The 144,179-nt window shown below is 39.6% G+C and overlaps 1 protein-coding gene across 4 annotated transcripts; it reads right to left on the bottom strand.

Moving 5' to 3' along the window:
- Positions 1-11,525: 11,525 nt before the first annotated feature.
- FLRT2 (fibronectin leucine rich transmembrane protein 2) lies at positions 11,526-106,208 on the bottom strand. Of its 4 annotated transcripts, XM_007669040.4 has the most exons (3): positions 100,920-101,459; positions 22,706-22,806; positions 11,526-17,815 (listed from the first exon to the last, which is right to left on the bottom strand). In XM_007669040.4, exon 3 carries the CDS (start codon positions 17,450-17,452, stop codon positions 15,470-15,472), a length of 1,983 nt encoding a protein of 660 aa, XP_007667230.1. In that variant the 5' UTR covers positions 17,453-17,815; positions 22,706-22,806; positions 100,920-101,459; the 3' UTR covers positions 11,526-15,469. The 4 variants fall into 4 exon arrangements, with proteins under 4 accessions (XP_007667230.1, XP_028924483.1, XP_028924473.1 ...); XM_029068650.2 differs by lacking the exons at positions 22,706-22,806; positions 100,920-101,459 and adding an exon at positions 106,014-106,208; XM_029068640.2 differs by lacking the exons at positions 22,706-22,806; positions 100,920-101,459 and adding an exon at positions 104,419-104,960.
- Between the last annotated feature and the right edge of the window lie 37,971 nt (positions 106,209-144,179).

A 144,179-nucleotide genomic window follows, 5' to 3' on the forward strand; every position in this document is an offset into this window, starting at 1 on the left:
GAGGCACAGAGAAGTTAAGTGGCTTGCTCACGGTCATACAGCAGATAAGTGGCAGAGTTGGTATTAGAACCCTAGACCTCTGATTCTCTTTCCAATAAGTCATGCTGCTTCTCCAATATGATGGTAGTTTCAGTAGCAGCAGACATTATAAATCTTGAGAACAATCAAACATTTGGTAACAAAATAAAAATAGACAGACATTTGATGAAAAGTTCAGTTATTAGTAATTATCAGGGAAGAATTCAATAGTGTAGATGTGTTTTATGGTAAATTGTTCACTGCTGGTGCCCCCTTGTGTTCAGAATACAGAATAAACAATAAAGAATGCAAAAGTCACCAAGTTATTGCCATGTCACCCACAGTCAAAATAACTTCCTAGCTGTTTTTCCCTCACATACCTCAACTGACCAATGCATTTATACTCTGTACTTATAAAATGCATATTTTAAGCAAAGCTGAAACTTTCTTAGCACATCAGGCCAAAGTTTTCTTTCTCCCTTCAGTTTCTGTCTACTTTAGGAAATGTCTACCAACTCTGTTGTATTGGACTCTCCTAAGCACTTAGTACTGTGTTCTGCATAGAGTAAGCACTTACTAAATACCACTGACTGATTTTGATTAAAGAAAAATATGAAAAAAATTCATGTATCTCTAGCAGAATTTCTCAGTTGGGTAGGAAACAGGGCTGAGGGCTCAGTGAGTCATGTGCCATTGTTCTATAATAATAATAATAATAATGATGATGGCATTTAAGCGCTTACTATGCAAAACACTGTTCTAAGTGCTGGGGAGCATACAAGGTGATCAGGTTGTCCCATGTGGGGCTCACAGTCTTAATGCCCTTTTTACTGTTGAGGTAACTGAGGCACAGAGAAGTTAAGTGACTTGCCCAAAGTCACACAGCTGACAAGCGGCAGAGCTGCGATTTGAATCCATGACTTCTGACTCCCCAGCCCGTACTCTTTCCACTGAGCCACACTACTTCAGAAACCCCATCATATCAAATTAGGAAATCTACACCATCCAGTTCATATTCTAGAAATAGTAGGATTCCAGGACAAAATCATTGCCTCAAAAATGCTTCCTGCTTTGAAAACCTATACCTGAGTTTCACCTTCATATTCATAAAGCTCTAGGGAATAATTGTCCTGTGACACTGTTCAGTTCCACTGACATTTTCTCAGTGAAGCTTTTTTTCATACCTGCTAATAATTTAAACCCTTTACAAAGGGTTAGGTTTTATTTGCACTCATACAGTTTTGAACTTGCCCACTTTCTTCCTGATCTTAATAAAAATGTATTTCTTTTAAAATCTGTCAGTCATATAATTGAGCATATAACAGATGATTTCTGGTAGATCAAAAATGAACACACAGCTTAATATGATATGTTTAGAAGATATTGGTCTTTAACAGCTAGAACATCGGCAGTCAGATGTCATGAGCTCCTGGAAAAGTCATAAGTAGTTTAATTCTCCCCTTAAAACTAAGGGGGTTAATACAATGATTGGACCCAGCCTTGAAAGGGAGCTGAAATTCCACTGTATACCTATTCAGGAAAAATCACCTGGGGTGCAGCTTCAGATAGCTCTTAGGCAAACAGCCTCTAAAGCCCTCTAGTGACCTAGGATATTTACAAAGGCAGAAATCTATTGGCTTGCATTTGTCATTTACAGACCTCCTTAAGCTCTTTTAACTGTTGTTATTTCCAACTTGCCGTCTATAAAATAATGGCATCTACTAAGCACATTCTTTGTGCTGTGGGTGTACCTGAAGGTTCAGTTTTGGGTCCCCTTCTATTCTCCATCTATACCCACTCCCTTGGAGGACTCACATGGCTTCAACTACCACCTCTATGCAGGAGATTCTCAAATCTACATCTCCAGTCCTGACCTGGTTCCCTCTTCTGTAGTCTTGCATTTCTTCCTGCCTTTAAAACATCTCTGGATATCCTGCCATTCCTTCAAATTCAATATGCCTTAAGCAGAACTCCTTATTTTCCTGCCAAACCCTGTCTTTCCACTGACTTTCCCATCACTGTAGTTGACATCACCATTCTTCCTGTCTCACAAGCCCATAACCTTGGCATTATCCTTGAATCCTCTTTCTCTTTCCCCCAGATATTTAATCCATCCCTAAATCTCTAAAATCTGCCAATCCTTCTCCATCCAAACTTTTACCTTAATGCAAGCATGTATCTTAACTTGCTTTGATTATTTTATCAGCCTCCATGCTGACCTCCTTGCCTCCTGTCTCTCTACACTTCAGTCCATACTTCACTATGCTGCTTGGATAATTTTTGGATAACATCAAACAGAAACTCCTTACCACCAGGTTTAAAGCTCTCAATCATCTTGACCCCTCCTACCTCACCTTGCTACTCTCCTACTACAATTTAGCTCACACACTTCACTCCTCTAATGTTAACCTTCTCACCGTGCCTCGATCTCATCTATCTCACTGCCAACATCTCATCCATGTCCTGCCTCTGGCCTGGAATGTCCTCCTCTTCATATCCTGCAGACAATTACTCTCCCCTGCTTCAAAGCGTTAGTGAAGGCACATCTCGTCCAGGAGGCCTTCCCTAAGCCTTCTTTTCCTTTTCTTCTTCTCCCTTCTGCATCACTCTGACTTGCTCCCTTTATTCATCAATCATCCCAGTCCCAGAGCACTTATATACATAATCTGTAATTTCTTTATTTATATCAATGTCTATCTCTCCCTCTAGATTGTAAACTTATTATGGGCAGGGAATGTGTCTGTTATATTGCTATATTGTACTCTCCCAAGTGCTTAGTACAACACTCTGCACACAGTAAGCACTTAAGAAATCCAATTGGCTCACTGAGCATTGTATTGAACACTTGGGTAAATACTAAATAACTAATAATTAATAATTAAATAAATATTTAATAATTAAATAATTAAATCAAACAATACCTCTCCATCTCGGGCTCAGTGCCTATGATATATTTTTGAATGGCTTCCCAACTACATAGTTCACTTGATGGTGAACTATACACAGGGAATGTGTGTGTGTTTATTGTCATAGTATACTTTCCCAAGTGCTTAATACACAAAGTAAGCACTCAAATACTACTGAATGAATGCATAGGAAAGCTAATTAACATATAATGGAGAAACTCCCATGCACTCAACAGCTTCTCCCCTCTGCTACTTCTAATTCTCTCCCTCATTCTCTCTCCCTCTCCCTCTCTTCCTCTTTCTCTCCCTTCCTTGTGTCTCTCAATCTCACTGGCTGGTGTCATGCTCAGGTTTTCAGCCAATCAACAGAATTTACTGAACAACAATGTGGACTAGTGGAAAGAGCACAGGCCTGGGAATAGGAAGACCTGAATTCTAATTCTGCCTCTGCCAATTAATAACAATAATAATAATAATGGTATTTGTTAAGCACCTAATAATAATAATAATCGTATTTGTTAAACACCTACTATGTGCCAGGCACTGTTCTAATACTTGGGTGGAGACAAGCAAATCAGGTTGGACACAGTCCCTTACCATGTGGGGGTCCCAGTCTCAATCCCCATTTTATAGATGAGGTAACTGAGGCACAGAGAAGTGAAGTGACTTGCACAAGGTCATGTAGCACTCAAGGGGCAGAACAGGGATTAGAACCCATGACCCTCTGGTTCCCATACCCGTGCTCTATCTACTATGCCATGCTGCCGATTGCTTGCTGTGTGACCTTGGGCAAGTCACTTAACTTTTCTTTTCATACCCTCAGTTTCCTCAACTGCAAAATGGGGATTAAATACCAGTACTTAGACTGTGAGCCCTGTGTGGAATCTTTCCCTGTGTTCTACCTAGTTAACTTGTACTTACCATAGCACTTAGAACAGTTCTTGACACCTAGTAAGTGCTTAACAAATACCATTTAAAGAAACAAACAACAACAAAAAACAGCAACATAAACTGCTACTGTGTGCAGAGCAGGGTGGTTAGCAGTTCCAACCTCTGAGGAAGATCACCTAGGGAAGTTCAGGGTGGTCTCCAAAGTTCTCCAAGGGGCCAATCCATTTCCACCGGAGGAAGGAGAAAACAGGAAGTGAGCTAATGCATGACATTGCTTTCTATGAAAATCATGAACTAACAGACAAGCCACAACATTGCAACATTAGCAGGATAAGGTACTATATTTTTTGGGTGGGTGGAGAAGGCACTAAAAAATAGGGGTTAATTTACCGTGAATTGTCATTAAATTATCTTGATTTACCTTATTTTATGGCAAGAGAACCTCCAAGAATACAATTGTCAAAAAAGCATCTTCTCTAAAATAGCTTTTCTTTTAAGATTAAATTATCTTTTTATTTTGTTGTTGTTATATTTAAAATATCTTTTGGAATATTTGATCAATTTTTCATTGTATGATTGCTGTTCATCACGGGAGAGTACTGTCATTTTTTTCTTCCTATATTAAGGATATTTATATAAGGGAAGCTGTAATGATGTAGGTCATGCAAGTTGCTTATTTCAGATTATTGAAATAATCTTAAAAAATCTATTACCATTTTTTTCTTTTCTAATCCATGGTCTTTGTGCAAATCAATCATTTTGAACAATAGACGAAGAATCATTTTCTTTTCTTTTTACAAGACAGATCTGTGGAATAATTTTCTGTACCAATGGGTACTATAAATTTTTGGAGTTCAAAGGTTATTAAGAATTAATATTTGGGCATATAAAGTCATTTTAATTTGGAAAGATTTCTATGTAGGTGGCATTTTACTTAACGGCTCTGTTTCTTTAACTGTTATTCAATTAAATTGTACTACTTTTATTACATTTTCTTTATAACAGTTAATGAAATCTGTTAAAGGTTATACACAAAAAGCTAATGGAATAAGAACAAGATTAATGACTTTTATGGAGGCAAATTGATGATGATTAAAATATATCTGCTCTGGGTGTTCTTTGAAATTATCTTATTAATCAGAATTTAAGATAAATCCAAAGTTCCTTTTTCAGACATCAACAGTAAAGGTCAGTTTGGCAAAATAGATTTGAGGCCAAATCTTGGTATTCAGTCATTTGTGCTGACATATATGGAAACAGGAAATAGATTTGTAAGAGCGAATGGACAACTTTTTCGGAATCAAAGTAGTTACACTGAATGTTCAGCAGCAGCTTTTGGTATTAAATATCTTGTCATTGTGATTTTTTTTTTAGATGCTAGAGACATTCCATTTACATTAGGCCACAGTGTTTATAGCATTTCTCCTGCCACTCATTGCAGATTTCCATTTCCTATTTTTTTTTGTCTTGTCACTTCTGATTAATCCAAACTGCATTCATGGAATATAGTCATGCTGCAAATGCTGACTGCTTAGATGAAGATGTTGGGAATGTTTTAGATGCCCCCTCCAGGCCATGTCCTACCCATATATATATCTGACCACAGCAGTCATGCGCCTACCTCATATCAACCCTGTGACCTGCCAAGACAATACCACAAACCCATGGGTCAGTTTGTCACCCCCTTTCATATTTCTGACAAGGCTGCTGGCCCATATCGAATCTCCACTGACAATAGAACCAGTGCAAGGGATGGAATGAAAAACACTTCCAGCTGCAAGTCCCCTTTTACACCTGCTCATTTCTGGCCTTGTGCTTTGAAAACCCCTTGAATGAGATGCTTTATTTCCATTTTGAAAGAAATGGAGACAGAAAAAAAGAGGAATAGGAATGTGAAAACCACAGTAGTGTGAGATTTGCTGACTACTTATAGACAGTAGACGAAGAGAGAGTAAAATCCAACAGAAGAAAAAGTGTTCCCCTTAGCTGCAGTCAGATTGTAGTAAAGTTAAGACAGGAGGAGACATTTGGTCTCCTCATATCTGCAGTGCAGAACCAAAAAAGTCAGACTCCATTCAGGCTTTTGTGGCAACAAATTTGGCAACTAAATTCAGATTTGATACTCTTTATTCAGCTAAGCACAAAGAGAAAATAATAGCACTGGAACCCAAGAGAATGACAGCAGTCTTGTGTATCAAAATAGAAGAGGAATGTATTTTTAAAAATAATTTTGATGATTAAAATATATACATTTCCTCTGGACTGCCCTGGCTGCTGATACAAAATATAGTAGATATTTTAGTTACTTTTCTAACCTTTAGAGAAAACAATCAAAACTACTGCCATAGAAGCAATGTTGCCTAATGGAAGAGCATGGGCCTGAGAGTCAGAGGACCTGGATTTTGATTCCATCTCTGTCACTTACGCTGGGGAAGTCAGTTAACTTCTCTGCATCACAGGTCCCTCATCTGCAAAATAGGAATTCAGTAACTGGTCTCCCTCCTACTTAGACTGTTAGCCCCATGTGGGACTTGGTTATCTTGTATCTACCCCAGCACTTAGTACAGTGTTTGACACATAGTAAGAGCTCAAGAAATAGTACTATTATTATGATTACTATTATTATTATTGTCACTTGAGGGTATTAGAATGCACTAGTTCTGGAACCACAGAAAATATTCAAGTCTCTTTATCTCCTCCCCAAACCAGGTTCCCCCTGCCGGCAAGGGTAACACTGAGCTGGGGGAAGTATGGTAGGAATAAATGCCAGGGAAATCACAGCAGTCATGCTTTTCTGACAAATGGTAAGTTGTCTAACAAGCTGGCTGTTGGACTTGGTGATCTACTGCAGCTTTCACATTGGCTCCACCATGCTCCATCTCCCACAGTCACGTTCACCTTCTGAGCTGTCTTGGATGGTTTTCTTCTGGGCCCATGCTGCTTATCATGCCCTTTAGGATTATAAACTCCTTGTGGGCAGGGATCATGTTAACCAACTCTGCTCCATTGTACTTTTCCAAGTGCTTAATATAATGCTCAGCATACAGTAAATGCTGAGTAAATATCACTGATTTGGTTTAGGATTTGGTTTATTTCAAGATGGGTCAAAACTAAGGCTCATTTGTGGTTTATGAACACAGTGAATGGAGGAGCATTAATTTACTAGTAGACAGCCATTTCAATAAACTGAGATGGCATAATCATCTGTGCTATGAATTTAATTGTCTAAGAATGTGGTTCAGTTCTGAAAGAAAAAACTTAAAGAGGGTATGTAAATCACTCTTTTCCTTAGATATCTTGTAAAGTTTCTAGTTAAAGCAATTTCCCTAGAGAATTATTCTGAACCACTGTTGTTTAATGAATGAATATAACTGCACATAGCTTGTACTCAATATGTACTATATGAACAACGCATATTTTACAGGAGTAAAATGAACTGTAATAAACTCGTTTTATTTTAAAGGCATTTTTACTATGAACATGGGCTTGGGATTCAGAAGACCTGGGTTCTAATTCCAGCTGTGCCACATTCCTGCTGTGTGTCCTTCCTTTGTGAACTTAAGCAAGTCATTTAACTTCTCTAGGCCATGATTCTCTCATCAGCAAAATGGGGTTGCAATACCTGATCTCCCTCCTACCTAGATTTTGAGGTCCATGTGGGATCTGGTTATCTTTTATCTACCCCAGCTCTTAGTGCAGTGCTTTGAAAATAGTAAGCACCTAACAAATACCACAATTGTTATTACTAGAACATAAGCTCCTAGAGAGTAGGTACCAGTTCTCCAGCAGGTAACAGGACCCCTGTGTATCACTTGGTAATGAAGGTGGTAATGATGGTAAACAAGTATTTTCTCCATAAGAAAAATGTACATATTTTTACTTGAGGGATCATTTAAAAAACAGAAATGATTACTTGCCAGATTACATGCTCATAGTGATTTTTCTTGCAGATTTTTTTTTCTTTGAGGCTACCTCTTTATGCAAATTTAATAGTATGTAATAATATTTATTATTACAAGTGAGTGTCACAAGATTATCATTATAAGGGCTTTGATCTGCTCTATTAAATAAGAATATTTTGAAATCAATACAGAAGCATTAAACAAGATTTATTTCCAAAACTAGCATTGCTACTCATGAAATCTGATTATGTTTCTCACTGTACAGATGGGCAGACTGAAAAAAAAAGACATGTAAGCTCATTCTTACGTACTTCTATGCACATTTATACAGTGGTGAGGTATCCCTCAAGTTTATAGGACATATGCATATGTTAGAGGCTGGTAGCTCTAAATGGAGCAAGAAAGTGATAATATAACCCCCCAAAAGTCAGGTGCCTCTCCCCATTATGATAGCCATTTTCCTCCTCCCTCAGTAATGACACAGCCTCAGTAATGACACAGCCAACATATCAGTAGTCAGCCACCTAAAGCAATTTCCCTCTCATGGCATAACCCTAACTGAAGAGTAGAAGTATTTAACAGGAGGTGACGAGGAGTGAGGAGACATTAGAGTGATTGTTCTGACTTTTCAGTATACCTCACATTTAGCAACCTCAAGTACATAAAAATGGAGGAACTAGGCCAATTTTATAATTTTATAAATTATATAATTTTATAAGTTTTTCACACGTGTACTTTAAATCCACCCCCCACCAATTTGACATTTTGTTGTCTTCAGCACCTTATCCAAGAATTTAAAACAGGTTCCATGGCTGCAAAGAATATAAGCATGATGGTGAATGGACAGATGAGACAACTGGTTCATAAAGGTTGCTGTAACAAGTAAGAATGAAACATGCAATATAGGATAGATGCTCATTCTTTATGCAGTGAGGGGAAATTGTTTAGAAAACAATTATTAATGATGTGTATATATCTATGATTCTATTTATCTTGATGGTACTGATGCCTGACTACTTGTTTTGTTTTTTTGTCTGTCTCCCGTTTTTAAACTATGTGCCCGTTGTTGGGCAAGGATTGTCTCTATCTGTTGCCAAACTGTACATTCCAAGCGCTTAGTACTGTGCTCTGCACACAGTAAGCACTCAATAAATACAAATGAATGAATGACTGAATGAATGGACTAAAGCGCTCCCTACATTGCCCACATATACTGCAGAATTCATTAATCCTGTGTGACATTTCTGTAGTAGTGTTATTACTCTCGCTATAAATAAAAGTGGAACTGATTGAAGTCATTTTAAGAAGTGTAAGAAGTTGTTCATTCCAAATGCTAGTGGAGAATGCTTTTCTTTTCAGGCACATATGCACCTATTCATGAATTTCACCATCTGTGGCATCTTCTTAGAGATGAAGGGAAACTCTACATCTATAAATGCTTTCCATTTATCCATTAGTTCCATGTAAAATAGACCACATTCACCTCAGGCACTCTAGAACTAATATTTGAGGAATTGAATATATTTTAAAGATTGTCAAGACCCCTTTTTAAGGATGAGGGCAAGGTGTTGAAATGGGTGGGAGAAGTGGTTGTAGACAGAGTCACAGATTCAGGAAAAGGAACCTGCATATCTGCTGTGGCAACTAGGATTAGGGAGACAGGAAAGAGACCTTGAAGACTGAAAAGAGAGACTAAAGAAATTCTGGCATTTCTACCAGTCTTTCCCAATCTCCAATCCTCCATCAGGTTTCTTTCCAAACTACCTTGTCACTCCTTTTTGAAGTTTTGCTGAATGAGAGGGAGTGCCAGGTAAATACGTGGGATTCTTAATCCCTCACTTAAGCCCTCAAATCACATGGATTTAGTGCACTGTCACCTTACAGGAGATAGAATTACGGTCAAGAAGTAATTGCATTAATCCATAACTACCTAAATATGAAATTCCTATTTTGCAATTATCATTCTTCAATTTTTGCATTCACATACTCTATGTGCCTATAAATATATATACATACATATGTATATACATATATACATATGTATGTATATGTAGGTATGTATATATATATAGATAGATAGATAGATATATATCTATCTATCTATATATATATATCTATATATCTTTGAAGACTGCATTCATTCATCTAAAAAAATCAAGAGATCTTGAAGTACAATGGAGTGTATTATCTATCTTCACTAACATTTTTCCTGCTAGATAATTAAGGTCATGGAAACAGGGATAACCATGGTTCAACAGAAATTGCCAAATTAGCCAGTGGAAAAACTCAGCCTTCCCTGTCCTCTTATCGTTTTACAATTTGGCAGCAAAAAAGGACACTGGCAGGCAGGTGGTCCGAAGCCTGGGCATCTATTCATTCAAGCAGTATGTATGGTCACTCTTAATGAACTTGTGTGTAAAGACAAAAGAGAAGGAGTTAGGCACTGAAAGATCTTCTTTCACTGACTATTTTATCCTTCTGCTGCTGTCTTCCTCTATAGAAGATATCTCAGGAAATTATTTCACTGTCTGTTGATTCATTTCAAAACAGTTCTTAATTTATAGTTTAGTAAACTAGATAATGAAATAAATCTTTGTGATAAATTAAAATAATAGACTGTTAGCTCCTCTGTAGACTATAAGCTTCTTGTGGGCAGGAAGAGTTTCTACCAACTTTGTTGTATTCTTCCAAGAGCTTTGTACAATGTTTTGAACACAGTAAGTGCTTAATAAATACAATTGATTGACAAACAAAAAGATGTAAGCACCCACAGTATCATTGCCTCAAAATTTATCATGGCCTAGTGGAAAGAGCACAAGATTGAGAATAAGGAAATCCAGGTTCTGGTCCCAGCTCTGCTATTTGTCTCTGGAGAGAGACCTTGGGCAAACCACTTCTCTGTGCTTCAGTTTCTCTACCTTTAAAATAAGGATGAATGACTGTTTTGCCTCCCATTTAGCTTGTGTCTGATCCAATTAGTTTATATCCACACCATATGACACTTGAAAAGTGCTTAAAAATACCACTATTATTATTAAATACCACCATTATTATCTTCTGTTTATCTCAGTAAATAGTACATCATGGGAGATGACATTGGGCTAGCAACTTCAGATAATTTACACATTAATATGGAGAACTGAGGCACTACCCAGGAAGGCAAAAGAACATTCTTCCCAACTTAAGAATGAGGCAAAAGAAGCAACTATTTGTTTGGTATAGTGTATATGTAAATCTGTGTGTATGCAAAATCAAATTCACACATATATGTCTGAAGCTTTACGAAAACTGGAAGGTTCTTGAGTTTGTTCTCTAGAGTATGCTAAAATTGTAAATAACTGCAAGTATTCCAAGTGAAAGAGAGTTTTAGAATTGGCAATGTACGTGGCTAGGTATGCATACAAATTAAATACACTACATAGGAAAGAATGAGAATTCCAATCTTGTTGCAGGAGCATACTTTCATGTATGTCCTTTCCTAATAATATAAGACTTTCATCCCTTATAGATACATATAAATGACTGTAGAGATGATATACTCTGTATATATGTGCAGATCAAAAGAATATACATAGGAACTCCACATCCCAATGAGGGAAATGAGAAGGAACATTGGCACCAAACATGGAAAGGGTCGATTTGCCTTAAAAATAGAAGGTACACATCACTGGTAGGATAAACAAAAATTCATTAGCCCTTCATCCATACCAATATCATCCTACATCATCCAGAAACATTTTCAGCTACTCTTGATCATTCAAAACCAGCAGTAATGGTTGAACATCAATGAACATGCTCAAACACAGCATTTTTTAAAATAAGTCTTTACTGAATATATCAACAAGGTACTGTATAATGTAGAGTGAAGTTTTGAAGTTAACAATGTGTGCAACATGGTAGGTCTAAGAAGAGGGATAATGCAGATTTTCCAGCCACTAGCAGTCCAAGGTTAAGGGTAAAATCTACCAAACACAAACTATAACCAACTCAGCATATGGCTCACTGGATAATAAATCATTATGATTCATTTTTAATGAGTATACTTGGTGCCATACTACTCTTGTTTGGGATGCACCTTTGCTCAATGCTTTGTTTTTGCCAAATATTGAAACAAATTTGGAGGCACTTTTCTAAAAGTCTCCAATGTGTTTTCCTACACCAGCAAAATTCATGCCTGCTCCATTTTCCCTTTGTGCTACTCTCGTGGCTGTGCTACTTAAAAAACAATGCAACAGAAAAGAAAATCAACTGCCTGATTCATTAGCAAATACAGTACCACATTTGTGCAAGAATCTCTCTGATAAATCTTTTACAAACACATCCTCTAGTGCTCTATATGACCCTGTTGTATAATTTAGGGAAGGATGTAAGCTTCAGTTTCCTAGAATTATTCCTTGTGTGGGAAGGAGCATCAGGCAAGATTTGATGAGGCTTAGAACCAGATTAACTTTTTTTTTTCCTTTTGGCACTCAGTTTAGATTTGTTGCTCCATGCAGCTGGATAGATAGGTCATGAGTAAAACCAGTATTCTCATTTGCTAAAGTAAAACTCTGTCTCTATTATAGGTTAGAGCAAAGAAATTCTATAAATGAAGGTTTAAATGGGAATTAACCACTTCACTGTCAAAAGCTGTGACCTGATCCACCTGTCTGGATTTGCTAGTGGAGTAGACTAGATACTCCCCAAGGGTTCACCAATATTGCCTTGTGATTGGTATTGATGGCTTGCTAACAACATTACAAGGTTTTCTCCCTTGTGGAGAGAAACATCCTTCCTCCTGTAAAATGACTGCAAAGATTATAATTAGCTCCAGGAAAAAAATGGAGCAGTATTATTAGCTACATCATTAGTACTTTTTAAAATCAGACCAGTTACGATACTATACTTTTTTCTTTAACCTCAGAGAAAACTACTGATATATTTTCAATGAACAGCAAGATAATTTGAAAATATAAGAATTATCGCAAAGGTGTACGCATTCCACTTGTTGGGTTCTTAGCACAAGCCCTAGGAAAGTAAAGGAGGGAACGCCAGGCGTTTCTACCTGAAAATATACAGTACAGCATGCTGTAAATGTCTGGTAAAATGACAGTGTCAGAGGAGGTACATACTCACTTCAAAAACAGTGGGTATTAACCAGAATGGTGGACACCAACAATGACTGTCATTAACATTTTTCTGATCATGGTATACCCTGTTCCTGTTTGCAGTGCTAGTAGGTTACATATTTCTTAGAAATGAGCATGTTATAATTACAGGATTCACTAGCTACTAGAGAGCCTGTCACTATTCTCAGATACTCTAGAATCCGAGACACTGATCCTATTTTCAGGAGGGAATTTTAAAAAAAATGAAACCTGCTGTGTTGAAGATCAAGGTTGGCAATGCTGATTCAAAATGATATTTCTAATTGCAGCAGTATACTCTTCAGTAATGCTTTTTACAAGAGACTGGTTATAATTTTTTCAGGCAACTTTCTTCTCAGGACAGAAGTCTTCATTGTACCAGACTGTTCCTGCCAGCTCTCACAAGAAATTTACCAAATTCCATCAGTTGTAGTCTCACTGTTCCAAAGCTAACATTTCCAGAAGGCAAAGTTATCTCTGGAATGGTATATGCATGGGTAAATCAGAAATGCTAAACAGTGGTGCACAGAAACAAAACTCAAAATTTAAAGTGCCACTATCTGTACATAGTATCTACAGAAGGAATGTGAAGTGAGAAGCTAAAGTGATTATCTAGATGAATCCAGAAGACTCTTCTGCAACTAAGGAAAATAATATTTTTTTTGGTTTTGTTTTTAGCTGAATTATCCAGAGTGGTTGCCAAGTTCAAAGGATAACTACACAACCAACTCCATCTTGCCTGTGTGGAGCAGATGAGTCATTTTTGTGATTAAAGAGTCTACCTAAGGGAATATAGTTGAAATACAACCACTTTGGATTAATTCACTGCTAATTGTTGTTTGGCTGACTGTACCTTAAAATTTGGTTCAGCCTCATTCTACAGCCAGACAAATATGAACTCCAGTCTGTTCTGCTTATGGTAGGTGGCCAAGATAATTAAAACATGTAACCTGGAGATACTGATGTGGAAATGCGAGGCTACTAGGAAAAAAAAATTGTATAGGTCACATAAAGGTTGCACCACTGAAATAGCTAGAAAAAACAGCAGCTTTAGAGCCAAAGAATGAAATTTCAAAATTTGATTTTATCAAGAAGGTTTAAAGGATGCAGCTCTCAGATAATTCCTAGTTTCTCTCTCTAGGCATAGCCCTTCTACATCTAATGGATGAAAAATAGAATACTACTGTGCCCTCTCAGAAGAGGCACACATTTAAAAAAAAAAATGAGGATTACAGGCTTGGACCATTACAACTTCCTTAAAAAACAAAACAAAATAAAAAACAAAAACCTCTATCCCCTGCTCTGGTAATACTAAACAACTATTTTCATTCTGTTGCCCTGACATTCTAAGTGAGATTAGTTATCTCTTTACAACTCCCAATGAAGAGGAAACTCACACTGAATAGAAACTAATGAAATTCCAACAGTGAAAAGTGCCAGATTGGATAAGCATAGGAGTCACTGAACAAAATGCTACTTTGGATCAACAAAAATTTGCCTGAAGAATATGGACAAAACAATCTTGGAGTTGGGTGTGTCCATGGCTGGACATTAAGTGTCCTCTGTGATTCCCATTAGAACACCGAGGGAAGACAGAAGCTAAAGGAGAGAGAGCATTTGGACCCTCCAAACAAAATAGTTTCTTTCATTTTCCAAAAATGTCTAAGTGGAAGACAAGAAATTAGGAAAAGGAAAAGAATATATTCAGGAAAAATATGATCCTCCAAATAATCATCAGTATTCCAAAAATAAAAAAATCAATCCTCCACATTTTTCTGCCATCCTCTTCTCACCTAAAACAATGTTCTGAACTGATTTTTTTCCTTTCAAATGGTTTAGTTCAACCATCCCCTTATCTTTTCTGGTGAAGCTTCTGCCACTCAGGCAAAAAGACTGGATCATTATTCTGATTTATTTAGAGATAGTCTCCACGGAAATCTGAATGCTTTTCCAAATCTTATCAAATCCTCTTGGGCTGAAGCATCTCACAAGAAAAGATTTTCCTGTGATGTTTTAGTTATTTCCTGCTTTGTGTCAAACCAGGATTGGAGTCAGAACCTCTTTTCTCATAATATTTTGGCACTTCTACTTTAACTTATAACCAGGAAATACAGAAGAAGCAGGAAAACACATAGGTCAATTTTCATCTTATCTCAGTTTTGTTATCCAGTCCCTGATGAGTCCATTTGAATCTGCACTTATACCTTGACTGCCAGCACTTAACAAGGAATCCGCTCTTAAAAAGGAACCTATTCTGACAGCTTCGACAGCAAAGTGGTTAATGTGCATCGTAAGGAAGATTCAGTCTTTCCTTTGCCATGGCATTGGGTTCTCATTGTACAACCCTGTACAGTACTTCAGCAACATTTTTTTAAAGATTTAAAAAGCAAAGAGTTACAAAACTGTTTGCAATTAACTTGAAATAGAAAAGATAGCACTTTTTTTAAATCCCATTATATAGTACACCGTATAAATTACAGAGTATTCAAATGCACAAATGCATCTGTGTAACATTTATCAAATGTATTTGTGTGTGTGTGTGTCAGTGTGTGTGCATGTTTGTGTGTGTGTATGTGTGTCCTCAGAGTCTCAGTTGTCCACTTAAGCATCTTGCTGCCTCTCACCATCACGTATGACAATGCTCCAGATCTGGAACGCTGCTATTGCAGTATCGCATGTTGTTGGGAATGTGGCAGTCTGTGTAATTAATGCCCCCATTTGGGGTGTAAATGGGTTGCAGTCTGAAATCTCCTTTAAGGAGCTGATCGTTATTTAAAGAGACAATCTGAAAGCTGGTTTCTGTCATCTCCAGGATGGAGTTGTCTTTTTTAGTGCCCGCCTCACAGTAATCATCTTTCCGCCGGCCCCGGTTGTATTTCCACTTCTGGGAGGTGTAGCGCCCTTTCTTGTGCATGTGCCAGCAAAAGATGCTGAGCAGGACCACAAGCACAAATATCACTGCCCCTCCAATTAAGCCAGCCAGCAGGAAGGGGGAACCCAGGCTCTGAGAAGTCGTCTGCTCATGGCTGGAGGCCGTATTGGAGGAGCCGTTGCTTAAAGGAGAGGCATCGGTGGTGGCTTCAGAACAGACTGTTTCTTCCCCGGCACGGTAATTGAAAGCATCCAACGGCACTAAACAAATCCGGTAGGTGGATCTGGGCTCCAAATTGACCAGGCTCAGGTGTTGCTTCTCGCCACTGACTATCCGTTCTTGTACGATGCCCCCTACCAGGCTATGCCCCATTTTGACCCAGGTGAGTTTGTATGCCATCACGGTGAAAATGGAGATCCAACTGACTTGAATGCAAGTGTCATTCACAAAATGGACAGAGAGCTGGATACGTTCAGCAATTGGAGGAGTTGCCCTGTCTCTGCCCTCCCAGTCAGGCACGGTGGGGAGTTTGGATTGGGTGGGCATTGGAAGAGTAGAGTTTTTGCTGGGGGTTGGAGCAGGCAAAGTGGCAAGCTGGGTGGTGGGTGTTGGGCTTGGGGATAGGGTGGCAAGGGACCGAACAGGGGTGGTGGTGGGGCATGACAATAGATTCATATTCAGCTCCCGGACAGCCATCCCCCGGACCTGTTCTGGCCCCTGGCACATAAAACCTCTCACATTGAGTGATGAGGGAATAAACCTAAGCCACTCGGTGACCCACTTGATGCTGCAGTCACAAAGCCATGGATTGTTCCTGGCGGTGAGCTGCTTCAGGTTGGAGAGATCATCGAAGACACCTTGCACCAGCATCCGCAGCTGATTGTTAGAAATATCCAGTCGCTCCAGCTTGTGGAGATTGGAAAAGGCTGTCAAAGGAATGTGAGTTATCTGGTTGTCTTGTAAGTAGAGTCTGACCAAGTGGGTACCTGGGAGATCAGGTGGAGGATGGGAGAGAGAATTCCTAACTATTGAGAACTCCTTGAGCCTGGAAAGGTGGCTGAAGGTGCCTTCGGCAATGCCCTTGTTGGTCAGGAGGTTGCCATCCACAATCAGGCGCTCCAAGCTTGTGAGGTTCTGGAAAGCCATGTCTGAGATCACGGCAATTCGATTTTCATCCACCCTCAGTTCTTGTAAGTCCACGGGAAGGCCAACTGGGACACTGCTCAGGTGGTTCTTGGACAAAAATAACAGCTTCAGGCTGATGGCCTCCCGGAATGCCCCATCTTCCACGCCCACAGTCGAGATGGAGTTGTCGTCCAGGTGCAGTTCTTCGAGCTTCAAGAGCTGGGCTAGGGCAGCTCGGGAAATGGTCTGAATGTTGTTCTCCTGCAGGTGTAGAACCTTGACATTCTTGGGAAGGTTCATGGGAAACTCATCCAGTTGGTTACCATACAGGTAAACCGTGTGTACAGACTGGACGTTGTGCAGTTCTGCAGGAAATCCAGCATTATTAATTTGGTTATTGTGGAGGTAGAGTACGGTTACGCCCTCCGGTATCCCAAGAGGCACTGAGGTCAAGCTTCGCTCATTACAGTAGACAAAGTTTCGGTCACAGCGGCACACGCTCGGACAGGCCACACTTTGTGAAACCTGCATAGAGAGCCCCAGGGAAATGATAACCCATGATCTCAGGAAAGAGACCCGATGAATGGGCCCCTTCATAGTCTGCAGGCCCATTTCTAAAGTGAAGAAACAAGAGATAGAGAGGCGGAAAAAAAAGATAGCCAAACTGAAGTGATTGAAATTGGCTTTGTGTCCAGTACTCGAACAAGAGGTAAAGTCTGGAAGGCTAATGATGAAATAATTCTCTGCTCTCAGTCAGAAAGCCACTGCCTCAATAGCCTGGGTTGTTCACTGTGCGGTTCTCCTCCATAAACACCAAAATGCCATAATTGCGCAGTTCCCACCAGGGAAGAGTCTTATTAAAGTTGCCAGGGACCAACGGAAGCAGATCCTCCTTCTTCTATGTTGATTGAATTCAGCTTCGTTCTGCCTGCACAGTTTTTTACTTCAGCTCGATCAATCCTGGATGGGAGAAGCCTGAGAAGAGAAAGGGAGAGAATAGTGTGTTAGGATAATGAAGGTGAAAGTAATGATGGCATTCTTTTTCATTGAAATATGATATATGGGAAGCAGTGTGGCCCAGAGGAAAGAGGACTAGCCTGGGAGTCAGTGGACCTGGGCTCTAATCCTGGCTTTGCCACTTACCTGCTGTGTGACCTTGGACAAGATGCTTAACTTCTCTGTGCCTTGGTTTTCTCAACTGTAAAATGTGGATTCAAATCCTGTTCTCCCTTCTACGTAGACTCTATGCACCACATGGGAGGGCTGTGTCTGACCTGATTAATTTATATCTACCCCAGAGCTTAAAAGAGTGTTGGATACACAGTGAGAGTTTAACAGATACTGTAATTATTATTACAACTGCAAGGCTGAAGACTTTCTAAGGTCTAGCACTTATGGACTTATTTACACTCTCGTTAGCACTCATGTATATACGTCTGTTCAATTTATTTTGACAGTGTTGTAATTATTTGCATGTCTGTCTCTTCTATTAGAGTGTTATTTGGTACTCACCCAGTGATTATTAAGGTCAAGGTATACTGTACCAAGTGGGAGCTCAATATATGCTACTACTACTATTATTCCTGCTAGAGACAGCTTGTGTTCAAAAGTCTGCCAGTCAATCAAATGTATTGAGCACTTACTGTATGCAGAGTATTATACCACGAGATTGGGAGAGTATAACTATATAACAGACACATTTCCTGCCCACAACAAGCTTAGAGTTTAGAGAGGGAAGCAGACATTAATATAAATAAATGAATTGCAGATATGGCAAAAATGCTGTGGGGTAGGGAGGGGGAATGAATAAAGGGAGCAAGTCAGGTAGACCTCGGAGATGAGTTGAAAAAAGTTAAAAAGGGCTTGGTCAAGGAAGACTTCTTAGAGGATATGTGTCTTCAGTAAGGGTTTGAAGGAGGTGGGGGAGAGATTAATTGTTGGATATGAGGAGGGAGGGTGAGAGGCAGGAGGTGGGTGAGTGGTCAGGGGCATGATAGAAGAGATTGAGGTACAGTGAGAAGGTTAACATTAGAGAAGCAAAGTGTGAAGGCTAGGTTGTAGTAGGAGAGTAGCAAGGGGAGGTAGGAGTTCCTCTGCCTTCAATTCCCTCCCCATTCAAATATGTCAGGCCACAGCACTCCCCTTATCCAAAACCCTCCCAAAACCCGTTCTCCAAGAAACTCTGTCTGATTACCGTCACCTAAACCACCACCATTTGCATTTATGGATTTTTACCCATCTTGAGGACTTTCACTTAATTGTTTTGAAATTTCATTCTGACATATCTGTGCTACTATATGGGATATACTTCTTCCTTCTATTTGTAAATAATTTCTGATGGCCCTACTCCATCTGGAGTGCAGGGAACTGATCTCTACTGTCCAGACAGTCTCATTCTCTGACTCTAATCTCTGCTCCCAAGCTCCAAGGACTCTTCAGTCACCTTTCCTTGGGTCCCTGATTAGCCCCTAGGAAGTTCCAATCCCCCAGTGCAATCCCACATTTCTCCTTTTTGTTCAATCCCTCTCCACCCTAGGCTTCAGAGGGAGTAACCACAACCCCTCTCTCCATGCATGTTCACAGATGTTATATAGACTTGTAGGGTTTAGGAGTGAGGTGAATTTATCAGTGAACCTTGAATAATAGACATCACTTTTTTTTTCCTTTTTTTTTTTAAAGGAAATAGGTTGAAATGCCACAAGGTACAGGCTAAGATAGGAGTCTGGAGCAGGAGGTGATTGCCCAGAACAGGTCAGAGAAGAATCTGAAAGCAAAAGGCTAAGAATAGTCCCTGTGGGAGCTTGTTCATAATGTCATAAGAGGCTTTTGGATCTTGGACTACATCAGCAAAAAATGCACACAAAAAAAAAATAAATAAATAAATCTATGCATGAAGTATTTCTGGATTGTATGCTTAGAGGTCATTAAGAATTAAGGGGTACATTTGTACTACAAATTGATGAATTGATCTATCTCCACCCATGAGTCCAGAAAATTTCTGTGGTCAGGTCACTGGACAGAGGGCACAGGGGAGTGGATGCAGGGAAAGATGATCAGAGAGGTGTTTCTTCTTTTTTATTTTATTTTATGGTATTTGTTAAGCACTTACCATGTACTAGGCACTGTACTAAGCGCTGGGGTAGATTCAAATTAATGAGGTTAGGCACAGTCCTAATCCCACATAGGGCTCACAGTCTCAATCCCCATTTTACAGTTGAGGTAATTGAGGCAGAGATAAGTTAAGTGACTTACCCAAGGTCACACAGCAGGCATGTAACACAGTCATAATTAGAACCTGAAAGACCATGATTTTGTATATATGACTTTGTGTCTAAGTATTCTAGACCCTGCTCTAAGTAGTATTAAAAATAATCAATTTTTACAAAGTAGGATCAAAGCCATTATTCCCATAAGAAAGACAGTAGGAAATGTAGATCTGCACAAGAGCAAATGGAACCCAACATCACAGAGGAATGGAGGTTGTGAACAGAACAATTCTTCAGGAATTAATGATTCCTCTCCCATACCTCCCCACAAATACCCTAGCTAAAGTATCCATTATATATCCATTATAAGGCAACAGCTTTGACCCCCAGGATAATCATCTGTAGGATGCATAATTTGCTAACAAATTTAATTCTCACCGACCACAGAAGCTAAAACCACTTGGGTATAAGGAGATACACATCAATCAATCAATCAACAGTATTTATGGAATGTTTACTATGTTCAGACCACTGAACTAAGTCCTTGGGAGAGTAGAATACAACAGAATTAGCAGACTAGGTCCCTTACCATCAAGAGCTTACAAACCTCATTTAGAACATTTTGCTAAATTCTTTTACATGCAATTTAACGAAAGCCGTGTAATTCCAGGGAATGACACTGTTTATTGTTGTATTGTATTTTCCCAAGCACTTAGTACAGTGCTCTGCACACAGTAAGCACTCAATAAATACGACTGAATGAATGAATTCAGTTGTCACCCAGAACACTTTGAAAATCTGTCTTTAAAATGCTTAAAAAATAACTAGAAATTTTGTGTGCGCTAGCCGAAGTGGTAAATGTGGTGGTTTTGTATTGCTGGAATTAGTCTAATTGAAAACTCGTCTAAGAAAAACTACACAAGAACAACAAAATGTAGCTTTTCTTTACCTCTATAGCTATTCCCTCTGGACAAAGTAGAATAGGCAGCCTTTCAGAGAAGTTAATACATTAAAAACCTCGGAAATTCAGATGTTAGATAAAACAATCTTTCATTCATATATTTTAAGTAATTCCGGGAGTTCTTATTATATAAACAACAGTGGCTGCCCGGTTCAGTTAAACCCAGATTTTAATTTATAAATTTAAACACACTAAAATTATCTATTTGCCAATTGTACGGAGCTACAATTCTACATTTATTTTCATTCAGTAATTACATCTTCAGTAATACACACATGTTCAGTGATTAAAATAGCCATATCTATCATTTAGATTATGTAGACATAAAAACATTAGTTCAAATGATAGCCAAAGATCCTCAGGTTGCCTTAAGTGTTAGTTGTAATTGAGAGATTCAATTTTTAAAATGGATTAACTTTTTTTTTTCAAAAGCATTGCCTGTGCTCTCTGCAGCCACCTTTCAGAAGAGTGGGAAAGGCAGCTTAAGATCACACATTCTATCATGCTTATAATACAAGAGAATTTGCAGTGCACACTACTAACCACATACAAAATGTCTAAGATTGTCCCGGCTGCCCTACAGTTAGTATTTTTAAAAGAATGGATGTTTGGCAACTGTGCTTATGAGACAAGATATTATAGCCTTAAAACAGGAACCCTGGGTTTGATGATTGCTGTATTTACTTAAAAGGCTCAACAGGTATCATCCCCAACGCTAAAACAGTTGGGAGTTTAAAAAGAACCCCAAAACAGACTTTGCAGCACATTATTATACATCCAAATAGTATATTTTCCACTGCCCAGAACCATGTGCTATGTTCCCATAAAAAGTGGGCCAATCCACTACTCAAGGCTTTACTTTCTTGGAGGCCTATTCCTCAAGAGTGGCCTTTCTATAATTATGTCAGATGATGGGACATTGAACAAAGCTCCTAAAAGGACTATATGCCTCAAATTTCGACTGTAGGGCCTCCTTAAAATGTGAAAAGCCACAACTGGATTTTGTGGACATGATCAGTGCCAGTGAGCATAACTCTGATTGGGAGAGGATTCCTCCTGGCTGGCTGGGGAACCAAAATATGCCTATCCATTCAATAGTATTTATTTTTTCATTCATTCAATAGTATTTATTGAGCGCTTACTATGTGCAGAGCACTGTACTAAGCGCTTGGAATGTACAAATCGGCAACAGATACAGTCCCTGCCCTTTGACGGGCTTACAGTCTAATAGGGGGAGACAGGCAGACAAGAACAATGGCAATAAAACAGTTGAGAAGCACTTGTGGTCTAGTGGATAGAGCACGGGCCTGGGAACCACAAAATTCTAATCCTGGCTCCCCCACTTGTCTTATCCTACCTGTACTTCTCCATTTTTGAATAGTTGTTCTAGGCCATAATAGTAATTGTAATTGTGGTATTTGGTAAGCACTTAATATGTGCCAGGCACTGTATTAACCACTGTGGTGGATACAAGAAAATGGAGAAGTACAGGTAGGATATAGGATAATCAGGAATTACACTGCAGGAAATAAATTCAGGTTCAGTCAAAGTAAATTAAACTCATAGATCATCTACCTACCTTGCTTCACATGTCAGTAGTTTTTCTTCAGTTATTATAAACAAGCTCAAGCCTCTAAGTGATTAAACGATTTTTAGGGCCAGTTAAGGTCTCTAAATTTAAGGTATAAAAGATCATACCTTGCGTAATGACTTTCTAATTTTGGGAGGAACATTTTCTCTGTTTATTCATGTCTTGGAAGGTTGGACTCCAGAAAGCTTTGAAATTTGCTGAGAATTACCTAAACAGAGATCAGTAAAATCAAGAATGTTTTAGTAGTCGATGCAACAAATACACTTAAAGAGTCTTAATTGGTGGTCATGCCAGTCCTTAAAGATTCCAGAAACAGCTGCTGTACAGACATATTGCTTTATCCTAATTTAATGTTTTGTGGTTACTTGAATTCTGGGTGCATAAGGCTTTTCAAAGTTTTCTGTGAAGTATTTTTCTGCAAAGTATACTGCTGGGAAAAATAAGTCTTTTGATTAATTCCAGGAGCTTCCATTTCAAGAGTACTGAACAAACTAAAACCATAAGGATCAGAGCACAGAGAATAGGAACTGTCAATAGCAACTGCTGATTGCATTAACCAAAAGAACAATAGTAAAGCTAATCAAATCTTAATAGATTCAGCATTGGCCATGGCATGACAGAAGATTACCAGTACTGTGTGAAAAAGGTGGCGGTCAAAGTATCGAGGAGATTCCACTAGGGATGGTTTTACTGCTATCACAATGGACTCAGCTTTAAGCGAGGCTATTAGCTGGTTTACATGAAGTGATCTGGATGTCTTAAAAAAAGAATACAGCTAGAGTATTTTGCTATAAACCGTAAAAAACATAAGCAGCTTTGATAATTTGAACATGTTTTCAGACCTTAAAATTGGTTATAAATACTTGCAACAATAGAAAATTTGTAGTGTTGACTAGCCACATACTTGGGATTAGCAAAGGAATTTAGAGCCCCTCCCCAACCTAACTTGAAACTATTATTGACTTTCTCAAACAATAAACCTGAACCAAACTTCTGGAATTTTCTGAAAAAAAAGTTTATTTTCCTTTTTTTTCCCCTTCTTCTTCTTTTGCACTTCAGAACTTCCTGGCCCCAGCCCATCTAGAACTAGAACCATGAAAATACCACCCAAAAAGCTATTGTCTTGGCAAGCAGAAAACACTTTTACAAATTTCAGAAGGAATGCTCAGGAGATTTACAATCTTTTTGGTTCAGATAGGTTGAATAAGGTTAGGATAAGCAACCAAAAGTTAAAGCCTTAAACAAACAGACGTGAACTTCTAAACTTCAGAGGTACACTTATTTTAAACACATATTGCTCTCTGTTGATTAACAATACTTCCCATTCATAGCTCCCAGATCTTGTATAATCTAAGCCCAGAGTGTGCTTTTTTCAGAAGGTTTAATTTCAAAGAGAAATGGAAAAATGGTTGGATAGAAGTTTAGGAATAATATAAATGGGATGGTACTGATAGGCTTATGGACTCTGAGAGAGAGTAGCTCATTGACAGAGATTTTATTATCTTCCTTCTCTTCCTCTGTTTTCTCTTCTCTCTTCTCTTCTTTCTCCTCCTTGTCCTTCTCTTCCTTCTTATTCCTATGTGCTTCTAGCAGCACCCACATTATTTTAGTGTGGGCTGATGAAGAGATTTTGGAGCACCATCTCATCCACAGTAAGTAGTGTGGTCTAGTAGTACAGCAGATGCCTCAGAGTCAGAAGGATCTGGGAACTAATTCCAGCTCTGCCACTTGTCTGCTGTGTGATCTTGTGCAAATAACTTAATAATAATAATGGTATTTGTTAAGTGCTTACTATGTGCAGGGCACTGTTCTAAGCGCTGGTAGATACAGGGTAATCAGATTGTCCCACGTGAGGCTCACATTTTTTAATCCCCATTTTTACAGATGGGGTAACTGAGGTACCTTGCCCAGGTAAGTGACTTGCCCAAGGCACACAGCAGACAGGTGGCAGGGTCGGATTAGAACCCATGACCTCTGACTCCCAAGCCCGGGCTCTTTCCACTAAGTCACGCTGCTGGCACTTAACTTCTATGGGCCTCATTATCTTATCTGTAAAATGGGAATGAAGACTGTGAGCTTCAAATGGGACAGGATCTTCTATCTACCCCAGTGCTTAGTACAGTACCTAGCACATAATAAGCACTTAACAAATACTGTTTTTTAAAGTTTTATACAAGCTCATCATAACTTAAAGGCATGTAGAAGAGGAGATTACATAATGAGGTCAATTCTCTACCAATGTTGGAGAGGCACATATATGGGGATGGACAATTGCTTGGCCCTTTCAAGAAGGCACTGCTACTCTTGTTTATGTGATGATACACATTCCTGAAAGAGAGTCCGCATGGGTTGAATAAGACAGAAGCAGGTGGGATGACTTCACAATGCTGTAACTCCTTGATGGTGCCAGATTCTATTATTGTCTTCCAAGGTAAACATAAACCTTTCTCAAGTATTTCTTCCCCATAAAATGGTGTTTGTGTATATATATATGTGTACATATATATATATATATATATATTCCCTATAAACTAAAACCTTTACGTTCTACTGGTCTTGAATTGTTCTCAATTCTAGAACCCAAGGCACCATTTGAACATGCAACACAATTAAATACTTCAGTTTTCACAGATTAAATGATTACAGAAAATGGAATACAAAAAGCACACATATTCTTCTATATGATAATAGATGGACCAAATACTGTATTATGTAGCATACAGAATGTTGAATCTTCTTTATGAGAAAAACACTTCTGGTTATATTGTTATGTTTCATGGATTAGGACCATGAAGTGATATTAAGTGGGTATGTCTCCAGGTGAGTTATCCAGTGGTAAGTCAAAAAATGAAACCTATATTGCTTAAATCTCTTTCTATATCAAAGAGATAGATCACAATTTAAATGATACATTTCTCTAGGTGCAAATGTGCCCCTTCTCCGCTGCCGAACACAGTCATACTGCTGTGGCCAAGTGTACGCCAATATTTTTATTTGAATTTTGGATGGAGGGGGCAAGAAACAGAAGAAAAATTAGAATGCTCTACCCTTGACCCTCTCTCTCTGAAGGAATGCTCTATTTCTTCAATATAACCAGACAACAGTAGAAGCAGAGATCCAAAGAGTTCTGAACAAGAGGCAAAAGCTACGGGTGCAATCAATGTACACAAGCGTAGGCAAGGGAATAATTCAAAGGATTATATCTGAATGACTCAGCAGGTTGCAAAAGATGCCTTTTTGTTCATATCCTCATGCCTGGTTTATTGTTCAAGAAACTTCTATCTCTGCTTTCAAATCTGCACTGATGATCCTTCTCACAGACACAGATAAAACACACAGTGTGGATGAATTTTAATGTCTTTGGTCCCAAAGTGCTCCTGACAGGTTTACACGTTCTGGAGGCTGGTTTACAGATGTGGATAACACAGCCTACTCAGAAAGAGACTGCAGGCAAAGCAAATGGAGAAAAGCCTTAATTTTTAATGCCTTTATTGCTTCTGTACTTTACATAAAGTGTGGAAGGGTTTCAAATTAGAAAAATTTTAGGAATTCTCTATGACACCATTACACCATAAAAACAAATATAGTTTGTAATTTGAATAGGCCATTCTGATCCTTTAGCCTTGTAACCTAGGATAGTACTTCCAATTACCAATAGCAGGAGATAATATAGCTTCACAATTTCCCTGCCATTAAAATCAGTTTTAAAAAACCCCAAACTGATCATCATGGTTGAAGATGGACAAGAGGAAAGGCAGAGAAGAAGGAGGTAGACAAAGAGGAGAGAAAAGAGGACTGTAAGAGAAAGATGAGAGAGTGAAAAAATTCAATTTTACTTGCCCAGCAAATTGGAACAGCTTTGTACCATCTACACACTCACCCAAACAAAAAAAAAACACAGGACTATAAGAGTCAGGTAAGAATTTAAGAATTTGGGTGATGAAGAAAGCAAAATGTATATTCTCTTATTACCAAGAAAAGCAAATTATATACTTATTAGCCAATAATAATAAAATTGGGTATTCATTTAATATTTACTATTCTTTCATTTAATCGTATTTATTGAGCACTTACTGTGTGCAAAGCACTGTATTAAGTGCTTGGAAAGTACAATTTGGCAACGGAAAGGGACAATCCCTACCCAACAATGGGCTACTATGTGCCAAGGACTGTATTCTGCACTGGAGATACAATATAACCAAGCTGATCACTGGCTCTGTTCCACATTGGGCTCATAGTCTAAGGGGAAGGGAGAACAAGTACTTAATACCCATTTTACAGATGAGGAAACTGAAGAACAGTTATGTAACTTGCTCAACGTCACCCAGCAAGTGACAGGTCTTCTGACTCCCAGGCCTATGGTCTTTACATTAAGCTATGTTGCTTCTCAAAGCTGCTTTATTTAATCGACATTTTAAGCTGACAGGAGGATCCTTCTTTGCTTCCTTAGTGATGTGGAAAAGCTTAAACTGAGTGTGAGAGCATAAGACTTTCTATATTGCATCAATATCTTACATGAGTATAGCCTGGCAAAAAGATTTGGGATATAGCTCTCTACCAGGTAAAAAAAAGGGAGATGTTTACAATACCTGAAAAAATACTTTGATAATACTGTTTGGGACCTTCACTGTGTAAAATTACTAATTAATGAATATATTTTCCTTCCCAGGACATGAATACTAGTACTTTGTGCTATGTTTAGCAAAATGCAATGTCTACTGGGAAAAAGAAGATAACCTGCTGTTCCTTAGCAAGCAAATTGGTCTCTACCTATAAATTATTCTGCACGGTTAAAAAACAAGTTTCCTTTTATCTGGAGATATATGGGCAGCCTGACAAAACAACTGTAGATAATTTTAAAAAGTGACTCTGAGTGACCTGAGTGACAAAAAATTGCTACTAGATAGATAGGGTTTGACACATTCCTAGATGTCTGGCATGGTCCTACATCATTTATGAGAAGCTGGACTGTGTTACATTAACATTGAGAAGGTGAACATTTGCTTAGGTTATTCAGTAGGTGATGGTAGGCTATCCATTCTTAATGCCCTGCTTTAGGAACCCAGTGGAAAAGCAGACACAAAGATTACAAATGAAGCTGTTAAACTCTAGTAGTTTCCAGCTCCATTCTGTAGTTCTCCTGTCATCCTTATTATTATTATTATTATTCTCCCTTCCCCACGGCACATATGTATATATCTGTAATGTATTAATTTCTCTATTTATCTATTTTATTTATATTAATGTCTGTCTCCTCCTCTAGACTGTGAGCTCCTTGTGGGCAGGGAGTGTGTTTAATGTTATATTGTACTCTCCCATGTGCTTAGTACAGTGCAGCACAGAGTACAGCACATGGCAGGCATTCAATAAATATGATTATTATTAATAACAATAATACCTGTTCTCCTTCCTACTTAGACTGTGAACCCCAAAGCACTTAGAACAGGGCTTGGCACATAGGAAGTGCTTAACAAATACCATCATTATTATTATATAGTAAGAACTTAACCAATACCATGATTATTATTATAAAAGCATCCTGGTCCATTCTCTGAGTGGGCTATTACTAATCTCCAATGTCACTACTCATTATATATATATATATATATATTCATTATAGAGATTCTCATAAGTCAGATAATACCATGAAGAAATCTTATTGATCCATCTTTCTGTTGGTAGTAGGTTTACTGAACTGTGAAAGGGACAGACTTTCATGAAGAAACTAAAGGAAGGTTCTTACTTATTGGGAGCTCTTAATAATGTAGCAGTCCAGTCTAGCACCCCCATGGTAATTAGAGAGACATTTAGGTCTGCACATCCTTCAGTAAAAACACTAATGTATTCCAGTAAAACACAGAAATTTGGAGGGAAGTTAATTAAAAACGGAAGAGTCTGGCTTAAAAGGCCCCTAAAACCACAGGCTGGCTCAGGAATGCTAAAAATATCCCCCTATACCCAAAACTGCCAGACATCTATAGATTTCTAAGAAAATTCCAGGAAAAAGTCATCCTGAGCTTGGAATTTATAACTTGAATTTGGATTTCCCTCTAGATGTATCCATACTATTCAATCTCAAGATATTTCTTCCCCTAGATACACACTTTTTTCTTAGCTACTCTACTCATTCTACTTATTCCAAGGTAGAGTTGGTCAGTCACCTGATCTTATACCAGACAGTCCAGTTTTCACCTGGTCTGACTGCTTTCTGGTATATTTATGGCTCTGGACTCCTTTATGTCTGGCACTTGTATTTTAAGCAACGAACCTCACTTCATCTCATGTCATGCCATGTAGCTCTGTGGCTCAGAAGTGACAACACTGTGTCTACATAGACCTTGAAAAGGAGCACAATCCTGGAGCAAGAGGGTCCCTATCTTTAGTCAGAGATCTCTCTGGAGAAATACTCTGGGATCAGGCAAACTCAGCATACCTCCTCAAAATTCAGCAAACTGTGATGTTGGCTTCTCCCTCCCACTTCCTTCACTATCATCCTCTTAAAGAATAGATATACAGTCTAAAGTCTCCCCTTTTGAGGGCATTTGCCTAAAAACATTGTAGTTTTCATTATTATAGCAATTCTATTACACTAGTCGTGTCTGTATCCATGATGTCACCATGTCCAAAATAATGAATATGATGTCACACACACATCTCAATGTCTGATATTCTCCAGAGTCCATCCCCTATCTATACTATTGAGTGATCATTTCATAACTGCTGATATTCGTCTCTTAAAAGTGCAGTGGGGTTGTAAAGAAAAGTAATAGTGCCTGAAGTCTAATTGATGCTGCAGAATAATGAAAGGCTAGGGGTTCCAGCACTAAAATGAAGTTAGTATAGAAGGAGCAGCCTCTAGGCCAACTATATGTGATATAAAGAAATAAAGGTTCTAATCAGATTAGATGGTAGGACTATAAAAGATATTAAAGGGTAGATGAAAAATGAGAAGTCGGCAATATCTCCACACCTCTGAGTACCTGTCGTATTTATCAGGCACACTGTAGTTTAGCACCAAGCAGACTATGTTGTTTTCATTTTCCTCATGATAGCACAGAAATGTGAAAGCCCACCTTTGAAACAGTAATAAGCTATCATTATATCCATAGCAAAACTGTTTTTACTCAAGTTCATGAGTGTCATTCCATGTCCAGTTCACGGCACATCTGCTGAACTTCCTGAGACAATTCAAAAAACTGTGATGTTGGCTTCTCCCTCCCACTTCCTTCACTATCATCCTCTTAAAGAATAGATATACAGTCTAAAGTCTCCCCTTTTGAGGGCATTTGCCTAAAAACATTGTAGTTTTCATTATTATAACAATTTTATTACATTAGTCGTGTCTGGACTATTTTTGTACACACTTGGTGAATTTTCTGGCAGATGTACTAAATGCTTTGGTTGATTCAAACTAAGTAGATCAGACACAGTCCCAGTTCCACATGAGCCTCACCATCTAAGGTGGAGGGAAAACTGGTACCTTAATCCCATATTTACAGATGAGGAAACTGAGACAGAGAAATGTTAAATGACTTGCCCAAGGTTACGCAGCAGGCAAGTGGTGGAGGCAGGATTAGGACCCAGGTTTCCTGACTCCAGTCTCAGACCTCTGATTCCAGGCCCAGGCTCTTCCCACTTGGCCATGCTGCAGCTCAACTGCCACTCAGAGGGGTAGATAACAGACTCCAGGCCGTGGGCATGGCAGGAGGGAAGTGAGGGGACCAGGTTAGTGCTGAAAATAAGGTGGATTTCTGGACAAAAGGAGAAGCAGGCACAGGAGAGATCATAATCACACTGATAAAATACCCTTTTGAACAAAGAAGACCTAATGAAGAGTTATGATAAAAAGCACCAATACTAAGTTCCCCATTCAGCAGGATATTAATAATATTTGGTTATTCCCTTTATAATTGAAAACATTCATTGGGCATTTACTCTGCATAGAGCAGTGAACCAGGCCCTTGAAAAGACTCATAGAAGTATAATGCATAATCATAGTTCATGGTTTGTTTATAATCTAGTGAGTCAAAAAGAAGTGCATTAGTTAAAAGGGGAGAAGAATAGATAAATGTTGTAAATACGAGTGGACAATAAAACAACATGAAGGAAATAAATAGTATAAGTGCATGTGAGTGTTCAGGTGGATGAGGGAATGGCCTAGCTTTGAAGGAAGAGGGGAAACAGTTTGGCAAAGCAACGGAAGAGGCCATGTCAAATTGATGTAAAAATATGAGCAGTGGATAGGAAGCAGGAGAACTGAAAGTGAAGGACAATTCAGAGCTTTCCTTGAGAAGGGCAAAAGCCCAAGTTGCAGTGTAGAAGGAGAAGAGAGCAGAAGAAAGTCCTAGAAGCCAGTGTCATGAGTTGTTAATGAAAGTGCTGTTCTTTGTGCTATTAAAATTCTGGCATATTCCACTGTATCTTTTCGATCTGCATGTGAAGACATGCCTCAGAGTCAGCATTATTTTATTTTCTAAAATGATAAAATTAAAATCACAACTTGCTGCCCTTTTAAAGCTCTAAAAAAATAAGTGATTATTTTAGCTCCTATTTGGGTTTTTCAAGGAAATGTTTTTGACAGTGGTTTTGATGAACCTTAGTATTTCCTGGTCTAGACTGCCACAGACCAGTTTATGTTCTCAATGATTCTATTTCAAGTGGAAATGTCATTAGAAAGTCTCTTCACCCCAGCTTTCCAGTTAACTGCCTGACCATGTAAACTGAGCTGGATATCTCACAGAAGAAAGTACTTGGCACAGAATTTTCACATTTCCATTTCCTTGGGGGAAAAAGAAAGTGCACAATCATGGAAATGATGGAAAAATATTTTTTTAAGCCTTCAAACACTTTTCAATTACAAAAAAATTCAGTAAAAGTAAGGTAATGTTTTGGGTTTCTTCCCGTTTACTCGAACCAGTTCTTTTCTGTCATTCCTAATTTTATGTCCTCTAACTACTAAAAAGAGGAAAATGATCCCTATTTCCCTTTGCTGTGAAAATTTGATTTTTAACAATTTTCTCAAAGTTAAGAATTCATTCCTGAAGGGAACTTCACCAATTTGACAGCCACAGACCAACTGGCTGTGTTATATTGTCCCTGGGAAGACAACTTTTCACATACCCTCTGTTCAATAAGCACTGTTGACTGATTGAATTTTGGAGGCTAAAATGAAAAGTGTTCTTGAAATAGGTCAAATTTCACTAATTGGTTCCAAGTAAAACTCTTACTTGTTTCCTTTAGGGAACTGTGACTATTTCCTTCATGGAAAAAAGATGGTAAAAGAAGTACTCTAGTCGTTAAGAGGAAGAGCCAACCTTTAGAATTAAATGACTTTTTCTTTTCTGCACTCAACTGGCAAAGGATGTAGTTGTTGGAGTACATTTTACCACTCTGTTAAATCGCTTTATCTGTCTGACTTTGGATTTAACACTGTCAATACCACTAGCCTGCAATGTGTTGAACATAAAACAGAAGAATTACATGTCATGTTGCTGTTCATCCTTTCAGCTAGTTGTGTGTCCTCCTCACTCACTACCCCTTTCAGAGATATTCATTCATGAATGAAACTTGAAAATAGCTAAAAAGCTATTACATGACAAGGAGTGCTGACCAATTTATTTTGTGAATTCAGTTAGCATAGGCAAGATTTATAATTTTGACCTGAATCGTTGTGCCTCAAAAAATGATTTGTTATAAACCTCAGTTATTCAACTAACAACTGCAACTTTCAATTTCATTTTGCCTATTTGCAGACTTCCAAGAAACCCTGGACATGTTCTTTTCTAGTTTTCAATTGTGTGTTCCCCTATGCCTGTGTAACTATATAATAAGCAAATGCCCACAGAAATGAAAAACAGAGATGGTTGTCCATCTCTTTTGGACTAAAGCAGGATTTTTCCTTTCAGTATATTCGTAAATGTGTTGCTGGTTTAGTTTTAAACAGGAATGCAGAATTTTTACTCTAAATAAATATACATTACAGGATGTGGAATCAGTGTATGGCAAATGAGTACCTTGTTTTCCTACTAAGTGCCAGATGTATTTAGCTGTTTGGCAATAAAACAAATTCTGTAAATGTAACCTTTCCAATGCAAAAATATTCCTATTTTTATCTTAATTTGCATAAATATCCTGTTGTTTTTCCTGAAAAATGTTTCTGATATGCTGTAGAGCTCCAGAGTTTCACCAGCTTGTCTTGCTCTAAGAATTAAACACTTCGGCATTAACTAAACCTTGACAGGCACAGAAGAGTCCAAAGTCCAATCCATCCTGTTTTCTCCATTTTCTACTCTCATCCACAGGGCCCACTAAAGAAATAAGTAGGGCTATTGCATTCTCCATCCCAGAAGCACTACTGGAAGACAATGAAGCCAACATGTTTTTACAGGCAACCAGGTTTTCAGCTTAGTAAAAGAGGCCAGAGGTAAAAATCAATCAGTCGTATTTACTGAGAGCTTACTATGTACAGAACACTGCATTAAGTGCTTGGAAGAGCACAGTACAGCAGAAGTGGCAGATGTCCCTGCCTACAACAAGCTTACAGGGTAAATGCTTCTTGTGGGCTGTGGGAGCAGGGCCTCTGGTGCCCACCCTCTTGAGCCTATACTTCTTGGGACTGGACTTCACTGGCATGTTGCCTGCTCTTCAAATTTGTTGTGCTGACCTTAGTCTGTTAGGCCAAGTGTTTTCAACCTTTTGGAGAAACTATCACCATGCATTTTCACCTTCGTATTACCTCTTGTCACCCAAATAATATACTGCTCTCCATAAAACACATTTGTTTTGTTTTGTCTGTCTACTTGTTTTGTTTTGTGTCGGTCTCCCCCTTCTAAACTGTGAGTCCGTTGTTGGTTAGGGATTGTTTCTGTTGCCAAATTGTACTTTCCAAGCACTTAGTACAGTGCTCTGCACACAGTAAGCGCTCAATAAATATGACTGAATGAATGAATGCTGTGGGCTTAGTAGGAACCGGGTCGTGGCTCAGTGGAAAGAGCACGGGCTTTGGAGTCAGAGGTCATGGGTTCGAACCCCGGCTCGACCACTTGTCAGCTGTGTGACTTTGGACAAGTCACTTAGCTTCTCGGTGCCTCAGTTACCTCATCTGTAAAATGAGGATTAAGACTGTGAGCCCCACGTGGGGCAACCTGATTCCCCTGTGTCTACCCCAGCGCTTAGAACAGTGCTCAGCACATAGTAAGCGCTTAACAAATACCAACATTATTATTATTAGTAGAAAACAGTAGTAGTAGTAATAGTAAAGTTGTCGATCAGTCAATCATATTTATTGAGGGCTTACTGTGTGCAGAACAGTGTACTAAGCGCTTGGGAGAGTACAATATAACAGACATACTCCTTGCCCACAAAGAATTTACAGCCTAGCGGGGGACTGTAAACTGTAAAGGTAGTAGTAGTAATAGTAGTAGCAGTAACAGTAAACCTTGCATTGGGAATTCATCCCATCTGCAGCCCCACAGCAATTATGTACATATCTATAAATTATTTGTTTATATTAATGTCTGTCTCCCCTTCTAGACCGTAAGCTTGCTGTGAGCAGGGAATGCATTTTCCAACAATCTACAGTGTTCTGCACACAGGAGGTGCTCAGTAAATATTGATTGATGGATGGATTCATAATAGTAATATAGTATTTAATTAATGCCCACTTTTGCAAGATATGGTGTTAGATACTGAGAAGCCAGCAAATGAAGTAGAAAATAAGATCTCTGACCTTGAGGAACTGATGCCTTGATGATTCACAACTCATGAATTACTGTGCTTAACATTAAAGTTTAAAGGATGTTTCATAACCCTCCCAAGCGGCAATGCTGACTGAGGATGACGAGATGACTAGATGAATGAGGAGTATATATTGTTATCTTGAATAACTCAAAAACCCCTTTCTTGTTAAAAAGGACTTTTCCTTAGTTATATAATTTCTCTTTGTAATGGTCAGCTGAATCAAGACCCTGACAGCTGCACAGAAGTTAAGTTCATCCTCAATATATATATTTCTCTTTAAATGTCTTTCTTATGCTTATACTCATTTTCCAGGGCCTGGGACTTTTTTTTTTCTTTTTATGATTTACTTTCTCATATGTAATTTGGCAATAGATGACAATTTGTGTTGTACATGCATGTCATACCTTTGAGAACAAGAATTTTTAAGGTATTTTCAATTGGATCCAGTTTCAACAGCAAGATCTGATTTTTTCCTCTATTCATTAAACAAAACGGAAAATCATGAAAGGTGAGGAGGACTGAGAATGCTTAGAGAAACCTTTAAAAAATGTTTGGGGATTTCCACATCATTATTACTGTAGCTTCAAATTCATAAATTCTGAATTCATCCTGTATCAATATGTATTCATATTTTCCTCTGAATTTGGGGAATTTTCTGCCTCAACATAAATGGGTATTATTGTAAAATGAACTTTGCTTGCATAAATTTGTGATTTACATTTGCCAGTCTACGACTGTGAAATACAAATTGTGGGAAAAAAAAAGTTTGGGCTTTTTTTTTAAAAGAATGTAAAAATTCTTGTTCTAAGCTTTTTAGCCTTAGAAAAATGCTTAGTTCAAATTCAGTTCAAGCTCTGTGTGAAGGACTGACTGATTTAATTGGACTCTTCTTAGTACACCAGTGTAGGTAAAAGTCAATGCCTAAATCTGAAATACAAGATAAAGTGAAAAACAAACAACTGCCAGTGTTCAGAGTAGCTAGTTTCCTGGCCCCCTAGGGTGAGACATAGTCTTTCCTGGTTCAGGAGGGTATTGTATGTTATTGTATAATAGTATTTGTGAACTTCTTTCTGGCTAACTAAATCAAATGGACTGTAAATCTCCATGAAACATGTTGCTAACAGTCTCTTCAAAAACAAACCAAAAAAGAACCCAACCCTAAATGTAGTCATTACAAAACCCTTCTCTAAGAATATCCTAGATCTGGGGCGGGAAGGAGAGGAATCTGACCTCCTGTCTCCAAGTAAAAGATGGTCTTTTTCTAGGGAAACACAACCATGTACTGCAATTTAATTTAACCATTCTTTTGCTAAGCCACATGTTCATCAACTAACTAGAAATGGCAGTCGACTTGGAAAATTAGCTTTTGCACACTATATAATAGATTTAACCTTTCAGTTTGACCTTCTATAGTGGCAGCTATTCGTTTCACTTTGGAATCATCTTTACTCAAAAACCTCAAAGAACCTTGCAATATATAGCTGCCAGTCTTAATAAAGCTCATACCATACACAGCTACACCATAAGTGTCTTGAATATAATGTGCTACCAATAAAGAGGATGCTAGAATCCAGGGATATTTATTCCTGGGCTCATACCTGCTACTCTGCACCATTTTCCTTTACCATTATCAAAAAGAATAGCTTTTATTTTCTCTGGAGCACATGAATTATGAAGGTTGGGCTTTGGGTAAGCTGCCATCATAGAATCTTAGCTAAGGGCTACATCAAAAGCACAGGAATTATTAGCCTTGTTTCATGGCCAATTCCTGACTTTTAAAATGGAATATGGGAGAATATCTATGAATGGAGTGCAAAATTACTATTCTCTCTAAAATGCATTACAGTGGGTAAGGGATGGAGGGGAGGAGAACCAGAAAAGAGATAAACGCATAAATTAAAGGAGGAAGAAAAGATTAAAAAATATAAGATCAGTTAACTATCTTGAAGTTGCATTTAGAGAAATAAAAGCTTGATCAGGAGCTCATGTAACCACTGATCTAGCCCGTGGTGCTTTCCTTTTCTTCAGGAAACACATCTTGCTTGACTTCAAACTGAAATATAGGCCAATTCAAACCTATGTCATAAGTAGACGAGAAAATGACCAGAACACCATGATCAGACTATGATTCAAAAAGCATTTTTGGAAAGTTTGATTTTCTCCTATAAATTAAAAATGTTGGTGTTTGTTGGTATTTAAGTGCTTACTATGTGCCAAGCACTATTCTAAGCGCTGGGGTAGATACAGGGTAATCAGGTTGTCCCACGTGAGGCTTAAAGTCTTAATCCCCATTTTACAGATGGGGTAACTCAGGCACTGAAAAGTCGAGTGACTTGCCCAAAGTCACACAGCTGACAGGTGGTGGAGCTGATTAGAACCCATGACCTCTGACTCCTAAGCCCATGCTCTTTCCATGGAGCCACGCTGCATCTCTTCCTTTATTAACTCATCCTTACCCAAGCAGTATATTGGCAACAGAGCTAGTTTCTCTACTGACAATGCGCAAGCTTCTGTTTCACTTTCAAGGCAGCTGATTACTGTAGGAATTCCTCTAGCCACCAGACTCCTATAATTTAGCCACAATCATCTTCTAATTATATATGGGCCTTGCACCCACCCCATTTTACATATCTGCTCTCTTCACCCATAACTCCTCACATGTTATGTTCATCCTCCCGATCTCACCTTCTAGCTGGGCCTCACTTTCAACTTTCCCACCTCTGTCACATCACACATGTTTTTCCTCCAACTTGGAACCTTTTATTTCCCAAATCTGAGAGACTACAACCCTTCCCAAACTCAAAGCCCTCCTAACAACCTATCTCCTCCAATACATGACCTTAGGTAAATCACTTAACTTCTCTGTGCCTTGGTTACATCATCTGTAAAATTGGAATTTAAGACTGTGAGTTCTATGTACTGTGTCCAACAAGATGAGCTTGTAGCAACACCTGCACTTAGTACTGCCGGGCACAAACTAAGTACCTAAAAAATACCATGAAAAAAATGCCTTCCCTAATTAAGACTCAGCATCCTGAGTCATATAAACCCATCATCCACCTCTAATACTTAGGTACTTTCTTCTCCCTATCCTCAGCACTTGTGTATATATATACACACACATATATACATATATTCTATTTTACATTCATTTATTTTGAATTCTCAGTAAATCAATCAATTATGTTTATTGAGCACTTACTGTTTGCAGAGCACACTTTTTTGTCTTTCTCGCCTATTGGGATATAAGCCCATTGTGGAAAAGGAATGTATCACTTGCTTATTTTGTACTTCCCAAGCACTTAGTTCAGTGAATTGCACTCAATGAATGCTCAGTAAATGCTATTAGCACCACTACCATTGAAAGAATAGAGCTTACAGAATTTCACATAAGGTTTATGGAACTGGGAAATACATCCTTGATGGATAAAAAGGAAAGGTGAAATAAAATCAAAATATAAATTTTAAAATTTATTTTACTATTTAAGCCCCAGAGTCATTTTGTAAACATTCAGTCTCAAATGGGAATTTGTAATCACTAGCATACACACTTCAACTATTGTGAAGTTTTTCTAATGTCCATCCTTTTTTCATTCAACAGACACTGTGCCCATCTGCTAGTGTAACTGTTTCTTGCAAAGGAGGAATGAGTGAAGTAGAGTTAATACTTGGGTCTAAGACTGCAGCCTAATTAAAAAAAAATAAAATAAAAAATGATACTGAATATGTACCAGAGAAAATAAGACGAGATGTCTATCCCTATCTCTGGGCTTATATCCTTAGTATTCTACTTTTCCTTGCTTCATTTTAAAATAAATATACTCAGAAAAGATCCCTCAATCCCTCATGGTTATCTACAAAGTTTTCCAGCTGGGGTTTCAGAGACTCAGGGATCTTTCTGTTCTCCATGAGGTTAAAATGTGTATCCAGCAGGGTGGGGCACAGGATGAAGTAGGAAGCAAAGTACAAACCAAGAATGGATGGAGAAATCCCAAGAGGAGCAAAGCAGGGACTAGTGTTTATTTGCAAAAGCAAGAAGTAAAGTTCAAGGCTTAAGAATATCATGATGGAAAAGAAACTCTATTCTGGGATTTGATGAGGAGAGAATGCAAAACTGAAATAGATTTTACCTGAGATCTCACTCTTTTGCTTTTTATACAACAACCAAGGAAGACATGCCCTTGAAGAGTGGTTAACCTGATGATTCTCATATTGGATATTTTTGACTTCCATTGTCATGTTGTATGTTGTATATAACAACATGGATAGTTCTATTTAATGAATTAGGGAAACAGTGTGGTCTAGTGGAAAAAGCATGGGCCTGGGTGTCAGAGAACCTGAGTTCTAATTCCTATTCCACCACTTTCTTGCTGTGTAACCTTGGGTAAATCACTTAACTCCTTGATGCCTTAGACTGTGAGCCCATGTGGGTCAGGGACAGTGTCAAACCAGATTATTCTGAATCTACCCCAGTGCTTAGTAGAGCACTTGGCACATATTAAGCACACAAAAAATATTATCATTATAATCAGTATTATTAATATTATCAACTATTATTATATGTCATGCCCTGGACTAAGGACAATTTAAACAATAAAAAATTACAATATAACTTGATACTCTATTGCATAATGATATAACTTTTCCTTTATTAACAGTAACACCTACACTGTTCTAAGCACTGGGGTGTATAAAGGAAAATTGGGTTGGATGCAGTCCCTATACTGCACGTGGGACTCACAGTCTTAATTCCCATTTACAGTCGAGGTAACTGAGGCCCAGAGAAGTTAAGTGATTTGCCCAAGGTCACACAGCAGAGAAGTGGAGGAGCCAGGCTTATATTATACGGCATTATTTTAGGAAAACCAACATCTAGACCTTACCCACAAAACAACCACAAATTAGTTTAAAAGCTCTATCTATATCGTATATCTCCATTAAACAACTAAGAGCAATTACCAGGAAAAATACAATATTGAATGTTTATTTACCTTGCACTTTAAAACCACTGGCTATTTTCATGTCAGTCAAATAGTATCAATGCATTGTACTACTAGAGTGTGTATATTTGTATGCAAGTGTATATTAATGCATATGCAAAAAAGCATAATTGAATACATTTAGGAATTTATTTGTATGGTTGCTTAATTACTTCCAGCTGAGGCCTGGCATTGGCAATTCTTGAGCTTTCGTCATGTCTCTTCTTAGGTGTAAATGACATTGTATATGATTAAAAGAACTCACGCGGTTTTGATGAAGTCTTCCTGCTTCCCAAATAATTGTGTTGTATCAAATGAAAAAAACAGCATTTTTACAACAGTAGCCAATCAAAATTATAATTGTTTTGCATAAGCTTCTTTAAATTATTTCCCATTTCAGGTTGGCAATTTTGCTCATATTCTTCACATAAACATATTAGACTGAATCCCACTATACAATAATTTGAAATCCAACCTAGCTTAGAGTAGGCTAAGGTGTGTCCTCCAATGGCCACTGTGAAATGAGTTGATGGCAACATCAAGAAATCACTAATTAGTAGGTTCACTGATAATTTCAGAATAAAGGATAAGTATGCCATTGACCTAAGGAATAAACTATTCTTGGGTCCCCTAGAGGCTTGAGATATAGCAGTTTGCAACCTGAATGTACTTACTATTCAGAGGAACTTCAGCCATTGGTTGTGTCTGCATAGAGTAGAATTTTATTTCAGAGGATTTTCTGTAAATATCTAGTTTTGACTAAAATCTATATGGTAAAGAACATTTAACATCCAATAAATGTCTACGGCGACTAGTCCTTATGGACAAAACTAAGTTTTTGAAGTCAAGAGTTATTTGTCCCTGCTCAGCTCACTTCAGAAATCCTGCCACTATAACACTCAATGTATTGACATTCTGAGCATGCTTGGGATTTTTCTTGTTGGGGTTTTTCACTTTCTATTATGCTCAATTTTTCAGACATTGATTTAGTTGGGCTATTTTTTTTTGTTTCAAGGTTGTCTTCCTTCTGTTTAGTTTTCTCCCAGTGGTTCAGAAATTGCTAGAGTTTATTAGCAAGAGAGCAGTATTAGCAAGCGGTTAGTCCTCTGAACACAATAAGCACTAAATAAGTATGACTGATTGATATTTAGGAGCGTGTGAGGGCAATGAAGAGCAGTTGAAGAAGTAGAAAAATGGGAATTTTTTTAATGTATTTCAAAGTGAGGGCAATAAAGAGCCAGGATGAAGGGAGGTGTGAAGGAACACAAATCCAAATGGGAAGCTATGCCTAGAAGTTACCTAAAACACAAACAACAGCTTATACCAGACTTCTAACTCTTAAAAAAGCACCACTATCTGCCACTGTTCTTAACTCAAAATTGAATACCAGACCTATTCAATATGAATTACCTATTCTAGGTGATCTTAGGGTGGAGAGTTTCAGGAAAACAAAATGATTTCATGTTGACTATAAATAGAAAAAAGAGTACTGAACTTTGCAGTATAACCTGAAAAATGATGGACTAAGGCACTCTTTTGGATCCATTAGAAGCAATAAATGAGAAAGCAATTTCACAGGAAAAGGTTTCTGCCACACTATCTCCCAGGACAATCTGGTTAGACTATAATGTAAAACAATCAGTAACAATGCCTCTCGCCTATCCTCTCCTGCTTGGCAAATTGTAAGTGCTTAACAAATATCAACATTATTTTTATTATTTGGTAAATGAATAATGGTAGCTATTCTGTGCACAGTGTCTACCCAAAGTGTACAGATCACAGCATTACATCTCTCAAGAGGTTTCAAGCAAAATAACAAGACGAGTCCTTTTCCCAAAGAGCTTGTTTCCGAATTCTTGAATTTTCAGTCACCTTTGAGAATATAATTTCTATGGATTACCATTTTCAATGAATTACATTTCTCCAATTCATTTCAAAGTGCTTTGCTGACAGTAACTACAATCAACTATAATAAACCTATGAGAGGCAGTAGAAATATCCTCCTTTCCTAAGGTATAGAAGGTAAGACCCAGAAAGATTAAGAAACCCAAGTACACTTTGAAAGTCAGGTTTAGAATGCAGACTAATCTGACTGAGTCCTTCACTGTAAACTCTAGACTTCTGTATCTGTGACATGTGATTTCCGCTTATAGAAAAGGATTTAGTGAGGCAAAAACTTGTCACATTAGGCTATCTCTGTGCCATCTCCCTAGAAATGCATTGTGCTGTGAATGATTATTTTCCTGACTTCCCCCACAATTCGAACAAAGGAAATAGACAACTATGTGAGGGTTATGATAAAGATGAATAAATATTGGCCTAAGACTTGTTCCATTAATGACTAAAATGCTTATCTGTTTTCCAAAGAAAGAAGACTGATGAAAATACAGGGTTGAAGCTTGCAGCTATATGCCGCATATACTGGGAGTTAATGGCTTTCACCTATTAATGCAAAAAGAGAAAAGAAAAATGAAAAGGAGATGACAAGGACACCATTTACACAGCTAGAAAACAATCTCTTTGGGCTTCCTTGAAAGCATTAAGTAGACACAATTGAGCAATTCAGTAGTCTGCCCTTAGTCCCAGAAAATTTAAAGTAACCCTATCGTGTCAGAATAGACCAGAAGATAAATTGAAGCCAAACATCCAGAACATATTCCCATTAAGTGACACAACCTACCCACCACAGATCTTTCATTTCAAAGGATATTCAAAATGAGATAAATGTGTTGGATTACATTCAATTAGACTGAGCTTTTAAATAGGAACATTTTAAAATCCATTATCACCTTAGTATAATCTTTGAAATGAGAACTGTTTTTCTCTATGGTTAGTTTCTCACTTCTAGCCTTAAAGTTTCCTCTTTAATTTTTTAGTGGGTTCATTTAGTCACCACACCCAAATTTCAATGGGCCATTTTTTCACCAGCCTACTATTGTACCGCATTGGGTGCCAAATTAGTGTACAGGGGACTGGGGTTGGATTACAGAAATCAGTGTAATAGAATAACTGCTGATGTGTTTTCCATTTGTTGAAAGTGAGAACATAGAATGTGATTTACAAAGTAATGATAATAATAATAACGGTATTTGTTAAGTTCTTAGTATGTGCCTAGCACAGTTCTAAGTGTTGGTGGAGATACGAAGTAATCAGGTTGTCCCACGTGGGGCTCAAAGTCTTAATCCCCACTTTACAGATGAGGTAACTGAGGCACAGAGAAGTTAAGTGACTTGCCCGAAGTCACACAGCAGACAAGTGGCGTAGCTGGGATTAGAAGCTACGACCTGTGACTCCCAAGCCCGAACTCATTCCATGCTGCTTTTCAATGTGGATTACATAAATCCTCCTGATGCAGTGGTGAAGAAAGCCTGAAAAACCACTCCTTTGTCAAAATAGCAAACGAAATTGACCAAGAAAAACTTCTACCAGCTTCTGTATTTCTCCAGTAGATACACATTTGAACTACACACATTTCTACCACAAGGGACACTTAAAAAGATGAATTCTACTTTCTCTGCCAGACTGGATGATAAGATTTTAAAGGGTGAAATTTCCATGTGCCAATTTCCTGACACACAAAAGGAATCTGACTGTGGTTTTTCAAAATCATTGTGAAACCAAAGTGAAACCACAAGCCACCCTACTGACGTATTTGATCGTGTGGTTCACGACTCTTCAATTCTAAATTATGGAATAGGATAAACAAGTAAGAATAATTCACCAGCAAACACAGGAAGAAGCATGTGTGAATGGGCATTTCCCATGATATAAGCCTTGGAGTTATTTTACCTAATTACAGTGACTCTCAAATAAGTTTCTACTGTTGACAAATAAACACCAAATGTTCAGGGGTTTGTAGTAGTTTTATCTGAACAGTAATAATAATAATGATGATAATATTTAAGTACTTACTATGTGCCAAGCACTGCAATAAGCCCTGGGGCAGATAGATGATAATCAGGTCAAACACAGTCCAGTCTATGAACCATCTCCTTCATCATAATAATAACAATAATAATAATAATGATAATTGTAGTATTTATTATTCACTTTCTATGTTTCAAGCACTGTTCTAAGTGCTGGGGTAAACACAAGGTAATCAGCCCATATCAGCTGTGTGACCTTGGGCAAGTCCTTAACCTTTTTATGCCTCAGTTACCTCATCTGTAAAATGGAGATTAGGACTGTGAGCCCCATGTGGGGTGATCTGATTACCCTGCATCTACCCCAACGCTTAGAACAGTGCCTGGCACATAGTAAGCACTTAATAAATACCATTATTTATAATTAATAATAATAATGTTGGTATTTGGTAAGCGCTTACTATGTGCAGAGCACTTTTCTAAGCGCTGGGGTAGATACAAGGTAATTACGTTGTCCCACATGAGGCACACAGTCTTAATCCACGTTTTACAGATGAGGTAACTGAGACACAGAGAAGTTAAGTGACGTACCCACAGTCACACAGCTGACAAGTGGCAGATCTGGGATTCGAACCCATGACCTCTGACTCCCTGGGCTCTTTCCACTGAGCCATGCTGCTTTGCAGTCCCTGTCCCATACTGGGATCCCAGTCCAAGTATGAGGGAGGTAGATAATTGAATTCCCGTTGTCCAGATGAGTAAATTGAGGCACAGAGAAGTTATGTGACTTGCCCAGGGTTACTCAGCAGATAGGTATCAGAGCCAGGATTATAAACCAGGTCCTCTGATTCACAGGCCTGTGCTCTTTCCCCTAGGCCATGTGGCTTCTCATGAATTTTCACACAAGGTTTCTAATTTCTTCTAAAAAATTCAATGATCAAATCGCAAAATATTGGAATATCACCATCGATTATTTCACACCCACACTGTTTTGGACATTAAAGAGAAGAACAGAACACATAATAGCATAAAAGTATACAATTTGAAGATTCTGCTGCCAACAGGGAGGTTCTATGAATTTAAGAATCAGTGAGAGCAATCTATTACATATTTGCACACTGCATCCCTGAAAATATCATTTTGCACATTTTCTTGCCTCGTCTTACAAATGGCACACCCAAACATCTTCTAATTACAATACTTTAAACATCAACACCAAAAGTGTCAATAATTGAACGGAACATATGAAAGCGAGCAAGAATTTGCCTTTCTTGTGATTTTTTAAAAATACTGTCTTAATTCCAGAACTGGACACATTTTAATGCTAACAACTATGATGAAGCTCTGCCTCCTCCTATCAAGATACATTACATCAGTAGTCCAGGGAGGGCAAGGAGAGACTACATTAATAGACTGCATTCATTGAGTATGCCTGGCCTGATATCAGAACAAATGAATACGTGACTGGTTTGCTTGGCTACCTGAACTCTGACCATAAGGAAAAGACACATAAGGATGAAAAAATACCAAGAGAGTAAGAAAACCGTGAGAAACTCCACAACACTTATGGATCCGGGAGAGAAACAGGAAGAACGGAGGTTTAGGTCTAAAATTAGGCACAGGCACTGCTAAAGTGTAGAATGAGACAAGGCTGGGTGGAGAGGAAAGGACAGCTATTCTGAGACACTTCAGCCTCCAGAAAACCCCTGACACAGAATGTGGGAGAGGCAAAGCCTTGGGGCTGAAAATATACATAGACACTACAGAATAGGCAATGAACCATGAAGAAGGGCAATGAGGAACAAGGAGGAGGAGGAGGAATATGGTAATGGCTTAGTACAATGCTCTGCACACAGTAAGTGATCAATACATGTTTCTCTGATCGATTGACAAGAAGAATGAATGTGAGGAGGATAAACAGGAAGGGAAAGGAGAAGCAAGAGAGAGGGATGTGAGAGAACCACATAGATGGGGATGAAATAAAGGCAGATGAAGAGAAACAGTGGGTGGGGAAAGCTGGAGAAGAATGAGCAGAGAGAAATTAAGAGGAGAAGAGATAAAAGTGGAAGAATGAGAGACAAGCAAAACATAGCATGAGAAAGGGGCAGAAGAGTGTAGAAAAAATAATGCAGAATTGGAATGTTTCATGTTTATTACCTAGTTAGATTATATTTCTCCTTACTTACTGTTAATTATTTTTATACAGATAGGGAAACTAAGACACAAACCTGGGTCTTGCTCAAGATCAATGAAGAACCTGGGAGAAGAAACAGGATTACAGCCAACATTAACCTCCAATTAATTTCCCCATTTTGAAAATAAGTGATCAGAGAAGTCAGTTCTGGAGTAGGCACACAGGGAGTCAAGTAGAAATGTGACAGAATTAATCAATCATATTTATTGAGTGCTGTGTGCCAAGCATTGTACTAAGTGCTTGGGAGAGAATGATATAACAGAGTTGGTATACATATTCCCTGCCCACAGCTAACTCATAGTCAAACCCTGGTCCTGTGTTACGTGTGACCCATTCATCGCTTAGGTGAAGTATTGGGTCCTCTGAAGAAGTCTGCCATCCTTGGATTTACTATATCCTGCTTTCCTTCCAGGATGGATTTACTAGGTTTAGGTTTAGAAAATCATCTTTGGGGACTATATATTTTGTGGCTCTCCTGGGCTTGTCCTGCCGAAGAACAAAGCAAATAAAACAGCTGAGTCTGAGAATATTCAAAAAATGCATATTGGTTACAAAAACTATTCCTCAACAAAGGAAAGAACCCAAGATATTAGGGAAATGGGATTAACAAATTGCTACTAAATATCAGATTTTAAAATGGTGCATATCCATTATATTCTAAGATTCCATCATCTGTTAACCATTCAAAGCAAGCAATCCACTATGTTTGCAAAATAAATTCACCCTAAACAAAGTTCATTTGTTAAAATGAGAAAGCGGGAATATTTGGCAACTCTCTATTGTGAAAAATATGAAGCTTTACTAAAATAACACTTAATAGCATTTTCGTATATACATTGCCTCATTTGGGACAGGGACTGTGTCCAATCTGATTATTTTTTATCTACCCAAGTTCTTAGTATAATGTTTGGCACACAGAGAGCACTTAAATTCCACAATTATCATATTTGTTATCATTACATTACTTTTTAACATATACTGCAGTCCAACAAAGAAGTGGATACTGTATGACAAAAAAATCCAGGTTTGGTTACTGCCTAGAGGGATTATAAACCAAAATGAGCCAAACCAGTGGAAGACTGTAATATTATGGTTCAAGGAAGTAGGTTTGAGAATATATTTTTATGAACACATCTGAAAGCTTGACTGGAGAAATTCACTCTACTTTGGAAAACTTGGGAATACACAAAGCTGCCTGCAGGTCATCTAATCCATCCCTCTGAGCCTGTTCTTACATGGCCCTTCTCATGTTTTGTTCTGATCCATTTTAAAAGGCAATGAGTCAAGTAAGGAAAAAGACCTCTCCGCTATTTGCACAAGAAAAAGACAAAAAGCACTTTGTCCATTCCATTCGTAACATCATCTCTAAACACTGATCGAACATTCATTACCTCTTAATCTTTTCCGTGTGGTAAGTCTTCAGTGAAACTTATCTAATAATAACTAAATGGAAAGGTTAAAGGATTCTCTCAGGATAACAGAATTATAATGATAGAGACAGACAGGAGTTCATTTTCCCTGGGTGGTAAACCCTGGTTTTCTACTTATAATGCTTCCTGGGATATTACAATCAATCAATCAATGGTATTTATTGGGTGCTATGTGAAGAACACTATTCTAAGTACTTGGGAGAGTACAAGAGAATAAACTTGGGCACGTGCCCCACCCATAATAAACTTACTGTTAACCATATTTCCTGAGGCATAAATAAGCCATCATTAGGTACAAAATGACAAAAGCACGCCACAGAAGCCAATAAATAACAATTATTCTAGTCTTCTTCCATTTCTTGATTCATTCTTAAATCTATTTTCAGACTGACAATAAGGATTTTTGCATCCTCCATTTCTGGGATGTTTCAGCAGACATATACTTTTCTCTTTCCACAGAGTCAACAGGCCTCAGCTTCCCCTTTTGTGATATTTAAGTGCTTACTATGTGCCAAGCACTGTTGTAAATGCTGAGCATTCTTCTACTTTGCTGTGTCTCTGACAAGTAAAGAATTGAAACTGTATGTGTATTGGCCAGGCCCCTGAAGTGTTCATCCCACTCTGAGGTCATGAAACAGCATGGTGTAGTGGTTAGAACACGGGCCTGGGAGCCAGAAGGTCATGGGTTCTAATCCCAGCTCTACCACCTGTCAGCTGTGTGATGTTGGGCAAGTCACTTGACTTCACTGTGCCGCAGGACCTCATCTACAAAATGGGGATTGAAACTTTGAGCCTCATGTGGACGGGGACTGTGACGAATCTGATTTGCTTGTATCTACCCCAGTGCTTAGTACAGTGCCTGGCACATAGTAAATGCTTACCAAATATCATTATCACTATTTTTATTATTAATATTATTATGAGAGGCTAGGTGCCTGGGCACTGGGGTCTGAATTGCTGCTGTAAAGCCTCCTTCTCTCAACTCCCCACCCCCAACCCACGTTCCTCTTCTCCCTGCTCCAGCTACTGCACATTTTGCCTATCACACTCACCTCATCATTTCAACCAAACTCAGAATTCATGATCCCAAAGAAGCATTCTTTGATTAGCCCATAACCAACACTTTCCAATGTAGCTTCACTGATTTGTTGACATGCATGTTAGGAAGTTATATGTTCCTAGATAATGTTTGAATATGAAAATACTCAATCTGTACATGTCTATCTTACCTCCCTATTTGGTTGGATGCTTTTCGGGGAACAGTGCTTTTTCTAATCAAACTTTCAAAATGATATAGTCCTACACATGTCCAGACTTTAAGTGCTAATTGGGTAGTAAGGAGGATGATGTTGATTTGGTTTATTTCTTGTTTCCTTTCAGGACTGTAAACTAATCTTTTGACTCTCCAGGTCAGATGCTGAAAAAATTTCCCTATTTTTTCCAAAAGATCACTAGATTGCTTTTGCTTTTTTCCCCAGCATGACTCTTAATTCTCCTCTCCCCATAAAATAATTATTTTAATAAATAAGAGATTTTTTTAGAAATCCAATCTATTCCACCTAGGACATGCCTGCAAAAGTGGTGGTGTTATTCTAGTGTTGAAAACGATTTATGCATCTGTGTTGGTCTGATAATTCACGATCTCAAGAAAATGCTGTGGGGTTTTTTGTTTGATTGGTTGGTTTTCCCGCTTTTTTTTTTTCAGGAAATGGAAACATTTCTTTCTGGAACCATTTTCCAGCATTAGGATAATTGGTGTGCCAATAAGAATCACCACAAAAAAAGTTTTACATCCAGAACAAAGTGAGAGAAGGCTCTGTTCTTTTACAGAAAAGTTAAGATATGGTAGATTTGTCTAAAAGACTGATCCATAGATCTTCTTGAGGATTAAACAATTGTTTTTCTTTGGTCATTAAATGTCAGAACAAAATGCTCCATGTAAAATGACTGGCTTGTCATTCTGCATAAAGACTATGAGTTCATAATTATGGCATTTAATATGCACTGAACTGTGCTTTATGTGCTGGCTCACGAGGCACAGATGAAGAGTACAAAATCTATCTTATCCCCATTTTATAGATGAAGAAACAAGCCCCATGGAAGTAAAGTGACTTGACCAAAGTTACACAGCAAGTCAGTAGCAGAACTGGCATTAGACCCCAAATCAGTCTCATGCTCAATCGCTAGGGCATGCTAGCCTCCCCTGGATACTGAAAGTTTCAAGGAATTTTATTGCCTTTGGAATATAGCTCATAGGGAATTCATTTCTTAGTCTCATTTCAATTTAATTTCTAGAGTACCCAAATCTAGCATGCATGTTTTATTACCAATCTGTTGATTTAAATGGGAAGCAAAGACAATCTGAAGGGCATTTCTAGCAGATAAGCTTCCAGGACTGAAGTGTTATCCTAAGTTAGAGAGGAAATGGAAATGACACAAAGAAAGAGATAGAAAGGGAGAAGAGAGACATAGAGTGTAACAAGATTGATAACAAGAAAAAAAATGAAAGAATAAATCTCTTTTAACTGTCAAGTAACCTTAAATATTCATAAGCCTTTAGGCTTTGAATTATCTATCTATCTGTATAGTAAGAACATAGAAGATATGGTAGAAGCCAAATACTACTCTGATGCACACTGGTTCTAAAGATTATCTTTAAATATCTTCTCTAGACTGTAAGCTCATTGTGAACAGGGGATTTGTCTGTTCACTGTTGTATTGTACTCTCCCAAGCTCTTCGTACTGTGCACTGCACAGAGTAGGTGTTCAATACATACAATTGAATGAATTCTCATTTTTCAACAATAAATTATGTAATATATATTCTTAACTTCTGCTAAACTTCCCTTGTGTTGAACTTCTTAAAGTGCAAATGCATTTTTCCTCAAGGTGGAATCAAAAGTTAAAGATGATCTAGAAAGCCATATACTTTATGTGTTCTTTGTGGAACATAAGATTTCACATGTAGGAAAAATATGTAGTCAAAACCAAAAATGAGAAATATATATTGTTTTACTCTTCAATAAATTCATGCACTTTCCCTAATTCATTAGTTTCATCCAAAGTTCACTGTTGGCTAGAATATCAGGTACTCTCTAAATCACAGTAAGCCACTCAATATTTGGATATGCCTGACATCTTGTTATATTTTTCTAATTTTGATCACAGGATGATATAAAATCATAGCTCAAAGTCAATGTGATTCTAGTCAAAACTAACTTGAAAGTCAATCATTAGTATTTGGGCACTTACTCTATGCAGAGCATTGGACTAAGCACTTACAAGACATTATGGTCGGCAGACACAATCCTTACCACAATCCTTACCCTCCAGGCAGGAGGAAGGGCGTGGATATTCTGCGGATGTCGTAAAGAAAGAATCAACAGGATTTGGTGACCGACCCAGTATGTGGCTTGAAAGGAAGAGAGAAGAATCAAGGATAATGGCAAAGTTGTTGAATTGTGAGGCACAGTGGATGGTGGTGTCAACAGCGATGGTAAAGCCAGGGGAAGAGAGGATTTGGGAGGGACAATGAGGAATTCAGTTTTGCAAAATAAAGGCAGTAGATTAATGAGAAATATATTAGAAGTAATTGCTAAATGGCTAAATTAAAACTACATTATAAAAGTTCAAAAGTCCAGAAAGTTCTTTATGCCATATGTTTGAAGCTACAGTCATTCCAGCACACGTTAAAGGGAAAGAAAGCCAACACTCCAACTGAATATAAGGCTGGGAAATTTCATACAAAATGGTAGCCATAATACAAGTCAATTTATAACTCTGATTTGGATATTACCACCCCAATTCACCTAACCTTTGTTCAGATCTCCCACTGACCTCAAAAAGGGCAAGCTATATGCAGTAGATGCTTGAGGAGACCAGGGTTGAGCAAATGGTGTTCATAAATGTTCTTATCATTGGATAAGAATACCAATTTGCATGCAGTAATTATTCACCTCAGAAAAATCACATCTGACTTTTCAGAAACTCTTTTCTATTAGTGCTAAAGTGCCTGATTAGTAGGTAATATGACCAGATTGGAAGTGACATGTTCTACCTTCATGGATAATTTTAGAGGTGTGCAAGTATTTTCTACTTTTTAGAATGCAACAGCTTCCAGAAGAAGTGAATGAAAATGAAGAAATGCCAATTCAATCCCTTCATAACCTGAATAACGAGGCAGGGTTCAAAAATACACAGAATTAGCTTACTGAAAAATAAAGTCAGGGTAATACATTTCTGTGTTTTGGTGAAATTCACAGTTTTACGCATCTCTGATGTTAAAGCATAGATGTCAGTTGTCCGTAAATTAGGATTTCTGGATTTATTTCCATATACTGTAATGACATTCTTACTTGCATTCAATAGACACATATCTTTTCTATGTAGGAAGTTCTCACTGATGTAGTAGTTCAAACAATTCCTTGTTATATGAATCAGTTATGACTGCCTTCTCTTTCTGTTCTGCAAAAGGGACAACATAGCTTGATCATCACTTTACTTATTCCTAATGTGCAATGTGCAGCTGTTTAAATGAGTATGTACTAATGGAGAGAACATGGACCTGGAAGTCACTGGACATAGGTTTTAATCCTGGATCCTCCACTTGTCTACTGTGGAACCTTGTCCAAAGTTAACTTTGGACAAGGTTAACTTAACTTCTGGGCCTCAGTTTCTTCATCTGTAAGATGGACTTTAAAACCTACTCTCTTCTACTTGAACTGTGAGTCCCTATGTGGGACAAGGGAATGTGTCCAACCGAGTAATCTTGTATCTACCCCGCCACATTATACAGTGAGTGCTTGGTAAATAATATGCTATTAACAAATATCATGATTATTATTAGTAATAATAGCAACCCAAGGATGCTGACACACCAAAGATGGAATATGCCTGAAAACCAACTGATGTTCCTAAAATATGCCCTTAATTGAAGTAAACTGTTCTTCTTTTGAGGGGCAGGTCATATCTTGCACTGGTTGAAACAAATTATGAGGACCTGTGGATAGTTATGGTTTCAATAAAAGTACAATATGAAGAAATATATTATTTACTACTACTAAGCTATTTTGCTTCCCAAGTTAATAATAATAATAATAATGTTGGTATTTGTTAAGCGCTTACTATGTGCCGAGCACTGTTCTAAGCGCTGGGGTAGACATAGGGGAATCAGGTTGTCCCACGTGGGGCTCACAGTCTTAATCCCCATTTTACAGATGAGGGAACTGAGGCACGGAGAAGTCCACTGTGACCTCTGGTGTGTTGTTATAGATAACTCAAATTAACCCAACCACTTTTAGGCATTAGTTCTATGGCTAGATCTGCAATCCAGGCACAGAAAACATGTGTGGATTTTTGTGGTGGTGTTTTTGTTTGCGTTAAAGTTGGATACACTAGTCATTTGGAAGAAATTCTTTGGGTCAGGTTTACACTCCTTTCAAACCATATATTGAGAAATGTGGAACCTTGCTAACTCTCCAGGACCATCATTTGGCTGCTTCAGGTCACCAGTCTGGTTCACTCATTGATTGAGTGACTGGGAACCAGCTCCAGGCAATGGCATCCCTTGTTTCATTGAAACTTCAAAGAAGAGGTTTTCTGGAGCCAACTCAGCTCTCCCCGAGTACCCTCAAAATGAAGGAAGATGGGTCCAACACAAGTAGAAAGGTTGCCCAGTGGCTGATTTGTTTTCATCTGCTAGGGATCCAACCCCCCAAAATGAATGTATGCTATTTCAGCAGGTCATTATGCTCCCCTTTTTAAAGGTGGTAGAATTTGCATACCCATGATAGAAGGCTGATTCTAACAATCAAATAAAGCTCCTAAAATCAAAGACTGCATCTTTGTCCTTTAAAGCGAGAAGATGCTTATTACAGTTTAGGTTTGGTCTGAGGTTCTATAATACTACCTGCATAAAACCCAAGAGCTGAACACAGTGGGCTTTATAGATGGGAGAACTAGATCTCCTCATGAGATCCAATTTTAATGAGTTGGATGACTTGGGTATTATTTGGAATATAAGGACTATTCAACTAGGGCTCATTCAAAACTTTTATTGGACTAAACTCTTAGATGAAGAGAAAACTGGGAATTTGGTGCCAGGCAAGAGAAAATTGGTTGTGGCTATAAATAAGGCTACAGTGTTATCTAATACACACTTCTTAGTGATTAGCTTCATAAACAAAATTCTAACTAGGCAGGACCTTCTGGCTGCACTAGTCTGTACTGAGTTCAACTGTTAGTCATATGAGTTGATGGTACTTGAGTGCTTACTGTTCTGGTAAGCACAACCTTGGGCCAAACCCATGATCCCTACTGTGGTGTAGCAGGGCCTACAGTCTAATTGGGTGAGACAGGGATATAATAATAAAAATTATAATAATAATAATGGTATTTGTTAAGTACCTACTATACACCAGGCACTGTACTAAGCAGTGGGGTGGATGCAAGCTAATTGGGCTGGACACAGTCCCTATCCCATGTGGGGCTTCCAATCTCAATCCCCATTTTATAGATGAGGTAACTGAGTCACAGAGATAAAGCAAAAACTCCTCATTATTGGCTTCAAAGCTCTCCAACACCTTGCCCCGTTCCTATGTTACCTCCCTTGTTGCCTTCTACAGCCCAGCCTGCACACTCTGCCCCTTTGGTGCTAACCTTCTCACTGTGTCTTGCTTTCGCATGTTCTGCCGTTAACCCCTGGCCCACATCCTATCTCTGGCCTGGAATGCCCTACCTCCTCAAATCAGCCAAACTAGCACACTTCCCCCTTTAAAGCCATACTTAAAACTCACCTCCTCCAGGAGGCCTTCCCGAACTAAGCCCCCCTTTTCCTCTGTTCTCCCTCCCCACTGGTCCCCTCGCTCACTCTGCTCTGTCCCCCTCCCTGCCCCATGGCACTTGTGTGTATATATGTCCATATTCATATTTCTATTTATTAATGGTGTGTATATATTTATAATTCTATTTATTTAAATTGATTCTATTGATGCCTGTACTTGTTTTGATGTCTGTTTCCCCCCTTCTTAACTGTGAGCCCATTGTGGGCAGGGATTTTCTCTATTTGTTGCTGAATTGTACTTTCCAAGTGCTTAGTACAGTGCTCTGCACACCGTAAGCACTCAATAAATATGATTAAGAGAAATGAAATGACTTGCCCAAAGTCTTGCAGCAGATAAGTGGCAGAGCTGATATTAGAACCCATGACCTTCTGACTCCTAGGCCCATGCTCTATCCACTATGACATACTGCTTCTTAAATGTCAATCATATAGGTATAGCAGAAGCAAGAACAAGGATGTAGTGGTTAGTAACATCAGTATATTAGAATGAAGTGATCAAATGAATAATTTAATATGTGTTTATGTTAATGCTGAGGGTGGATGGCAAGACAATGGACTTGGCAGTCAAAGGGCACGTGTTCTAATTCCGGTTCCACCACTTGTCTGCTGCGTGACCTTGGGCAAATCGCAACTTCTCTGGGCCTCAGTTATCTTATCTGCAAAGTGGGTATTTAGACTGTGACCCCCATGTGGTACAGGGACTGTGTCCAATCTAACTGACTTGTACCTACCCCAGTCCGTAGAACAGTGCTTGGCACACAATAAGTGCTTAACAAATACCATTATTATTATTATTAATCAATTACCATTATTATTCCCACTACGATTATTTAAAATGTTAATGATTATCTTTAACAGAATGACAGGAGTATTTTCCATACTTATGGAATTTACTAATCACTTATAATGGGCCACAGCACTGTGCTTAGTGCCAGAATGGGCACAAGAGAATCAGATCAGTGATTGAGGAAGCAGCATGGCTTAGTGGAAAGAGCTTGGGCTTGGGAGTTAGAGGTTGTGGGCTCTAATCCCAGGTTTGCTGCTTGTCAGCTGTTAGACCACGGGCAAGTCACTTAACTTGTCTATGCTTCAGTTATCTCATCTGTAAAATGGGGATGAAGACTGTGAGCCCTACTTGGGACAAAATGATTACCTTGTATCTACCCCAGTGCTAGAACAGTGCTAGGCACATAGTAAGCGCTTAACAAATACCAACATTACTATTATTATCAGTGATGGCTCCATCCAGGGCTCACTATGTCACCATCTCCATTTTACAGTAATAATAACAATAATAATAACACTTTGGTATTTATTCAGCACTTTGTGCCAAGCTCTGTAATGATAATAATGATAATAGTACTTGTTCAGCATTTACTATGTGCCAAGCACTGTTCTAAGCATCGGGGTAGATTCAAATTAATCAGTTGGACGCAGTCCTTGTTCCATATGGGGCTCACATTCTTAATCCCCCATTTTCTAGGTGAGGTAACTGAGGCCCAGAGAAATTAAGTAATTTACCCAAGGACACACAGCAGGCATGTAGTGAAGCTGGAATTGGAACCCAGGTCCTTCTGATTCCCAGGCTTGTGCTCTATCCACTAAGCCATGCTGTACTAAACACTGGGGTAGATACAAGATCAACAGGGCCCACATGGGCTCACAGTCTAAGTAGGAGGGAGAACAGGTATTGAATCCCCATTTTGAAGATGAGCAAACTGAGGCACAGAGAAGGTAAGTAACTTGTCCAAGGATGCATGCACAGCAGATGTGGCAGAGCCAGGATTAGAACTGAGGCCCTCTGACTCCGAGGCCCATGCTCTTTACACCATGCCATAAGATGAGGAAACAGATTGAAAGAGATTAATGACTTGCCCAACATACAACATCAAGCCAATGACCGAGCTACGACTTTTACCTGGATCTTTAGAATCACGCACTCAACCCAGCAGTATGGGAGAAGAATAACGGGGTTGGATATGTTTAAAATAAGGCTAAAAGATTAGTACTTTATATTTCTATGAAAATTCCAAATAGCCCCTAGAGATAATTCTGTTTACAATGTCAACAAAGAAAATCTGCTATTGAATACTCTGCAATATTTACACTGAATCATGAAAAATCAAATTTGTTACAAGCCTAAGGAGATTGGTTTACTTACCCAAAAAATGCTTTGTATCTTTATCTCACACACACACACACAAACGCAGGCACACGCACGCTCTGTCTCTCTCTGTCTCTGTCTCTGTCTCTCTCTCTCTCTCTCTTAGCTAGCTCTTGGATGAGGAATAAAAAACATCTGGATCCTTCTATTCTGCCCACAGTGAAAAAACCAAGGGGAAAGTGTTTTACATTTGCTGAATAAGGGTCATACACTGTCTTCAATCTACTTGCTCAAGTCCTATTGACAGTAATGGTAGTTGTATATGCATATTGAGGGCAGTGCTTGGCCCTTAGAGGCTAATAAAAAGAAGGAAACACAGCATACTTCCTAGAAAGCAGAATACAGAAGGGGAGTTTAGCCTCAGGGAATTAATGAAAATCTATACATTCTCTCTGAAGGCATCAAATGTAAGGTTCATAGTAAAATTGTGTTCCGGATGTATGTACTTAACTCTCTTTAACATCAATAGAAGTTTTGTATTTGCACAGTAAGAGAAAATGGATCCATATGTCATTTGGCATGACCCATTTTACTGCCTCGTGTCTTCTTTTTATACATATTGACAAGATGTAAAAATACATCTTAAATACCAATTTAGCTTCCCACTCTATGCAAAAAGCAAAATTAGCCCCAGGGGTCATGAAATTCAATGGCTTGAATAGTTATTTAGGATAGGCCAGAATGAATTTTTAAATTTCCCAAAATAATATACAAAAGAAAAAAATTATTAAAAATCAAAGTCTTAATTTTGACAGACCTAGTTTCTTCACTTAATTTGCAGAATTTACAATATTTTATGTGATTAGAGTCCTGGTGTGGTTATTTAAAATTCTGGCCATAAAATTGGGTAAACTACTTCTGACTTTTTTGTATAAGAAGAAGCTGGTCTAGAGAATATACTGAGAACTCTCTTCCCCACACCTTATGGACTCATTTACACAAATACTCCTTGGAAATTTACTGAAAATTCATTAGGGGTGTTTCCCAGCACTCTTTCACTTATGTAATTAGATGCTGGTAAAGAAATGGCAATTGTTCCATGTCAGCCCAGAGAAAGTCAGTTCCTTTTTATGTGACTGCGGCTTGGGTTTCTGTTTTGGTGATTGGTCAGGGAAGCAAGCCCACGGCCTCTCTGCTCCTGCCTGTCAAATCCTGATACTTCTCCAGGAACTGTTCTTTTCCTCCAATGCTCTCATAGAAAGTCAAACTGTTCCTGTTACCTTAGACCTGTGCCTTCCAGGGATGCAAAACTGGAGCCTCTGGGATGAACTCAAGTGGAACGAGGAGAGAGTAGATGGTAGTATCAATGGCTTAAGAGGAGGAGGAGCAGAGGAGTCAATGGGCAAGTACGGATGCGCCCCCATTTCTTCCCTTCTCCAACACTACTTTACCACTTTCTTTGCCCCCTTCATTACTCCATCCTGGTATAAGCTTGTGTTCCCTGGTATTACAATAATAGTGGAATTTGTCCAATGCTTACTGTGTGCCAACCATTGTATTAAGCTTGGGGGTAAAGACAAGATAATCAGGTCAGGCAGTCTCTAACTTACATGGGGCTCAGAGTCTAAACTGGATGCCAAACAAATGCTTAATCCCTAATTTATATAAAATTGAAGCAGAAAGAAATTAAGTGACTTGCCCAAGGTCACACAATAGGCAAGGGGTGGAGCTGAGATTAAAATCCAGGTGTTCTGACTCCCAGGCCCATACTCTTTCCACTTGTTCACACTGCTTCTCAATCCCAGAAGGTGAGGTCCAACTACCACAGAATTAGCCAGGGCAGAAAAAGCAGCAAAATTTTGGCTGCAACCCAGCAGAACTGGAACTGTGAAACAGTGTTGGAGCTGTTTAAAAATAAAGCTAAAAGAATACACAGAGAACAGAGGGAGAGCATGGGGGAGGAGGAGAGTAGGGATGGGAGATCAGGGTTTAGCTGGAAGGGGACAGAAAATCTGTAAATCGCTGCACTAACGAGCTACTATTGCAAAAGTCTTTTGAAGAGGTTGGAATGTTGAGAGCAGAGAATCTGACATGCAGTTTAAAAATCAAGATGGGTGAATAACACCATAAAAAATGTGGATTTCTAATGTCAGCCCTTACAGAACATGTATATAGGATGTAGTATTTGGAAAATTAGAAATGCAAATCTTTAGTGAGCATTTTGCCAATTAGTTCTTTTCCTAAAAAAGATGTTGATAACTTTTAGTAATGCAAAATTCTGTTTGCAAGGGCAAGACAACTGTACTAGTAATTTTTTAACATTAATTGCCAGGTTGCTACCTATTCTATTTATTGAGTCAATCATTTTAGGCAAATGTACCTTTTCCCCTTGATGCCAGTATTAGTGACAATCTGCTGAAAATAGAAAAAAAAATAATACAGTGTCATGAGGAGGAAACCTCTTAAATTCCTGCTTTGATCGCAAAAGGCACCACTGATACAGAATCCAAATACCATGGAATTAGAAAAAATTACAGATAACTGATTGAGTTTGGTAATTTGTTTAGGGAAGTTACTTCATTGATATTTCAAATATAATATGGAATGGTAATGACAATTGTTCATTACTCCTAGATTATAAATTAGTGTTTGAGATGAAATTAATGGTTGGTTTCATGATGAGCTCTGTGTAATACAAGCACTCAGTATATAAATATGATGATAATGGTGATGATGATGAAGATTATACTGATGATGGAATCAATCAATGGTATCTATTGATTTCTGACTATGTGCAGAGCACTGTGCTACACACTTGGTTGAGTACAACATAAATGAGTTAGCAGACATGTTGGTCTCATGATGACCTAGAAACAAGAACCTATGTACAGGATTTGATTAGGGTGCCAGTGATATTTTGCTAGTGGAAAAAATTGACAAGAAATTAAAAAGATGCAGATCTAGATCATTTCAATGTCTAAGTCTGCCTGGTCGTATTTAGGTGTTAACTCATAGACTCTTTGCTAGTGGACCTATAGGGTTGCTTCACTTCCTATAATGCCTTTCTACCACCTAGTAATTTAAGTGACTGAGGAGAATCTAGCTCAGTTGTGAACTAAAAATCATTGACCATTTTAGGAACCTCAAAGGAGGAAACCAAATCAGTGTTCCTTCTCCAGGAATGGCATGAGAAAATAATATGACCACTCCTACGACCTGACCTGAGCAAGGCAACACCCAGAGACTTACTAAAATTAGTAAATTAGTAACTAAAACAATATAGGTTTGAATCCAGTCTGATGTTTTACTCTTTACACAATTATCCCTAGCTTACTATGACCCAAAAAGCTGAAACTAGGCACACTTGCCATAGATGGTTACAGAAAAAATCCTAGAGAGTTTTACATCTTGAGCTAAAGTGGTAACACTCTATACCCTCCTAATTCATAGATAATTTCCTAAAAAAATGAAATTAAACTTCTGAAATGGTCTTTTGAATTAGGAATCAGGGAATTAGGAAATGAATTAGGAAACATACCTATTTTCACTTTGCCATAAATCTAAAAAAAAGTTAAAAGTTTAGAAATGACAAGGTCTAATCACAGTTCTCTGTACAGAAAAACCCAAATTTTGTCTGGAGCATTTGTTCTTACATTTACACTCTTTCCTTGTACCCTTTTCATCGGTGAATTTCTTTCCCACAGTGAATTGTCCTATAAAAGAAAACTTCTTGGAGGTCCCTTTGTTACAATTTTTAACACATTCCCTAGAACAGAACATATATTTGGTGTCTTAGATCAAAGAGTTGTTCCTTCAAGTCCAAAATACAGGCTACAATACCTAGTGTTCTGGATTTCCTAGCTTATACTGGTTTCCTATCCTATATTGTGGACTTCAGGCCAATGCCATGCAAATTTGGTATAATTCTATTATCCCTTCCCTCTGCTTTGCCTATACACTTGACTCTGTACCCCTTAAGCACTTTGATTCTCTCTCTAACCCAGCACCACATCACTCCCACACCATCACCACAGCCCTCATGCATATGTACTTAAACTCTGATGTTTTCCCCATATTACTTTAATTCCTGTCTCCCCAGTTAGACTACAAGATCCTCGAGGGAAGGAATCATGTCTACCAAATCTATTGAATTGTATTCTCTCCACCACTTAGTACAGTGCTCTACACATAATATCTGCCAACTGTTTAACTGTATGATCCCAAGTGATTAGTACAGTGCTCGGCACCCAGTAAGTGCTCAGAAAATACTACTGATTGATTGAAAAATGGAAAGGATGGAGAATCAAGAGTTTGAATTCCGCAGGGCCTACTCAAGTATATCCAAAAATCTCCGCTGAACATTGTGGCATGCCTGGAAATTGGAACAACAACAACAACAATGTTCACAGTCCAATCCTGGTTAAAGCAGTCTTAATTTTGTACTTAGCCTTACACCCTAAGGAAACGTACATTTTTGACTAAGATCTACAAAAGGAAAAACAATGTTCTGACTCTATGAGATTTCAACTTGCACAATCATTTAGAAAGATAGAACCTGAAACTGCTTTAAACACTTCAACTTTACCATTTTGAAATAGAATGACCAGGGTTCCAGTACTAACTCTGCCCATTCTTCTGCTGTGGCCTTGGGCAAGTTACTTAACTCTCTGAGACTCTTTTACCTCATCTGTAAAATGGGGATTAAGGCTGTGAACCCCATGTGGGAAATGGACTGTGTCCAATCTGATTATTTTGTATCTACCCCAGGGTTTAGAACAGTGCCTGACACATAGTAAGGGCTTAACAAATACCATTAAAAAAAGAAATTTGTCCAATACTTAAAATATTCAACACCAGGAACATGTTTCTCAGATGATTGCCAATACCACAAATTGTGAAACAGGAGGGGTGTTGATGCACATCCATAGGTCCAGGAAAGCAAACCTGAGGGCTCACTTATTCTGGACAAGAAGAGCCAGCAACCAGGAATTACCCTCCTTCTGGCGATTGGTGAAGAATGAATAATTTAAATTATTTATTAACTAAGAAAAACATATTTTCTTGGTTTTAAAATTGCAGGTATCAGTAGGTCTGTCTGTTCTGCTTGTTGGCATAATCCTAAAATTCAATTATCCAAACCTCAAAAAGTAAAGCATCTTTGTAATGACAGCAATTTTGTTAGTTTTTACTGCCAGTGTAAGATCACTTTGATAGTTCTGATATATACTTCAAAAACAGCAGTCTGTTACTGATGCTCTTCCACTGTCCGGCCACAAACCTTATAAAAATAGCTCTTGTTCAAGTGGGTCCTATAGAATTAGTGCAAACACTGGGGACAAAGTGGCAGTAAAATAAGGTCAAATCTAAAGATTAGAAAATACAATAGATTTCCAACTGTAAAATGCATTGATGGTCCTCTCATACCTAATATTTTTTTGTTGCCAATGCTTATATTTAAAGATGTTGCCTGCTGCACACACTGCAGTATTTCCCACATAAAGTGATTTCCACTGTTTCGTGTGTTCACTTATTCAATTCCATGGAAGTTGTCATATGATTCAGTGAATCCTATCCAGCCTCATTTTTCCTTCATGTTTCCACATTTCCATTCATTGTTATGCCTAAATAAGGATCTTTCATGATGTGTAAATTCATTAGATCCAACATAAGCCTGAACGTCCTTTTGTTTCTCCCTGGAACCAACCTCAAATACAGTGGTCAGAGGGACAGAATGACATCACTATGTCATATGGGCAAGAGAAGGGGAAATCACAGTCCTGTGAATGAATCCAACCTTGGGATACCCACAGCTGTACTTATGGGCAACAAAGGGAATTTACACTTTCAAGCAGCTCAGTCTAAAATATGAAAAAGGATTGATGTAAATGTAACACTATTGACTGTCTTCCAGAGTCAGCACTCATCGATGACTGAAAACTACATCAAAACTACAATAGACTTATCCCTAGTTCTCATTCAATATTGGTCCCCTTTGGGCACCTACTGTCATCCACATGAAGCCAAAAAACCTGGAGCAAAAAGGGGAGAATGAAGCTAGAAAGAGACTCATACCTCCTTTATGCCCTCTCAAACTCCAATGGGTCTAAGTGCCATTGTCCACCAGCCTGGCCCACCACATAAACACTGAATAAACCTTTTTACTTCTATCCACAGAATAGTGTTGGAATGAGATGACTTATCATGGTAGCTGCCACCCTTCGAGTTTCTATAAGGATGCATTCTGTTATTCTTATTTTGACAAAACTTGAAACAATTTGGACAAGATATTGCCTGAAGAAATAAAAAACTAATATTATACAATAGCTAGTATTGTGAACTGTAACAGAGGTCATCTGTATCTACAACAAATTAAAGATAACTCACATTTGTATGACAACTTCAAATGACACTTCAATTGAACAGAGAAGATACGCTAAAGACATCACTTCTTAAGTAGACACTCACATAGGCTAGGTGGTATTCCATCAGAAAGCATATATGTAAAATGTCTTTCTTGAAGACGAGACCTTAATTGATGTTTGGCATTATGAGGGCTGATTAAATGACCTCTGATTATCCTTTCCAGCCTTAAGAGCTTATGAATGACAATCATATGTTTCTATTGAAGACTTCATGTATTCTACAAAGGGTATTCTTTCAACACTAGCAATGATTGTAGTATTTATTTAGTGTTTACTATGCGCTAAGCATGGCAGTAAATGCTGGGGTAGATATAAAATAAACAGTCAGACATAGTCCCTGACCCTCGGGGGCTCACAGTCTAAATAGGAGGGAGAAAAGATTTTGAATCTTTATTTTACAGATGAAGAAACTGAGGCTCGGAGAAGTCAAGTGACTTGCCCATGGTCACACAGAAGACAAGTGGCAGAACAAAGATTATAACCCAGGCCCTCTCAATCCTAGGCCTGTGCTCTTTCCACCAGATCACACTGTGCTTAAAATCCTTAAGAGACAACAAAGACCACATTCCCTTCTTTAGAAGTCAGGCGTCCTTCCAGGCTTTAGTCTTACACTGGTTACACTTATCAAAAGTATGGAATTCCAACCACCATAATACACTATTTCAATGTTTCCATGGTTCTATATGATACAGTTATCCTTATTCTATTACAATCAAATTGATTTTTCCCAACAGTCTAAAATTCCTTCCGCTTAATTCAGCCAAACAACTTTCCTTGGGTTCCTCTAAGCATTTACTCTCCTTGATATTTATTCTATTCAAATACCAAAACATTTCACTTCAGAAATAATGATGTCATTGTATGACATTATTTTTCATTATTGGTCTAATACAAATATATCTCAGAAAACAAGAATCATCTACTTCAGTTTGGGACCAGCTTATCTATTTCAAATCCTGTCAAAACACATATTCATTCATTCATTCAATAGTATTTATTGAGCGCTTACTATGTGCAGAGCACTGTACTAAGCGCTTGGGATGAACAAGTCGGCAACAGATAGAGACAGTCCCTGCCGTTTGACGGACTTACAGTCTAATCGGGGGAGACGGACAGACAAGAACGATGGCACTAAACAGCGTCAAGGGGAAGAACATCTCGTAAAAACAATGGCAACTAAACAGAATCAAGGCGATGTACAATTCATTAACAAAATAAATAGGGTAACGAAAATATATACAGTTGAGCGGACGAGTACAGTGCTGTGGGGATGGGAAGGGAGAGGTGGAGGAGCAGAGGGAAAAGGGGAAAATGAGGCTTTAGCTGCGGAGAGGTAAAGGGGGGATGGCAGAGGGAGTAGAGGGGGAAGAGGAGCTCAGTCTGGGAACGCCTCTTGGAGGAGGTGATTTTTAAGTAAGGTTTTGAAGAGGGAAAGAGAATCAGTTTGGCGGAGGTGAGGAGGGAGGGCGTTCCAGGACCGCGGGAGGACGTGACCCAGGGGTCGAGGGCGGGATAGGCGAGACCGAGGGACGGCGAGGAGGTGGGCGGCAGAGGAGCGGAGCGTGCGGGGTGGGCGGTAGAAAGAGAGAAGGGAGGAGAGGTAGGAAGGGGCAAGGTGATGGAGAGCCTTGAAGCCTAGAGTGAGGAGTTTTTGTTTGGAGCGGAGGTCGATAGGCAACCACTGGAGTTGTTTAAGAAGGGGAGTGACATGCCCAGATCGTTTCTGCAGGAACATGAGCCGGGCAGCGGAGTGAAGAATAGACCGGAGCGGGGAGAGAGAGGAGGAAGGGAGGTCAGAGAGAAGGCTGACACAGTAGTCTAGCCGGGATATAACGAGAGCCCGTAATAGTAAGGTAGCCGTTTGGGTGGAGAGGAAAGGGCGGATCTTGGCGATATTGTAGAGGTGAAACCGGCAGGTCTTGGTAACGGATAGGATGTGTGGGGTGAACGAGAGGGACGAGTCAAGGATGACACCGAGATTGCGGGCCTGTGGGACGGGAAGGATGGTCGTGCCATCCACGGTGATGGAGAAGTCTGGGAGCGGACCGGGCTTGGGAGGGAAGATGAGGAGCTCAGTCTTGCTCATGTTGAGTTTTAGGTGGCGGGCCGACATCCAGGTGGAGACGTCCCGGAGGCAGGAGGAGATGCGAGCCTGAAGGGAGGGGGAGAGGACAGGGGCGGAGATGTAGATCTGCGTGTCATCTGCGTAGAGATGGTAGTCAAAGCCGTGAGAGCGGATGAGTTCACCGAGGGAGTGAGTGTAAATGGAGAACAGAAGAGGGCCAAGAACTGACCCTTGAGGAACTCCAACAGTTAAAGGATGGGAGGGGGAGGAGGCTCCAGCGTAGGAGACCGAGAATGATCGGCCAGAGAGGTAAGAGGAGAACCAGGAGAGGACAGAGTCCGTGAAGCCAAGGTGAGATAAGGTATGGAGGAGGAGGGGATGGTCGACAGTGTCAAAGGCAGCAGAGAGGTCAAGGAGGATCAGAATGGAGTAGGAGCCATTGGATTTGGCAAGAAGGAGGTCATGGGTGACCTTAGAGAGAGCAGTCTCGGTAGAGTGGAGGGGACGGAAGCCAGATTGGAGGGGGTCTAGGAGAGAATGGGAGTTAAGGAATTCTAGGCATCGATTGTAGACGACTCGTTCTAAAGATTTTGGAAAGGAAGGGTAGTAGGGAGATAGGACGATAACTGGAGGGGGAAGTGGGGTCAAGAGCGGGTTTTTTTAGGATGGGGGAGACGTGGGCATGTTTGAAGGCAGAGGGGAAGGAGCCCTTGGAGATTGAGTGGTTAAAAATAGAAGTTAAGGAAGGGAGGAGGGCAGGGGCGATGGTTTTAAGAAGGTGAGAGGGAATGGGGTCTGAGGCGCAGGTGGAGGGGGTGGCACTTGCGAGGAGGGAGGAGATCTCCTCTGAGGATACTGCAGGGAAGGATGGGAAAGTAGGGGAGGGGGTTGGTGGGGGGGGAGGGGAGAGGCGGAGGGGTGACTTTGGGGAGCTCAGACCTGATCGTGTTGATCTTCGTGAGGAAATAGGTGGCCAGATCATTAGGGGTGAGAGATGGGGGAGGGGGAGGAACAGGGGGCCTAAGGAGAGAGTTAAAGGTCCGGAACAATCGGCGGGGGTGACGGGCATGGGTGTCGATGAGGGAGGAGAAGAAGCTTTGCCTGGCGGAGGAGAGGGCAGAGTTAAGGCAGGAAAGGATAAATTTGAAGTGTGTGAGGTCGGCTCGGTGCTTGGACTTTGGCCAGCAGCGCTCAGCAGCTCGAGCATAGGAGCGTAGGAGGCGGACGGAGGAGGTGATCCAGGGCTGTGGGTTAGTGGAGCGAGAGCGGTGGAGGGAAAGGGGGGCGAGAGAGTCGAGATGAGTAGAGAGGGTGGAGTTGAGAGCGGAGACCTGATCGTCGAGAGTGGGAAGAGAGGACAGGGCGGCAAGGTGAGGAGAGATGCTATTGGAAAGACGGATGGGATCGAGAGAGCGGAGGTCTCTGTGGGGCAGTAGCGAAGATTTGCAGGGGGAGGGAGTGTGAGAGATGATGCAGGTGAGAAGGTTATGGTCAGAGAGAGGGATTTCAGAGTTGGTGAGTGAGGAGATAGTGCAGCGGTAGGAGATGACGAGATCGAGGGTGTGACCGAGTCAGTGAGTGGGCGCGGTATGGTGGAGGAGGAGGTCGGCAGAGTCGAGGAGGGATAGCAGGCGGGCGGCAGAGGAGTCGTCGGGTACATCCGTATGGATGTTGAAGTCTCCAAGGATCAGAGTGGGCAGAGAGAAGGAGAGGAGGAAGGTGAGAAAGGGGTCAAGGTGGTTGAAGAAGTCGGAGGTGGGACCGGGAGGGCGGTAGATGACGGCGACAAGTAACTGGAGTGGGTGGTAGAGGCGAATGATATGGGCTTCGAAGGAGGGGAAGGAGAGGGAGGGGGGAGGAGGGATAGTGCGGAAGCGGCATCGGGGCGAGAGGAGGAAGCCGACGCCTCCTCCCTTACCGGTGAGTCTGGGGGAGTGGGAGAAGGAGAGGCCTCCACTGGAGAGAGCGGCGGCGGAGACCGTGTCTATGGGAGAGAGCCACGTTTCCGAAAGGGCGAGGAGGAGGAGAGAGCGGGAGAGGAAAAGGTCATGGATGAAAGGTAGCTTGCCTGTAATAGAGCGGGGGTTCCAGAGGCCACACTTGAAAGTAGCTGTGGGTGCAAGGGGAGGAGGGGGGGAAGGGCGGGGGGAGGGGAGGGTTTGGATGGGAAGGAGGTGGCAGGGCCCTGGACGAGGAGAGGGGGATGAGGGGTGGCAGTGGGACAAGAGGACTGGGATGGGGCATGGGTGGGGAAGAGAGAAGGGGGGAGGGGGTGAAGAGGGGGTTTGGTGGGGGGAAGAGTAGGGGGAGGGGGAAGAGGGGTAGCGCTGGTAAAGTGGGGTTCTAGGGCGGGAGAGAGGAGGGGGGGAGGAGACAGAGGAGAGAGCGGGAAAGAGCTGAGCGAGAGAGGGGAAGGGGAGGATAGGAAGGGGCGGGAGGGGGGAGGGGGGGAGGAGGGACATGGCGAGGCCAGAGAGGTGGGTGGCAGCACTGACAACAATAAACAGTAATAAACGAAATCGGTAATATAGCAACATGATACAATATGATACAATACAGTGGTGCTAATATAGCAACATGATACAGTATGATACAATATAGTCGTGTTAATAAAAGGGGTGATCACCAGGGTCGGGGGTAGACTCGATTAAGAGGTGACCTGATCAAATTCAAAATCTGACGACAATAAACAATAAAAAGCGAGATCGCAAATATAGCAACATGCTACAGTAAGGCACACTACAATAGTGTTAATAAGCAGGCGATGACCAGGGTCGGGGGACGAGCCGACCCTACCCGATCAGACTCAAAGTCAAGCGGCCAGCGGCCGAGAGAGTCCCAGAGCTCATGACCAAATAACCCTGTGGCGGCGGGGGGGCCCTGAGGTTGTCCGGGGTGGGTGGCGGCCGTAGGCGGCGGCTAAGGTAAGGTAACATGGTGAGAACAAGGACGTCGTCGCCCGGGGCGGGGGCGGGAGAGATGAATCACCTCAAGAGGGAAGAGGGAGTGAGGCCTCCTATCCTAGCATATCCACATATCACATAGGCCACATATCCTAGCAGCCTAACCTAAGTGGAAAGAGCACGGGCCTGAAAGTCAGAGGGCCTGGTTTCTAATACTGGCTTAGTCACTTCCCTGCCATGAGACCTTGGGTACTTCAGTTAACGTCTCTGTGCCCCAGTTTCCTCATCTGTAAAACTAAGATTCAGTACCTATTCTCAGATCCTTCGTAGACTCTGAGCCCCATGTGGCTCAGACACTGTGTCCGACTTGATTAACCTGTCTCTACCCTATCATTTAGTCTGTGTCTAATACATAGTAATATTTTTAAAAATATAATAATAATAATAATGAAAAAGGACTAAATCACTTCAATTCCTTTCCCTTAGTTTCTGGAGTCACCAACAACGAACAAGGCCTCTGTCCAGTCTCTGGCCTACAGCAACAGGATAGGGGGCATGAGCCTGAAGACCTCTCCTCTCACCAGCCTAACGTGACCATTTTCGAGCAGGAAAAACACTTTCTGATTAGCTTCAGTGTGATCATAAACCACTGAATCTGGGAATGTCACCAAACACAACTCAAGTGAGTCAGTGACTGGGCTAGCATACACATTCTGCTGGGATTCGTCAGTCATAGCTTGCTGAATTCAACCACAAAGTTACATGCAGGCACACAGAAGTCTCCTTTCTAGGGGTACTGGTTGGCAACTAGAAATTGTTTGGGGATGTTTATGCTATTCAATTGAGTCATTTTGGAGAAAAAAGGACACATATGCAATTTCTGAGTTAGTTTGATTTGGTGGCCCATGGTAAAAAAGATCCAGAGAAACTGTTTAGCAATTCTTAGAAATTTAGCAATAATCTCTGGTCCATGCACTTAAGTCTTAAAATAAATTAGGTGGACCTATAGTAAAGGGGCAGTAGGATTAAAGACAGTTAATGTTTTCTCCAGTATCTTTCAATTACCTTTTATTTGTGTTACACTGTGTTAGTGTGAGTTGTTTTTCCCTTTGGGGAACTAAATGGAATCTCCTTCGCTGAAAAAATGACTTTTGAAACTTCTGTCTACATTGCATGAATTTACTTTCTTTTTTTTAAGAAGGAAACTTTTTTTCAGCTAAAATGGCTTCTGGAATACTTCTTTACATTCAATGTATTCATTTTATACTGTGCAGCCATTTTGAAACTATAATTGCTGGTAAGATTTTGTTTGCTGTAATATTGTACAAAGGAAAGAGTATTTTCATGGTGAAGGAAGCAAAATATTGTCCAAGGTTACCTTGTCAATTTTTAGGCTAGCATATCTTGAGTACCCTAGTGTATTTTTCAAAGCAATTTGATTGAATTCAAATTTAATAATTGGCAACATTAAGTAAACTGAGCTGATATTCAGTGTATTTGAAAATGAAGCTAGAAGAAAGCAAAAAATAATACTAGAAAAATGCACTCTTTGTGTCCTCATTCTTTACAATATGTTGACAAGCACTGACAAATTTCCTGGGGATATAATCCTAGAGAACATGCACTGAAATGTTTTACAACAACATAACCTGAGATTTTAAGATACTGAGATAAATAACTATTATTTGACTTAAGGCTGTACCCCACTGAGCTTATGTATAACTCCCATTACTATCAAACATCAAGAGATTGTATACTTTTCAGTAGAAAGTTTATGAAACTTTCCAGAAGTCTCTTAAAAACTGTATTCAAATCCTAAATAAAAGAAAACAATAACTAATTATTTACACTGCTAAGAAATAGAAGTGAAATACTTAATAATGGAAACCAATTGTAGAAATAACCTGGAAATAAGATCAAATGTTCAAATATCAATGCAGTTTGATGCTTTCACTTTTATGATTTAAGAATTACAGTGTAAGATAAGATTAATGCTATAATTAGAAGAATGGATAGCATAATAGAACAATTGGAATTCTAAATTTTTCGTAGTGTAAAATACCAAAAAATAGAAAGGAACAGAAAATTAAAAATTCAAGTTAATTAGCTTATGGCATTACTGCTTGTCTCGTATATTTCAAATGAAAAATTGGTTTACAATTCATGAACAATTTTGCAACTATTTAAGATGTCCTCAATTTAAAATATTTCATCATACTATTTTTTAATTCTACCAGTTTAATTTGTGTCTCCCTGACACTGGTTATGTGGAGTGCTGCACATTAGCATACCAATACTTAGTGGTTAAAACAAACCCTGAAAAATCCTATACAATTCTCTCCAATACTTGGGACTGGTATTTACTGAAGTGATCCTCATGAAATCTTACTATCTTACTTTGCTATTTGCCTCCTAAGCAAGTAGATTGGAGGAATAGGACTTCACATTTTTCCTATGTGGGGCAATTAATGAAAATTTATATTTTTCCAAGGATTCCAGACATCCTGAAACATGAGAAATTGTTAAATGCAGAGAGAACAAGTCATTTTATCTTTTCAAGCAGTCAATAAAACTCTGCCTATCTTGTAGTTTGATTACTCTAACTGTGTGAGCCACAAAACATTTGAAAGGTTGATGAGAGCTAGTCTCTTTTCTCCCCACATTTAATTACCAAAGCCATGCAGATAGGTGGGAAATCATTGAATAATTTGACTCATTTGTTTAACAAGTTAATAAACAAACAAGTATCTTATGTGTTTGCAGTCTCTCTTAGAAGAGTTCAATTATAGTAAATTTCAAGTAGTGATGACTTCTTCTCATAGATATAAATATTTCTCTCTCTATTCTTTTGAGATGGTCTCAAGTGTATTAAAATAAAAATTTACCTTCATTCTACTTGCCTGGAAAATAATGTCAGAAAGACATTATTGAGGCACTAATACTGAGGCACTATCTACTAAATCAAAATTAATTTATAAAGGATACAAAATATTATTATAATATTCAATTTTTTTTAGGTTGTAAACTCATCCAACAGGGACACAATGAACCACAATTTCAATATGTGGTGTAGAATAATCACTATAACAAAAACAAATTTAGTCCAAATTTTTCCCATGTCTACATTGCACCACAGGCTGGTCAAATCCTTGTGAAAAGTACTCTAAACTGGGAATATGCCTATCAACACTGTTATACTGTAATCTCCCAAGCACAAAGGATGGTGCTCTGCATGTTAAGTGTTCAATAAGTACTTCTAATTGACTGAACAATATCATAGAGAAGACACATGTGTTGGATGACCTTATCATGGCAGTTCTTATGTTCTTAGTGATATCAGTGTAGCCCAACAAGGCATTATATTGATTTGTACTCTGTCAAAGCTGAGGATACTTGAAAAGAACAACAGCTCTTAATAAAAATAATAATGTTTATTATTATACTGGATGTAACTGCAATAGCTATGCACCAAGTGTACTCAAAATTGACTGCCTAGTGTTAGTCCTCTGCAATCTCTAAGGAAAAACAACTGCAAAGGAGAGGGCAGGTGAGAGGAGCTCAGCATCCGATTGTAAACTTGTTGCTGGCAAGAAATGTGACTACTAACTCGGTTATATTATACTCTCCCAAACACTTAGAACAGTAACCTGCACACAGTAAGGACTCAATAAATACCATTAATTAAGGGATTGATCCTAAGAAAAGTGGAGCAGTATTGAGAGGGAAATAGAGGCCCTGGAGAATACATTAGACTTTCCCAATCTCCTGACACTTTTCAGTTTCAGAGTTGAAGGAGCTACTTCATTCATTCATTCACTCAAATGTGTTTACTAAGTGCTTACTGTATGCAAAGCACTGTACTAAGCTCTTGGGATAATGTGACAGACACATTCCCTGCCCACAACAAGCTCAGAGTCTGTCTCTTCTTCCTGTTATTCCTGTTATATCTTTATCTTCCTTCTATATCCCAAGAGTAAACTGGTCACTTAAAACTCACTCCTAGAATACTCCTGCTAATGAATCAAGCCAAAACTGTTTATTGTAAAGACAACTTCACCCCACTCCCCACAATGATGGTTTTACTCAACTCCTCCATTTTCTATGTACTGTGTAAAGAGTGACTAAGAAACAGTGCAAAGATGTACAAGGTCAGGAAAATGCCATTGTTACCCTCCCATAACTCTTCAATACATAAGTATATTCTGTATATAATAATAATAATAATGTTGGTATTTGTTAAGTGCTTACTATGTGCAGAGTAGTGTTCTAAGCGCTTGGGGGGGGGGGGTACAAGGCAATCAAGTTGTCTCACATGAGGCTCACAGTCTTCATCCCCATTTTACAGATGAGGGAACAGAGGCACCAAGAAGTGAAGTGACTTGCCCAGAGCCACACAGCTGACAGGTGGCAGAGCCAGCATTCGAACCCATGTCCTCTGACTCCCAAGCCCGGGCTCTTGCCACTGAGCCATGCTGCTTCTCTAATGGATTATGTAAATGGATTATCCTGTCTCGTCTGGGACACTAAACTTCTTAAATTTTTCAGATTGAAAGATGGCACTGGAAGACCACCTATTTATGAACATTACCTAAACTTTAGGGTTATCTATAATCAGAAATTGCTGAATTCCTATTTTATTCCTAGAAACACTGTTGCTGACTGATTGATTCTGGGCAGTATTAATAGCCCAATGGAAACTTTGAGGGAATGAAATGCTTTCCCAATAGTGATCATTCCAAAGAAGATCATTCCAAAGAAAAAAAACCCCACTGAGTTAAAGTTGAGTCAAGTGGAAAAAAAAAATCTCTTTTCCCCCTGTCCTCTATGATGCAATTTTAAACTAAAAGAATTAGGTAGCAGAGAAATATGTAATCTCTGCTTCAAGTGAAAAAATGATTGAAAGAAACTTTGCCTTTGAAAATGCATTTCAATTCTTCGCATGTCTCTGGAAGGAAAATGCTTTTGACAGTCTATATTTTACCATGGTTTCATTTAATATGCATAGAGACATTTATCCAGAGAGATCAGCCTTCCCTTTACTTTTGTATTTTAAGTCACCTAAGTGACTGTCCATTATCATGATTCAGATTTTTCATTGTGGTATTTGTTAAGCACTTACTATGTGCCAGGCACTGTACTAAGTACTGGGGTAGATAAAGGTAACTGGATTGGACTCAAGCATTGTCTCACACAGGGCTCAGAGTCTTAATCCCCATTTTACAGTTGAGGTAACTGAGTCCCAGAGAAGTTAAGTGACTTGCCAAGGTCAAACAGGAGAAGTAGTGGCTTTAGAACCCAGGTCCCCCTGATCTCTAGGCTTGTACTCTATCCACAGGCCATGACACTTCTCCTGGGGGAATTGAGATGGGATCTCATGAAAAATTTGAAATATCCTCACAGTGGAAAGATGAAATTCTTTGTTCTCTCCCTCTTTCTAGTGACACCCTCAAATTTGTCACACCCAGGATTGAAAATTCTCCTTTAACCAACGTCATAGGTGGGTGTGACCTTTCTCATCTTTTCAGTATTATAGAGTATCTTGCTGAATGATTTTGGCTAGAATGTAAATTTGTTGTGGGCAGGGAGTGTGTCTTTTTACTGTTGTACTTTCCCAAGTGCTTAGGACAGTGCTCTACACACAGTAAGCACTCAATAAATACAATGAATAATAACGTTCAGATATGAAATTCTATTTGTAAAGCATTTAAAATCCCACAGTTTTCATATTTTGGATTCAAGTATCAAAGAAGGACTTCGGCTAAATGCATGCTATGATGAGGATGAAATGACATTACTATGTAATCAGTTAGCATTTCTCCTTCAACTTTGATAGGCAATGCTCTCTATTCATTCATTCAATCATATTTATTGAGAGCTTACTCTGGGCAAAGTGCTGTATTAAGCACTATTTCTATCACAGGTTCTAGTACCTCATAGTGTCATTCATCTAGCAGTGACCAACAGAGAAATGTTGATTTGTAATTAGGAAGTTATATCATTGCCTTGAAAATACTATATTGTATCTTGTGAAATATTGAGACAGTACTCAAACATGATGTGTGTGCGTATATGAAATTCATATAATTTAAAATATGCAATTGTACCATTCAATTATTTATTCTGATTCCACTGTTCAAAACTATATTTATGTTTGTCTTATTTAGACTGTGAGTTCCTACAGTTACTTTGTCCAACGTGGTTATCGTATATCTATTTCAGAGTTGAATGGATACCATCATTATTATTATTATTTTTCTCTCCTGTAGGGAATGAGTCTTGTGCCTCTGTTGTCTCTTCCCAAGTGCTTACTAAATATAATGCATTGAAGACAGATTCTCAATTAATTCATTTATTATTACTATTACTATAACTGTTGCTGCTGCTGTTACTACTACTACTACTACTACTACTATTATGACTACAATACCACCTCTACTATTACTTGTTCCTAGTTTTGGTGGCAGCCATAATTTAAACTAAATTTAGAACTTCTGGGTCATATTTATACTCTCCCAAATAGCTGTTGATTCTAATTATTATTTGCTCCATTACTCAATAAAGAGTAAAATTCAGACCATTAACCTTAAAATTGTAATTCTCATCCTGGAGCCCCAAAGAACAGAAAATGACATGGATCCGATATTTAAGATTCCAGAATTTCCTCCCAAAGGTTCAGTCAGTATGCTCCAACATGACTTCCAAAAGTGTACTTTTTCTATTTCATTCTCTCCATAATAGATCCAAAAAAGTATTGGAACATTCATGTCCAGTGCATGCTGGAAGTCAAAATTAGATCTTTCTAATTTTGAAAGAATGATTGTGGGATTTCTAAATCCCCCTGCATCTTTTAAATAATCATTGAATCTCCTTCCTGGTAGAGAGGTGAAAGCTAAGCATATAACACTGTACCATATTAACATCTATCACTTCCAATAGAGATAATTTTTACATAAGGAACAAAATCAGATTTTTGGCTGGTATACAAGCCTCCAAGGACCTAAACTGCATTATCGGAATGATGTCTATCCACATTAGACAGGCATTATTAGATGATTTTATAGGCTTCTAATCCACATCAATGCAGTCTGAGGGTTATAAAGCAAGCCCAAAAAAGGACAAGTGCATGAGATGCCAGCCTGTAGATGAAACTTTACATATGAGTCAATGGGAAAAAACAAACAAAAAATACTTCCCTACTAGGTAAAGTGAACTAAATTCTAAAGCAGACCACTAAAATGAAGGAAAAATATTACTTTTTATGCAACTCAACCTGGTACTGTTCTTTTCAGCAACTGAGGCAGGTGCTCATGTATTTTTATTAGGATTTCTAATGGAATTTTCCACTTTTACATCCCAATAAATATTCAGACAAGAGCTTGAAGAAGGGTGGGGGGCAGACAATGAGTGGGACAACCACCTGGCTTCACCTGTTACTCACATTCAATAGCTGAGGAGATAGAGACACCCAGGGCCTCCCTCAACCCCTAAATAGCACTTGCTTTCAGCTCCTTATAGCTCTCCCTGCCTTTAGAGGCCCCCAGTGACTGCTCTGTCCTGTTATGGGATTCTTGACAGGACTCAGCACTGCTTGATGTGCCCCAAAAGACCAGTCAATAAATCAGTGGAATTTACTGAGTGCTTACTCCATGTACAGTACTGGACTACACACTTGTGAGAGTACAATATAATACTCCCTGCTCACAAGGAGCTTATAGACTGGCCAGGTTGCCACCTTAGCTATCTGACTCACTTGGTCCCAGGGGAGTACTTTCTCTCAGGGTGAAACCCAAATCCAGGCTTAAATTTCCCTTAGTGCAGCAATGGTAGTGCATGCCTCGGGACCAGACCAGACCAGACCTAGCCCACTCCAGAACATATGGTACAGACCTGGGAACTTGAATAGACCTAACCTACTCCAGAACATGCAATGCAGACCTGGGAACCAGAATAGACCTCTCCCATTCCAGAATATGTGATGCTGACCTGGGGACCAGAATAGACCTAGACCACTCCAGAACACATGGTGTAGACTGGGGACCTGATCAGACCCAGCCTATGGGAAGCAGGATGGCCTAGTGGAAAGAGCATAAGCCTGGGAGTCAGAAGGATGTGGGTTTCAATTCTGGTTCCGCCACGTCTGCTGTGTGAACTTGGACAACTGACTTAATTTCTCTATGCCTCAGTTACCCTATCTGTAAAATGGGGATTAAGACTGTGAGCTTCATATGAGACAGGGACTTTGTCCAACCTGATTATCTTGTACCTACCACAGTGCTTAGGACAGTGCTAGACACAAAGTAAACACTTAATAAATACCATTATTATTATTATTATTATCATTCCACTCTATAACATGTAGTTCAGACTGGGTACCATATCAGACCTATTCCACTTCAGAACACATGGTACAAATCTAGGAACCAGACAACACCTATCTCACTCTAGAACATGTGATCCCATCAATCAATCAATCATTCATATGTATTGAGCATTTGCTGTGTGCTGAGAAATGAACTAAGCACTTGGGAGTGCTGGTAGACATATTCCCTATCCACAATGAGTTTACAGTCTAGAGAGGGAAACCTTGAGACTTAGATCAAACATATTCCACTCCAGAACACATGATGCAGAGCTAGGGACTATATCAGACCTATCGCACTCCACAACACTTGGTACAGACTTGAGGATCAGATCAGACCAGATATATTCTACTCCAGAACATAGAGACATAGCATGGCCTAATGAATAGAGCATGGCCTTGGGAGTCAGAAAGACATGACTTTTAATCCTGGCTTTTCCACTTGTGTGCTGTGAGACCTTGGGCAATTGTCTTTAATGCACCTCAGTTACCTCATGTAAAATAGGAATCAAGACCGTGGGCCCCATGTGGGACATGGACTGTGTCCAACTTGATTAGCTTGTATCTACCCCAGAGCTTAGCACACTGCCTGGCACATAGTAAGTGCTTAACAAATACCAAAAATTAAAATTAATGTGGAATAGACCAGACCTATTCAATTCCAGAGAGTGTACATTTTCATAATAATAATAATGTTGGTATTTGTTAAGCGCTTACTATGTGCCGAGCACTGTTCTAAACACTGGGTTAGACACAAGGGAATCAGGTTGTCCCACGTGGGGCTCACAGTCTTAATCCCCATTTTACAGATGAGGGAACTGAGGCACAGAGAAGTTAAGTGACTTGCCCACAGTCACACAGCTGACAAGTGGCAGAGCTGGGATTCGAACTCATGAGCCCTGACTCCAAAGCCCATGCTCCTGTTCATGACTCCTGTGCCTCAAGATTCAAAGATAACTTTGATATAGCCCGGTGAACTATAACTCAAATCAAACTGAGGCCTATTCTAAGACTATTCTCTTCATTACTATTAACATTGAATAGTATTTTAATAACAACAAAGCAAATAATGAATAATGGTAGTTTGTCTTTATCCCACCCTTATAAATTCTTGTGAGAATTACTGTAACTACTGAAACATCTTCCTTCATGGCCTACCTGATTCAGGTCTCTACCCTCTTCAATCAATTTTACATACAGCTGCACATATCATCATTCTAAAACATCCTTCTAAAACTCCTCCCTCCTCAAAATCTTCTAGGAGATTCTCCTTCCTTCTAACCTAAAACAACTGTTCTCCAACCACTTTCTTCTTCTTAACTAATTATGCTCTTTCCCCACTGTGGCCCAGCTCTTCAGTCTTTACTCTTCCCAAGATAATCTTTTAGCTGTACTTCATTCATGACCATCTTTTCTTTGACCCACTGCTCTTAACTTCTCCTCTGCATGGAACTCTCTCTCCGACCCATTCCAAGATAAAGTCCCCTCATCTTCTAAACCTTTTTAAAAAGTTACATTTTCCAATCCCTCACCTTCCTGGTAATACTACATAATCAGCCACCTTGGCACTCATGTAAACATCTTATTATTTATGAATTAATTTATTTACTTACTGACTTTTGCTTTTATCATTTGTACTTACCTATTCTTTTTCAAGTGCACAGTATACATTTGTCCATTTATATCTACTTGTCCCCTAAGACTTTCACTTCTCTTTTACATCCCCAAGTGCTAGGTAAAGGCATAATACATCTTCCAAATTGCTGTTGATGATTACAATGATGGTGGTTTTCCCCACAGCACTTATACACATATTGATAATTAATTTACTTATATTAATGTCTGACTCCCCCTCTAGACTGCAAGCTTGTTTTGGGCAGAGAATATGTCTATTAACTCGGTTGTATTGTACTCTCCCAAGAGCTTAGTAAAGTGTTCTGTGCACAGTAAATGCTCAACAAATATGATAGACTGATTTACCTCCAAATTATCCATAAAATTGACCACTGGTAGAGGACATGAAAGAAATTAGGCAAATTAGGGGTGATTATTTTTTCAAATTTTTAACAAAAACCTAAAATTTTTTACTTATTAAGATTTCTAAATATCTGCAATACTGGGTCAACCAAAATTTCTTATGTGTTTAGATCATTAGATACCATGAAAAGGATTAGATAAACCCCTCATAAACTAAGGTTTTTTTAAATGTGTTTGTTTTTTTCTTCTCCATGAACAATTGAGAAGAGATGGGGATTTGGTTTAGATTCATGGCTACTTTTCTTAAGTTTGGCTTCAAAATATTAGTTCACTGAAGTCTCATTTTATCCCTAAATGTTTCCTCTGAATGAGGATTGGGGCTACAGAGAGGTTGTAAAGAGATTCTGAGTAGAGGTTGGAGTTGCAGGCTCTGGCAGGTTCTTGAGTGTCTAGCTTAGGGATTTTCAAGTTAGAGGGGAAAGGGGGACTATTCTATAGGAGCCCTCCGAAGGCGGCGGATCGATCTGCAGCACTCAACTAATCACCTGGGAAAGTACAATAGAGTCGTAGACTCTATTGGGAATGACAGCCACTAAAATAAGTTACAACTAGAGAAGGCCATAGAGTATACAAGTCTGTACATAAGCACAACAGGGCAGGTGGATTCTCAAGTGCTTAGATGTTGAGGAAGTGTAGCAAGAGGAGAGGAAAGAGAGTGGGAAGATGAGCAGTGGCTGGAGTCACTGACTCTGACAGGACCAGATTTAGGTTCTTGAGCTTCCAGCACAGAGAAAATGTGGTGAAATCCTTTTGTTAAAGTTGTCCCTCTCCTACAGTCTGGAATCCATACAAAATCCTAACTTCTGGTCTGGTTTTCTTCCTTGATCCTGATGGAGTTAATTTTTGAAGGTTTAACCATGGCAGTGGTAAGTGGAAACTCAGCATATTGGGTGAGTGTGGAGAAATTCACTGTATTTCAGAAGGGTCTTGAAGAGAGGAAGAACAATAATCTGCCCAATGTGAAAGGGGAGGAGGTCCTTGTGGGCTGGGTCCATGATTACCAACTCCATTGAATTATGCTCTCCCAAGTACTTAGTATAGTGCACCACAGTACTGCATGCATTTAATACCACTGATTGATTGAGCAAGCTCCATATGAAAGGGAGAACACATGCAAGAGGCCAGTGGCTAGTCAGATGGGAATGAGAAACAGTAAACAGGTTGATATGAAAAGACCGAAGTGAATGAGCTGGGTATAGTGGAAGAGAAATGAGGACAAGCAGTGGAGAGATAACTGATTATGTGCCCTTAAAGTCATTCATGGCCAGGAACTTCTGCTTCATGTGGAGAAAAATGGGCAGTTGATTCAGGGTAACAACCATTTCTGCAGAAGCAGTGTGACCTAGTGGAAAAAGCACTGGCCTGGGAGTCAGAGGATGTAGGTTCTAATCCTCTCTCTGCCACCTGCTTGCTCTGTAACCTTGAACAAGTCACTTCACTTCTCTGTGCCTCAGTTACCTCATCTGTAAAATGGGGATTAAGACTGTGAGCTCCATAAGGGGCAGAGACTGTGTATAACCTGATTACCTCATATCTACCCCAGCCTTTAGAACTGTGCTTGGCACACAGTAAGTGCTTAACAAACACCACAATTAAGGCATATAGTTATCTGTGGGTGCAGCACAGCTGAATGGAAGGAGCTGCCTTGTCTTATAGACTCTCCTTGATCTCTTACCCACCCTCTTTTAAACTCTTAATATATTTCATGGTGTTTGGGAGACACTGCATCCGCAGAGGTCTGAAAGCTGCATGGAGGGTGGTTTGATAAACTGCAGCCATTTTCATTTGGTGGTAGACTCAGGAGGATCCTGGGATAAAGTACAAAACTAAATCTATTCCATTTTTATGGTAATTTGGATTATTGCTGAACGATATTCTAGAAGAATTCAGCAAATCTGAACCTAAATATCCATTTATTTAGTTGAGAGAGGGAGAGAGATATAGAGAGAAAGAGAGGGAGGATACTATCTTTCCCACAAGAGCTATCTTTCCCAGGAAGAAAATGATCTTACATTTGTAAATCACCAATTAGGCAAGCTACAACATCTGAAAGTGGTTTGCTCTATCTGTCAACAATCTAAGAAGGCACTATCCCTGAACCTTATCCTTAATTCAAATATGCACATTTTGTTTGTTCAATTACTTCACCCCAATACCAACCACTGTATCCTCTACTTGAAATTAATACCAGAATGGAATTTCTTTTTGTGCTGCTCACAACCCAGCCATAGAGTCCTCAAATGCAGTCACTTATAACCCTAATTGAATCATAGGAAATGGCAAACAGGTGGAGTATATCTGCTATTAAGGTATTCTCTTTCCTTTTCAATGTTCCTGTTGTGACTGAACGTGTTTAATTCATTAAAACCTAACAGTTAAAATTTAATGCAAGAGCCAAATGCTTAGTGTGGCATCAATAAAGCCAATGGCCCTGCAGTCTACTGAAATGAAATGCTGAAGGTTAGACTGGTAAATTTTTCAGAGACTTATTACATGCCCATGCTCATCAGATGTATGAGTAACAAGACTCATTAGATACAGCAGCTGAGAGGAGGCTGAAAATGTCATTAATAGCACACTAACTTCAAAGGCTGCAACTAAGTAATCAAACCTCTCTGTAAAATGCAAAGTTTAAATAGCTACAGCAGATTATTAAATTACAAAACATATAGACTTTGAATCACTAATCCCACCAACAAGCATCTATTGAGCACTCAGGATTATTACTTACATCCTACACTCTTAGGCCACATGACCAAAGATGCAAATCAATCAATCAATCATATTTATTGAGCACTTAGTGTGTTCCCCCAGATTATAAATTTGTTATGAGTAAGGAATGCATTTATCAACTCATATATTGTGCTCTCCCTGTCCTTAGTACTGTGCTCTGCACACAGTAAGCACTCAGTAAATACTATTTATGATGATGGCTCAGTGGAAAGAGCCTGGGCTTCGGAGTCAGAGGTCACAGGTTCGACTCCCAGCTCTGCCACTTATCAGCTGTGTGACTGTGGGCAAGTCACTTACCTTCTCTGTGTCTCTGTTACCTCATCTGTAAAATGGGGATTAACTGTGAGTCTCACGTGGGACAACCTGATGACCCTGTTTCTCCCCCAGTGCTTAGAACAGTGCTCTGCATATGGTAAGCGCTTAACAAATACCAATATTATCATATAGAACTCAGTAGTAAGCACTTGGGAGATTATGATACAATAGAGATTGTGGACATGATCCTTATCCTGGAGGAAATACTGAAGTCAACTATCACTCCTCCTCTATGCCTGATTCAGAAAGGCTAATAGGGATGGCATTCCTTGGCTTCTACTCTGAAGCAAATAGTGATCTATGAAAACTTTTGTAACGGTATTTGTTTAGCGCTTACTATGGGCCAATCACTCTTCTAGGCACCGGGGTAGATACAAGTTAATAAGATCAACACAGTCCCTGTCCCACATGGGTCTCACAGTTTAAGTAGGATTTAATTCCCATTTTACAGATGAGGTAACTGAGGTACAGAGAAGTTAAGTGACTTGCCCAAGGTCACAAAACAGACAAGTGTAAGAGCTGGAATTAGAATCCAGGTCCTCTGACTCCCAGGCCCGAACTCCTTTTATTAGGCCACTCTGCTTCTCATTAAGTTGTAAAGGATTTAAAGAAGGATCTGTCCACCTGGTTCTTTCCACTTCTTTTTTGATTTCTACCATTTTCCTCAGGAGCTTCAGCAATCCCTTAGTAAATTCAGTTATTCAGGAATTAAATGTTCAGGTTCACTCTCTTCCGTTCTGCACCCCCTAACTCCATTTTCTCTATATTTCACTGCTTAATAGCACTCGACTAAAGAATGGGAGAGCAAAGGACAGAGTGAAACATTTTTTAATTTACATTGTTTTAGAGTTGCAACAAAATAATTAGTGACGGAGAAGGTTGAAGCTATTGGGGATTTGGAGGAAAAGGGAAAAGATAATCTATTTTATTAACCCTGTTTTTCCTATTCAGTGCCATGAATAATTGATTCTATACTACACTGGAAACATCAATCAACTGTATTTATTGAGCGCTTAACTGTAGGCAGAGCTCTGTTCTAAGCACTTAGGGTTGAGACAGGAAAACAGATAGGTATGATAGGAGGGGGCAAGGTGATTGAGTATTTTAAAGTCAATGGTAAGGAGTTTCTGTTTTATGTGGAGGTGGATAAGCAACCACTGGAGGTTCTTGAGGAGTGGGGAAACATGGGAAGAAACATTTTTATTCAGCTCTTAATTATATATTTGAAGTTTTAGGAAATCATTTAGACTCTCTCCCTGCCTCTGGGTGTCAGAAGAATCTGGGAGTCAGAGGACTTGAATTCTAATCCCAGATCTGCCACTTGCCTGGCATGTGATCTTGAAGCAAATTAAAAATACTCTGGAAAATAAAAAAAAAATCATTTAAACCACTAAAGCTGGAAATTCCAAAACTTTTCTTCGCCTAATGAAGTTAAGTAAAACAAATCTTCCAAAAAGCAAAATTATACACACACCACACACATACAAAGTGAAATATGTCTCTGATTTTTGTGGCTTTGTTTATATGAATTCTCTTTTCCATGCACTGTTGTTCTTCGTGAGTGTGGCTAAGACATAAAGATGAAATAGAGAACAGCCTGAGGGGAAGGTGGATCCATATATCTGAGCCAACAAAAATCAGAATGTTCCAGGAGCATACTTTTCATGATAGTTGCAATATGATTTGAAAACCATTTTCTCAATTTATAATGGTCTTTACTATACACACGAGGCAGGGAGAGAAAAAGTACAATTGAGAGACTGACATAAGAGGTCATTCTTGCTAAATACACCTTATATCATTCTTTCCACTATCATGTTTATGAGGTTTACCTAACTTTCTTGATTGCTTTTAACTTTATTTAAATATTCTCATTTCAATACTATGTTTACACTGTTTTTGTTTACAGCTTGCTTGTAGCTGCATACTTATTTTAAACAATCTTTGAGAGATTCAGTGCAGTAGAAACAGTCTTATCATCCTCTTATAAACTAAAGATTTGTCTTTTCCTGTTTTATGTAGTTGGTATTTTCTGCTCCGTATAACTAATAAAGTATATTTGTGTCCAACCTACTTAATAGTGTATCTATACCAGTGCTTAATACAGGGGTGGGTACACAATAAGAATTTAACAAACATTAATATTAATTAATTGATTGACTGATTAAGTCAATCTATCTTTTGCCCATATTAGAGAAACAGCATGACCTAGTGGAAAGAGCACAGACCTAGGTGTCAGAAGACTTGGTTTCTAGTTCCAGAGCCACCACCTGCCTGCTGCATGACCTTGGTCAAGTCTCTTAACTTTCCTGTGTCTCAATTTCCTCGTATATAAAATGGGATTTGATACTTGTTAATTCTAGAAGCACAATCGTGGGAGTCAGAGGAGTTGGGTTCTAATTCTAGTTCTGCCACATCCCTACTGTGTGACCTTGGGTAAGTCATTTATTCATTCATTCATTCATTCAATAGTATTTATTGAGCGCTTACTATGTGCAGAGCACTGTACTGAGTGTAGATGACTCGTTCTAGGATTTTGGAAAGGAAGGGTAGTGGGGAGATAGGGCGATAACTGGAGGGGGACGTGGGGTCAAGAGCGGGTTTTTTTAGGATGGGGGAGACATGGGCATGTTTGAAGGCAGAGGGGAAGGAGCCATTGGAGATTGAGTGGTTAAAAATAGAAGTTAAGGAAGGTAGAAGGGCAGGGAGGATTTAACTTCTCTATGTCCCAGTTACATCATATATAAAATGGGATTCAATACCTCGTCTCCCTCCTACTTAGATTGTGAACCATATAGGTGACAGGGACTGTGTCCGACCTGATCACCTTGTATCATCCCCAGTGCTTAGAACACTGCACATAGTAAGCACTCAATAAATATCACTGACTGATTGACTGATAAAACATAGACTGTGAATCTCATGTGGGACAGGGTCTTTATCCAACATAATTATCTCGTATCTGTCCCAGCACTTAGTAAAGTGCTTGGCACAAAGTAAGTGCTTAAAAAATAGCACAATTATTGGCTACCTACTCAGCCCAAATTCATTAATACCAATTCTCCATTTTACTTAGTGACTACACACTGTTGATAGGTACATGGTATCATTTCAGCAAAGATCATCTATGGAAATCATACCAGGACTGTAATTAGCTAGATAATTCCATATCTAACAATTTAGCAATCTGAAGAAAAGGTAGGATTTTTGAGCATTGTTATTCATTCATTAGATAGTATTTATTGAGTGCTTACTATGTGCAGAGCACTGTACTAAGCGCTTGGAATGTACAATTCGGCAACAGATAGAGACAATCACTGCCCATTGACGGGTTTACAGTCTAATCGGGGGAGACAGACAAAAACAAGAGCAATAAATAGAATCAAGGGGATGTACATCTTATTAACAAAATAAATAGGGTAATAAAAATATATACAAATGAGCAGATATATACAAATGACAAACCCATTAGCTAATACAAACCAAAAACCCTCCACTTCATTTTGTGCTAGGCAGGCCTGAAATGTATGTGTAGTAAATGGCATTAACCAAATTTTCAACCTATTCAACTTTAACTGAGTTAGAGTTACATGGATAGAAGCAGCATGGTGTAGTGGATAGAGACTGGATCCAGGAGTCAGAAGATCAAGGGAGTCAGAAGGTCATGGGTTCTAATCTGCTCTGCCACTTGTCTGCTTTGTGACCTTACTTCACTCGTCTGTCCCGCAGTTATTTCATCTGTGAAATGGGGATTGAGACTGTGAGCCCCCAGTTGGACAGGGACTGGGTCCAACCCAATTTGCTTGTATCCACTCTGGCGCTTAGTACAATGCCTGGCACAGAGAAAGTGCTTAATATAATAATATTAATTCCCTAAGTTTATAAGATAATTTAGATCCACTAACAAATGAGGCATCCACAAACCCAGGTAGATAAATGGCTGTTACAGTGGTTGCTGTGGCTATGGGTGTTCCTTAGACTCTGAGCCAGGAGGAGCCTGAAATTCTGTTTCTCTAGCCACAGCACCCTTTTATTTGGTTTTTATTTTTTGTATTTGTCTGAAATGTGCTTAAATATTTCATCATGCCTTATCAAATCAGGAATTTGTCTCCAGTTCTTTCACCCTACTTATTCTCTTATATTGTAAGCCCCCCAAGGGACAGGGACCATGTCTAATTCCCACCTGTGTATCCACTCCCAGTACGTGGTACGTGCTCTTCATACAGTAAGTGCTTAATAAATACTATTACTACTCCATTTTATCTAACAGGATTGATTCCAAATTGTTTAAAATTTATAACATCACGTAACTCTAAAAGCTGTCCCATCCAGATCAAATAAGGAAGAAATTAAACAATATATGTTGTATGTTGTAAGAAGCACAGCCTAGTGAAGAGATACAGGCCTGGGAGTCAGAAGGACCTGAGTTCTATTTCTGGCTCTGCCAATTGTTTAAGTGACACTGGGCAAATCACTTAACTTCTCTGTGCCTCCGTTTCCTCAACTGTAAAATGGGGATACCTATTCTCCCCCCTACTTAGACAGGGACTGGGTCCTCCAAACTTATAAACTTGTTTCGACCCCTTTGCTTAGAACAGTGTTTGACACATACCATTAAAAGTATGCATGTATATATATATATCTGTATGTATGTATATATGTGTGTATGTATATACATACATTGTATATAATATACGATATTGCAAGTATGCATATATATATGCATACATACTTGCAATATTGTATATTATATGTGTATTGCAATTACATGTATACATATATATAATTTGACACACCCCTCCAACCACTAATACTGATATGATATGGTAGTGCAATTATCTTTTATTGAAGATGCTGACAATTTATCTTCAATCTACTATATCAGTGGAGCCAGGGTGATGATGGAGAGCCTACTTTCTGGGGAGAAAAAATGGGAAGTTGCACGGAACTATCAATTATATTCCTATTTCTGGGAGTAACAGAGATGCTCAATCTGGGACAAACTGGCTGGTGAGGAACCCCCAGAGCTGTTGGATTCATGGATTCATGGAATGGGCATAGGGAGAAGGAAGGGACAATTTTAGTATCAGACCTCCTGTACTAGCAAGCAGTTTCACCCCTAAACAATCCCTCAACTTCCTCAGTCATGTCCAGATTTTACCACACTATGCAAATATCTAGAACCATATTTGTTGACTGGTTATCAGAAACACCTGACAAGCTCATGAACCCCTGGGCCTGAGCCTAAGCCTGTCAGGAGATTCTGCACAGTCAACCTCCAGTCCTTGCCTCCCTTCAGCAGTGAAAGAAAGGCAAAAACCTAGGAGAGCTAAGGAAGCATAGAAAAACCCCATTTTGGGGAGGAGGGCTTCATTATATTCGCAATAACCACCATTCTCATTTTGAAGAGAGTCAAGAGGCACAGGAGGAGACTAGTAATATATCTCTTCACCCTCTGTTAGCCTCTCTCTCTCTCCAGCCATTTCTCATCTACACAGCAGACCCCAGTCTATTGATAGGGCTTTGAGAATGAGTCTTACAAAACCAGCCAGCAAACAGATTTGCCACCTTTTTCAAACCAGAGATTGTTTTCGTTTTTGTTGTTGTCTTTATTTTCTTTGCTGGGAGGCAGCATGGCCTAAAATGGCAAGAGCATGGATCTGCAAGTCAGGAAACCCAGTTTACCAGTTTATAGTTCCAACTCAGCTTCTTGCCTGTTGTGTGCCCTTAGAGAAGTCACATAACCTTTCTATTTTCTTATCTGTAAAATGGGGGAAAAATATCCTTTCTCCTTCCCAGGAGAAAGGGATTGCATATGATTATCCTGTACCAAAACCCACTAGGGGCAGGGAATGGGTCTACCAACTCTGTTAAATTATATTTTGCCAAGCACTTAGTGCAGTGCTCAGCACAGAGTAAGAGCACAATAAATACACTTGATTGATGGATTGACTGACCCCTTAACAAATATCATTATTATCATGGAGGTGAAGCAACAGATTCATTGGGAAATGTGCAACAAAGATACCAGGTACTAAAGTTTTGAGTTAATAATATTGCAAATATAAAATACTGTTCAGTATAAATCACTTGTAGTACAAATTTTCTCCTTTAAGATTCAGTTAAAGGAAGCTAAATCTACATAATCGAGTTCCAAACCACTTTATTATCTCTATGAGCCTATGCCTTGAAGGCTACAATGAGGATTTATAAATAAATCCAAGAGTAATTTAAATATCCTATATTGCCTTTTCAGTGTCTATTAAAGAGATATGTATAAAAGGAATATGGGGAACTACACAGTAATACCCTGGAGGTGTTGTACATAGATCCCTGGGAAATGCATTTTGGTTATAAGTGTTATATAACACTAAAATAGGTTACTGAGGGAGGCTATAAGATCTCGATGCCGGGAATTCTTTAAAACAAAACTAAACTAAAAAAAGCTACCGCTATGTGTCTTAGCTTAGTAGATGATATCTTTAAATCCTTTCAGCAATATATTCTGTTTTTCATAAAAAAGAAAAGAGAAAAGAAACTATCTTGAATAATGTTAGTGTACAATGCATTTTAGTACATAGAGAGATAAATTTATTCTGTAGGTATGGCAGCAAGGAAGCATGGACACATTTTAAAACCACTTTAGAAACTCACCTTAGGCAGATGACACACATAAATCAATCATTCAATAGTATTTCATGAGTGTCTACCATGAGTAGAGCATTATACCAAAAATTTGAGAAAATATAGTAGATATAGGAGGCACATTGCCTGCCCACAAGGAGTTTATAATTCAACTAGAGAGACAGAGATTTAAACCAGATGTCTTATCATGCACAAATAAAAGCAGGAAGTAAACATAGGTACTAAAACAGTCTTAATTAAGATCTAAGAAGACCATGCACATACTGATATTTAATTTGGAAATTGAACCAGTGTAGTAGAAATTAGGAACAGAACAAGAGGGTGAGAACTATGTCAAAAATGTATCTGGAATCAGGACAAACTCTCAGATGGATGAGATTGTGTATACTTGAAAATATTAATCTGAAATATATTTTCCTATTTGTCTATGAATCAAATTTTCCTTAGAAACAATTCTTCAGATTTGTTAAGGATGAAAATATAGTTGTTTCTTTGATTATTCAAGATTGATTCGTAGACTCTCCGATTTGAGGCTGAGCCTCATCCTCTTTTTCTCCTCATTTGCTTCCAGCTTCATGCCCTTTGGCCAATTCTGTGTTCATTAGCACCTCCACCAAAGAATGAATCGGGAAGGAAAGGAGCTGAGTCTCAAAAGTTGAAATTTATTAGCAGTTTTGAAAAAAGGTTTCTTGGGAAGGAGTTTGGAACTACAGAAAAAATGTAGTTTTTGTATTTTTCTAAGGATTTCACTTATTTATAATATCTCTGACTTCAATGTCCAGAAATAATTGTTTGAGACACACATTCCTTATATACTGTGTAAATATGAATAGGTATTAAGTAGGCATATTATACATGCATACATACACACATACATATATGTACAGTTGTTCTTCAGACAAAAAAAAATTACTGCTGTCAGAACATATGAATTTGACTGAGAAGACTGAGAGAAGACCAAAAATATTCTCTTCATTATATTAACTTTCTTTTAGCTTGAAGCTGCAGCATTTGCAGCCCAGGACTATTTTCAACTCTGCTTTTTTCCTGGCTCAGAGGTTTGCCTAAAGGCTTTATTTTGGGGACTCCTCCTTGTTTCTGACTGCTGTATGTCTGCATTCTATGTCCACCATATGGTTAACGAGGTTGTGCTTTGTACTGCTGTGACTTTAACACATTTTCCCTCCTGGGCCTTCTTTTAGTTATCTAGACAACCCACATTATACATTGTTGATAACAAGCATCATAGCAAATGAGAGTTCTCATCACATTTTTACCTTCACTTTTTACTGTAACTTAAAACATGCCACTCTTGTTAAATGAAATGCTTTCTTTTCATGTAGCAGTGTAGTAATATTTACAAATTATCCTGTCAGCCACCTCAGCACATGTAATTATCTGCTTATTTATTGGATATATATTTATCTCTTAGTCTTAAGTAAAGAAAATTTATCAGTCTCCTATCTCCCTCATTAGAATGGAAGAAAACAGATTGGGAAAACCATTAGATTGTTAATTCCTCCAGGTATGATACACTGAGTGTTTTACTTCTATTGTACGTTTTCCACTTGCCTAAGACTGTATATATAGATGGCTAATAAATATTGGTGATACTGATATCGATCTCCAAAAGATAATGTGAAAAGTGTTACCATGTTTTGTTTTTAGTTCTGTGACAAAAGGAAAAATGCTTTTGAAAGTATGTTTACTTTTAGGATGAAGTCCCAAAAGTGCAGCATCCATAAAACCCCAAGTTTGTTTTGTTTTGTTTTTTTAGACTTTATGGATATCAGCATCTTGTTATAAGCTGCCTGTCTAATTCTCCCCGTTGACCCAGAGTTGAAATTAAAAGGTTCAGTCGACGGTGGGGATGGCGGAGGAGCAAAGGAAGGAAGGAGGGACAAAGAATGAAGAGAAGTAGGAGAAAGAAAAGGAGGAAGAAGAATAATAAATTAAAAAAAATACCTCTGTGCTTATCAGGGGAGTGAAAATATGACTTCCCTTCTCCCTAACTCTGGGAAACTTGGGAGTGTTTCCACTCTAGATCCAAGTATCAGTACAGCAGGTGCTCCTAGGAGTTGGTATATACTGTTCAAGATGATCACAAGGGCTTCAGCTACTGTGGGACCAATAAAATCTTATCTAAATTACACATTTAAAAACCCTCAGAAGAGAAGAGCAAACATACATTAGTCCAGTTTTGTTATTTCAAAGAGACCAGGGGAAAATGTTTCTAGTGAGGCTTACAACTTTGCTTTTCCTTTCATCTTTAAGGTGAATTTTAAGTATAGTGAGGATGTATTACTGAGACCACCTCTCCCCTGCAAGGGGCAAGGACTGTGTCTAATTACCATTTTTGTATTATTTCCCAGCACTACGTTTAGTGCTCTGCACACTGCAAGTACTTAATACTATTACTACTACTATAAGTGGTATTTATCTGAACTGAATGACCCTTCATCACTTAGTACAGTGCTCTGCAATCAATAAATGCTCAATAAATACCACTGACTCTTTGATACTGTTTCACCTGAACATGCACAGTTTTTAAATAGCAATCTCACACCTAAATTGATATTTGCGATTCTAGGGTATTAGAATTTGGGATTCAGTTTTCAAAAACTGAATACAAAGCATGGGTTCACATTGATGGACTACAATAATAATAATGATGGTGTTTGTTAAGCGCTTACTTTGTGCCAAACACTGCACTGAGCGCTGGTTGGCGACAAGCAAATCAAGTTGGACAAAGACTCTGTCCCACATGGGGTTCACAGTCTCAATCCCCACTTTACAGATGAGGTAACTGCAGCACAGAGAAGTGAATTTACTTGCCCAAGGTCACACAGCAGACACGACCTTCTGACTCCCAGGCTCATGCTCTATCCACTATGCCAGGCTGCTTCTCTATATAAAATAAAGTATTCTTTATGACCATAAAATATAAAGTATTCTATACTACAAAACAAATGTATAGGAATATATTTTTCACTCTGAAAAATAATTCATTATAATGGAAATGTCTAGCTATAAAACATTTTCTAGAGCATCTATTGGCATGACTAATATTAACCAACTACTATCATGTCATTTTATAAAATGCATTCCCAAATATGTTAGCACAATCCCAAACACTGACACTTGGAGCTTTGCTGCATTAATTCATAACTTTTGAGAGAAGCAATTACGTATCCCAACAATACTTATGTACCCCTTTCTCTAGAGATTTTCAAGAATGAGAGGGACACCTGCCTGGAACTGTGTAATTGTCAGGCCTGCCAAGAGCCTAGGAAAACAGACTAGGTTAGCTCCATCTTTATTATTCTGGGGAGTCTGGGTTTCTCAGATGTCTATACTTTGAAATGTCACACCACCAGTATAAACCCTGAAGAAGCAGAACAAAGAAAATAAAGTTTTCCAAATAGTTCTATAATGAAAAAACTAATAAATGATCTAAAAACTGACAGTATCTGATGACAATATAAAAGCTGAGGCTTAACTTTGGCCTTTGGAAGGCACCTCTGGGCAATGTAATTTTGCTCTGAACCTTTCAGTTTTGTGTACAAGGAAGAGTTCTGTCCTCTCTCTCTCTCTCACTCTGTCTCTCTCTCTATATATGTGTATACACACATATATTTAGAGAGATAGATATTAGTATTTGTTGATGACTTACTTTGTGCCAAGCACTATACTAAGCACTGGGGTAGTAGATACAATCTAATTAGGTTGGGCACAATGATAATAATAGTAGTATTTGTTAAGTGTTTACTATGTGCAAAGCACTGTTCTAAGCGCTGGGGGGGATACAAGGTGATCAGGTTGTCCCACGTGGGGCTCACAGTTTTAATCCCCCTTTTCCAGATGAGGAACTGAGGCACAGAGAAGTGAAGTGACTTGCTCAAAGTCACACAGCTGGCAAGCGGTGGGCCTGGGATTAGAACCCATGCCCCTTGACTCCCAAGCCTGGGCTCTTTCCACTGATCTATGCTGCTTGGGTTCAAAGTCTTAACCCCACTTTACAGATGAATTAGCTGAGGCACAGAGAAGATAAGTGACTTGCCCAAGGTCACACAACAGACATGGCAGAGCCTGGATTAGAACGCAGGTCCTTCTGACTCCAAGCCAGTATTCTATCCACTAGACCACACTGAGAAGAAATGTGAGAGTTTCATTTTTAACACTACACAGAGACACATTGAAATCTACACTGAAAGGAGGATTTTATTCACTAGTAAGAAATGTACAATCCCAGACACATTCTCTGCAGAAACAGATCTACTTTGTCTCATAATGTGTTCAAGTTTATCTAAAGGATTGGATTGGCACATTTACTTAACAAGCCTAGTCTGAAGGCCAGAGAGAAGGCTTATAAATCTCCTGTATATTTGTAGACTCACCCTGGGCAGTCAAGAAGGGTTATTCTATAGGAATGACTTCTGGAGACATTCTTTTTCCTCCAGTATGAACCTCTAAGATGGCACATGTGCATACACACAATCATCCCATTATTCATAAAATGTAACTGTACTCCAAATATCAGTAGGTCAAAGGAATCTCTGAAAATCTGGGGCCATCTTCACAAGTTCACTATGCAAAATATGCCATTGTCTCCTTATATTCTTGGGAAGTGAGCAAAGAATGGGAGCAGTTAATTGCAAAACTCTTCCACTGTTGGCTGAAGATGATTAATATGCTTCCCAGTTTAAATGAAGAAATCCTAAAGACATTCAAGACACCTATCATCAGTCTATCCACTATGTTTTTAGTCAGGCTTACAAGACTCAGCTATTTTACAGTAGGTTGGCAGTAGTTACACCCACTTCGTTGCCTCCTGTATAAATGGACAATTTATAGCTAACTGCTCTTTTTCTAGGGATGCAGAGAAGGATAACAACATTTCTTTTATAAATCTGTGATTCTAGCATGATGGGCCTCCTGATTTCCTGAAATAAACTTTTTTGGAGTGTCCAGAGTGAAACAATTTTCCCTTCGGGGCCATTGGCAGACTACCAAACAGATCTCTTTTTTTCTCACTATAAATATTTGAAAATAGTCATTCCAAAAATCTAATGGAATGAGAACATACTTAAATGACATGTTAAGAAGATAATGATACTCTTATCCTTATGTTTAATTATTTTTTAAGTTGGCAATTTTGCATATTGGATTAATTAGAAGATGACTTCATCAGGGAGGCAACAAAATTCCTTTGCTAATTCCCTGACCCGAGGAAAGGTCACTGTGAGAAATGCTTCAATATCGATTCTGTACCTTCTTCCCCATCACTGTTAAATATTTTTATATATACAAGTCACTAATTTCCACATTCACCTTTACAAAAAAAAAAAAACTTTTCAAGGGCATATCAGAGATGAATTAGTTAGAGCTGAAGTTCCAAAGGTATAAATTGAGCAAAGTCTTTAAAAATTCAGTTACATAAACATATTTTTTAAACAGTACTGATTAGGTACTATGTTCATTCATTCAATTCATTAATTCAATAGTATATATTGAGCGCTTACTATTTGCAGAGCACTGTACTAAGCGCTTGGAATGTACAATTCGGCAACAGATAGAGACAATCCCTGCCCAAAGATGGGCTCACAGTCTAATTGGGGGGAGACAGATGGATAAAAACAAGACAACATAATTGCTATAAATAGAATCAAGGGGATGTACAACTCATTAAAATAAACAGGGTAATAAAAATATATACAAATGAGCACAGTGCTGAGGGGAAGGGAAGGGAGAGAGGGAGGAGCAGAGGGAAAGGGGGCTTAGCTGAGGGGAGGTAAAGGGGGGAAGGGGGAAAGAGCAGAGGGTGGAGGAGGGGCAGAGAGCGAGCAGAGGGAGCAAAGGGAAAAGGGATAGCTCAGTCTGGGAAGGCCTCTTGGAGGAGGTGAGCTCTCAGTAGGGCTTTGAAGAGGGGAAGAGAATTAGTTTGGTGGAGGTGAGGAGGGAGGGCATTCCAGGACAGTGGAAGGACGTGGGCCAGAAGTCAGTGGCGGGATAAGCATAAGCTATGTGACAGACACTGCACTGGGCAATGGGGTAGATATATGATAATCAGTTTGGACGCAGTCCATGTCTTTAGTACTCATAGTCTTAATCCCCATTGTACATATGAAGTAACTGAAGCACAGAGAAGTTAAGTGACTTGCCCAAGGTCATAAAGCAGACAAGTGGCAGACCTGGGACTGGAACCCAGGTCATTCTGCCTCCCAGGCCCGAGTTCTATCCACCAGGCCATGAATTTCTGTCCCTTTCATGAATATGGATGGATAAATATTTGTATAGTATTCATTCTTCTTAAAAGTGCTGAAGTATGTAGTCCATTTTAATAGAATAGTCCATGGGTTAAGGCATTAGAAATTCATACTATGGATTCCTTCAGAGTATGAAGAATGTTTGTAATAAGTAATGGAGAATTGAAATTGTGGATTTAAAAGATCCTTTATTCTAAAGAGAAATGGTTGTTAGATTTTGTATCACCAAAGTTTAAAAACAACAAACGCAGACACATCCTTCTCTGAGTAATGTTAATTATTCTGGTATACACATCACTACTGCTGCAAAAGGTATTGAAATTAATTTGTCAAACTGTGAAAATAATTCCACATATTAAAGAACTAGTGATGGCTACATACAGTCTGTGATATTGTACGAATAGATTTTTTTTAAAAAGAAATGTCACAAAACATTACAACAAGTATAGCCAGATTAAAGTATTTTTTAAAACCTACTCTTAGCTTTTATCAATTTGAGACCAAAGCATCGTATCACATTCAGGAATGTATATCACTAAAATATGACTTTTGCATTTTAAAAAAACTTGAACCAGGTAATTCACATTTCCCAAGACCAGCTAGATTTACTTTAGAAAATCTTTCGTCTGGAGACAATATGGCTGGGTGGAAAGAAAATGAGTCAGGAGGCTAGTGTATTCTAGATCCAGCTCTGCTCTGGGTTGCTAATGAGACCTACCATAAGCATGATACTTAACCTTTCTGGACCTCGATTTCCTCATCAGTAAAATAGGGATAATACCCACCTCTCTTTATTGCGTGGCTAAAATGTGTTAATTAATATTAAAAGAGACTTGGCAAATAAAAGTGCTATACAAATGCATGGTACTGTTGACATTGGATTGGCTCTCAAATATCAGTCAATCTCTTTGAAACATTTAAGTGTGGACAAAATAAGAGGAATAGTCTTTGAGGGGCAAAGGAAAAGTATAATGATTCAATAGGTGAGAAAGACTTATTTATGATTCTATACTGAAGTTATTAAAGATCAATCAATCAATCATATTTACTGAGTGCATAAATCAGGACAAACCAATAGAGGCATAACTTTGAGTTGTTTTTCTGTAGTCCCATCCACAGGAAACTTCTTCCCGGGTTATTGAAAATAATAAATCTTTTGCATACCCAGTATTTTTTTAAAAAAAGGGAACATTTATCAATGTATTAATGGCTATAGCCTTATATAGCAAATGTGTTCAGATAAAATGTACCGATAAAAAGACATTGAACTCTCTGAGCCTAATGAAATCAGACTTAATTAAAATTAATGAAATTAGAAGGGCCTAGAAGCTTCTAGACCATAAGCTCGGTGTGAGCAGGAACCTTGTTTATTAACTCTACTGTACTTTCCCAAGCACTTAGTACAGTGCTCTGTACCCAATAAGTGCTCAGTAAATACCACTGATTGATCTGTACGAGGTCACTTTGTTCCTTCCCTTTTATGTTAATATTTGTCCAATTGTAAGCGCTTTTTTAAAACTGACAGTCAGTTTTGGATGTTTTGGGGTAAGGATGGTCTATAAATTTTCTGAGGATCACAAAATATGAAATGCCTAAAGTCTGAGAAAGAAATTCCAGAATTAAACATCCACTTTATTGGTAATGCTTTTGATTTAATTCTGGACTTTTCCCCATGTTCTTACTCTATTTTCTTTCAATGTTAAGGAAATATTAAAATCTTCTCTCCTCCTTCCTCAGTGCTTCCTTAAAAAAAGTTACACATCATATAACTGTCCGTTGGAGCAATTTGGCACCACTAGCCAAAATAGAAATAGCTTTGCCATAATTTAGCAAAATACATAGTGAAGATGAAAACAAAAGGTTATGCTTATCTAGGTTTCACGGCTGGTTTTATGAAGATACCAACATTATTATGAAACTGACATTAGTAGTTAGTGACCACCAAAAATGATTCTAGCATGTGAACCTATTTCAGGCCTGATAAGATTTTAATGCTTTCCATTGAGCAATATGACCTTTGCTGACTTTGAAGGAGAATATATTTAGGAATAGTTTATTAAGAGCTTCTGAGCTTCCCTCCCTGTACTGGGAGGAAGCATGGTGCAGTGAAAAGAGCACGGGCCTAGGAGACAGGGGGCCTGGGTTCTAATCCCAGTTCTACTACTAGGTTGCTGTAAGACTTTGGGTAAGTCTCTGAATTTATCAGTGCCTCAGTTTCCTCATCTGTAAAATGAATCTGTAAAATGTGCGCCCCATGTGGATCGGGGACTGTGTCCAAACAGTTTATATTGAAGCTTAGCTCAATACTTAACACCTACTAAATGCTTACCAAATACCACTATTATTATTAGAAACTTAGTGCTTTCTGTGAGATTGTTGGGAGGTTTAGATTTTAATCTAAAACCTCTAACTTTTCAAAGTTCCAACTGAGAATTGCTTCTCTATGTGGCTTGAGAGTTGTAGTAAATAGAATTGAAATGCAATAAATGGCTTACGAACTGAAGGGATATCAAAACTCTCTGTCCATAATGGTCGCCACTCGGGATATCTTCCAAAGGAATAAAAACTGGAGAAAAATAAGTCAATCCTTGTGAGTTCTTAATGGTTATCACCATAAATCTTTATCATAAATTATTTTAATATGCCTTAGTCATCTAAACAACAGCTGTCAGGAAGCATTACTCTCGAATTGTAACAGAGGATGGAGAAACTGGACATTTGAACATTAATTACAAAAGTAGCCTTTGCCTTCAAAATCAGGCAAGGGCATTTTCTTTGACCTTTCAATATTTCTGGTTTGTGACAATGACCCTGCTTTCTTGAGAAAGGCTGCTAATTCATGAGTTTGCTTGTTCCTGAATAAATACATCTTCATGTTAAATTAGGTTAGAAGAGGTATTCAAAAATAAATAATGTAGTTCAAATTCCTTGCAAAAGTTACAGAAGGCCAGTAAGTGGCAGGCCTACAAGCAAAGGACTTCTTTTAGAAAGAGGTTTTACAGGACTTTATATGCATCATTAACTCCCCTGGAATCCTGAACATAACATGATGAATTTCCTTAAGAAAGTAGCCAATGTTTAGTTTTGATTCACTTCAAAGAACCGCAGCAGAAGGAATCAAAGAAAACTAAAGACCAGTAGATGTGAAAATCACCAAGGAAAAAGGTTCCACTGGAAGAAAAAAGACCCAACAAGATTATTTTTCTAATACAGTGTCTTACTGTTTCGCATAACTGAAGTAAGTCTCTGTATTCAACTTACTGAGGATATTTTTATTACAATATCTGTATCATAGCTTCTAAAAAATGGACCATACTTGAAATCCTGAAAAGAACTTCTGTTTAGTTGAAGTTGTGAATTTTTTTATTATTATTATTTTTCCCATATTAAGAAGACAGCTAATTGGAGGGAAGTGGTTGAATTTCAACCAATTGCTGAAAGGGGAAGAAAAGTTGGTAATTCTCTGTCACCATTAATATTCAATTTTCAGAAGAAAAGGTTTATTACAAAATAAAGTCATTTCATTTCTTAATAGAGAAAAGAATGGTATTTTACAATAGTAATATAATGTATGTGTTTATAGGTATGTATATGCATACATGTACGTATTCACGATACACTATGTCAGTAAAACCTCCCCGCGGGAAAAGAAAGAGAACTGCCTAAAAATTCCGTAGTGTTAAATGCTACTACATCAAAAACCATCTGGAAATTGTCAGATAATGGTACCCCCCACCCAAGAAATTTACTAAACTTTGTCCTCAATTGCTATTTGTAATAAACGACTCAACTTGAAATTTCTATTTGAATACCAGAAGAAAAATAATAGTAAGAGCAGGTTTTATAATGAGACCATCTGTTTATAAAATCCCCTTTCCCTTTCCCAACATCACTCTGTCCTTGATCTCTCACATACATTCACAGTACAGAACAGGTACAGCTGGATTTAAACATAAGCACACACACATACACACACACAGTTACTATGAAGTCTAATTGTGGCATATCTGGTCTGAGTATAGGTCTCAGGTTTCAGATATTATGTAAGTTCTCAGGGGCAATAAAATTGCACTTACATTCAGGAGGATTCTGAACTAGTTTTAAAACACTGTTTGGACCCAATGTTCTTTTATCATTGTTGAACTGCAGTGGTGCTTGTTTATGCTGATCCTATTTTAAGGACTTTGTGCAGTTATTCTTCAATTATTTTACAACATTTTCACATTTTCATTAATGCTGTTAAGGACTATTACTCACAATGGATAATACCTTAATTGAAAAGTTTCCAAGAGAGTAACTTAAATGTGGAGAAAGACAAGGCACTTTATAGTTTGAGCTTTCTCTTCAATCTACTATGGAGAGAAAAACAATGACTGTTCACTTCCCACAGATAGAGGTCACTAATGGACTGAATTTGAATCATTGTTGTTCAGACCACAAAATTATCAAAGTAATCTAGTGAAAAATGAACTCAAGTGGAGATTAAAATAAATAATCCAAAAGGTGATTACCGAAAAAAAAATCATCTTAATAAACACCATAATGCGTTAAGCATGGCTTCTTTCTCACCCGTCTAAGCAGGAAGCAGAATGCAAGGCTTGATAAACACTTCCATGCTGAAAACTTTCTCTAAAGCTTTTAGAAATTATGATTCTCTCTCAAATCCATTCTGATTTTAATTTCAGTTACCTACAATTTAAGCTATTGTGATCTTTTACATATTTGATCTTTCCTTGAAATAATAATCAAGGCAATGCAGTTGTCCCAAATGGGAAGCTATAAGGTTGTTTTTTAGGAATTTAACTCTCCAGCAGGCCAAGATATAAAGGCGACTAGCAACAGAGGCTCAAATTGGATCCAGATGATCAAAGTCAGAGACCCTGATAAGATCACATTACCTGAAATACAGCATAGGGAGAAATCTTGCCTCTTGTATAGTGTGGCAGCCCCCGACAGGTTCTGTTTCAACAGATTTTAAATGTCCAGTGGTCTTTTGAAATTGTAAAGTAACTACTGCAGTGTTCAGGGTACAGGCAGTTTACTAGTGTTCCACACTGATGATGAACTTTTAATGGGTTCTCCTTCCGAGAAACTGATCTGCTTCTACTTAACAATTGCCTATATCTGCTATCCAGGATTTGGAATGATGTTTGAAATTTCATCTTCAAACCCCCAGCAAGAAGAGGAGATGAATTAGCAACCTAACATGACAGCACAGTGTTGCACTGTCATTTGCAATTTATTTGGACACTTTTTATATGGTTCAAACCTACTTCTGCATCATATTTTCCAAAGCAGAAGCATTCAAGGAAAATGATAAACTTAATTCTATGCACCTGATTGAATGGTTATTATTTAGATATGGTGAGTCCCAGATTACACATGGATTTAATAATAAAATGTGATTTTGCTTACTGATTAAAAAAAAAGCCCCATAACCTTGTTGTAACATTACAGATAGTGACCTAAAAAAACCCCAAAACCCCACAAAACTACATTCATATTGCAATAACCTAAAAAAACCCTGGAAACATGCCAGGATGCATTTTATTCCTCGGAAAAGTATTTTGGGTAAAGCAAAAGTGGACTTTGCTTCCATTCAAAATCGAATAAAAATAAGGTTTTTAGGTGAAATCTGCATATAGCACAGGGATTTATATCTAAATTAGTCTTTATTAACTTTATGTCATGAGACGTTTGATGCTCTAAACTCAACAATAAGTCTCAGTGTGGGGCTGTATGTACACTGCAATATTGACTGGATCTAGTCAATGGGGGCGGGTGGGGAGGGAGGAGGCGACCTCTCCCTTTTAGAGGAGCTTTGCATGGTACGAAGAACTCTAATCAGCACCGTACCCTCTGCGCGGACATTTTTCGAGGGTTTTAGGCCTTACAATGTATTACCTTATCGTAAGCCCTAAAACAGATTTCCTCTATTAAAATGCATTAAAAGCCCCCGCCAACTGGCTCCCCATTTGGACGACAGGGAAGAGGGGCAGGGGGTTTCGTCTTCGATTTCCAGGTGAATCAGAGTAACACTGGTCCCGGGAAGAATCCGAGTTTGGGCCAAGCTCTGAAGAGCCCTTCCCTCCTCAAGTCCGCCAAACTCACTCTCTTCCCCTCTTCAAAGCCCTCCTGAGAGCTCACCTCCTCCAAGAGGCCTTCCCAGACTGAGCCCCCCCTTCCCTCTGCTCCCTCCCACCCTCTACTCTTCCCCCTTCCCCTCAGCACTGTGCTCATTTGTATATATTATTTATTGCCCTATTTATTTTGTTAATGAGGTGTACATCCCCTTGATTCTATTTATCTTGATGATGTTGTCTTTTGTTTTGTTCTCTTTTGCTCTGGGGTCTGTCTCCCCCGTTTAGACTGTGAGCCCGTCATTGGGCAGGGATTGTCTCTATCTATTGCCGAATTGTCCATTCCAAGCGCTTAGTACAGTCCTCTGCACATAGTCAATGCTCCATAAATACTATTGAATGAATGAATCCCTTCTCCGGGGTAATTAGTTTCCACTGGGACGTGGAAGGAGGCCTCTTTCCTAAGTCAGGTGGCCTGCTGTCAACTGGAGAGATGTGACAGCATTCTCCCCGCGTCCCCAACCTCAGAAGGCGCTAGCACACATACACACACATCTACACATATACACACCCACATCTACCCAGAAACACACACAGATCTACACATACAAAAACACACACACAAACACTATACATCCCAACTCTCTTTCTCTCTCTGTCCCCGTCTCTCTCTCTCACGCATCCCCGCGCCTGAAGCTACTGATGGGGCATCTCCTTCTCCGCGCAGTTTTCCCCTCATTTATTTCATTGCAAAAGCGCGTCACCGCCGCCTCATCTGCCATCTCGCCCTCTCAATGAAAACGCCAATTACCCATCTTCCAAAGTTCCCTTTTTAAGGAGCGAGGGGAGCTGGCTCGAGATCCTCGTTTATGGGGTTCGGCTCTTTGGGGGGGCTTTGGGGGGGGGATCCGCATCCTCGCACCCCTAAAATGGGGGCGGAGGGGGGGGCTGTCTTTTTAAAAATTTTTTTGAAAATGTTCAGATAATCTATGGGGTCAAAAACGATCATCGATCGCAGACGTGGGGGGTCGGTTGGAGGTTTGCCATCCTAAGCCACGACTCCCCCCTCGGGGGAAGAAATGGGGCCCCGAGATGCAGGTTTGGCCCTAAATGCACATTTGGATTCCCCCCCGCAGAGTCCTCACACATCACCCCAGCGCTTAGCACAGTGCACTGCACAGAGTGAGCGCTCAATAAATGCCCTCATCACCCCCCCCCCGCCCCCCACCCGTCTGTTCCTCGACGGCTCTAAGTCTCTCGGGTCCCTGCGGGTGGAGCCCGCCCCGTTCACTTGTCCGGCTGGAGCGGGCATTCATTCCCGGGGCGGGGGGTGGAGGGCCCCTTACCTGCGGGAGTTGCGGTCCTTTCGCAGCCCCGCTCGGGCATGATCCCCCTGGGACGGCGCCGTCCCCTCCCCGCGCTCCAAACTTTTTTGGGGGGCGGCTCGGGGTGCGGGGGTCCCGACTCTGCCCGCGACGCGCCTCCCGCCGCTGCCCCCGGTGGGGCTGGGGCTCCGGCTCTCGCTGTCTCCTTCCTCCCTTACGAAGCGGCGGCATCGTCCTCCCCCTTCCTCCTCCACCTCCTCCTCCGGGGCGCAGCTCGGGGCTCCGGCATCCCCCTCGTTGTCGGTCTCCTCCTCCGCCGATCAATCGGCCGAAAGAAGGTGGGGGGCGGCGGGGACACCGGGGTCCCTGCGGGGACGGCCAGGCGCTCACCCGGGCGAGGCTCGGGAGCGCAGCGCTGCGCGGACAGTGCGTCTCTTCGGAGGTCTGCCTCCTCGCCAACGAGGCCAATCGCCCCCAGTCCACCCCCACCCTATCCTCCACTTCACACCCCCGGGAGACGATTACGGGGTTGAATCCGGTTGAGGGCCATCGCTCCTCTCTCGCACCGTCTCTCCCTCTCGCTCCCACTCTCCCTCCCACTGTCCCTCTTTCTCTCCTTTCTCCCTCCCTCCCTCCCTCTTCTGGAGCCCCTCCCACATTTCGACTTTAAAGAATGCTTGGAAGGCAGGGCCGCCACCGAAGCTTTCCAAGAGGCAAAGTCGGGCTGGGGTTTTTTGGTTTTTTGTGGGTTTTTTTTTTAACCCCGTCTCTCCCGGACCGGCCGTCGCGGAGAGCGGGGTGAAGGATGGTAGCCTCGGTGCTGCCAACCCGGACTCCGCCTCAATTGTCGATGCCAGGGCAGGGCCAGCCCCCTCCCCGCACTTGCCCTCCCTCTCCCCAGGCCTCAAGACACCGACTCGCCCCTGAAGGTCACTTTTCTCCGTCTGGGCAGTTGGATCCCACTACTTCGGATCTCTTATGTACTGGAGAAACTCGGAGGAATGATCAACACCTGCCTGGGATGGAAGGAGGGGGCATGGGGGGCAAGGGGAGAGGGCAAGGGGGCATCCAACTCTACCAAGATGGCGTTGTTGCAACTCTCCCCCAATGCCCCTCACCTCCAACCGCTTTCTCCTTCTTCGGTGAACTTGAGGGAGAAGGATCTAAGAAAATCGCAAAATTCCAAAGGACCGGCTCCCCCACTCCATCCCGCCGACTCCCTCCTTTCCTTTCCTCTCCCCCTTCCTTGAGGAGGGCAGCTTTGATTTCCTCAGATTGCTACGGGCACCCGTTCAGGAGCAGAGCATTTTGGAAATCAGACGCCAAGCCCCTAAGGAAGTCAAGCTTTCCACGGCCAACCGTTTCTCTCCTTCCCTTACGTAGATGGCAGTGGTGTCTTTCGGAGGAGCTAGAAGGGCATATTTGAATCATTTTTTTTTTCCAGCTATTCTGAATGATCTGCTCTTATGCTGTATGTTAATTCATTGCAGATCATTCTGCCCATCGGTAAGTTTCAGTCATGTTTTAACAAGTCTAGAGATAGGCTGATTAGAAGGGGGAAGAGAGAGAGAGAAAGCAATTATACAGTCGAGACTTGCCAAAGAGGTTGGTCTTCATTATTCCCAAAGGACCTGACACACCGAGCGTTTGAAAGTGTCTTAGGGGAAAAACAAAGAGGGGATGTGATCAGTCCCGGCAGAAGGGATGGTCCGAGAAGGTAACTGGACCCTCCTCGGTGACTGTATGATGGATTTCCCGACTTCAACACTCTCTCATCGCCTAGAGTTCAAAGACCCAATCTCTGGGCAGTACTTTCCCAAGCGATTTTTATCTTGCTAACTCTCCACCCCCACCCCCCGGCCCCCGCCTCATCCGACCCCCGCCCGCATCCTCCACCCCATGTTGTGTCTACACGTTTTCGAGTGTGAAATCCTAATGCCACTTGGAGAGGTGCCCTTCTTGACTCCCAAAATGAGATGGCGCACGCACGCGGGCACAGACACTCCTGGGCGCACTAGGCTGCCACTTCCCACGTTAGATTCCGCAAGGGGAAATAAGGAGAGCAGGCGCAATAACGGGGGGGAGGAAAAAAAAAGGAAAAAAAAGTACACCTCGATCTGAAAGGTTGTCCTTGCGAATTCATAAGCCTGGGAGGGTTCCGCTGAGAGCAGGACAGCCAGAGATTGCCATCTTGCTGGTGGGCTCCAGCAGCAGAGGCAGCCACGGGAGCAGAAGCGACAGTCCCCAAATGCCCAACTCCGCCGGACCTCCTCCTCCTCCCTCGCCCACTTCCAAACGCACTCCGTCCTGTCCCGCACCTACCCCTCCCCTCCTCTTTGCTGCCCGACCCCGTGACCTTGACCTCCCATGCCAACCTAGGTCTACCTCCCAAAGCGGTGAAACGGGTGGAGCAGGGGGCATTCAGAAGAGGGACGTTTTACGCGTTTCTCCGAGCGCAGAAGGAAGAACCGAGGAAGCGAGTGAGGTTGGCACCGGAGGCTCGAAGCTCTCCCTCCCGCCCCCAGTGCCACCCCCTTCCCAAATAAGCGGTGGCTTTTTCTCCCTGGCCTTGGCGCTCCAGGGCTCTCCCGCTTCTGCCCCTTGCCCAGGGCTCTGCTCGGAGGGTGGGCAGATCCCCCGACCCGGGACCCCAGGGCGGCAGAGCGAGTGCCAGCAGAGATGGAAAGGGCATCTCGCCCGCTCAAGACGTTAGGCTCGGGCGACCGGAGGAGCTCCAGAGAGAAGGGACGGTCACCGGCCGGATCTTTGGAAAGGGGGGCTTCTGGTTACCCAGAACAGAAAGGTGCAAGTGACCCACCCAGTATGCCCTGGTCATCCGCTTCCCTCTCCTCTCCCTCCTCCGAGCCTGGCACCCAAGGCAGAGCGCTGTCGGCCGGAGATGCCCAGCCCGGAGAGGTAGGTGGCCCTGCCCCTGCAAGGGCAGACGGAGGGAGGAAGGCAGAGTTGCATTAGACTGTGAGCTCGTCACTGGGCAGGGATTGTCTCTATCTGTTGCCGAATCGTACATTCCAAGCGCTAAGCACAGTGCTCTACACATAGTAAGCGCTCAATACAAAGTATTGAATGAATTTTTCACGGGGCGACCAGTGAAGGGACAGCTCTCTCGGCGGCTAAGAGCGAAGATTTTAGCGGCAGAGGAGCGCCCGGGCACTTTCTCGCCCCCAAAATCGAAGGGAGAGGAGAGAGAGAAGGGGACAGAAGCGCTGACTCGCTCGCTCCACCTGCAACCCACCTGAAGCCCCTTTAGCGTGGCTCAGTGGAAAGAGCCCGGCCTTAGGAGTCAAAGGTCATGGGTTCTAATCCCGGCTCCGCCACCCGTCAGCTGCGTGACTTTGGGTAAATCACTTAACTTCTCTGGGCCTCAGTTACCTCATCTGTAAAACGGGGATGAAGAATGTGAGCCTCACGTGGGACAAACTAATCATCCTGTATTTACCCCAGCGCTCGGAACATAATAAGCGCTTAATACCAACATTACTATTATTATGATTATTATTACCTGCTGCTCGCGGATCGGCCCCCGCCCCCCTCCGGGGATGATTCATCCAAATCCAACCGGGTCCGGAAGGTGCGGTGGGAAAAAGCTGGCACCGTGGCATCTGGGCTCCTGCGGCATGGTATTGCTTTAAGGGTCGCCACCCAGGTCTCTCCTTCCCATGGTGGACTCAGGACCAGCCGCTCCCAGATGTCCGGCCGGGAGGGAGCCGGGCCTCTTCGATCCTTCCCCCCTCCCTCTCCGGACCCCGCAGGCGAAGGCACCGATAAACCCACGGCTGAAGCGGTGTAAACGCCTTTTCTCGGCTATTCCGCCCAACGGGGCCAAGCGATCGGTCTTATCACACTGCCATCATTACTCACTGGTGACAACGGGAGACGCCAAACTCTTTAAGTGACGATGACAGATTTCAAACGCGCAGCTCCAAGGTACCTAGCCTTTAGACAGGGCTTTTCTCTCTCCCCCTCCGCCCCCTTCCCCAATTGGTTTGGAAGCCAGCTTAACCCTTTGGGGGCTCAGAAGAAAGCTAGGACCGTACGCAGGTTATTGGGAAACTGAGCGGAGGTAAGGGGTGAGGAGAGTGGGGAAAGAATGCTCAGTCTATCTACTTTTTCGAAGAGGTTTTGTATTTTATTCCAGCCTCGGTCCCTTAATTCTATCAGGTCCGTTCTTGTTAGAGACAGATTACTCTCCTCATGAATCAGGAAGAAAGCCCTCAGGGATTTTTACCTATTGTTGATGGAGTTTTAGAGGTTTGGAATCTTAGAAGAAGTGTCATGAAATCTTACAGCTCCCACCCCCGCCCTTTTTCCCTTTTATGCTTCTCTCGGTGGCCTTTTGTTCCAGGTTTTTTTTTCCTTTTTTGGCAGTCTAGAGGATATAAATCAGCAGAAACGGCTTGGAACGCTCACCTGGTCCCCAAACCCCTGTTTTAAGCTTCCCACATCTGTTTTCCCCTTTTTGATTGTGTCGTCCAAATTAGCAAATCTCTGGTAGGCGCACCAAGTTTCCGTGGAGCAGTAGGCAAAAGCTGCTCTTGCTCCTCTGCCGGCTTTCGAAGAGCATCGTGTGTAAGAGTGTGTCTTTGTGTGTGTGTGTGTGTGTGTGCTCTCTTGGGTAGGAGAGACAGGCATAGAGACAGAGAAGCACAGAGGCAGGGGAAGAAGCGCAGAGAAAAATTTGGTGAGCAAGACAGAAGGGGAGAGTGTGGAGAGAGTGAGGGGGTGGGGACGGACTCGATGTGAAACAAACACCGTGAAAGCATAAATAAGAATGACGCTGCGAGAAATAGGCAAGTCGTAAGCAGGGTGCAAGGACCACCTTGCCTCCTGGATTCTGGTCCGTGGCTTTTCCTCTGCCCCTTTCCAAGCGGTTTACAAAAAAAAGCACTACAAGACTCTTCTCCTTCATCTCCCAGGTTCTGCATTTTGGGGAAACTCTTTACACTGGAGCTCTCTGGCTTCCGAAGAGGTAGACGATTCATTTAAGGCCAGTAAGGCGTGGAGCTTGGAAGGGAAGAGGGAGCCTGCAGGGGCAAGTTTTCTTCTAGTCCATGTTGCCCGCCCGTCACATCCACCCCAAATCCACATGAAAATTACCTTGAACACATGGTCAGGGCAGCACGCAGCCTTCCCAGGCCGTTTTTCCGCTCCCTCCTCGAAAACGAGAAGTCAAAATCAGGTTTGAAAAATCATTCAGAGAGTAACATTAGAACGTGGAGAAACCGAATGACGTGAGTAAATACCGTGGTTTCGCTGGAACGGCTGGCTTCGCACAAACGTTATTATAAATTCGCTCCCCGAGAGTCATTCCAGTTGAAAACCGTGTAAACCCGAGCTGGGTCGGTGCAGAATCCCGCTGTAAATCCGTTTAGCTGGCCAAGGTGGCAGCAGAGTCCAGGTTTAGGAATCCCGAAAGTAAAGTCGCAGAATAAAAGCAGTCGAAGCACTGAAGGACGTCTGACTTGTACTAGCCTACCAGTTTTTTGTTTTTGTTTTAACCAGGGTTTTCACACCTGGGTCAATTCTCTCTCTCTCTCTAAACATGTATGTATAAATTATTCAGGGAAGCGTTGCATATAATTAATACCATTGAATAATTCATTCAGTATATGATCTGCTTTTTATTTTTAGAAAATACAAGCATTAAAACAAAATCTTTCAAAAGATGCTATTCTGCTTAACATCACTCTTAGTTAGACACACCATGCATAAAAGGGGACTGAGATGGATTTATATTTTAAGGTTTCTGTACCCTGAATTAGTACCAGCCCAATATTTTATGTCAGTGAACTGTGGTAAGGGCCGATTAATGCAATTACTTTTTATAGCTGAAGAAAGAAAAGGAAATGTGAGCAGGAAAGCACTGAAAGTAAGGAAAATTTTGTGAAAACAGACATTTCAGGTAAACATAGAATCGGAGTGATATTTGGGATTTAGAAGTATGTAAATCGGGGGATGGAAACTAAGAGTTATAGTTTTCATGATTCAAGGAGATATATTATGTATATCTATATTCAGAGTAGATTTACATGGAAATTGAATTGTTCAGCAAACTGGACTAAGAAAAGGTCCTTCAGATTTTCAGGAAAGGCTCAAAGAGTCAGTCACCTTAGGTACTGGGGATAGAGGAGAAACTGCTCATGAGTATATATATATATATACATGCATATATACATATATACATATATTTGGAGATTATACTCACACCATAGTTATACTCCTTCCTAGCCCGAGTGCCTCTAGGGATCCTGCTTTTCTGGTGATTTTAAGCTCTCACCTCACTAGTAAGATCATTTTCATATGATTCATAATGCCAACCTTCTTAGGCCCTCTTTTTTCATTTATTTCTCATAATTTGGTATTTATTTACCACTTACTGGAGGAGAACCAGGAGAGAACAGTGTCGATGAAGCCAAGGCTTGATAATGTGCTCTGTACCCAGTAAACACTCAATAAATTCAACCGAATGAATGAATATGAACTTCAAAGGAAGGAAAAGTGAGGGATGGGGGAAGTGATTTTGTTTGTTTTTGTTTTATGATACTTTTTAAGTACTTCTGGTGTGTCAAACACTGTTCAAACCACTGGGGTAGGTACAAGTTAATTAGGTCAGACATAGTCCCTGTCCCTCTTGGGACTCACAGTCTAAGTAGGAGGGAGAACAGATATTTAATCCCCATCTAACAGTTGAAGAAACTGAGACGCAAAAAAGATAAGCGACTTGCCCAAGTATGCAAGCAATTGGCAGAGCTAAGATTAGAACCAGGTTCTCTTCTCAGACTCCCAGGCCCGTGCTCTTTCCACTAGGTCATGCTGCTTCTCAGTGAAAGAGGCACTGGGGAGAACGAACTACACACAGTATTTTCCCTCTCTGCAAAATTAGGGTAAAACTGGTAAACAAGGTACTCAACATTGGATTGAACTTGGTTTCAGTAATTTATTTTTAACTGGATTAAGCTATCTCACCTGGACACAATTTCTTACTTCAAAATGGGGCACACCTATAAATTACATTCTCATCTTTAGAACAAAAGCCAACTTTGTGATGATCCTCTTCCTTGGATTGTGCCCACTAAAGAGTTTATAATAGTATTGGTTAATGATAGTAGTGATAGAGATAATGATAGTATTGGTTAAGCGCTTCTATGTGTCCAGCACTGTTCTAAGCTTTAGGGAAGATACTATTTTATCGGGTTGGACATAGTCCCACGTGGAGCTCTCAGTATTCCTCTCATTCTTTGGAAGGTAGTCCACAAAGCAAATGAGGATGTTGGGCTGTGGCAAGGCAGGCTACCCATCACAGCTTAAATGAAAACCACTTTCTGCAGTATGTTTTCAGGGGTTCTCAGAATTCTATGAGTCTAAATACTCACTTCAAGCAGAAATGTTTTTCTATAAGTCAGTGTTTCATTACCTTTGTCCCCAAACCTCTAATTTTCCATCTTTCCATGATGGTTACATGACTGTGGGTGAATGCAAGGGGAGAACAGAAGCCAAAACATTTTAAACCATGGAGATTTCCCCTCACATATACCTGCCATTTGTTAAGTGATCACATCCTTCTGTTTCCAAGAGAAGTTGGCAGGAATAGAGGGAAACTTTTCCCAGTCAAATGCTGAAGGAAGAAGTGGAGGAAACTCACTTCTGAGGAGCTTCTGGGTTAAGCCTATTCATGAAGGGATGAAAGATTCACCTAGGCATTTAATCAGACTTGGCCCAACGTCCTGGAAGCTGTCACTCAAGAAAATAGTACTAACACTTCAAACTACTACTAATTATAGTTGTGTCAGAGAGGAAATTGAGAAGTAGGTTTTTCTTCTATTCCCTGGAATGAATTAAATTCATTCAATGGGCATCTGAAAATCTCCAGAGAATGGTAATAAGTTCAAATTCAGAATTAATATACACAGGCAATCTTTTTCACAAACTTCTCTGTGAATTCATGTCTGAATTAGTCTTTGAATTCCTCTGTTTGTGGTTGTTCTTCCCCCTGACGAATTCCAAGTTTTGACAGTGCAGAGCTATTCACTTGAATACAGGCAAACAGAGTCTGCAAGATACCTCTGCATATTGCACTTTACAACAAAGCCTTGACTTCTAGGCCTCAGGGGATTCCTGTGATTATCTTTCGATTGGATCATTACAAATTGCATCGAAACGGCCTTAGGCCATCTCTCTTCTTCACCATTTCTTCCCAGAAGAGAGGCAAATAGGGAACTTTTGTGGTTTTCTTGAGTTTCTTTTTGCACCTGATACAACTGCAGTTTACAAGTAATTCATTACTGCTGCATCAGAGGCCTCCCCCGCCCCCGACCACCGCCCTCCAGAGACATACACAATGAGAAGCAACATGGACTACTGGATAACACAAAGGCCTAGGACCCAGAAGGACCTAGGTTCTAATCCCAGCTCCACCTCTTGTCAGCTGTGTGACCTCGGGCAAATCATTTAAATCCTCTGTGCCTCAATTACCTCATCTGTGACATGGAGATTCAGACTGTGAGCCCCAGGTGGGACAGGGACTGAGTACAACCTGTTTACCTTGTCCTACCCTTAGAACAGTGCTTGACACATGCCAAGCACTTAACAAATGCAACCATCATTATCTTCAGTAAGGAAAACTGAACAATTATAGAATGAATTTGATCAATATAAGCATTCAATATGAAAAATTAAATGCCCTAAATATATTTTTTTAACCAGTAGGCAGTTATTGATTTTGGGGGGGCAGAATGATCTAGACAATTGCCACTGCTACATTCTTCATTTCACTTTGTCTAAATAGGCAAAGCATTAATGTACCTCTCTTTCTGTGTCATATGAAAAATGTCCAATAACCAAAAATTACGTCTTCTGTGTGACCTTGGGGGAGTCACTTAACTTCTCTGTGTCTCATTTTCCTCATTTGTCAAATGGGGTTTAAATCCTACCCTCTCCTAGTTAGACTGTAAGAGCTCCATGTGGGACAGAGGTTGTGTCCACTCTGATTATTTTGTCTCCACCCCAAGGCAATGCATGGTCCTTAGTAAGTGCTTAAAAAGTCCCATTGGAAATAAAAGTTAGAGCTAAGAGAAAAAATGAGTGTATTACAATCATTATGTTTATTTCTTGCTCTTAAAAGTATTCAACTCTTTGTCAAGAAAGTTTACATAGATTTGAATCATTCAAAGAGGAGTGGCAAAAGATTAAGCAAATGAATAATTCGGTTCAAGTTAGAACACTCTAACAGTAGGAAAGAAGGTGGGGCAAAAAAAACCCCTTTTCTTAAAGATATGGAAGTCTGATAAAGCTGATTTTGAAGTTGGAACACTTCATCTAATAATAGGGAAAGAGGTGGTGGGTAAAGAGAACCTTTTTTTTTTATTTTTGAAGATGTGTGAGTCTGATAAGACTTGTCATTCTGACTTTGGGATGGTTACTGAGACAGGTTCCTCACAAAGGTCTATCAGTTCTTTTATCTAAGAAAAGACAGACACTATAATTAACCAGAGCTTTGCTTTGAAGGTGTTTTAACCTCTCTCTATTCCCTGGCTTTAGGAAGGAATCTTTAATCATCCACAAAACAACCTAGTGAATTTGCAACAGCCATACTTCAAACTAAAAGTAAATGGAAAACTGTGGGATATGCAATCTAGACTATTATGCTTTGTGTGTTGTCTTTTCTCCCCGTCTTGTAGGGTTTTAGTGATATTACATTCATATATACACACTGGCACATATGCACACACATGTACACACAAATGGTATCCTTTTCCGTACACTCCATGCCATTTAAGGGGATATTTCCTGACCCTTTATATCTGAGGCACCAGAAGATTGGGCCAGATCTTTAAAAAATGTACTTGAAGACATATAGAAAGGAAGCAGAGTTAGAAGACAATCAATCTAGATTAGAAAACCTACTACCTGCTATTAAGTTTGGCTAATTATCCTAACTCTCAGGTGATGCCACAGTTCTATGTGTTCTAATTTTCTTTCATTTTGAAGCCACATTCATTTCCTGACTTGGCATTCTGCCTCAAATTGTGGACTAATGGAAAGAGCATGGGTTTGGGAGTCAAAGGACCTGAGTTCTAATCCCAGTTCTTCCACCTCTGTTGTGTGGATTTGGACAGGTTTGGTTTTGTTTTGTTTTTATGGTGTTTGTTAAGCATATAGTAAGTAAGTATAGTAAGTATAGTAAGTATACATATAGTAAGCTATATGTCAAATGCTATTTTATTCTCCTGGATAGGTACAAGTTAATTAGGTCAGACACAGTCTCTATCCCTCATGGAGTTCCCAGCTAAACAGAAGGGAGAGCAGGCATTTAATTCCCATTTTACAGTTGAGGTAACTGAAGCAAAGAGATGTGAAATGACTTGCCCAAGGTCACACAACAAGCATTTAGCAGAGCAATTGGCAGAGTTGGGATTGAGACCCAGGTGCTCTGACTCCTAGGCCTGTGCTCTTTCCACTAGGCTACTCTGCTTTGCATCAGTTCTCTGTGCCTCAGCTTCCTCATCTGTAAAATTAAGTTTAAATACTTATTCTCCCTCCTACTGTGAGCCCCATGTGAGACTATAAACTCACTGTGGGCAGGAAATGTCACTGTTTGTTATATTGTACTCTCCCAAACGCTTAGCACAGTGCTCTGCACACACTAAGCATTCAGTAAATAGGATGAATGAATGAACTGTGGCTGGCCTAATTATCATCCTGGCGCTTAGTACAAATGCTTAGTACTTATTTATATTAATGTCTGTCTTCCCCTCTAGTCTGTCAGCTCGCTGTGGGCAGGTAATGTTGTACCAACTCGGTTGTATTGTATTCTCTCAAAAACTTACTGCACACAGCAAATGCTCAATAAATATTGATTGACTGATTAATAAATACCATATTTATAATATTGCTTCCACAGCTTCTGAATCATCCCATCTAGATGCAATTCGTGACTGTTTTAATATGTCAAGATAGGACAGTGCTACAAATAAGCTTTATATACATTTTAGAGAAAGGCAAGAGATCATAGGAAAGGGAGAAAAGGGGAGAAATAGAAAATCTGCCAGTTCCTTGCCACTCTTTACATATTACTTGTCTATGGTGTTACTGCACTCCATGCCCCAGCGGGGACAAGGAAGTGTAAATGGTGTGATACAAATCAGTCAATCTATCATATTTATTGAGCACTTACCGGGCAGGGGACTATACTAAGTGCTTGGGAGAGTACAACACAACAATAGAACATACATCTTACCTGCCCAGAATGAGCTTAAAGTCTAGAGGACAGCCCCAGATTCAATTCTTTCAAGGAGGTTCTTGGCTGTCATTCTTGAAATGAGATTCTATCATCTTTCCTCCTATCCAATTAGTCCATGCCTACTTTTACCTCCTACCAAATACAGAAGTGCCTCCAGCTGCTCTTCCTACTTTCAGTCCCTAAAACTCAAACCATGACATCACTGAGCCAACCTTCTCTTCATTTTACAAAATGATAAACTCAAAAGGTGTTTAGCCTTGGTTCTGCTGAGCGTTAATTTAATGTACGGCTAAGATGGTAAATAAACAATGGGAAATAAGTTGTGCTTTTAAGGTAGGTTCTCTGCTAGGCTGGTGATTCTAACCAAGGGATCTCTATAACTCACAGAATCTTCAGTTTCTCAGTGGGAAGATGATGCAACATTTTATCCACAGTTCTCTCTTTGACAATGTGGGTAATGGTTGCTTTTAAGAGATACCTCAAAAACTGTTTAGTTCTTGTCGAAATTCAAGTAGGAGTTGTCTTTGGGCCTCTCTCCAGTTATGACAGAATATAAATAACATTCTATGAAGATGTCATTTTTTTTCTTGCAAAATAAGTAAAAGACAGCTGGGTAATGAAGAAAATCAGAGTATCAGTTTCTTAAAGGAAAAAAAATACATGCAGATAACATGTTTTTTTAAATAGTATTTGTTAAGCAATCACTATGTGGCAGATACTGTACTAAGCGCTAGGCAGATACAAGCTAATTGGCTTGGACACAGACCATGTTCCACATGGGGTTCACAGTCTTCATCCCCATTTTACAGATGAAGTAACCGAGGCAAAGAGAAGTTAAGTGACTTGCTCAGGTCACACAGGCAAGTGGTAGAGCTGAGATTTGCTGGACTCTTGTCCATGGAAGAGTTTAGCTCAAGGTTTTTTTTTCCCCCTTTTAGTTGATTTCATCCCCAGAACTAAGTATGTACACCCCAAAGACGAATAAGGAGGAACCATCCAGAAGTTTCCAAATAGTACTCTGGGGCAGAAAATGGGTCATTTTACTCTAAGTTGTTACTAAAGAAGCAAGCAGAGGGGTAGAGATGGAGAAGCAGCAGCACAACTAAGCACAAGATATATATTTTTGCTTTCTGATAAAATACCTCTACATTTTCAGTATTTTGAGATAATGAAAGTCCGATGAAACAATCTGTTTATATCTTCGACAATATAAAGGACCATAGCTACAGATTTGTGGACAGTGAAGAATGAATAGACTGTCAGAATAATCAGCACCTTTTCCATTAGTGTAATAGAGATCCATTTGATGCCTTGGCTTTATTTTTCTCAATCATGAGTTTGCTCACCAGATCTGGTAAAGCAGAGTTTATGCCACTTTAAGGGGTTTTTTTATGGCCAGGAAGACCTTATTTTTTAGACTTATGGAAACTGTTGATAGAATGAACGAACTTAGAACTCTGACTAAATCTGCTGAATGGGTAAACCATTCATCACCAAGAAAGTATTCCCCAGTGGGACAGAGATGGCGGGGAACTAGTTTAATGAGGTGTGAGCACTATATGGAAGTGGAAATGCATTGCTGAAAGGTTTGAGGTGTCTTCTTGCATAGATGGGTTGAAAAATATTTTTATAATTGAAATGAATCTCATTTTCCATAATCTCATTGCTCTGCTTTGGAAAGGCTTGGATTTGAAGAGTTAATGAATATTTGCCTATTGGGCAAGTTCTTTTGACAATCCTCAATGTAATTGTTATCCTAGAATATATTGAATTTAAAAGTAATAAATAATGTTAGTATTTGTTAGATAGTGCCAAGCACTGTTCTAAGCACTTGGGTAGATACAGGGTAATCAGGTTGTCCCATGTGAGGTTCACAGTCTTAATCCCCATTTTACAGATGAGGTCACTCAGGCCCAGTGAAGTGACTTGCCCACAGTAACACAGCTAACAGGTGGCAGAGCTGGGATTAGAACCCATGACCTCTGACTCCTAAGCCTGTGCTCTTTCCACTGAGCCACACTGCTTCTCTAAAAGTAGAAAACAGCCAGTGAGAATTATTTTGTTCCTCTATGTTTCTGACCTATCCTTTGAATAGACACCTTATCGTGGCAGGAGAGTTTGCATATGTTGATGAAGTTTAGAGCTATGCCATATAGGGCTACACATAATGGAGAGGTCTAAAGTGAAGCAGCAAAGTTGATTCACCTGTGCTCAGCAGTAGCAGCATGGGAAAGAGTCAAAGGCAGATAAGCAAGTGATCAAAACATTGAACAAAGATAATGGCAGAGACTCAAGTTTTTACTGTGCAGAAGAAGGCAATAGTAAACCACTTCTGTATCTTTACCAAAAAAACTCTATGGATATACATACCAGGATGATTTTATGACAAAAGATGGGATGTTCTGAAGAGGGTGTGTCCATGGAGTTGCTATGGCTTGGAAAAGCCTCCACAGCAGTTGAAGAGGAAGAATGTTTCTAACTGTTTCTCCTTGGTTTTCCTTACATAGTCTTCTCCTGCTTCTCCTACTACCTCTCTGGCCAATACTTCCAAATCTCTTTTTCTCTTTCTTTCTCTGCCTCCCACTCCATTAATTGTGGGTGATCCTTAAAGTTGCATTTCTGGTCCCCTTCTCTTCTCAATCTTCACACCTTTTGGCTGCTCCTATGGCTTCAACTACCACTTCACTGCATATGACTCCCAAATCTATGTCTCTAATTCTAACCTGTCTTCTTTGCAATCTTGCATTTCCTCTTGCTTCCAGGAAAACTCTGCATGATTGTCCTGCTGCCACTGCCATATGTCCAAAACTGAACTCCTCATCATTCTTCCCAAATCCTCTCCTCCATTTAAGTTTTCTATCACAGTTGACCATACAGCTATTCTCCCTATTTTTCAAACTCATATCACTGGTGTTACCCTTGACTCCTTCCTCTCGTGCTATCCTTATATTAAGTCTATCACCAGATCCAGTCAGTTCTTTTCCTGAATCTGCCCCTTCGTCTCTATCCTAACTGCCATGATGCTGGTCCAAACAGTTGTCATATTCCAGTTTGACAACTGCAACTGTCTCCTCACTGTCTTCCCTGCCTCTAATCTTTCCCCTCTTCAGTCCATATTTCACTCTGCTGCTTGAATACTTTATCAATAACATTCTTTTGTACATATCTCCCCACTCTTCAAAAACCTCCACTGGTTATGCATTTCTCTCCACATCAAACAGGAACTTTTGACTTTTAGTTTAAGGTACTTAGTAAGCTCTCTCCTCCCTACTTAGTTATCTTTGCTTTTCTCCTGCTACACTCCAGTTTGCACATTTCATTCCTCTTTTTGTGCCTGTCATCCTATACACTGCACCTTGTTCTTGTCTCCTCCACTGCTGACCTCTTACTCGTAGACTTCCTTTTATCTAGAACTCCCTCCCCCTTCACAACAGGCAGGTTGATGCTTTCCTGTCTTCAAATCCTATGGAAATTACATCTCCAGGTGGCCTTTCCTCATTAATCTTTCATTTCCCCTCACCTCCAATCCTCTCTTACCCACAACTGTTTCTTCAGTAGTTTTGCATCACCTAAGTACTCACACCCACCTCCCCAAACTGCCCCCCTCACTTATGTATATATCTTAATATACTATTCCCTACCTATATTTTTTTTTAAATCTGTCTTCCTCACTAGGTTACAAAATCTTTGAGGGCAGGTGTCTTTTCTACTAACTCTATTTTATTTTTCCATATGCTTAGCAATCTGCATAGAATCTGTCCAGAGTCATTCAATAATCTATCAATCAATTGAAATTACTGAGCACTTTCTGTGTACAGAACACTGTTCTTAGTGCTTGAAGAAGTACAATACAAAAGAGTTAGTAGATGTGATCCTTGCCCACAAGGAGCTTAATCATAATGATAATAAGGATGCCAGGAAACCTTTAAGATTTCTTTAAATGAATGAGTTTGCCTTTGGTCATCAGTTAGCCCTGCTACTGCATCCCTATAAATTGTACTAGAAGTGACTGAGGGGAATATATATCACTGTCACAATCATAATTTGTCCCTGATAGAAGAGCCATTTAAATTGGTCAATTAGCTATCCTTGGGATTTCAAACATTTAATTAAAGAATGTTCTTCATTTTTATGCCTGAGGCAAAATTACAACACAAACTTAAAACTTCACTCTTTTTAGGTTGGGAAGACAATAACAACCTCCCTGAAGAGAATAAGGGAGTTTAAGTATTTAATAGTGTATTGGAGACTTTATGGGATTGTGGTGACACAGAATGGAAGAAACAATTCCTCCAAATTTTCCTGTCTCAGTCAGTAGTACTACCCTCCTTGTTGCAGGGCCCTATGAGCTATCTCATCTTTTACTCTTTGCTGTCTTCCAACTCTGCGTGTTTCCCATGTTCCACCCCTTCACACAAAATCTCTCCACAATTTGTTTCAAGGTTCTCCACCAATTTGCTCATCCTTGCTTATCTAATTGCTCTCTTCACCCACTATTGCCAAACTCTTTCTCTTCATTCCTCCCAAGCCAACCTTCTGACTGAACCACACTCTTGACTCTCTTACTTCCAGTTCCTCACTCCTGCTGTTCCCCTAGCTTGGAGCTCCCTGCCTCCACAAGTCTGACAGATCACAGACCCAGGTCAGGTGGGGTCAGTAATCCTGAAATTTTAATATCAGCCACTTCCTAAAATAACGTAATCTGTGTGGCTGGACAAGTCACTTTTTTTTTCCTGTGTTGTGTTAAGCACTTATTATATTCCAGGCATTGCACTAAGTGCTGATACACATAAAAGCTAATCAGGTTGGACAGAGTCCATGTCTCACATGGGATTCACAGTCTTAATCCCATTTTACAGATGAGGTAAATGAGGCACAAAGAAGTTAAATGACTTGTCCAAGGTCATACAGGAGACAAGTGACAAAGTCAGGATTAGAACCAAGGTCCTTCTGACTCCCAGGCCCGTGCTCTATCCATTCGGTAACACTACTTATCTTGATGCTCTAGACTTTCACTTCCAGAATCAGAAGAAATAAATCATAACACACTAGGTAAGGGGAAATTATTTTGTGGAATAATTTGGTTAAAGCATTCTGGATCAATGCATAATAACATTTTCAAACAGTCATATGCAATATTTTGAACTGATTGACAAAGAGTCACACATGCAGAAGGGAAAAGGCAAAATTATAAAAACATTTAAAGGAAGGATGAGACTCACAGGAAGATTACAAATCTGAAAATACAGAGAAATACAAGAAGGGGACGGGAGAGACCAGGACTGAAGAAATAAAATAAGTGGCTGTGGGAGCAGATGGTGCTATATCTCATCCTTAGCAATAAGAAGTCATGATATTAAGAGTGAGAGATCTGCTTCTTCCCTTTAAAACACTGCCTAAATTGGGTTTGTTACGTTATTCTGTCCCTTATTTCATGGGTTACCCCTCCTTATTTCAGGCTGGAATTCTACCAATTTCCTGGAGACAGTCACTGATGTCACCTTAAATTCATTTTGCGTGCTTTCTCTCATCTTTCCATCTGATTTTTCTCTTTCTCTCTTTGCCTCCCTTTCCCTCCCTTCCTGCCTCTCCCCTCCAAATACTGCAGATGTCTGTGCGGTCAATGAGGTGGGGCCACAGTGAAGGACTTTGCAACTTTCTATTGAAGACATCTGAAAGGCACTGGGGAGATATTAGGTGCCATAACTACATAAAAAAATATCTCTTGTACTTTTTTTTTTTGACATGTCTCTCTAGAGTCACCATAGCAAGTACATCACTAGAAGGAGAATACAGTACTTTAAAAATTCTTGGCATAGACATTTGAAGCTGATTAACTGAATCAGCAGAAGGCATCCAACTCATTCAACACGATTTTAAGGATCGAATGTCAAAAAAATCACCTCAGGTTGCTATTTATGAATATGAGAAATTTTGGCTCTGAAAAACTTTAAGACAATGGCCCATTTCCTTTTAATGTTCTCTGAGTTGTTTCAGGTGTTTTAAAACCTTTAAGAGATCTCCTGTAGCTGTTGGGGTGTCTCCATTTTACAGCGGATCATTAATATGATGTTACCAGTCAATGACAACAGGGCTTATGCCATCATGAGTTCTGTAACTCAAATGTTGAGTTGAGTTGAGCTTGACCAGATGTTTAGAGGAAGAGATAGTTTATTCATCCTGGGATACCACTAGGAAGCACATAGCAGGAGGCTGCTGATTTATAACTTTCTGTATTCATTGGCAGCATGTGAGGTCTGAATCCTGACTTCATTCACAGCCAGTTTTTTAAAGTAAAACTAAAGATTATTCTATTCTGTGTTCTCATAAACAAAGGTTTATCATTCTCTTCAACTATTTCCATTTTATTTTCCAACATATGAAAACCAATTGTGAATTCCAATGACAAATATGTAGAACAGTCATTATACATCGGATGAACTGAACCAGCAAGAGTCAAGCATTCTGCAGTATCTAATGCATATTGACTGTACCTACCGAGGCCATAATGAATAGTAGATGTGGTAATGCTCTAGTCAATATGATAAATGTAGGCATAAACATGGGATAATTCTGACCATAAATTATGGAGCGTGAATATTCCAATTTGATTGTCTAAATTGATCAAATTAACTGGATAATTGCCAATTTTCTATTTCATTTTGTGGTGTAGTTACAATCTAGTAATACCTACAGGCACCTTCTTCACTGTTTAAAATCAATCAGTGGTGTTTGAGTGGTTCCTGGGTACAGAGCATTGTACTTAACACTTGGGAGAGTAGAGTAGAATAAGTAGGCCTGGTTCCTGCCCTCAAGCTTATAATATAGTGGGGCAGACAGACACTGAAATAAATTTCAGGTAATTTAAATTTATGTACATAAATGCTGTGAGGGCTTAGTGGGCACAGATTCAAAAGCATGGATTACTCAGTAGGGAGGGAAAATAGGATTTGGGGAATAAGATATTAGTCAGGGAAGGCTTTCTGGAGGAGATATAATTTTATTAGGGTTTTGAAGATGGAAAGAGAGGTTGTGAAGGGGAAAAGAATTCCAGGAAGGAGAGAGGGCATGAGAAAGGGGTCAACAGCAAGAGAAACAGGAGAAAGGGGCAGTGACAAATATTTTAGCCTATTTTATTTTTTTCTGAAAGTGCATCATGTCGTAGATTTGTTTCTCAAACAAAAGTGCTTAATTTTATTAGAGTGTGGTCAGTCCTGAAAAACCCACGATGAGTCTTGGAATGAAGTACTAAAAGGGATTTCACCTGATTTAAAATTTTATATATTTCTACTTCTGTGAATAAATGAAGAGTCTAGGGAGACTTAAATAATTGTTTCAAAGCCTGAAGGGTAAGAGAAATCACCAAATTATTTACTGTATTTATAAGCAAGTTGGAAAGTGGTGCTTCTAGTTTGTTATTTATAAAGAAAAGAAAAGAAAAACCCTACTGCTGTAATTTATAAGATGCATCACAGAATACTGAGGCTTACTTCAACATTTTATAGACATAATAAAAATGCAATTCATGTAGGGTGATATTTGGAATGTAAAGTTTTTAAACTTGGACTTTTATTATGTTTCTAGAAGAGCAACAATATGACCCATTTGGAAATACATGGGAATCGAAAATTCAAATTATTCTTGTTAATTTACTTTGACAATAGTAGCATAAACTACATGTGATATATTCAATTCCACCAATCCATTTATAATAAAAGGCAATACAGTATCAGCAGATCCAGCTGGGGTTCCTGCTGTCCCAAACACCAGAAAACACCCAAGAGAACCCCACTGCGAAAATTCACAGGTTCTGATCGACTCTGGGGCCATTCATAAAGGCCAATATGGCCTGACCCAGGTCAGATTTACTCCTGTGACTCACACAGCAGTAGCAGCATGGTCTAGTGAATAGAGCATGTGTCTGAAAGTCAGAAGCATGGGGGTTCTAATCCTGGCTCCGCTACATGTTTGTTGTGTGAATTTAGGCAAGTCACTTCACTTCTCTGAGCCTGCTACCTCATCTGTAAAATGGAGAGTAAGACTGTGAGCTCCATGTGGGACATGGATTGGGTACAACCTAATTAGCTTGTATCTACTCCAGCACAGAACAGTACCTGGTACATAGTAAGTGCTTAACAAATACCATTAAAAAAAAAAGGAAAAAAAAGAAAAGCAATACTCCTAGGACAGAGTGTTCCCAGAGATTGTTCTTTCAGAGGTTTTTATTGTGTAGTTGTTCTATTGTTTTAGTGGAATATATCAGTTTGATCCCTGTGGTGGGGATGGTGAAGCAGCCAGGAGTAAGGAGTAAGCCTGCTGGGGCTATATCATCATTAGGGAAAGTTTCTGGCCAAAGAGCCACCTAAGGTTATCTTGCATGATAAACAGTGTCAGGAGGACTCCTGAAAATAGGTGGCTAATGGGGGAAGTGAATATTGCATCATCTATTGGAGCAGTTACCCTGACAACTGCCTATTGTTCTATGGTGCTGAACTACTCATTCATTCATTCAATCATATTTATTGAGGGCTTACTGTATGCAGAGCAAAGGGTTTTGTACTTATAATATTTGTGTGCACTTTATGATGCACTGCACCCCTGCCTTCTTATGCACCCACTGCCTTAGCACAAAATGCCTGTCAGGTATGAGAGTGTGAGAAGCGCTATGCAATAATAATAATGATGGTATTTGTTAAGTGCTTACTATGTGCCAAGCACTGTTCTAAGTGCTAGGGTAGATAGAATGCAATCAGGTTGTCCCATGTAGGACCCACAGTCTTAATCCCCATTTTATAGATAAGGAAACTGAGACAAAGATAAATTAAGTGACTTGCCCAAAGTCACACAGCTGATAAGTGGCAGAGCTGGGATTAGAACCTTCAACCCCTGACTCCCAAACCCGTGTTCTTTCCACTAAGCCATGCTGTTTCCCAAATCACCAGCATTTCACTTCATGTTTCCTCACTCCACAAGAACCTCCAGTAGTTGTCTGTCATCCTCTGCATCAAATAGAAACTCCCTACCATCAGTTTTAAAACAGTGACTCACCTCGTTGATTTCCTACTACAACCCAGCCCGCTCATTTTACTCCTCTAATACCAACTCCTTTGCCACACCCTCCCTCTGTCCTGGAACTTCATCCCCCCTAATATATTACGGACCACTCCTCTTCCCACCTTTAAACCTTACTAAAATCATATCTCCCCCAAGAGATCTTCCCCAACTAAGCCTTCATTTCCCCTACTCTCTCTATCCTCTGTGTTGCCCTTCCAGTTTAATCTGTACCCGCTAAGCACTTTATATTCACCCCACCCTCAGCCCCACAGCACTTGAAGCAGCATGGCCTGGTGGAAAGAGAACAGGCCTGGGCTTCAATGGCTCTGCGTTCTAATCCTAGCTCCACCACTTACATGCTGTGTGATCTTGGGCAAGTCACTTAACTTCTCCATGCCTCAATCAATCATATATATTGAGTGCTTACTTGTGCAGAGCACTGTCCTAAGCATTTGGAAGAGCACAATATAACAATATAACAGGAAATATTCCTTGCCCACTCAGTTCCCTTTCCCTAATCGGCAAAATGGGGATTAAGGACCTATTTTCCCTCTGTGAGGCTAATGTGGGACCTGATTATCCTGTATCTACCCCAGCACTTAGTATAGTGCTTGTCATATTGTAAGCACTTAACAAATGTAGCAGTTATGATTTATGTACATATTAATTTAATGTCTTGCCTTCTCCTCTAGACTGCTAACTCCTTGTGGGCAGGGAACATGTCTACTAACTCTGTTATATCACACTCCCAGATGCTTATTACTGTGCTCTGCGCTCAGTAAGCGCTCGATAATACCACTGATTGATTTATTAATCAAGTCCTCTGCACAGGTTCTTGGTCCCAAGGTCTTTGAGAATGGTCCAAGGCTTTTCCATCGTTTATGACAGGAGAAGATATAACATGTGGATTACAGAGTATCTCCAATGGACACTATACAGTAATACAGTCAAGAGTTTCCAGGCTTTAGAAAATACATAATCTAATAGAATGGATTCACGTGTGTATTCTGTGACACTCCCCTATCCCACTTGAGACATTCTGCAACTACACTGAAGTGCAACTAATCAATCAATCAATCAATTATTTATATTTATTGAGTTCTTACTGTGGGCAGAACACGGTACACAGCACTTGGGAAAATACAATATAGCAGAGTTGGTAAATGTGTTCCCTGCCCACAGGACCTTATAGTCTGGAGGGGGAGACAGATATTAAAAATGGATATGTGCATAAGTACCCTGGGCCTGAGGAGGAGGGGTAACCATCAAGTACTTCATAGGGTACAGATCTGAGTGCAAGGGCAACACAGAAGGGAGAGGGAGTAAGAGAAATAAAGGCTTCACTGGGAAAGGTCTCATGGAGGAGATGTGATTTTTCTATGACTTTGAAGGTGGGGAGAGTTGTGGTCTGTCATATAGGAAGGGGGAAGAGTTACAGGCCAAAAGGATAACATAATAATAATAATGGTATTTGTTAAGTGCTTACTATGTCCAAGCACTGTTCTAAGCGTTGGGGTAGATATCAGCTTGTCTCATGTGGGGCTCACAGTCTTAATCCCCATTTTACAGGTGAGGTAACTGAGGCACAGAGAAGTTAAGTGACTTGCCCAAAGTCGCACAGCTGATAAGCAGCAGAGAATGAGTAGGATGGCACTAAGAGTAGTTAAATTAGTGGGCTGGGTTGTTATAGGAATGCATAGCGTACTCTCCCAAGCTCCTTGCACAGTGCTCTGCACACAGTAAGCACTCAGTAGATAACAATGATGATGATGTTTATTCTGTGACATTCTCCTTTCCCACTTCAGACATTCTAAAACTCCACTGAGGTGCAACTAATCAATCAATAGTACTCACTGAGCACTTACTGTATGCAGAGCACCCTACTAAGCACTTGGGAAAGTATGATACCACAGAGTTGGTAGACATGATATGATCCACAAGGAGCTTACAGTCTACAGTAGGAAACCAACATTTAAATAGATTATGGGTTGGGAAAGCAATAGAGTTTAAGAATATTTACAAAATTTCTGTGAGGCTGGGGTGAATATTGAAGTATCACACTAGCATTGAGCTGCACAGCCATAACTTCCTACAATAAAGCTACACTGTAGTTTGGAAACATAATGAAGATGACAGCAAAATTGAATTTTCCAGAGGTTGGTGAAATTTGAACAGGCTGTGGGGTAGAACTAATACCCATACACATGTGCGAAGGAGAATGTTGATGTTATCGGAAACGTAGTGTCTAATTCATTTAAGGACATTTGCAAAAAAGGAGGTTTCTCTCACTTCAGCCAACCCCTAGTTCAGAAGTGCCACCCAATCCATCATGGGGACCAAATCTGACAACATCTGGTATTTTCTTGGGTGTCTCCCATTCAAATGCCAATCAGGACTGACCTCTTTTGATTTACGAGATCTAATCAAAATATTTTGTACATTTTCTACTAACTTTCAAGTGTGAAATATCATAGTCCCAGGTGGTTAATGTTGTTCATGTTATTTCAAGAGAAAAGAAAGATTGACAACAAGACCACATATGGTTTTCTTATCTCTGTATTGAGATTTTTTATGGTTAGACAACTGGACAGTTGTCTAGATCACAGGTGTCTTTGAATTAACCTGCTAGAGCATAAACATTTCTAATGTCAAAATGACCGTGTACCCCGATGCATCTGTGTCCTAATTAATTGTGAATTAAAATTGGAATTGTCAGTCATTCAGTCATTTGCATTTACTGAGCACTTACTGTGTGCAGAGCACTGTACTAAGTGCTTAATAAATATGATTGATTGACCTGGGTTCTAAGCCTCTGCCACTTGGCTGCTATATGATCTAGGGGAAGTTATTTAACTTCTCTGTGCCTCAGTTTCCTCATTTGTAAAGGGATTAAATACTTTTTATTCTTCCTACTTAGATTTTGAACCCCATTTGAGAGAGGGACCATGTCCAACCTGATAAATTTGTATCTACCCAGCACTTAGAACAGTGTTTGCTCCATACTAAGTGCTTAACAAATATAATCATGTTGGTGATGATGATGATGATGATGATGATAATAGTAATAGTAGTAGCAATGAACCTGCAAAAAAACTAATTGGTTCTGTGATAATATTAGATTGAAAACAGAATCCATTCCATCACTCTGGACACTTTAAACAAGGCTTGAGAAGGCAGTAGAAAAGGGAGTACAGAAGTAATGTTTCACAGTTAGTAATTAACTGGTCAACCTATTGTGTCTCTTCCATTCCTAAATTCAAGTAGTTTATTATTAAACAACTCTTTCTTTGTTCTGGATTCTTTGTCAGAGCTTATATTTGGCGATGCACATACACAATTGAGCCATTAAGACTTAAGTGCATTGATTTGTCTTCCTTCTATTTCTCCTCATTCATTAATGGTACACAAAGACCAGCCTCCATATTCTTTTTTTAATCCTTCTTTACAGCTCATATTTTATTTCCACAAAGAGTTGTCATGTGTCAAGAAGACCCATCAAAGTCATAATTACATTTCATTTGCTTGCATTGAACTGTCATCTGTAGGCATTTTGAGCACTTGATCCATCTTCCTCCATTTGTCTCCATTCTTCTTCATTATTTACTGTTCCGCAATTACCCATTACTGATTACTAACGACATTTTGCTGTTTCAGATTTTCTGGCTTTAAATCATGTTGCAAATAATCTTCTCACTACCCTCCCTGCTAAAATAATGATGATACTTTGGGTATTTTAGTGAAAATTAATAAAGTCAGTTTTTCATATTATTAACCTTTCTGTTTGTTTACCTATCTAACTAATCTTCTACAATAAGATGAATATTATATTCATAAATAAAAGCTAAAGTTTTTGCTGGTATTAGGGGAAAGGTGTTTCTGGAGCTAGGGGAAAGGAAAGCGAGAAAAGATTAAAATAATTAGAACTAAAATGTTGGAACATTTATCTCAGCCTCACCTGAAGTTCCTGAATCTTAAACATGGAGCTAAAAATGAGAGCAGCTTCATTCATTAATCCTGAAATTTTGGTTTTCACCCAGGAGAAAAGTGTTGTTTTTTTTGTAATACTGAGTACTGATAGAACCAGAAAGTATGGAAACAAGGATTTGGAACTTGAATAACAACCTTGTCTCAGTCTGGTCACTCCTCCTGCCATTAGGCACAATGAGTTGATCTTCCGCCAATCCTTCTGCCTAGTTTTTTTTTTCCCATTTTAAAACAGATACAGCCATGAAGAAGAACATTATGTTTTGAAAAAGCTAACAAAAATGTATTTATGACTATCAAATGATGGATTTGTTTAGATCTAGCTTATGTTCTGAATGTCAGTAATGGGTAGTACTTATTTCATCCAAATGTATTGAGACTTATATAAAGAAAAAAATCTATATAGCAACTTATTCTCTACTGTCCTCTAACCCCTCTTTTTATTGGTCACCATTTTTACACTTCTTCCCCACTTCCACCAGCTCCCATTACTGCCATTGCTTCTTTCTGGGTATTTCTATTCAGTAAGAAAAAGTAAAATCCACACTCATCTTTTCCTTGTCATAAATCTATTTATGTCTGCAGTAAGTAAATCTTAAGGACACTCAGTGAATTTGTGACTCACTGGTGTGTCACCACTAGAGAACATATTTGAGTCATTTTACAATCTTTACAGATGGACAAACTGAGGCACAAATGAGTTGAGTGGCTGGAAGCTGGATTCCTGTCAATAAGCATTTACAGCCTTGCCCACATCCCACCTTTGGGCTGAAAACCTTCCCTCCTCAAATCCAACAATTACTCTCCTCCACTTCAAAGCCTTACTGAAGGCATATCTCCTCCAAGAGGCCTTCCAGGCTAAGCCCCATTTTTCCTCATCTCCCACTCCCTTCTGCATCATTGTGACTTGCTCTGTTTCCTCTTCCCCCTACCAGCCCCACAGCATGTATGTACATATCTGTAATTTTATTTATTTGTATTGATATCTGTCTCCTCCCCCACCCCAGACTGTAAGCTCATTGTGGGCAGGGAATGTCACTGTTCATTTTTGCACTGTACTCTCCCTAGCTCTTAGTACAGTGCTCTGCACACAGTAAGCGCTCAGTAAATTTGATTGAATAATTAATTGTGGTATTTGTTAAGTTCTTACTATGTTCCAGGCACTATACTAAGTGCTGGGGTGGATACAAGCAAATCGGGTTGGACACTGTCCCTGTCCCACATGGAGCTCACAGTCTTAATCCCCAGTTTACAGATGAGGTAACTGAGACACAGAAAAGTAAAGTGACTTGTCCAAGATCACACAAGAGCTACATGATGAAGTCTGGATTAGAACCTAGGTCCTTTTGGCTCCCAGTTCTGTGCTCTGTACCACTAGACCTCACTGCTTCTCAAAATAGCAACACTGACAGAGACAGACCTCTTAAATTTAAAATGTACAACCAGATACCAAGTTTTCCTCTCGCCAGTCACAAAAATGTTTTAGACTAAAAACTGACTGTGAGTAATATATTGAAACAAAAACCAGAAAATCTGACATCTAATAGTGGAAAAAAATATTTTGAGCATTTTCTTTAAACATCAGCTATAATCTTGATGAAACATTCACATCATTTATAGGAAAAGATTGAAATATTCTGACAAGTTTTGAAAAGTTGCCTGCCACTTCCTGTGACCTAGATTATAGGTCTGGCAAGCATTTACCACATTCTAATGTCAAATGGATTAATATGCACATGTGAATGAATGAACATTTAAAAGGGTAAGTCCAAATGCAGCTTTATGGGTAAATAATGGGTTATTAAAGTACTGTCTGAGCAAATGATTTAGCCTGGTTTAATACCTAAATACATATTTATACAGTATATAAATACACATTTATATAATTCACCATAATAATTTTGAAGAGCCCTGATCTATTATAATGAACATGTTTCATTTAAAACATAAATAAATGTTCTGATTACAGTATGATTGTATGCCAGAGAACAAAAGTTTCTTAATTAAATATTTATCCTCAACTTTGGAAATGACCTTGAAGGCGCTTACTGGCTACATTGTTAAAACAATAACCTTTGGCAATCTAATAAGCACACAACAAGAAACTTCACATGAAGTTGCTGTTCATCTTCATTATCTTACCATTTAAAATGGAATGAATGTAGTTTTACCTTACCATAAAAGTTACAAATGTCATGTTTCCAACTAGAAACTTTCCCGCGGTTTAGAAAGTTTAGCCTTTGCTTGACTAAACAACTTTGGCATAACCAACCTTGTTTACAATCTGCCAAATGGGTAGGGTAAATGGTGTGGGGTTTTTTTGCAATTAGACTTGGTGCTACTTAAGAAAGCTAGGTTGGGCTTGTGGAGCCCAGTCCCAGGTCTGTGGTAAAGTTTCCATATACAGACATCCTGCCTGGCTGGGACCAAACCAGCTAGAGAAACCAGCATAGAGTAGAAGATAGAGCATGGGCCCAGGAGTCAGAAGGTCATGGGTTCTAACCTAGCTCCACCACATAGCTGCTGAGTGACCTTGTCGAAGTCACTTTACTTCTCTGTGCCTCAATTACTTCATCTGTAAAATGAAGATTGAGACTGTGAACCCTGCGAGGGACAGGGACTGTGTCAAACCCAATTTGCTTGTGTCCACCCTAGTGTTTAGTATAGTGCCTGGCACATAGTAAGTGCTTTACAAAAAACATAATTATTATTATTACCAACTGGTGGTACCAGAACTGCTATGACCAAAGAAAGAGAGGAAAAACCAGAGATGTTCAGTTTCAATCAGGCTGATTCACTGAGGTTTGGTTTGCTGAGAGATGGAGGGGTGATGATTTCGATAATGATGATGATGATGGCTATGGTATCTGCTAAGTGCTTACACTGTGTCAAGCACCGTTTTAACCCCTGGGTTAGATGCAAGTTAATCAGGTAGAATGCAATCCCTGTCCCACATGGGGATGATAGTCTAGGTAGCAGTCACAGTGATGCAACCAGTAGCTGTGTTTTTGCTCACAAGTTTGAACTAAAATAGCTCAAGCTGTCCCATCTCAGGTTGGACCCTGAACACCTGGCTTACCTTCTAGAACATCATGACTAAAGCAGAACTTTGTACTGATAAATACACTTAGTGAAAACTACATCTTCCTGGTGAAGATCCAATTTATTATATGTATTTTCTAATAAATGTTATTACACTTTTATAGATAATCAAAATAATTTACTTTTGCCCCACAAAGGGGTCAGTATTAATTTCAGTCATTACTGCAAGGGCCTCTGTTCTTTATAGTGTTTTTGTGGGGAGAAGCCAGATACAGAAGGAGATTAATTATTCTGCTAATATCACCACACATCAATGTAGCAGCTGAAATTAATTAGGATCTTGGGGATTAAGATGGGTTATGTAAATCCCACAGAATTTAAGCAATTGCCTTTAGCAATGCACTGATTTTGTTGGGAAAAGTTCTTTGACTGCCAATCCAGTTATATTTCCTGGAACAGAGTTGCCCCCATTCTTTCCTCCTTTCCCTCCCGTTAGTTTTCTTTTTCTCTATTTCAAAATCTCTAAGAATAAATAAAGGATTATGCACAGCGGTGGGAAGGATAACTGAGAATTTGGGGGCAGGTTCTATAAACAGGGCAAACTCCAGTACAAAGTACAATGCTCAGAGAGTCCCCGAGGGTCTGTTCTTGGATTAGGTGTTTGCTTAATTGCTCTAATTTGGTTAAATAACTGGGAGTGAGGAAATCAATTCAGATAAACAACAAGCCCACTGAAACAGATTATCTTTTACCAGGGGTGGAATTTGAAGGAACAGCGATCACTCCTTTATTCCCCATCTTGTTCATGTTTTCTCTATCAAGTGCTATGCTCAATAGAAGACACATTGATCACAGTTTTGTTAGCATAAGAAAATATCCCAAATGGCACACCACACACAAGTTGGGACTAGTCACTGACAGGGGCCATTCCAAATCAAGTTTTAGTTTAATGAATTTTTTGCTATGAATTAACTCACAGAAAAAGCCTTCTGATTTCCAAGTTGTGCATGATGTTTCTTCCAGGGTAAACTTAATGCATAATCAGAATAGCAAAAATCACCTCAGGTTTGTGTACTAGTACCTAAGGATTTTCATTGTTTGAATTATTTGAAAATGACAGGACTACCACATAAAACAAAGTGGCAACAAAAATAAGTATTTTAGTAGAAGTTTACCTAGGCTGCATAGTTGAAAAATGCTTTGTTCTAATAGTAGTTTTGTCTGACTTGGGTCCAGATTTTAGCACCTAATTAATTAGTTATCAGGGATGGAACCACACAGTGATGCAATTGCTTCACTTTTCTCCTGATTATGGATTGCATTTTGATGGAGAAATTTTTGGGTATAGTCCTCCTTAATGACAGACTTTTTGTAACCAAAATCTCAACTGGTCTATTTTTTTTCCAACCAACTTAAAAAAGAGCAAGGAAGAATTAGCATCACCAATCAAAATGCAGCCTCTAAACACATATAAAATTATTTTTTTGTCTTTTCTTGTTCCAAATCACCCATTGTTTGGGGATGTTTGAAAATGTGAAGATGTAAAAATCTGAGTTCAAATGAGGATGTAGGGATTGCTATTCCCTCTAAAAAATATAAGCTTTCAAAGGGTCAGTTACTATTATGTTGGGTAGACTAACAGTAAAGTAGTTCCAGAGTTTCGCTAGCTCTCTCTACAGAATAAATTATTTGTAATGTGTTGGTTTTATCAAATTCACATCATTTAAACAGAATGCCGTCAACCAAAAGGCAAGCCACAACATTTGACCTTACTACTTAGTCATTTACTAATGAATAGCCTGCTATGCAGTTATTTACTAACTCAGACAAACATTTTCTGACTTCATAAACATTCGTTTAAGCACATGAACACACACATGTATATATAGTCATTGATATAGATCAGACGCACAATAAACAGTTGCGAAGAATCCACAACTGAAGGGTCAATTTATGGAGGAGACTCAAGTTGATCTATATATTCAGCTGCCTTGATGGTCTGCACTTTTGATTGGCAGAGGGCGAGTCAGTGCTTGATTGCCCTTATATATCCTCTCTACTTTCTAAATTGTTATTGAGTTTTTGACATTTTGCTTTTAGTCAGACAATTTCCTAGCTGAAAGGCAAAACTACATCTGTTTTGCCGACATTTGTATGTATTACATTTGGTGACATGACAGCTCAAAAATGAGCTGGATCCATTAGCCTGTTTCCGAGGGATTTAGGGATTGTTGGACATCCTGCGAAGGGCAAGAGGGAATCCACGATTCTGAAAGATACCGATGAATGATCTCGGCAAATGAATCAGACTGGAATGAAGGCCCGTATCTGGAGAAGATGGTTCCAGGGGAAAAGAATAAGGTATAAAATTTCATGGACTTACTGAAGGGAAAAGGGAAAAAGTGAGGGCCCAGAGGTCTTGGAAAGGTAATAATGATAATAATGATTGCAGTATTTGTTAAGCATTTGCTATGTGCCAGGCACTGCACTAAGCACTAGGGTAGATACAATTAATTGGGTTGGACACAGTCCCTGGCCCACATGGGCCTCACAATCTTAATCCCCATTTTACAGATGAGGTAACTGAGGCACGTGAGGTCACGTGACTTACCTTAGGTCACAGAGCAGCTACATCGCAGAGCCAGGATTAGAACCCAGGACCTCCTGAATCCTAAGTCTGGCTCTATCCATTAGGCCACACTGCTTCCCTAGCAACAAAGTAGCATTGACTATGGAGTGTCGAAAATGAAATTGAAAAAGAGGAGCTCCTAAAACATCTAAACATGCAAAATGGATAATTCTATCACTCAGGTAACATGGGCTTAATAATAGATTTATTTTTTGGTCCTGAAAGACTAAAGCATCCCTTTAGCAGGATAGACCCACTATTAGTTAGATCCTAAGAGGGATCCTTAACAAATTAATTTGGGAATTGCTGTTCCAGATAAAATGGAATTATGGTATCAAGTTTTATCTGCCACTTCAGTTTTAAAGATTAGGTAATTGTGAGCTGTCCATGGAAAGCATAATATAAATTAAAATCCATTTAGAAAATGAAAGGAGTCAGTTTATATTAATTTATTACTATTTATTATTATCCAGTTGCCTGGTGCCAGTTCCCATAATGTCTAAAGTAATTCATTTTTACATCCTGCATTCTTTTGTATAGAAGAAGCATTTTCCTACAAAATTTGAGAAACACTAATTATTATCATGTCTGCCTTACTTTTATTGGAAATACTTGACCAGGGAATTTTCTATCTTTGTGTTCTTAACAATTCAAGCTCACTAACTGAGAATGTCTGTTCTTTGAATAATGATATATTTTAGATATTAAGAATATTTGCACAGAGTCTGGGAGCTCCCCTATCCATTCCTTAAAGAGCTCGGGCAAGTAGCATTCCATTTCCGTTCAGTGTTTCAGCCCTTTCATTTGGGTAAAATATTCTTCCAGCCTTTCTTTTTATGGCATTTGTTAAGCACTTACTTTGTGCCAGGCTCTACACTTTTTTTTTATGGCATTTGTTAAGCACTGAGTTAGATACATGATAATCAGATGAGACACCGTCCATGTCCCACATGGGCCTCACAATCTCAATCCCCATTTTACAGATGAGGTAACTGAGGAACAGAGAAGTGAAGCGATTTGTCCAAAGTCTTACATCAGTCAAGGGCAGAGCTTCTGCCTCCCAGGACTGTGCTCTATGCTTTAGACCATGCTGCTTCTCTCTGGGCTCTTGCACTACATCACTGTTCAGGTAAAAGCTACATTTTGCTGCTAGTTGAAGATTCATTTGCCTGGAATAATTTTTGTAATCAGAGTTCTTTGGGACAAAAGTTCAACAAGAACACCAACTGTCAGTAATAGCAGTTTCATTTAAAAGGTCACTTTCCATTTATTTTGCCTAGTTCCCAAACCCTCTGTCTAAGAATGCACAAAGAATAATTCACTGGATTTTTCAGATCAAAGAGTGTAAATGGTATGTATGTGCTATGCCTATTTAAACAGTTAGTGCTCAATAGATACTATTAATAGATTGATTTATGAGTATGAGAAAGGTTGAAGGATTCTGGAAGACCAAATACTTAGGTTTTCTGGAAAAAAAACAACTACAACAAAAACGACCAAAAAAAGATAATTTCTTATTCACTGTTGTGTCATACAGCTGTGTCAGGCTCAGATATCTCCTTTGTAATCACCTTAGCACCTTCCCTGATCCAGGGGCTATCATCACTTTTGGAACCAGGAACCAGGTTCCTCCTTTGCTCACAGCTGCTGGGTTTCTCACACCTTGATGTGTGGCTGAGTGAGAACATCTGTCCCTGAACTCTTTTTTCAAATGTCATTGAGTTATTTCTGACCTATAGCGACTCCATGGACACACCTTGTCCAGAACGTCCCATATTCTGTTATAAGGTCATTCTGGTAGGTGTATTCGTGGAGTTTTCTTGGCGTAGATATGGAAGTAGTTTACGATTGCCTTTTTCCATATAGTAAAAACTTGAGTTTCTGCTGTTGTCTTTGATCAACATTTTGATCATTTGATCATCTACCTTTGAGTCTTTCCTTTGCAGCTGCTGCCCAGCACAGGCAAATAGACTTTGACATTTTGGCTTAAACTTTTCCATTATGGGTATCCCTATATGGCATAGCTCTAAGCTTCTTCAGGGTACACAAACTCTCTTGCCATGATAAGGTGTCGATTTTTAGGAGAGGTCCCTGAGTTTAGTGGATGAGTAATACACGTAAGCCTGGGAGTCCAGAGACTTGGGTTCTAATCCCAAATTTGCCACTTGCTATAATGTAATCTAGTCACTTCTCAGTGACTCAGTTTTCTCATCTGTAAAATGGGGATACAGTACCTGTTTTCCCTCCCCATTTGACTATGAGCCCCATGAGTGAAAGAGATTGTGTCTGATCTGATTATATTTTCTTTACCCCAGCACTTAATACAGTTCTTGGGATATAGTAAACTGTTAATAAATAACACTATTATTACCATTGCTATTACTACACACATACACACACACACACACACACACACAAAGAAAACTATAATTGTAAATGTTGCCTGACTCACTATTGATCCTCTTAAGGCATTATTCTCCCTCCTTTTCACATCTCCTTTCAGTAAAATAGAATTTTCCTCCCACACTCATCTTTTCACTGGGTTTTCATCTGAAAATAATTCAGGTATGGAGAAGGCCCTAGACCAAGTTCTCCTGGAGGTCACCAGAGTTCCTCTTAGACCCTCCTTGTTGGGTTCTGATATGTATCTCCTTCCATTTCCACATACTTTAGGGATGGACAGGTGTAGAGAATGTATGATCCAGAGAGACATGTACTTTTGGCATTTTCTACATTGACTGATGGGCTTATTGGGGAAAAGAACACATTCAGGATAGTTATAATGTAAAGAAACCTGATTTGTAAAAAGGATCCACAGAAAATAAATCTGCTATTATTCCAAATTGATGCTGAATATTCTGGGTGTCTTAGAACCACCATGAGACTTAGGGAACTAACTCTGCTAAACAGAATATTTTGGACTGAAACAAATAACAGAAATACTTGTACAGTGATGCCATTCAGGTGTGTGTCCAGTCTGTACTTGCAGCAATAAAGCTAGCCTAAGAAGGTGAAAATAATTCAGCAGCATTATTCTCTCAGCCTAATGGCACAGCCAACCACACTGAGGACAGTGTTGTCCAATTGATTCTCTCTGCAGGTGTCTTGGAGACCCTAGAAGTTTTATTACAGCCACTTGTTTTTTCAGGCCATTGCTGAGATACCCACATCTTGGCATTTAATTTGGACCAGCCTTGGTTTAATAACTTATACAGTTTGTGCAAATGGGACAAATGGCTTAGGTTTGCAATTATGGGCTTTATAATATTTTGTCACTTCTGCTTTTCATCTTTGTCCAAATATTCAACTCTGTATTTCAGTGGGCAATCTCAGGGTATTTGAAGCCCACCATTGTTTTTTACTTTTGATGTTGCATTTTTTAAATGCTCTGAAACACTTTAGCCATCTCAGTATCAAGGTAGAAACAAATTGTGGATATCAGTCTGATGCAAAGTAAAAAGGCCAGCAGTGCCATCTCTGCACAGAACAGGAAGGGCAGCAGTGAAAAACTTCCAGTGTGGTTTTTCAGAGGTGAAAGCTAAGCTTCTGTCCTGGTATGTGTATTTTATTTTTCTCCATCCTAGAAGCTAGACAGCCTGAACATAGCATGTTAGCATGTTGGATGGAAAGTAGGAATGACAATCTATCTCTTTGTAGCTTAAGCCGGGGAGGTAGGTTCTAGTGCCATCCAGAATGTAAACCATTAAAGATCCTCCTACTCTTCTCCCCTCCTAATTCTTAGATTGTAAAGCCCTTTGAAGGCCAGGAGTCTGTCTAATTTTCATTTGTGTACTTTCCCCAGTGTTTTTTTTTAGTGGTATTTGCTAAACTTTTACTAAATGGCAGGCACTGTACTAAGTATTGGGGTAGATACAAGCTAATCACAGTCCATATCCCACATGGGGCTCACAGTCTTAATTTCAGTTTTACAGATGAGGTAACTGAGAGAAAGAAACAAAAACAGAAACAAAACTTGCCCAATGCCACACTGCAGACAAGTGGCAGAGCTGAGTTAAGAACCCAGGTCCTCTGACTCCCAGGCCCATGCTCTTTCAGCTAGCCACACTTCCATACTTTTGCAAACAATAGGAACTTAATGTTACTCCTTACCCCTTATCCTACGACTATAATATTATTATTTGTATTTCTCAAGAGAGTAGTTTTCCAAAGTTCTCACAAACATTTATAAACTGATTTCCTCCTCTGTGGAACATAACAATCAGTGGTATTTTGTGAACACTTACTGGATGAAGAACGGTGTAGTAAACACTTTGGAAGTACAATACAGCAAAGATGGTAGGGTCACTCCCAGCCCACAAAAAAGCTTAAAGTCTATGGGATTAGCATAGCACCAAGCTCAGATGGGTGCTGACTGCCTAAAGGAGGGGAGGGAATCTGCTCCCCTCCACAAGGGGCTCAGTTATATAGCCCTGTTTGAAGGAGGGGGAAGACACTGTTCAGAAATTCTTCTAGAACTGTGTCATGAATTGGGGTAGGTTTGTAGCCCCTGACTAAGGAAGCAAGTTCTTCTGGTATATCGCGTAGGATAGGGCTCAACCCAGTTTTCTGGTATCTACTCCAGCGCTTAATACAGTGCTTGGTAAATAATAATAATAATACTGGTATTTGTTAAGCGCTTACTATGTGCCAAGCACTGTTCTAAGCGCTAGGGTAGATACAAGGTAATTAGGTTGTCCCACATGGGACTCAGAGTCTTAATCCCCATTTTACAGGTGAGATAACTGAGGCACAGAGAAGTGAAGTGACTTACCCAAAGTCACATAGCTGACAAGTAGTGGAGCCGGAATTAGAACCCGCGACCTCCCTCTCCCAAGCTCGGTCTCTTTCCATCAATCTATGCTGCTTCTGGGTTGTTAATATCTTCCTTTCCCTGCTAAAAAGTTGCTCTTGACATGCATTTCCTCTCTCCACGTGCCCAGGAGACACACACACACACAATTATGTCCCTAGAACTGGACCAAAAGAAGAACCTCCCAGAGGAGGAAGTTGTTCCCAATGACTCCCTGCCAGCTCAGAGGGATTTTCTCCTGGTGTAACCCTCCTGACACTTGAGGAAAGTATAGAGTTGAATACATTAACTTCTGAGACACTATTGATGGGATTGCGGTTGGGGGGAAGAGAAATAATCTCTATGTTGTAATTGGAAAGAAATGGAGGAATGGTATTATAGGTTCCTGGGCAGAGAACAGAACCAGGATTTCTTGACTCTCATTCTAGTACTTTACCTGCTAGGATCCAGGAAACATTGAAACATTGAGGATTTCATCTGGAAAACAGGGTAAAGCCCTCCCAAGAGCAACATTTTACTTCCATCTATGCTACCATAAATTAAAATCAAAATAAAATTATACTCATTCAATTGTATTTATTTAGTGCACTGAACTAAGAGCTTCGGAGAGTAAAATATAACAATAAACGGACACATTCCCTACCTACAACAAGCTACTGAATCTCCAAAGAGGTGCAGCTTGATTGTGTGCTAATTTGAGGGAGAGAGCAGGGATAATTCCTTAGCCCATGGCACTTTACCAATCTTTAGTTATCAGAAAACATAATAATTTATGGGACATAAATTAAAATGGATACTCTCACAACCCAAGAAAGTGCTTAGTATAGTGCTCTGCACATAGTAAGCACTCAATACATATGATTGATTGAGTTCATTTATTCATTCAATTATATGTATTGGGGCGCTTCCTGTGTGTGCTTAGACGGTTGTACTAAGCACTTGGGAAAGTACACTATAACAGTAGACAGACACAGTCCTTGCCCACAGTGAATTTATAGTCTTGAGAGTTGTTAAATAAAGAACAATCTAGTTTAGAGTTTCACATGTGGTAAAGAGGAGTAGGCAGATGACACCTGATACTGTTTTAGATATTATGCATATTATCAATGTTATTTTTGTTCTCTCAGAATGGTCTATAAATTCTGGGATGATGGTGGAATCCCTCATTTATCTCCTGGGTACAAAGGGATTTATGCAGTTTTTACAACTTCGATACACACTGGACCAGTTCTCTCAAAAAAGAGATGGAAGTAATGAGAAATGAATGACAGGAATCTAACTCCTAACAGATGCTTTATCCTAAAGTACAATCATTCTTTTGGGGACCTCTAGGGATCCCAAACCATCAAGTTTAAATTATTTGGATTAATGTTTATACGGCTTTATCCACCATCCAGGGAGAACATTTTACAGTGGAGTAATAGGACACACAGAGAGACAAACCTAAGTTAAATGTAAACATGTTTGATTTGATTGATTATTCCCCTTTCACCCCTAACACATGATGAATTTGCTTTTTGCAGGTTCTGTCATTCAAATCCAATTGTCTATCAATTCATATAGTTCCTCCTTCTTCCCCTAGCCATGCTAGCTGCCTCATCATAGTTTACTGCAGCATACAGACCTGGCAGTTCAGTTCAAAATATTTTTCAGCCCTCAACATTTCCTTAATAATTTTGGCATTTATTAGGTACTTATTATGTGCTAAGTAGATACCAGATTATCAGATTGGATAGAGAAGCAGCATGGCTGGGTGGCAAGAGCCCAGGCTTGGGAGTCAAAGGTCATGGGTTTGAATCCAGGCTCTGCCACTTGTCAGCTGTGTGACTGTGGGCAAGTTACTTCACTTCTCTGGGCCTCAGTTCCCTCATCTGTAAACTGGGGATGAAGACTGTGAGCCTCACATGGGGCAACCTGATGACCCTGTATCTCCCCCAGCGCTTAGAACAGTGCTCTGCACATAGTAAGAGCTTAACAAATACCAACATTATTATGTGCCACTTGTCAGCTGTGTGACTATGGGCAAGTCACTTAACTTCTCTGTGCCTCAGTTACTTCATTTGTAAAATGGGGATTAAGACTGTGAGCCTCAAGAGGGACAACCTGATAACCCTGTATCTACCCCAGCACTTAGAACAGTGCTCTGCACATAGTAAGCGCTTAACAAATACCAACATTATTATTATTATTACTGTCTCTGTCCCACTTGGGACTCAGTTTTATGCACATTTTACAGATGAGAAGCTGGCAGAGCTGGAACAGAACTTGGTCTTCTGACTTCCAGTTTTGTGTTTTTTCCTATAGGGTCACACTGCCACTGCCTGATTTACCAGTTTCTCTCCCTCCTATCTTATCTTGCTGATCTCCTACAACAACCCCACTAACATATTCCATTCCTCTAATGCAAACCTTCTCTCTGCCCCTTAATAACATCTATTCTGCCACCAACACCTTAACCACTTCCTCCCTTTGGCCTGTCAATCCCTTCCCCTTCATAGTGAATAGGCCACCCTCTCTCCACCTTTAAAGCCCTCCTAAATTGACATCTTCTCCAAGGGTTCTTCCCTAATTAAGCCCTCATTTCCCTCACCCAGCCAGCCCTCTGCATGACCTGTGCATTCAGATTTTTACCCTTTAAGCACTTCAATCAATCAATCAATCATATTCACTGAACACTTACTGTATGCAGAACTCTGGTCTAAGTGCTTGGGAGAGCATGATGTAACAAAGTTGGTAGAAATGTTCCCTGCCTACAAAGAGTATTAACCCCATCCTCAGTCTCCCAATACTTACATATATATCTTTAGACACTACCTTTTCCCCTATCTGTAATTTATTTTAATTTTAGTCTCCCCACTCCTAGATTGTAAGCTCCTTCTGGGAAAGGGTTGTGTCTACCAACTCTATTGTGTTGCAGTTTCCCAAGTACCTAGTATAATACTGTGCACACAGTAAGTGCTTAATAAACACTATTGAATGAGTGATCAAACCAATGATGAATGATTGAAAATGCTTAGTTTCCTGAAGACTGATTTTATTGGGGTCAGATTAATTTCTCTGTGAGTCTGAATCATGGCTTAGTGCTATTATGTATGCCCAATAAGTTAATGGTTTCTGCAAGCTCTTCAGTGAAGGAATTGCTGGGAAAAAATAGTTTTAGTTGGGAATCAAATCCTCATAAGAGGATTCCTTTTCCATTTCTAAGAATGAAAGTCATGCATATTTGGATCTATAGATGCCATTCTTAAGGTTAGCATAATTAGTTTTTTTAGGGCTACAAGTCCTCTCTAGTTCAAACAAGGCAGGAGAGACTTTTCCACCTGTTCTTTTTGTTCCATATAAAAAAAGGGACCAAATTAAAATCCCCAAAGATCCTGAAACTTGATAGATTCCAGGATTTTATTTTTTGGGGATTGTCAGTTAAAATTCCTAATATCTGTTGTTTTAGTCCAATTTAGTTTGAAGGGATAAATCAGGCAACTATCTGGTAAATCCAGGCTATGAAAATAACTAATCTGGATTAAGTTTTCAAAGTGGCTTGCCTTTGAGGATTTTTTGTTGTTGTTTGAATGATATGGACTGGAAAATTGCTTAAATTTTTGCTTCACTTTGGCTGTGTAAACAGGGCACACAGAGTATTTCATAGAATTAGCCATATCACTCATTGCTCATGTGAATCAGACTATCAGGGTTGCATAGACAATATATGGAGTGTGAATTAAAGGAAGTATATTATTGAAGCAAATAATTTTTAAAAGCTTTCTTCTATCTTTTTAATTCTTATTATGCATGTGTAAACATTGCTTTTCTTCATGCTTGAAGATGATGGTATAACCCATAATTGCTTTCAAATTTTGTTGAAAATACTGACATGAGGTTGATACACCTACCCACATTGCTTACAAGGAAAGATAAAAACTGGTTATGTTAGAGGGTTTCATTTTATGAGTTATTCAATCAACAAATCCATTATGATATTTATTTAGCCCTTCCTATATGTAGAGGACTGCACTAAGCATTTGGGAAAGTACAGTACAATAGAGTTGGTAGATGTGATCCCTGCCCACAATGAGTTTATAGGCTACAGGGATCCTTTGCCTAGTTTACCCTATTTGCCTACTTTAAATTATATTTTATTTTATTTGAAAAACCAAAGTGATCTATTCAGTTACCACATTTCCAATTAGCAACCAGTTACACTTTCTGGGAGCATGCAACACTGTTGTCTAGTATTTTGTTTTTATTTTCTCTTATAGTAGGTAAATTGAGGTCTGAACAATTTAATACCACTAATGGGAAGTCTTGCAGCTAAATCTTCATTTGGTGTTTTGAAACCTTATTCCTCACTGGTTTTCTCAGAAGGCTAATATTTCCTCTGAGCCAGTCAGTCCACTGCAGAGCCAGATTTCCTGACCTTTTCCAGGATTATGTGGCCCTAAGGACTATGGATAATTTCTCCTGACTAGAAACTTTTTTATATTCTTCTGACTAGAACCTGTTCTTAATAATCATTGACTCTGCTGTTTCATTTGGCAGAAAATAGCTATTCCAGAGTTGCTACAAATTATTCATGAAGATAAATGCATTTAGGGCATTTTATTTAAAGTGCTACTCTTTATGGTGCTCAACTCTGCTGGCACTAGTAGATGAGAAAGTAGCTAGGTAAGAAACTGGGTGATAAATACTGTTGGCTAAGCTGAAACCATATTTATTATTCTTAAAAAAACCAAAAATTATTTTCCATACTTCATACTCCAGTTCACTTGAAACACATTTTCTCTTGAATGACCTCATCATCGCAAGTGAACACTCTTAAAATCATGTCATATGCCACTATATTTTAAATTGCTTTATTAAAAGTGGGGGGTAATGGAGAAAGCTTGATCAGCCATTTAGAAACAAAGATAAAACAAGGAAAAAAACAACTCCAATCAAGATTAGAATCTACCCCACATCTGGTCTTTGTTAAAAGGCAAACTATTAGCTGATAAAATATTTCATTATTATTGTCTTTATCAGTTTGTCCTTTGCTGTCAAATAATCTTGTGCTAGTTAAGATGCTTGCTGTTTAAACCTCTGTGTGTGTGTGTGTAAATTTTCATTAAAGAGATATAAATATCAATCACAATAGCCACTTGCTAGGTCTGCATAATTAATGGAGAAGAGACTTGGGTTAAAGTCGCTTGTATTTATTCCCAGTTTAGGAATAAATGTTTTAGTGGGTCACCAAATCACTCCAGGTATTAGGTTGCACATTGATAAAATTTCTGAATAATTTACCTCTCTCAAAAAATTGTCCTCAAAGTGTTAATGGGCACAAAGCAAACCATCGATCATAAAGAATAACTAGACTGTAGGTGAGAGTGCTAGATATGTAGAACTGGGACTTTCTGGCTATATCTTCATAAAGAAAGAGGAAAATTGAAGAAATTTTTCAGATTACCCCCCACTAGTCTGGTTGAAGATTAAAGCTTTCTGATGTGATTCATCTTTATCTCTCTGATCAGCTTCATTTTATTTTTTTGTAATTTAGTGCCTACTATGTGCCAGGCACTATTCTAAATGCTGAGGTAGATATAGGTTAATCAAGGTGGACACAGTTTTGTTCTACATGGAGCTCATTGCCTTAATTCCAATTTTACAGATGAGGAAACTGGGTCACAGAAAAGTTAAGTTATTTGCCCAAGGTCACAGAGCAGACAAGCAGCGGAGCCAGGATCAGAACCCAGATCCTTCTGACTCCAAGGTCCATACTTTATCCATCAGCCCACAGTGCTTCTCAATAAATAAATAGTTAATAACTAGTATTAGCTGCATTTAGTTGGTGTTCAACAAATACCATTGATTGATCAGACAAAGTGATTGTGCATGAAATTCCCCCGTCCAAGTGACTCCAGGATTTTCCCAGATGTGGTGGTGTAGATGTGACATAGATAAGCTCTGGGGAGACAGTGGTTGCTATGGAGGACCCCACTTCTGGGCAACAAGCCCGGCACAGTTAATAACTAGTATTAGCTGGATGCCCTCTATGTGTACTAAGTGTGCCAGCAAATACACCAGAAACAAAAGACATGGTTCCTGCCCTTGGGATGTCTTACAATTTAAGGAAGACCCAGACACAATTATTTATAATTGGAGGAGGCGGGAGGAATAAGAATGATACAACAGGTAGTAGCATGAATAGCATGTCAGGATAAAATAGCTGAGTAATTACTTGATTTTTAAATTGATTATATAGATACAGGAAGTATAACATTTTTTTTTCCGGAAAATTGCAACTTAAGTGGATAACAAATTTTTACTAAAAATCAGAATTGTGTGCTTAGTCAATTTTAGGTGAACAATATATCCACATTAGTATAGATATATTAATCTACAGGATATGTGAACACAACCACATGTCCTCTAGACTATAAGATCCTTATGGGCAAGAAGCATATCTACCAACTCTGTTTTATTGTACTTTCCCAAACACTTAGTACAGGTCTCTGTGCTTTAAAAATATGATTAATTAATTGATTAATATATTTATTTTGTAAATAGGAACAATACTGCCCTAAAATCACATAAAAAGTTAAAAATATAGCACATTAAATGTTAATATATAAAACCTATACAATCTGCATTACCACTACCTATAAAAGATCTAAAGAGCATAGAAAATTTTAAACAGACATGTACTCTAGCAAAGTGACTGTCAATATCTTGTTGATGAATGTCCGTTTTAGCTGCTAAAACTCAACCAAGTTCCCAAGATTTTTCTGTCCCTGTAAGGCAAGCCAACCAGCAGGAGGTTTGCAGTACCATGTTGCAAGATTTTGTAATATTTATCTTAACAGGTCTGGTATCATAAAGTCATACAAGATATCTGACCAGGCTATATATTCAGAGACATCACAAGCAATGTTTGTCGAAATTCATAAGTCAAAGACTTTCTAAATGCATTTATAAGACCTCAATCATTTTGCTTGTGTAGACACAGGCTGAATGTTACTTTGTACAGTGCTCTGCACATAGTAAGTGTTTAATAAATACCTCTGATTGATTGATTGCTCTCCTGGGTAGAATTGCCTGCCCCACTAACTTGCCCAACCATCATCTTTATCAATCATCATCATCCCTTCCTCACTTTTGAAACTCCCTTAAACTGTGAACTCTATGTGGGTCAGGTACAGAGTCCTTTCTGTATAAAGTGTATCTATTCCAGTGCTCAGCACATAGTAACCTCTTAAAAAATACCCCAGATAACTCTCCTAAAAAAATATTTCCTCCAAGAGATGTTTCCCTACTATCTTCCAGGTCATGCCACCCATTTGCCACCTTAGCACTTGTGTAGCTATCTTTTTATTTATTCATTTTCAATATGTTTGCTTCAGGTGCCTATGCTCTTATTCTTTGGTCTACTGTATATTGAGCAATTTTTGTCTGATTGTCTCCGGCACTGCACTGTATGATCAAGAGCAGGAATCATATATATTGCTTCCATTGTGTGTTGTCAAGCACACCAAAGATGATGATGATGCTCTTAGTTTCCTAAATTTGTGGGAAATTCAACCTATCTAATCTATTTCACAGGCATTGCTGTGAAAGGCTCTCTCTAACTAGTCAATTTCACCACTGAACAGCTCTTAGGGTGGCCCCGAAGAAACTCAAGATTAATGACACCCTTCACCGATTCCCCTTCCCCTCTCTTCACAGTATTGGATGAGGCAAACCAGCTAAAAACCTGACTGTTCAGTATAAAATAAGAGAAATGGTCATTCTATCAGACATTCATTCAAATTGCTGGAAGAGGGATGTAGTTTGTTTATTAGGAAAGACTTGCTGAGATTGCAAGTGTTATGAGATCCTTTAATAAGATTCCAAGAGAGCCTAGGGGATCTTTTGTCTTTGTAAAGGAGAGAAAACTATCTCTGAGTGTTACAAGTGATACTGTTTAGCTCCTGCTTTATGCAAGGCACTGTGCACTAGACAAGGAGGGAAATTACTAGAGATGTAACAGTCAACATCCCTCCACACTTGGGGAGGGAAAGGTGAGGAAACATGCAAGATTATAAATTTTCTGACAAACACTGGGAAAAGCTGGAAATGCTATATGGAGAAAGAGTGGCAGGGCATTAGGGCTAGGTCTGGGAAGACATCATGATGGAATTAGGATTTCTCTGAGACTTTTTTGTAGGATCTGAAGAAAGGGAGAACATTCCTAATACAGGGAATGGGGGGAATGGTGTGTAAAGGTTTCAAAATGGGAGAGTCAAGTGAGGGGCAAATGAAAGACACTAGCTTATATAGGGTAAAGGGTGGAACAAATGTTTAATTATGGTATTTGACAAGCACTTACTCTGTGCCAAGCACTGCGCTAAACACAAAATAATCAGATTGGACACAGTTCCCATCCAGTGGGGGTCACGATCTAAGTGGAAGGGAAAACAGGTATTGAATCCCCATTTTACAAATTAAGAAACTCAAGCACAGGGAAGTTCAGTGATTTGCCCAAGGTCACAC

This window comes from Ornithorhynchus anatinus, chromosome 1 (assembly GCF_004115215.2).
Source record: "Ornithorhynchus anatinus isolate Pmale09 chromosome 1, mOrnAna1.pri.v4, whole genome shotgun sequence".
Taxonomy (NCBI): Eukaryota; Metazoa; Chordata; class Mammalia; order Monotremata; family Ornithorhynchidae; genus Ornithorhynchus; species Ornithorhynchus anatinus.

Excerpts from the sequence above, each read along its gene's own strand:
- FLRT2 (XM_029068650.2), bottom strand. The coding sequence starts at position 17,452 with ATGGGCCTGCAGACTATGAAGGGGCCCATTCATCGGGTCTCTTTCCTG.